The 144,179-nt window shown below is 36.9% G+C and overlaps 1 protein-coding gene across 2 annotated transcripts; it reads left to right on the top strand.

The window, feature by feature from the left end:
- Nucleotides 1-62,634: 62,634 nt before the first annotated feature.
- On the top strand, nt 62,635-135,845 carry E(z) (histone-lysine N-methyltransferase E(z)). Of its 2 annotated transcripts, XM_083113376.1 has the most exons (14): nt 62,635-62,698; nt 77,917-78,070; nt 85,428-85,636; nt 91,720-92,165; nt 94,369-94,532; nt 100,270-100,296; nt 109,278-109,378; nt 112,720-112,906; nt 116,397-116,650; nt 118,746-119,007; nt 123,414-123,584; nt 125,014-125,196; nt 126,149-126,314; nt 132,728-135,845. In XM_083113376.1, exons 2-14 carry the CDS (start codon nt 77,932-77,934, stop codon nt 132,786-132,788), a joined length of 2,370 nt encoding a protein of 789 aa, XP_082969502.1. In that variant the 5' UTR covers nt 62,635-62,698; nt 77,917-77,931; the 3' UTR covers nt 132,789-135,845. The 2 variants fall into 2 exon arrangements, with proteins under 2 accessions (XP_082969502.1, XP_082969503.1); XM_083113377.1 differs by lacking the exon at nt 100,270-100,296.
- Nucleotides 135,846-144,179: the final 8,334 nt, after the last annotated feature.

The raw sequence follows: 144,179 nt of genomic DNA, 5'->3' as shown, positions 1-144,179 counted from the left end.
ATAAAGTGGCCAGAACAATTCAAATTCAATTAATTTAAAATAAAAAATTTTATCCTGGAAATAAAAGTTTCTTCTTCTAATTCAATATATCGTAAACTAACTACCATTAAACTATATGTAATGTTCTCTAAAACAATTTTATTTAGTTTGCCTTTTGGGGTGTTGCAGCTGTATGCTTTTTATCTAATTAGACCAAAATGAGAATTCTCTTGTAAATGAGAATTGCTACACCACAATGTCGATAGTCATTTGTAAAGATTACCAATTCCTACACAGTGGAATAGTCTTCCTCCCAAGCTCTTCGTGACAGTGAATCGTGCATTTCATGTAGTTCTATCTCTCAGGACAATCGAGTCACACCGGACTCTCTTAGAAATCCTCTCCGCCCTAAATTGTATTATATGGCATTCCAGGCCCTTTGATGCCTGACCTCTATAGTATTGCTATGGCATGATTCTATCAAATTACAGAAAGGAATAGATAAATTTCACCGTTGGGTAGAATGAAATGCTACGTTGTAACAGTTTAAATACTAAAATACATTTTAGTTGAAGAAGAGGACAAAATATTCTATCTAGGAGAAATATTAGATTCTAATCTGCAATTTGATGATTCCCTATGATCTATTGTTTCTGGAGCAAGAAGGGAATGGGAGCTTTATTGCTCTCAGACCAATTTTTCTCCAAATACTCAGATCTATATAACTGCAGTCTGTTCCATACGGAATTCTGCCTTCAAAGCCTGGTCAGAGAAGATAGAAAACATGAAAAAGTCTCTTATCACAGTCTTTTGAATTCTAATTTCAACTCCAGAACGATATACTGGGTGTCCCAGGTAACATTAGCCCGGTTCAAATACATTTGTCTATGAGGCAAATGGCGGCTATGTTGCACAAGTAAAATGGAATAGTCCATTGTAACGTGAACCGTGGTAGGTACTCAAGGACATCAGTACACACACTTCATTTATTTTCGTGATGCCTGGCATGTAACTGTTGTACTTTTAACTGGGACACCCTGATGTTGCTTTACTGATATCTTAACATATTGTAGGAGGTTATTTGCAGACACTGCAGAGGAGGATGTTAAATTTCAGCAATAAACTAAAATGCAAAGCCACAGAGTGATCTGACACCAGAGAATGTTCTCAGACAATTCATTGTGCAATCTCGCAATCGTTCCCTCCGTGAACATGCTTCTACTTTTGGGCATGCCCGATCGACTTGTCAGGAGAATTTTACAGGCAGATGTGACGTTTCATCCGTACAAAGTCATGGTCGTTCAACGACTTTTGGACCTTGACTGCACGATCACCGGATCCCACCCTTTGTCATTTCCTCTCTGGGGCCATCTGTGAAGGTTAATGCTAACCATCATTTGGATTGAATGGAATGTCACATCTGCGTGTAAAAACGTTTGGGAGGTTGCAGAATGGACTGTCTGACGTGTCCGAATACTCCGTGTCCGTGGTCTTGCATGATGAACTGGTATTTGCCAAGCAATTGCGCCGCTCTCCGTCCCGGCATGGGCGATCTTTGTGAGTGTCGTTTCAATTCATCACCCATCCCCATATTCGCGATTAGCATAAAGTAGCAAAACGCGAAGTAACATAAACCAGACCAATCAATGAATCCTACTATTACCAAGACTGAAAACTGAAATGGGAACTGGAAACCCAACATGTGGAACATGATTGATTGATTTGCATTATTTTACTTCGCTTTTTGTGCCACTTTTGGCTAATTTGCGAAGAAGGGGATGAATCAGGATATGATGAAATTGATGAATGGACACTTACAAACATCCATGCCGGGATTCGAACCCGGGACCCCTGGCGTCGTAGCGCGATGTGCTAACCACTCCGTCACGGGGTTCGGCTGTGTGGAACATGAAAATGATTCTTTGAAGATTATTGCGTTCTGTGCCATCTGTAGTAAAAACGTGTACAGGCCAATACAGTAACAGAAAAATGTTTTCCAAAATTGTTTATTTATTATTATTTATTACGCTCTCAAGGCTCAATACAATTCTGCAACCCAAAGTGTGTCAAGTCCCTCGCAGGCAACCCCTGAAGAGAAAAGTGTTCGAACGGATCTTGTGAATGCAGAAGTCCAGAAACCCATCGGTTCTTGTTCAGTGTTCTTGCCATGAAATTTCCAGACAATTTACCGATTAGGCTACAGTGTAGAGTATAGTCTATGGAAATCCCTGATATCGATATCATAAATAGAAAATCAAAAGTCTGAGGACAGTGGAGGGTTAAAAGCGATAGTGCTAACTGCTTCAATTACCAAGCGACGGATTTGCATGCAGGGGAATCCAAATATTTGCTCCTCAGCACGAAGATTGTTTCGAAAAGAATCATGTGTTTGTAGAGAAGAGAAGCAAGTATTTGTATATGTGTAGAAGGAAAAATATTATTGATATTTTGTTGATTGATTGATTGATTGATTTGGTTTATTTTACTTCGCGTTTTGTGCCTCTTGGCTAATTTGCGAAGATGGGGATGAGTGATGAAATGATGAAATTGATGAATGGACATTCACAAACAACCAAGCCGGGATTCGAACCCGGGACCCTTGGCGTCGCAGCGCGATGATATTTTGATGACAAGCCAATCATTACATTTAGTAAGATTCTCCTCGTACGTAACTTGACAATAAGAAACTGAATCCACAGGAATATTTTCAGAATATTCTACATGCATTTTGCAGAAATCTAGTCAACGCATCGCCACCAGTGGCGGATTAAAGACGTTCTCTCGGAGGAGCGGGCAGCCATTACGGCACCCCCCCCCCCCCCCGAACTTTCGTCGCCCAGCACACTTCCCTCACAAACTACAGTCCTACCATATGTCATAAAATTCCTGTTGTAACTAAAATGTTGGTGACCCAGGAGTGTGTAATTTCTTTTAAAGACATAAAATGCATGATAAATGTATTTGGAATGTAATTCCTTTTCTACATGTAACATATACCGTGCGTCCAATTCCTTGCGGGTCCGAGAGAAGTGAGGAGGGCGGCGCTAGCGGAGATGCCGACATTTTCGACGACTCGGAACTTGGTAACAGTACGGAAAGGAGGGACTGCAAGCGAAGCAAGCAAGAAAATTTTACAAAATGTATTTTTCTTTGCATAAAATTTGACATCGAAAAGGACAATTGTCCCTCTGTGTCCCCCTGAAGGTGCCCTTGTCTGTCAATATTTACCCCTTCTAGATTGATATTTTCCATTGGCGGGCAATGCCTCCCTGCAACCCTGCGGTTGCGCCACAGATGTAACATCGAGCGACGTGAAATATAAAATACACACGCAACATGTGTAACCTAAATTACATAAATTTTCTCTCAAAAGTGCAGTCTCTCTTTCTGCCAAACAATTGTTCACGCATTTTAGACAAAATCAATAAAGAGAAGTCTTACTTCTCTCTCTGGTAAATTACAGTGCATTACAGAAAACAAACTACATTGCGAACGAAGCGAGGAAGAACATTTTTAGATCCATTTTCTTGCAAACTGAAAACAATATTGATTTAATAGGGCGCAAATAATTCCACGGGGCGCCATGGCATCCTCTCTTTTACAACTTTTTCCATTTAGATTGTTCGGGGGCCAGGGCCTACTTCCGCCGCCCTCTACCTACGGTTCTGAAGATGAGACTAAGAAAAATAGGGAATGGCGAGCGAAGCGAGCAAGAACATTTTACGAAATGTATTTTCAGTTGCTTAAAATTTGAAACCAGGGTTGGGGGGTAATTGCCCCCTGCAAGTGCCCTTGGCCGTCAATGTTTTCCTCTTGTGAGAGGCGCAGGAGAAGAATGATCGCCCTTGCAGCAAGCTAATAAGATTGATAGTTGTAGTTCGTCTAAATGTTTTCCTTGTCACCCTAGTAGCGCTGGGGTATAGCTGTTCTCTCTCCCTGGCTATGGCCTTTCCACAGTGACTGTGCATGAAAATATGAGTGACGAGGCAGAGGTAGCGGGAATATTTTCTAGATCCTCTGTGAATGGGGTGGTCACTTCACGACTCCTTTGATCCACCCTAGAACCTTCATCTTAAGTTCATTTCGTGGTTATCTTTCGTCGCCCTTCCCCCTTCCTTCGTCATTCTTACCTTTATTCGCCCCCTCTTCGCCTCCTATCTGTCGTCTCCCTCTAATCTTTTGTTGGCTTCCCTCTTTCATTACATCCATTCTTCTTAATTCTTATCTTCGTTCGCCCCCTGTCTCACGTTGCCCACTTATCATTCGTCACCCCTATCTTTCTTCATTCTTATCTTTGTTAGCCCCTGTCTCTCGTCGCCCCTATTTTAGCCACTCGTTATTCTCGCCGTTAAGCTTCTTGCTCGCCATAATGGTAGTTCTTCGTAAAATACCACAATAATTGCCATATTGAAGAAATAAAATGAGATCCTTAAGGGCCTGTCGCCCCTCCGTCCCTCTTTTTTCCACTCTTGTATGTTTCTTAATTGAGACTGCGTGTGATATATTTCATTCCAACTGTGTATATTAATTATCAATATGTGAAAAAAATAAAATAGGTCCTTAGTGGAAGTCGCCCGCGACGCCCCCTCAAGGACATCGGAGGGAGAGGTCGCCCCCTTCCGCCCCCTTTAATCAGCCCTTGATCTCCACCGGGCTCTGGTTTTCTGTGCAAGAGTCAAGCCCCTATCACACGGAACTGGATTGATTTCTAGTAGGAATGCCCTAGTTGGCGCTGAACTAACTTTCTAGGTAGCAATCATGGCCGCCTGGCTGACTGCTTGACTGGTTTGGAGGAATAGGACATGTTCTAATTGCTACTTGCTTTCCTCGACTGGATTCTGTGGAACAGCCAATCAGAGCAAAGTTTCGCCATGTGAAGATAATCTGTGAATGTGCAAATGAGCTCTTTTGTCTGTGGTTTCCGAGTGTTACTCCAGCAATGTATAACGTATACAGCATGAAAGGCGCGTTGAGTTACACCGTGTGCACGGTGTTTACATTTGAAACAACTAAAATATTCTTCCATACCTGTACAGTAAACGTTGTAATGTACGTATTTAAGCAGCGCCATTGTTTTGTACTTAATAACGTTTTATACGAAACGTTATTCCTCTCGGTTGAATAGTTATCGGCTTTTAAAAATGTGAAGTGATACATTGTTTACATCTCACGCAGCCGCCATTACAACTTCCCTCGTATGGGAACAAAAGTCTATCGACAAGTACGCTGATAAGTATCGTGTGAGTCGAAAACTAGCAAATTGGCAGCCAGTCCAGCGCCAACTAGGGCATACCATGGGCATACCTACTGGAATTCCAGTTCCGTGTGATGCGGGCTTAACTCTATCTTCCTGCCCACTCAAATAGCACACACGAGAAGGGGTGTAAGGGGCACCTTCCACCTAGGCGCACAAAAGTCAACCTCACTTCCACGTAGTACACCCTGGACTGCATTTTGCAGACGAACGAGACTGGCGACTGGCACTATGGCCAGTATAATTTTGTGTGTGTTGTTCTGTGTTTTGTCCTTGTGTGTGCTGAATGCCTCTTTACAGCCTCAGCTTTTAAACTAAGTCAGAATATTTTAAGATTTTAGTTATGCAACGTTAGAGTTGTTATTTGTAATGGTAAGGGGCTGGCCCCCGTATAATGTGACGGGTGCAAAATGGCCTAAGTGCTGACGCACCCAAAATTTTAAATTCAAATTCAAATTCAAAAAGCACACACGAGGAATTTGCAGACTCGTTTGATACTGAACGGGTGTATAAGAAGAGAAAGTAAAACACAGAAAAAATAAGAGACAGAAGTGAAAGAGAAAGTAGAAGGGATTGAGAGACAGAAAGAATGAAATTTTATGAACTTGGGCAGGGGTTCCCAAACTTCTTTCATTTCACAGCCATTAGTGTTTCAAGATGTTTCCGCGACGCCCAAGCCAGAATGTAGGCCTATTTAACACTTGCAACGCTCGGTTAGTGTAGTTAAGTTGCTTGCCTTAAGTTTAAAAAAGAAACACATATTTCAAATGGAGAAACATTTTTATGTAGAAAGTATCAAATAAACGTATATTTGGAACAATCACATCGCTTCATAACAAGTAAGTGTCATTTAAATGAAAGTATTGGAACATTTTGCGGCACCCCTGAGAGCCAGCTACGGTGCCCCAGGGCGCCGCGGTGCACACTTTGGGAACCACTGAACTAGGGAACAGACGAAGACAGAAAGAGATAGAGAAACAGGGTGAAATAAACAGAGAAAAGAAGTTGGAATGGGGCAGAAAGAAAGATGGAGAAGTAAAGAGATAGAGAGGGAGAGAGTGAGAGAGAGAGAGAGAGAGAGAGAATAGTAGGAAGAAAGAGAAAAAGAGAAACACAGGAAAACAAGGGAAGAAAGAGAACACGTGAGAGATGACAGGAAAAATGAGTATCTTGGTAGCTGTAACAACCGAAGAGCTTACCTGAAAATATTTCGTCACCCTGTGCCCACTCGAATGAAATTCTCTGGTGATGCCATGGGATCAGATTTTAAACCATTTAGAATATCTGCGTCATTAATTGTTTTATTTTATTATTTTGGACTACAACTTAATTGGGAGGTTTCAATCCATTACAATTTAGTTATCAATATTATTACATATCTTTACATTTTACCTGAGTTTCTATTCTTACATCAAAATTAAAACAATTTAATATACACAATTTCAACACATGTTTTGTTTCATCTATTTACATGTTTTCCTTTGTTCATATCTTTAGATCACATATTCTAGCAAAGCCACTATCCGCTTTACACTATTTGCAGCATAGGAAAGGAAACTAAGGAAGGTATAGACATTGGGAAGTGAACTTTGTTCGTTATCAATTTTTGGTACATAGTTCTTCGTTGAGCCTCTAATCGAGGACTGTCTTAGAATAGGTGCGATATTGTTTTATATTGTACTTGCAATTATAGTGGGCTAAGTTGGTTATAGGTACTTAACCATTCGAAGTTGGATTTACCTGTCCCGTTCGGATTCGCAATATGAACACTATTATTTCTCGTATGTCGTAGCAGTTTAATCTGATGAAACACTGGACGTTTTTTTATTTATCTGGACGTATAACTTGCAAGTTGTTGTTGTAGTATTAATTTTTGTGCACAGCAAGCATGCTATTGTTTTTTTATTTTGTTGGGAGACGACAACAGTGAAAATGTTTTAGATTTTTAAGAAGATCTGGCCTCTTCCACTATATGTGTGGAAGATTTTAGTGTATTCTTACCTTTTTAATGTGTAGTGTTTGTGTTGTGCAGGTCCCTTTTCAACCATGCACTTCTAACTTTTCCCCAAGGGCTTTTTATACCCCTTTATTAACTCTTAGGTAAGAATTTTACTTACCCCGTATTCAGGAAGGGTGCAAAATGGCCATATGCGCCGACGTACCACCCCAAAAATTTTAGCCGGTCTCCGTGGTGAAGTGGTTAGCACAGCGCTCTACGACGCCAGAGGTCCCGAGGTTGGAATCCCGGCATGGGCATGAGTGTTCTTTGCGATTGCTCCTTCATCATCAATTACATCATATCATTCCTCATCCTCATCTTTGCGATTAGCCAAAAGTGGCAGAAAAGCGAAGTAAAATAAACCAAATCAATCAATCAAACCAAACATTTCATCTCATTCATTTTGTATTTCACTAAGAAGAAATGCAATAGTTTCTTTTGGTTCGTGATTCCTTCACCCGAACCATAACATTTACATTGATGACTTACAACAATTTACCAATACAACAATGCTCAACTGATAACCGTTTCCGTAGAGCTTATATTACAAAACTGGCTGTTGAATATAGGCCTAACCTGTGACTGAAAAGCAAGTTTCTGAATGAATTGACTTTTCACTATTGGTTAGAAGCAAGAGCCAGTATTCATCACAAATAGAAAAGAAAGTAAGTATTGTTTATGTAATACATTTTAAATTGTATACTGTTTTCTCATCTAAACTTTAACAAATCGCGATTGCACTGGAAAAAGGTCGTCAGTGGTCAGTATAAATTTTTGGTGTAATTATAAATTTTTGTTTGTAATAAGAATGTGTATAATTAATCCGTCCATAAAACATAAAATATGAACAGAAAACACACATGTAGGGCTAAAATTCCCTTTTTCAAATTACGCACATTATAGGTTATCATAGGAAATGTGCGTGCGAGTTCGTGAACAATTAATGTATTAGTAATTATGCGATATCGCCCGAACACCTCTCACTCGTTTATTTCGTTAATTTTAGCATTGATACTTACCTATTCTGCATTGCGGAATATTCTTTAAGGTGAAGTTATGTCTTTTTCCATAAAATAGTGTCAACTTTTCATATTACGAGTCATTATTTGTCTTCCTTGTTCCGCTTGGGTAACAGACAATATGGCGTGCACTCGTCATGGATCATCGCGTGTCGTGCTTGTGTTTAATCGATTTGCAGTGGGTATGCAGTGTTTCAACCTTCTTAACCGAAAAATACCTACTTTCGTGTCCATTAGGCTATGTCATCACAAACCATTGACGGATAGCCCAAAAAAACCATTCGCGATAGCACCACAAACTATTCACGGATAGCCCCAAAAATTATTCACGATAGCCCCACGAACCATTGGCGGATAGCCCCAAAAACCATTCACGATAGCCCCACGAACCATTGACGGATAGCCCCAAAAACTATTCACGATATCCACACGGACCATTTCCGGCAAGGTTAGGTTAGGTAAGCATAGTTAAAAAAAAAAGAACAAAATTCTCGTAAAAAAAGGCACGTTTGGAAACACTGGCGAGACCGCGTGACTTTCGACGCTCGCGCCATCGGCAGGTACATAATGGAAACAACGGCATAATGTTGTCCCTTTACAGAAAATTCAAGTTCCTTACATAAAAAGTGATTATTTCTTGTTCTGCAGCATGCATGCTATGCTGAAGTTTTCAGTTTCCGCGAAAGAAAATACCTCGTAGAACTTCGACAGTGCTACAGAAACTGATTTCAGTAACTAGTTTCTCCTGTAAATTTGAAGAAATCCGTTCGGGCGATATCGCATATTTACCAATGTATTTGTTCAACTATAATCTGCTGTATTGTTGCAGTCCGAAGATAAGAATTCTTACATGTAGTGTTCAAGTCCAGCTTAAATATTGCTGCGAGCAACACGTCAATGTTATTTCTTCTGCAGGTGAACGCGATTGGGGTGGGTGTGATCAAATTGATATGATACTAATTTAAAGGCTCATCTTCATTTATCCCCCACACAGGATAAACTTCCTCATAATATACAGGACGAGGTAAAGGTCAGGTTACACGGGCGAATGACCATCACGGTCATCACCACTGGAATTTTGCTTGTGGAAGCACCCTTGGTGTACGATAAGAAAGTTAAGAGCATGAAACATCTCTAGTAAAGTGTCAAGGGTCCCATCTTCCACTCACCCCCACCACTCTAGCAGACGTTTCTCACAGCTCGGGACGTCAAATTGAACTACCGTATTTTTGCCCCATTCTGAAATTCCAGTGTTGGTAATCTGCTCTCAAGGCACCCTGGAAGAGAGGTGTGTGGAAGGATAGAGGTAAGACAAAGTAAGGCCAGAAAGCTGGAGGTATGACAAGGGGTCAGTACAAATAATAATAATAATAATGTATTGTAGGATATAAATCCAGTACCATGAAATTTGAGGGAAACCACGATTGTCTTACGTAAAGTTTCCTGGTGTATCGATTACAAACGAGGATGAAAGGTGATAAGATGACAAAGGTGAATGAATCATCACAGACGCGCATGGACAGGACAGAACACAAGACACACGGAAGACTTTACTGCCTGCGTGTCCAGACGTCAGAGCCTCGTTAGTCTGCAGGATGCACTCCAGGGTGATTTGATTTGATTGTTTTATTTATCGTACCTTTGCTGTCACTTTTGGCTAATCGCGACGATGAGGATGAGTGACGATATGATGAAATTGATCAAGGAACACTCACAAAGAACACCCATGCCCGGGCCGGTATGCGAACCCAGGACCTCGTAGCGCGCTGTGATAACCAATAACCTAACCTAACCTAACATAACCTAACCTAACATAACCTAACCTAACCTAACCAATGTAAGTTGTAAAGGGACCTGCATAGGACAAACACAACACATTAAAAAATATAGGGTTAGTCTACTACCTCAGAAACAGTGTAAAAGGTTTGCTATTCTCAAAACGCTAAAAGCATCGGTTCCTTACACCCGGCCAAAGCCGATATGGGAGCCACTTTAATAGTTTTTAATCTTAGATGCAGTGTGTTAAACGCCACCATTTCATTGTACACTACACTGCTTACTTTCAGCAAGTAAATAGACGTGAACAGCACTTTTAAAGTTATCAAGCGGTTATGATGGTCTGGCAACGATTTTTCGTTCGCGGCTCCTAGTCAACGAGTTTACAGGACGTTTCTTATCGCCTTTAGCAAATTCCTTGCGTCGCTGGATTGGCTAGTTGGCAGGCCGCCACTAACCATTACCTTCATTTATGGCCACTCCATAAGCAATTTGAGAAATTGCAAGCGCAAGGTCAAACTTGACTTTGTTGATTTATTGGTCGCTTCTTGCATGATTGATTTCTTTTTTTTCGCTAACACTCACGCGACATACCTCACGGTGAAATACGTGGGTGACACTAAAGGTTTTTAGATGCGGCAACACTGATTGCAGCTCTCTAGGATATGTTGAAGTTAGTAGTCTGTGAAGTGTCATAATGCTGCAGAATTTATAGTTGTTAATTGTTGTGTGCCAGAAATTAGTCAATTATTGTCGTGTGTGTACAGTAAAATGGATTTAACACGGGAGCACTTCAGAGCAATGATTTTTTACGATTTTCGAGCAGGTTTAACGCAGCAGCAATGTTATGAAAGGCTCCGAAATGCATTTCAGGAGGAAGCCCCATGCCGTGCGACTGTGTTTAATTGGTTTTTAGAATTTCGACGTGGACGTCAAAAACTCAGTGATGAATTACGTGATGGTCGTCCTGTGACAGCAACTTCTCAAGAAAACGTCGACAGAGTGCGTCGCATGATAGAGAAGGATAACCGGGTGACATATGCAGTTATTAGTGCAACACTGGGTATTGGTATGAGTCAGGTTCAAACGATCCTGCATGACCGCCTTGGTGTCAGGAAGCTCTGTGCCAGATGGATCCCACACAATCTTACTCAGGAGCAAAAGCAGGCACAGGTCACATGGTGCATGAAAATGCTGGACAAATTTAACCAAGGACAATCAAATGCAGTGTATGACATCGTAACAGGTGACGAAACTTGGGTGTACTGTTATGAACCCGAGAGCAAACGACAGTCGACGCAGTGGATCTTCCCGGATGAAGACCCACCAACAAAAGTCAGGAAGGGACGAAGTGTTGGCAAACAAATGGTTGCCACTTTCTTCAGTCGGACGGGCCATATTGCAACAGTGCCGCTACAGGGACGTCGGACCGTTAATGCTGAATGGTACACTACGGTTTGTTTACCGGAGATCGTACGGAAAGTTCGTGAAAAACGCCCACGAAGTCGCATTATTGTGCATCAAGAAAATGCGCGCAGCCATACAGCAGTACGAACAATTGAATTCTTCAAAGCCTCCAACATCGAAGAAATGACTCATCCTCCTTACAGCCCCGACCTCGCCCCTTGTGATTTCTTCCTGTTCCCTAAAATCAAGGATACATTACGAGGTTCTTCATTTCCTACTCCCGAGGAGGCAGTCACCGCCTTCGTTCAGTGCATTCAAGAGGTGCCTGCAGATGTGTGGTCCCAGTGCTTTCACACTTGGTTTGAGCGGATGAACAAGTGCATCAACTGTCATGGAGAATACTTTGAAAAATTATAGCATTCATACTTTTGGTCTCCAGTGTTTTACTTGCGCGTGTCTAAAAACTTTTAGTGTGACCTATCGTATATGTGAGGTAGGACAGACATATATTCTGTCAAAAAAGTACCGGGAATTGTTAAATAAAACGCACAATTTTCATTTATTCATCAATATTTATTTTGTCGCCTTCAAAGTAGGCCCCATTTGATGCAACACACATATGCCAGCGTTTTTTCCAGTCTTGGAAACACTTTTTATAGGCGCTTTCCGGTATGGCCTTCAGCTCCTTCCACGATTTTTGCTTTATGGCTTCAATCGAGTCAAAACGGGTACCCCGGAGCGGCAATTTTCGTTTCGGAAACATAGAGAAGTCACACGGGGCTAGATCTGGTGAATACGGTGGTTGATCGATGGTATTTATTGTGTTTTTGGCCTTAAATTTGTTCACAACTGTCGCTCTATGCGATGGCGCATTATCGTCATGTAAAATCCACGAATTGTTCTTCCACAAATCTGGCCGTTTCTTGCGGATTTTCTCACGAAAACGCTTCAATGCGGCCAAATAGTATTCTTTATTGACCGTCTGTCCCTCTGGAACGAATTCATGATGCACCAAACCACGAATATCGAAGAAAACAATGAACATCGCCTTGACTTTTGAGCGACTTTGACGTGTTTTTTTCGGTTTCGGCTCGTCTTTTGTCCTCCATTCTGAGGACTGTTGACTTGATTGCATGTCAAACTCGTAGACCCATGTCTCGCCACCAGTTATTATGCGTTCCATGAATGTGGGATCAGAATTGGCGCGATCCAGCATGTCTAAAGAGACCTGCTCACGGTACTGTTTTTGAAGAAAATTCAGCTCTTTTGGAACAAGCCGTGCGGCGATGCGTATCATGCCCAAAATATCCACCAAAATCAAACGAACAGACTCGTGAGAGATGCTAAGGTCAGTAGCTATCTCTCTTAAGCTGGAATGGCGATTATCGAGCACAACTTCCTTCACTTTTTCGATGTTTTCATCGGTTGAAGAGGTCGAAGGTTGTACAGAACGAGGCATGTCTTCGACGATCTCTCGGCCCTCCTTGAACGCTTTATACCACTCGTAAGCCCGTGTTTTTGATAAAACTGATTCACCATAAGTGCTTTCTATCATTTTTAGCGAGTCAGTACACGGAATTCCGTTCGCAACACAAAATTTAAGGCAAACTCTTTGTTCAATAATTTCGTTCATTGTAAAAATCGTGATGCACTACTGAAGTGGACTGATTCAACCAGCTGCTGTAAACAAACTGGTTGACAGATCGCGCTCATGTTTGGCATAGTAATTAAGTACAGTGCTACCAACTTACGGAAAAAAAATCATTAGCGCGGGAATTTTAAATTGCAAATTCCCGGTACTTTTTTGACAGTAGGTATAGCATAGCAAGGTTTCATGAAATAGGGGCAAGGCAAATTTTCGTCTAAGCAAAAAGTCAATTGGAGAAAAATCATCGACATAACGTCATTAATTATCATAGTTTTCATTAGTAATTTAGTGTTTGCTTTTCAAGCATTTTTGGCTAATTGCGACGATGAGTGATGAAGAGACACTCAAAAGACAACGCGCCAATAATAGTTATTATTTGCAAACATTACATCTGAACACAAGAATATATTAATAATATTATGTTTAATTTCAATAGTTGAAGAAAACAGTCAATTAATATTCAGAGATTATGTATTTGTATTTTTCATATAGCGTCACCTTTCTTCCACTTTTGGCTAATAGCAACAATGAGGAACATCCATGCCCAGGCCGGGATTTGAACCCTGAAACTTCAGTGGCGAGATGGAAATTCGACCACAACCACTGAACACGCTCGGCCACAGAACCGACCAGTGTGGAAGAGTAGATTATTTGGCACTGAGTGACTATTTACATTTAATTTTTGATATTTCCGTTGTTAAAACCAAAAGTTGTAAATAAACAGGAATGGATTTAGTAATGGGAACACTTGCTATTTGGAATGTGACATATTTTTAAGTTCAAATCATTTTCAGTGTGTATTCTTCAAGTGTAAAATATGACTTGGATATCTGTCATACAAATTACGCTGTGCAACAATCCCTTTTGCTTGCTGGATATCGTGAGGTGTTAGTGACACGTGGGAACTTATTATGAAAATATATGGCCCACAATAACTCAGGAATGACACAAAAGTTAGAGAAAATTTGATATGAAACGGCACATTCAGTTCCATACATTTGCAATGAAGGCAGGTACGGTGGGTGCGTAAGTAGAGTGGAAAATAGTGCTCCAACATTTTATACAAAAGAAACTACCATTTTGTGTCCATTGTGCGACAGCAGTACCTAAATTACCAGAAAGTTCGTACATTAACATTGCGTGCAACGTTTCAGCTAGAATGTTGCTGCGTAAACTTAGTATAGGTCTATGATGTGTTGGGAGTTGCCCAACGGCGATCAACACAGCTACATAGCATTCCTCTTGCGTCAAAAGAAACTTTTTCAAACATCGATGGTTTATCACTGGTGCTGTAGTGGTAGTAGAGCCGCTGGAATTCTGAGAAACCTTTCGGTACTATTTATTCAGACGGAATAGATCTTTGGTACTTTATTCTGATAATTTATCCGCACCTCTCTGTATCACTGACCTATCTATCCCTCTCTCCAGGCACGTTATTGATTAATTGATTGATTTATTTCTTTTTACTTCGCTTTTCTGCCACTTTTGGCTAATTTGCGAAGATAGCGATGTGTGATGGCATGATAAAATTGATGAATGGACACTCACAAACAACCATGCCATGGCCAGGATTCGAACGCGGGACCCCATCGTAGCGCGATGTGCTAACCACTCCGCCACTGAAGCGGCTCTCTCGGTGCATTAGCCGATCCTATTGTATCTTCCAAAGTTTAACTTTAGTGTAATGTATGGCGGATGGTTACATTTCAACTAGTGCTGAGCCGATAGCGACGCCGATATATCGATATGGGCCCATGCTAGTATCGGTATCTGAATGTATCAGTTCGATTTATTTATCGATACCGCCCAGTACTTTTCCTGCAATTTAACCGTTCGCGGGGTCCGCAAAAATGCATCACGACACTTTCCCGGATGGTGTACAAATTTTGAAATTCCCATTGACTTTGTGCTAATATTACGTGAAAAAAAACATCTGTATTTTGTTATTACTTAACATGTATTATATTATGATGTATTTTTTATTATTTTAAAGCAAAATTCTGGTAAATTTATACTTATAGTTGGAGCAAGATACTCACGCACTGATATTAATTTCTTGAACGACTTTAATGATTACAATTTTCAAACGCTTGTATCGTTGGTAATAGGTAAGAGAATCAGTATTGGTTCAAAATGGTATCACATTTTACTCCATTTCAAGTATCTCATCCCCCCCCCCATTTTGGCCTTTCCCAAGCCTTATTCTCGATTGTTGTATTCTCAGCATGAGACCGGCCATTTGCGAGTGTTCTAACTTGTCTCTATTCCAGAGACAAATCGCTACTTGGGTTACGTAACCCTATTAGTTACGTAACTTTATAGTTATTCATTTAGACATTCATTTCAGTACATTTTTTGCACTGTGTTGGCTATTGTGACGAGTGTTGACAACAATGTATATGCACCATGGAAAGAAAATATGTGAAAAATGGTCAATTATGTCAACTAAATGTTTAGGGAGAACTATTTAGAGCTCTTTCCTGTTGCATTCTCATCAAATGTCCAAGCCATTCTAATCTCCTGGTTTCAATTGTGGTGATAATATCAGGTGAGTTGTATTTACTGCGCAATTCCTGGTTCATTCTTATACAGCATTAACCATTATCTCCAATTGACCTATATAACTGTCTCATGTTCTCGGCATCTCCTCAATATTTCTGGTCATTGCCCATGCTTCTGCACCATATACTACTATAGGTATTGTAACCTCCTTATATGCCTGAATTTACGACGCTGAGCTCTCCCTTAAGATCTTCAACAGTGCCAAGTAGCAGCTTCGATTCTATCTCTAACTTCTACATTATTTGTACACGTCACCAATGATTCCAAGTATTTAAAACTGTCTACCTTACAAAATTTGTGTTAATTTATTTTAGAGTCTTCTTGTTTCTTAAGTTTCTTTCGCCATTTAAGCATGTATTTAGTTTTTGATTCATTTATCACCATACCAATTGACTCATGCATCTTCCATTTGCTGCATTACTTCTTTTACCCCTTTGTGTGATCGTCCCAGTACTACTACGTCATCTGCATAAGCTAGATACTACCTTGTTCGGTTATAAGTTCAACCTTGGACGAAGGAGGTCAAGTTGACGCAATATATACAGACTTCTGCAAAGCATTCGACTTGGTTAACCACGATATCCTATTAAGTAAATTAGCATGCTTCAATATTTCTGAATCACTGCGTCAATTGTTCGCTTCCTATTTGCAGAACCGTAAGCAGTACGTGACGTATAAAGGCCACACATCTGCAGAGATAAGAGTCACCTCTGGAGTACCTCAGGGGTCTAACCTTGGGCCACTTCTTTTCACATTACTTATTAACGATTTGCCTGATTCATTTGAAAATTCACACTTTTTCGCAGATGACCTGAAATTCTACAGGAAAATAAGCAAACAACTCAACTTCAAAATGATAATAAACAATAAACAATGATTTAACAACAAATATCAATAAATGCCATTTTGTAACATATACTCGAAAGAAAAACCCAGTTGAATTTCAGTATCAAATATACAACCATACTCTAGCAATAATTTTTTTAGTCAAGGATTTAGGGGTTATTTTTGATTCAAATCTTACTTTTAATAAACACGTAGAACAAATAATTAGTGAAACGTTCAAGAGCCTTGGGTTCATTCTTAGAATGGGGAGGGATTTCAAGAGTATAGACACACTAAAAGTTTTGTATTATTCGTATGCAAAACTCGAATATGCATCTGTTATATGGAATACAGACACAGCAAAGTACAGTGAAACAATTGAAAGAGTCCATTCACGATTTCTTAGATTTTTAAAATACAAATTTCAGAAAATTTACCCCACATTTGAACACTACGACAACCTAATATATGAAAGTCGGTTTACGAAGCTGTGTCATAGAAGAACGTTACAGGAAATAGTATTCTTGTGGAAGTTGTTAAATAACGAAGTAGATGCTGAACATTTACTCTGCCAGATAAATTTTCGAATCCCGTCCTCGAAAACTAGACTCAAGAACGAAGGTTTTCTTATAAAGAAGGCTAGATCGGAAATTAAAAAGAAATCTCTATTGTGGAGAATGTCCACCAGTTACAATAAATTGTTAATCAAGAATAAAACCATTGACATGTTTTTATATATATATATATATATATATATATATATATATATATATATATATATATATATATATATATAATATCTATCTCTATATTACAGAAATATATGTAATTATATTCACTATGTATCCTTCATATGGGCTCTGTAATTAGGTATGTACCTGTTGAGTTCGATAAATAAATAAATAAATAAAAACTGTTCCTCCAGGGTTGATTAACACCATCCTGATGATCATTCCATGTACAAGTTGAAGAGAGTTGTGGAGAGTGAATCACCTTGCTTTAATCTTATGCCTGTCTCAAAACTTCATGATAGCTTCCCAATAATCTTTAGTTTATTGTTTATTTTGTGAAGGGTCATTCTTACTAGCTTAACCAACTTCATCGCAATTACCAACTCTTTCAAGATTTCAATTAACTGTCCTCTATGTATACTCTCATGCAATCTATGCATGCTGGTGTACGTCAATCTTATACTCATGGGTCCCTCCAAGGATATATGTAAGAATGAATATCTGGTCTGTTGTTCCTCGGCCCTTCCTATAGCCACATTGGTAATCACTAGATCTCGGATAGTTATGCACTAAAAAAACTCAAACTATGCATGCAAATATGCACTAAAAGGTGTAAAATATGCACTTAAATATACACTTTAAGTAGGGTAAACGGTATGTTCTAGGCCACCCCCGAAATTTTAGTTTACTTTTATTGTGTATACCTATACAGTAATATATTCAAAATCGAACTTTGACTGTTACAAAAATGACATAATACAAGCGCAAAAAAAAAAGTCAAAGCTCAAATTCCAATTTTCATAGTGCAAAATTGCTAATTTTCGAAAATCCCTCTATAATTTTTGCTAAACTTTTATTTTTCAATAATTAAAGCGAAGTGCTAAGTTAAAAGTAAGTGCTAAGTTACTTCCGGTCCACTTCCGGTCTACTTCCGGTCTACTTCCGGTTTACTTCCGGTCCACTTCCGGTTTACTTCCGGTCCACTTCCGGTCTACTTCCGGTTTACTTCCGGTCTACTTATAAATTATTACAAATTTTAGCAAAATACCCCAGCATCCTGTATTTGTATATCTCTATATCACCATATGTATAGGCGTACGTGATAAATCACCAAACAGATTTTTCCTAAGTCTTACCGTTTCCAAGATAACCCCACTTCCGGTCGCCATTTTGGATTTCCGAGCATAGGTTCTATTCATACTTTTTCTCATGTATAGGCGTACGTGATGCATCCGCAAACAGATTTTACCTAAGTCTTACCGTTTCCAAGATAACCCCACTTCCGGTCGCCATTTTGGATTTCCGATCATAGGTTCTATTCATACTTTTTCTCACATATAGGTGTACATGATGAATCCGCAAACAGATTTTTCCTAAGTCGTACCGTTTCCAAGATAACCCCACTTCCGGTCGCTATTTTGGATTTCCGAACATAGGTTCTATTCATATTTTTTCTCACATATAGGCGTACATGATGAATCACCAAACAGATTTTTCCTAAGTCGTACCGTTTCCAAGATAACCCCACTTCCGGTCGCCATTTTGGATTTCCGAGCATAGGTTCTATTCATACTTTTTCTCACATATAGGCGTACATAATGAATCCGCAAACAGTGGTGCTTTGTTCGTGTGTAAAAAAGAAATGCAATGCTTTTTGCACTTGGTTATCATCACCTAACATGTTATTAATTGTTTTTTAAAATTAATTACAAATGAAAACTAATAATTAATATTATCTAAAGTTACTAATTAATATTATACAATTAATTGATATATTTTTTTTGTTCTTGTTGCTAGTGTTGGGTAATTATAGTTGTTGCAAAATATACCTCTCGCGTATGACAGTTACCGAGTTTCGTTGGGTATATATAGACGAATCGAAATTTTACTTGTTATGTTAAATTGTATGTTAGGGTACATGGTAAGAAAAATCATTGTATATTAGAGCGCTCTTTTAATGATTTGCCTATAACTGCATACAGGCAGCCGTAATTTAACATAAAATATCCTGATCCTGTTTCTTCTAGCATTTGCTACGTTTGTTGGGGTGGGATCATTGGGGGGAAATGTGATTCTCCCATGATGTCATCTGACTTACTAGCAAAAGCGATACGAAGAACAGGTGTGTATGTGGCTTACTAGGATTAGGCTCATGGTAATGAGGTCCTAGTAGCTGAAACGTTGTCGGGGTATTTTGCAAAAAATTTCCTTAAACAGTTAACAAATATAATATATATTTTTTTTAATTCAGACATTAGATAGATTTTACAAATATATTTAAAAAAATACGTTAGGTAATTGTAACTTCTACAACTCGTCGCAAAAATATACCTAAAATTTTATTGTTTTAAGAAGAATCCTAAAAAAATATTTTATATATATAAAACCCAAATTATAAAAATATAGATATAAACCAAAAGATTACTGATTAATAAATTGAGATTATAAATACAAATTTTTTTGCTATTTTCAATTATTATATGAGAATTAGAAATTGAGAGAAGAGATTTATTAAATAATTAATTTACCTAAAATTTTATTGTTTTGACAAGAATCCTAAAAAAAATATTTTGTATATATAAAACCCAAATTATAAAAATATAGATATAAAACCCAATTATAAAATATAGATATAAAACCCGATTATAACAAAATGAATAATCAAATTAAAAATCCAAACCAAGATATTTTATATCATGTTGTATATAATACAACACATGTAGATAATGAAGAATTAGATATTCCAAATTTTCTAGCTAAACTTAAACCTAAATTTAAAAATTTAATTTGTGATAAACTTAAACAATATTCTCTCAAATTATATTGTATTTTATCATCAAATTATATTAATCCTGGTAATAAAATAGAAAAATTTTATCATCAGACTCATGTGTTAAAATTATACTATAATGATACTAATAATTTAGATGATATTTATGATAGAATTTGTGAAGAACTTAAGTTACAACAACAACAGTTCGAAAAACAAGATTCAGGTTGGTCTCTTTGTTTTACAAACCATGAACTTGAATTGAAAATAGCAAAAAATGCCCCTTTTGGAGGATCTGGTTATATTAAATTACCTAAAGAGATTGGAAACAAATTAGCTGTATTAAATATTCAAAATAATGATAATAAATGTTTCCTCTGGTGCATCATAGCATATTTTCATCCAGTTAAAATTAATAAATATCGTGTCTCCCATTATGAAAAATTTGAAACAGAATTTAAAAAATTCATGTCAGGAATAAAATATCCAGTACAAATCTCAGATATTGAGAAATTTGAAAAGCAATATCAACAATACAATGAAAAAATAATAAATGTTCATGTTTATGGTTATGATATAAATAATAATATTTATCCACTCAGACACCATCCACCATCTGCTGGTGCACATATCATAAGATTATTATATGTTACAGAGAGAAATAAGAAACACTATTGTCTCATACAAAATCTAACAAAATTGGTGCATAATCAAATAACATTAAATCATCTTAAAATTGCTATATGTGATCGATGCTTGTCAAAATTTTATGGAAGAGGTGACAAATCATGTCAACAACAATTAGAGGAACATATTGAAAAATGTTATTATTATCCTCATGCAACTTACAAATTTCCATCCAAAAGTATAAAATTTTCTAAATATGAATCGCTGGTACAACATCCATTTGTAATCTATGCTGATTTTGAAACAATACAGATACCGATGCAAACATGTCTTCCCGATCCAAATGAATCATATACAACAAATATAGCTAACCATGAATCTTGTGGTTTTGTACTAAAATTAGTAAAAACTTATGAAGAAAATCATCCACAACAATTATTTATTTATAGAGGTAAAAATGCATCTCAAATATTTATTGAAAAACTTAGAGAGTGGGTAAAAGATTTTGTTCCAATTTTATATAATACAAAATTGATGAATAAACTTACACCAGAACAATATCAGAAACATTGTGATACCAAACAATGCAAATATTGTAAAAATAATTTTAATTTATTTAATCCAAAAGTTAAACACCATAACCATTTTAATGGAGAATATATTGAAACAATTTGCAATTCATGTAACTTGAAAATAAAGAAACCAAATTTTATTCCAGTATTTATTCATAATTTACAAAACTTTGATGCACATTTATTTATCAAAGAATTAGGATATGATACAGAAAATATTAATATTATACCACGCAGTAAAGATAAATATATTACCATAGAAAAAACTATCAGATTAGAAAATGGACAAATAATTAAACTTAGGTTTCTAGATTCATATCAGTTTCTATCTAGTAGTTTGGCAAATCTGGTGAAACAATTATCCGATGATGAATTTATTCACACAAGAAAATATTTTAATAATGTTAATAGGGAATTGCTAAAAAGAAAAGGAGTTTACCCCTATCAATACATGGATAGTTTTGATAAATTTAATGAGACACAGTTACCACCGAAAAATAAATTTTATAACCATCTTCAAGATGAAGAATGTAGTGAAATAGATTATCAATATGCACAGACAATTTGGAATATATTAAATTGTAAAACAATGGGAGATTATCATGATATCTATTTAAAACTGGATGGTCTTTTGTTAGCCGATGTGTTCGAGATTTTTCGAAATCGTTGTTTCAAGAAATACAATTTGGATCCTGTTTTTATGTATACAACACCTGGTTTATCCTGGCAAGCTATGCTTTTAAATACAGAGGTTGAAATTGGTCTCGTTACCGATATCGAACAGTTCATGTTTGTTGAATCTGGTAAGCGTGGTGGTATAGTCCAGTGTCCTTTAAGATATGCAAAAGCAAATAATAAATATTTATCTAGAAATTATAATGCTAATAAAAAATTTAAATATATTTTATATATTGACATGAACAATTTATATGGTTATGTCATGAATCAATCACTACCAATTGGCAATTATGAATGGATGACAGATACAGAACTTGAAGACAAAGATTTCTTAAAGTGGTCTGAAGATCATGCAAAAGGTTGTCTACTGGAAGTTGATTTGGAATATCCATCACATCTACATGACCAACACCATGGTTTTGCTATGGCACCAGTTTCTCAAAAAGTACCAGGTACAGAGGAAACAAAATTGATATTATCATTTGAAAATAAAAATAATTATGTACTTCATTATCGACTGTTACAGTATTATTTGAAACATGGTATCAAATTAACAAAAATCCATAAAGGGTTAAAATTTGATCAAGAAAGATGGTTAGCTCAATATATTGAGAAAAATACAAATAATCGAATACAAACAAATTCTAAAGTTGAAAAAAATCTTTATAAATTAATGAGTAATTCCATATATGGAAAATGTTTAGAGAACAAAAGAAATCGAGTGAGGTGTAATTTGGTGTCAGACCGAAAAAAACTTCTGAAACTTATTGCCGACCCCACATATAAAAGTTTTACAAAAATTACTAATAATCTAATTCTTATTGAAAGATCCAACACTAATATAATGTGTGATGCACCGATAGCTGTCGGTGTTACAATTTTAGAATTATCAAAATTGGAAATGTATAAATTTCATTATGATGTTATGAAACCTAAATACGAAAATAGAATTAAAGTAGCTTATATGGATACTGATAGTTTTGTATATAAGATAGAAACAAATAATTTATACAATGACTTGTTCTCTCTAAATAAATATTTTGATTTTAGCAATTATCCAGAAAATCATCCATTATACAATATTGAAAACCAGATGATCCCTGGGAAAATGAAAGATGAGGCAGCAGGGTCCATAATATCAGAATTTGCCGGACTCAGATCGAAAATGTATTGCATGAAAATGGATGGGGAAGAAAAAGAAATTAAAAAAGCTAAGGGTGTAAAACAGGCATGTACAAGAAAACTTGCAATAGATGATTTCAAACAATGTTTAAAAAATAAAAATAAAAAATATACATGCCTGCCTACCATCTTACTAGTAAATTAGATGGTGTTTATACTACAATAGAAAATAAAATAGCTCTTGATGGGAAAGATAATAAATTGCAAATATTAAATTGCAATATCCATACTAGAGAATATGGACACTATAATACATTAGAAATTTGTTCTAAATGTTATAAATTCAAAAATTAACATAAATATTACAATTTAAAATTATTTTATTCTATTATATTTTTATTAAAATTATTCTATACATTCAAAAAATTAATGCAATATTACATAATTTATTTTATATAATTAATATTTTTTTTTATTTTTTTTTTAATTTTTTAATTTTTTTTAAATTTTTTTAAAATTTTTAATTATTATTATTTTTTTTTAATAATACAGCAACCAAACACTGTTAAAATTGTTCTATCACTCTTTCATTTTTTACATCATATATGTATGATTTCTCCACAATTAAAATTGCACTACATATGGTATTTTCAGGTAATGGTTCATGAAATTCACATATTAACTTAATATTAGTTCGATCATTGATAACCACCAATTTTCTTTTTGATGCATTTATTAAAATCATAGGTCTGTGAACTATGAACTCGTCTGGGTTATAATACATATCGATATTTCCTTCAGTTACTCTTTTAAATGCAGAATATGCTTCATATAATTTTAAATAATCTTGTTCTGTAATATTTAAATTGTAATTTTCACGTGGGAATACCTCATTCCTACCATTCTTAAGATATATATTTTTAATTTTACAGTTATCAAATTTGCTGCTATCTTTTTCCTGATTGTCATCTCTCCCTGTCTGAAACAATACGCCTACAAATTCTGGCATGTCATATTGTAGAGATTGGAACTGATTAGTAATGTCGTACTCGAAAAATTTACCCTCTACAGGTTTCTGTATGCATTGATATGTATAAAATTGTATTGGAATTTGAGGATTTTTCAAAATGTTGGATTTGTACTTCAGAGCATAATTCGATTCATATTCAACTATAGGCATGCGTAACTCCATAGACTGGATCACACATTTTGCAACTTCGGTTAAACTAGCGTTGTTGGCTGTTCCATCTGCATTTAAAGTTTTATATCTCATTATAGCATTATAATCATTGGGTGATCTGCGAAATATGATGCTTAAACCACCTTTCCACATAATTTCTTTATAATCGGAGAAAAAACCAAATAGCAATCTCATGGGGAACAGTACTGTGTGACTTTTTGTCATAATTTTTGTTCCAGCTTCGAATCCACCTATTTTATAATATACACTTTCTGATTTTGATAATTTTAATGTTGCCACAGTAGTGGATGTAATTCCAGGACAATCAATTCTGTCAATAACTGTACCATGTTTCCTGACTTCAATTTGTGAGAACAAGAATGGAACAAAATTGTCTATAAGTTTTATATTAGCCCCAGGGAGGGGATATTCTTCACCATTACTTTTCTTGACGATGTCAAATTTTATATACAGATCGGATTTATGAGGATGAATAAAACCATCGCCGACAGAAATATCAAACTGTACTTCCTTATTCGGTTGATTAAGATTAGCAAATGTCCTCCTGTTTGGAGGGAATGACTGTAACTCATAACTTTCGATATTTTCCATTTTGGGTATTTATTTATATAATTTTAAATATTAATTTCTATTATTGCAGTGGTATTAGCACCGGCAAAATCGACTATCTCGTTTTTCTCATTTGTAATTCTTATCTCTATGTAATTAACTTTATCATAGTAAACAGGAAAATAGATTGGTGAGATTGGGGAATAGAAAATAGGTTCCATAAATTCAGAATTCGGTTTAAATGTAGCAATAATACCTGTTTCCTTGTGACTACCAATTGAATTTTTTTCGGCTTTGATAATCATTCCTTTAGCAATATTACAGTGAACATTCAACGTCTCGATAGCTAGGAATTTTGGTATAAATTTACCTATGTGTCTAGTACCAGGTTCTAATTTTGAATTGTTCTCAAATCCTAGAAGTTCACCCATGTTAGATAGATCTACTGTTTCATTGGTGGATATAATCTGCACTCTGTGTGTTACAGAATTTTGAGAGAGTAGTACAGTGTTTGGAAGTTCAGATTGTAAAGTAGATAAGTTATATTGTCCAGGAGGAATAATAATTTTCTCGTTACCTACTAATATAGTATTGTTGTAGTTAGTTACATTCGGAATCAGATACATGCTGTAGAATGCTCTCAGAGCTATAGATTTTGGATATATAATATCATCGTGGAGATGCAGTTCCAAGATCGAAGTTTCACTAGAAAGATGAAAAATTCCCATACTTTATGTATAATACTGCTTTCTGAAAATCTTGTAATTTTATGTGTGGTATTTTATTTAATATTCTTAGCATCGTAATACAAATATGACCACATATAATTTGATCAAAATCTTGTATGCGCTGGTCGTTGTAATAAATATTACAATATTTTAAATAATTAACTAATTCTCTAGGTGGTCTCCCTCCAAAAGAATCGAAAATAAAAACATTGTTGTTTTGTTTATAATAACAGATCCAGTGGGTACCAATATTTTCGGACTTATCCAAATTGACCACACCACATTCTCGAGAGTGACTATTTTTAGGGAGAGAATCGGACATGAAAACTCCTCTGAAATGTTGAATTTTAAATATTTTAACTAAAGATTCAATGTCTTGGTTCGTGAGCGGCTTTTCTTTTTTTTTAATTTTCTGAGTACTCTGGATTTCACACCACTACCCGCTCGTAGGGGGCTCTCCATAGCCAGATTATGGCGTTTTTGTTCCTCTAATTCGGCTTTATTTTTTTTTGAATCGAGTACAGTTTTGGCAATAGCAGCACTGCCACCAGCTAAACTTCCCACGGCACCCAAAGCAGCTAGGATAGCAGGAATGCTGAATATAAATCCACCACTATGTTCTTTTTTTCTTATATTTTGCAATCGTTTTAATTGTGGTGTACTAAGTAATAACTTCATCCCATTTCCTTTGGATATACATTGTTTTTTTTTCTCCTGTTGTTTTTTAGTTAAAATTGAATTTACAATTTTTAAATTTTTGAGATCCCGATATGGAATTTGATATACTACTCCTTTCGGTTTCATATTTTTTTTAAATTATTTTTTTAGGGTATTTATTTATATATTAACAAACTAAATTACTAACTAAAATTAACTAATTTTCTACAAACCCCACCCTAATTTTTGTTTTGTGTTCATAGCAATTGTTGTACCCAATGCTGCTATTTTCTCACCCAAAGAAGCATCTCTACTGGTTAATCTTCCAAATGCTGCATGCTCCAATTTTTGATCGGCTGCATGACGATTGTCGAGGTCTGTGTGTGTATTGTATGCAATATCATGATCTTTACAAGCGGCATCAAGTTGATTAATTCCCCTATCTCCTCTATTTAATCGTTTATCAAGTTTGGTGCCCGGACCACAGTACTGGTAACCAGGTACATGTAATTCGAATGGAAGTTTATTTATAATATCATTAACCAAACCTCGACCTTCTGATACATTCCAGAATTTAGGAGGTAGAGTATTGATAATTTTAATTAAGTATCCTATACCTTTAGGATCGTTTACAATAAAATTGGCTAATTTATCACTGATCATGTTTACAATACCTATTTTTTCATTATAGAAATTATTGTTCCCAGCATTTTCTTCTCCGGCTATAACCAGCAATCTATCTATGAGTTTTCTCACATCATCCACCCAGACAAACTCTTTAGGTAGAGTATTATATTGTTTGATACCACTACCGGTTTTAAGTTGGTTCCAGATCGGTTTAATTAGATTTTTGTATTTGTCGCCACTGCTCGATTTAACTCTATTCTGACTGGCATCATTATTTTGGTATAGAGCATCGGACAATATCAAAATTTCGGAGTAACTCTGGTAATCTTCATCTGTGTAATCTTTAGGGTGTTTCTTGGTAATCAGTTCCCACAACCCTATAGTTCCCGGGTATCTCGACCAACTATTTCTTTCACCCAAATTTATTTTCACATCATCGCCTTGAAATGTTACTCTAGATTTCCCAATTTTCCATACTACACCTTCATTTGGTTCCATGGTCGGATACAATCCAAACACTTCATCTTTTTCAAATTTTCCAGTACTTAGGTAATCTCTTGCCAGAGGACCCAAGTCAATTTTCTCAGGTTCACCTATAGTTTTAATGGGCGGCTGTTGGAGTGTTAGGGGAGTATGGATACTAGATAATGGTGTAGGAGGAAAATCTGTATAATTTTTAGCAGTAAGAGGTACCAATTCATTTATGAGGTTTTTATTTTGTTCTGTCACACCTTTAATTTCTTTACCAAGACCACTGATTGCATCTATAATTGGCTGATCTTGACGTTTGTGTTGTTCATAGAATCCTCGATTTTCTGATTTCCAACCTTTGAATCGTTTGGTGAGGTACTCACGTAATTTAGAATTGTCTTCTATTTTGTGTTTTGTCATTTTTTGATTAGAGGTTATTTTTATAACGTTTTAACGTTTTTTATATCGATTTAACGTTCATGAAATCGTTGATTTTGTTTCTATATTTTCCATTGTTAGGTTTTCTAGTCATGTCGATTGTAACAAATCCAAAATCATAATCGTTCCAACAGGATGAACAAAATTTGGAAAATTGGTCGTAATTTAAATCTCCCCCCACATAATCATCATGAACATGTTTAAGGTTAGTGTGATCTTGACGAAACAAACATATTAAATTTGAATTATCCCTCAGTAACTGTTTGGGAATCTTAGAATATGTTTGAGCCAAATAAAAACAATCTATTCCTCTGTGTCGACCTTGAGTGAAGAAATTTCGAATTAAATTTTGATTTTCCAGAATCACATCATCGAATACCACAACAGAATTTTCTAAACAGTGGTCGAGAGGTTTAATTTCTGATCCAAATGTGGCTATACCCAGTCCCTTATACAATTTCATGAGTTGCTGGTATTTTGGTTGTTCTAAACTTTTTGAGAATACATACAGGTGCCTATTTTTCCAGTCTAACCAATTAGGCGCAAGCAAGAAATTATCTACCAGCAGTGTAGTTTTACCACAACCGGATGGGCCTACAATAAGACACCTAATATTGTCTGGTAACAACTCACCATTTTTTTTACTAGTTTCTACTAACTCTGGCAAACGTTGCACAACGTTCCAAGTTGGTATCATAGAATCACCTGGTTTGCTTCTATCCAACTTTTTTCTGGCAATCCTAGCCATTTTACATACAATTTGTTATTCTTTTTCTTTAATATTTTTTCAATAAGATATGTATCAGGATATTTTGTTTTACTGAGTTCCTCTTCATAAAATCTTCCTTTCAGTATTTTATTATAATTATCTTTTAATATATAAGTATACCTGTTGCCTGGTAAAACTCGAGCCACTGTAAACAATTCGGTGCTCCAATTTTTTGTGTAACTTTTCTCAAATAAATGCTTAAATTTACTAACTCGCACCTTATCTCCTATTTTAAATCTGGGTTTCTCTGTTGTGTATTTATACTTATGACAGTAAACAGTAGAAATCAATCGTTGTTCATCAGATTTAGTTACCTCGGCAGGTTTCATATGTATGGTTCTATGCATGGAATTATTGTAATTATGTACTAGGTCAGGTAAAATTTCTACCCATTTATAGTTACCCTGTAGAGTAAATTGTTTCCACATGAGATTTTTTAATGTTCTGTTGAATCGTTCTACTATACTTGCTTTAAGATCACTGTATGTAGAATAATGTTTAATATTATGTTGATTCATTAATTTGGTAAATGTGGAATTGTAAAATTCTTTTCCTCTATCTGTGTGCAAATAATTCGGTATCCTACCTTGCTCGAAAATAAATTTGAAAGCTTCAGCGACACAAGTTGCTGTTTTAGATTTTATAGGAATTGCCCATGCATATTTGCTAAATGTATCTATCACGGTAAGTAAATATTTGTAACCATGATTTATCTTAAAACCCCCGTAGACATTTCTATCAGATCACCCTCCCACAAATCATCTATGCTTTTTGTTACCACAGATAATCGTTTGTAATTACGACGGGCTGGTCTGTGTAATTCATTAACTATACCTTGTCTAGACATCTAGTACGAACAGAAAATATTACATAAAATGGATTAACCTCAGGGTATAATTGTCTTATGTCAAAAATTAATTTATCACCAGTTTCAATATTAAAAAGCGATAATTGTTCATCCTCATGTATTTTATATTTGTTGGCAGATTCATCCCAGTATGCTATAGGTATTTGAACTGCTTTGTGTATACCATCTTTTCTTATTATAGTAAATTTGGGAACTTCGACATGTTTTATATTATTTAAAAATCTAAACTTCAAAAATCTAAGTTGGCCATCAACAAAAAATTCGTGTGCCTGTGCGTACGGGTATAATTTGTAAACATTACCTGCATTAACATATATCCAGTGCCCTCGAGTGTTTGGAATATTTTGTAACCTAACAATTTCCATAGAATAAAACTGACGAGAATCTGCATCGTCTAATCTGCTTAATACCGGTTCCAGATGTTCGCTGATAGTACGAACCAACTCATCGTAACCCGGTTTAATTTTCACATCCACATATACCTGTTTGAATTGTTCTTTCAAATCATGCAATTGATTGGCGAAATTCGATAAGTTCGATTCTTGTGCTGCTTCAATGGTGCTAATTTGCACCTTAATGTTCGAGATAATCTGCTGCAAACTTTCAACTAGTTTCAATTTCGAACTCTGGCTAGCGAGATCGTGTACTTGATTTCTGATGTCCATAAATAATAAGTTTAGTTCATTGATTATTTGGTTGGTGGGAAGATTAGCAACAGTTTCTTTGATTTGTGCAATTTCCCCCTGAATATTTTTAATATCTTCAGATTTGAGTATTCGATTTACCGCTCTCTTCATGGCTTTTATTTCCTGTGAAGTAGGCAACCCTGCTACAGTATTCTGAAGTGTGGTCAGAGTTAATTTTACAGCATCCAGTTCGGTTTCAGTTGCAACAGTTTTCAAAATTTCTTGCAGTTGGGTTATGTCATCTTGAGTAGGCGTAGATTGCTGCAGTGTTTCTAACTTATTCTGTATGTCATCTATGAGATGGTGGAAATGAGATAATTCAGATTCGGTATTGAGATTTTCTAATTTAGCAACTTGTTGTTGTACTAGGGCTAAAGTTTCGGTGATTCCTGGCAATTTTGATTCCAGAGTTTCCTGTACAGTAATTAATTCATTTTTCATAGTTTTAAGAGTATCTTCGATGTGAGCTATGGTTGCTTGTATCTTACCAAAATCCTCAAAAGTTTCCAGCTGCAATTTAATGTTTGTTACACTACGAGCAATGGCATTAAGTTCAGTAGATGAAGGCAAATTATGAATAAAATCTTCCAATGTTTGAAGTTTGGTTTGAACTTAGGTTATGGCTGAATGCAGTTCATCTGTCTGCATTTCTATTTTAATATTTTCCAGTGTAGGAATCTCGAAAGATTGAACCTGTTCTCGTAATTTGGTAATACTCGCATTTACTTGTTCAAATTCCTCTTGAGTTTTGATACCCTGAACAATGGTTTGCAGTTCGGTGCGAATACTATTCGCTTGCTCGTTTAATTGCTGTTTCAATTGTGCGGTATTGGTTATCTGCATTTGTCGAAATTTATCGAGTTCATTTTTTAATTTGGCTACACTTTCCTCCAAGTTTTGAAGATTGTCTATTGAGGCTAAATTGGTATATTTTTCCAGTAGAGATTTGAGTTCTCCATCAATTTTTACTATGGGGTCAATCAGTTGAGTTTGAAGATTTGTGATTTCTGCTTGTATATTCACATTTAATGAATTTTGTAAAATTAATAAATCTGATTTAAGTTTTTTTAGACGTTCATCTAATCTAGCAATATCATTGGAATTATCTGGTATTTCCTGTCTTCTCCTGTTCCAAAATATGTCCATAATATATTTGTTATTTTATTTATTTATTATTATTTTGTTTTCGGTATTTTATATATTTCATAAATTCATAGATTCATAGATTATTCTTATTTCGATGAAGAGAGGAATTAATTTATTATACTCCCCAATTGTTTCAGCATACAGGAATTCACCTGCTTGCACTTCGTATGTTGTGTCGGGACTAATTGCATTATGCTTAATTCTATACAAATTCCGACCTATGTGTACAAGTGCTGCATTGGATGGAGAGATACTTATTTGCATTTTCCCACTGACAGGAATTTTATATGATGGTTTGTTATTATTGAATACATATAATTGTTTCCCTGTCTCTTCATCAATTTGGTACCAGATACTATTTAGATGAATGATGACCAAACTTCTCAATTTACTAAGAATATTTTTTATAATATCCATGTTGTCTGGAATTTTCTCTATTTGTTGAATATGTTGTTTCTTAAACCCAAACACATTCATTGGCATAATTAGAAAATATTTATATGGTTATTTTATTAATATATTTGCATGAAATATGTTGAGGTTTAGGATTCTTCTCAAAACTATAAAATTTTAGATAATTAATTATTTTAACAAACCTAACAGTATAAGAAATAAAAATTAATACACATATGGTGATATAGAGATATACAAATACAGAATCTTCGGTTCATATCTCAACCGAATAGATGCTGGGGTATTTTGCTAAAATTTGTAATAATTTATAAGTGGACCGGAAGTGGACCGGAAGTAAACCGGAAGTAGACCGGAAGTGGACCGGAAGTAGACCGGAAGTGGACCGGAAGTGGACCGGAAGTGGACCGGAAGTAACTTAGCACTTACTTTTAACTTAGCACTTCGCTTTAATTATTGAAAAATAAAATTTTAGCAAAAGTTATAGAGGAATTTTCGAAAATTAGCAATTTTGCACTATGAAAATTGGAATTTGAGCTTTGACTTTTTTTTGCGCTTGTATTGTGTCATTTTTGTAACAGTCAAAGTTCGATTTTGAGTATATTACTGTATAGGTGTACACAATAAAAGTAAACCAAAATTTTGGGGGTGATCTAAAACGAACCGTTTACCCTACTACTTTAAAAAACGTTTAATTTATAAATGCTGTATATTACAAACTATGAAAGATTACATGACAGGCAACGAATATGCATTATTCTGAATGCCCATTCGCTACACAAATTTTTTCAGCGTTAAATGAAACACAATACATTACAGATCAAGATCATGATTGCATTTTATAACAACATGATGTCTCAAATTTTTGAACTTGAAACTCTTTCTGTTTTCAGCTATAATAGTCTTATATTCAGAAAACACACGTTCCACTTCACAAGATACAAGTGGACTGTATTTTAGGGCAACAAAGTCAGACACATCAAGTTCCAGATCATCCACACGTTGTCCATTTGTATGCAGAATTTTACCAACTTTCACCATTGTTGCATACCCACTATTCTTTTTCAATGCTGCATCCAATTTCTCTACACAGGATCTTCATATAATCCAGGAAAAGGAAAGAAGAAAGACAGAGAAAAGATAATGAAAAGAGAAGAGAAGCAAGGAGAAGAAAAATAAATACAGTATATGCTCGGTGTTGGTTGTGGGTACAAAAATATGCACAACATCAACTTATTTTCATACAAATATGCACCTGCATATGAAATATGCATTTGTAGTTAAAAATCCTTAAATTTGTATTTGCAATATGCAAAATGCATAATTATCCGAGCCCTGGTAATCACCAATTATACTTTCAGGATAAGGTTCCATATGCTTTGCCAACACGTTGGTGAATAAATATCGTATATGTTTCACTCAGTAGTACGTACCATTGCTCTATATTATTAAACAACAGTTTGTCTTCTTTTATTTTGAATAGGGCATATTATACATGTATGCCAATTCTGGCATTTCCTCCGTTTCCAAAACAGTGTTAATTACCCCATAAATTTTCATCCAAAAATATCTGTCTCCCTGATTGCATCCTCTCCTGGTGCTCTATTATTCTTTACTGGAATGTAGGTTTGTCAATTACTGGTTCAGGTCCTTCACATATCTTCTCTTGTACCTCTCCTTCTGTGATGCATTCAATCTTTTGGAGCTTTCTTATTCCATGTCTATTCTTGTCTCACCCACAATGTTTCCATTGTGGTCTTTACAAATAGTTGTTCGGGACTTATATTCTCATTTTACTTTACATATCTTTCGAAAAATTTAGTTGCTTTATTTCTTCCAAATACGTATATCCTGATTCTCTTCCAGTTCTATGTCTTTCTCTTGCTCTTACTTTGTAATTGTCATTATTTACATCAGGTGCCCTGCAGGATGTGACATTTAAGATGTTTGTCGCATGTCTCGACGAGTCTATTATTATGTGATCGATTTAATTCAGTGCTATTATTCAGATTTCTTGTCTGTCGTAAACGAGGCAGTGGTGTCATTTAATCCAAGTTGAAAAGAAGACTCACTGGGGCATCGTTTAATACATTTGACACTTACATTCTTCAACACACATGTTTTTCTACCTTTCATTCTCATGTCCAGTAATTGCTATTAAAATTTCATGTTTCTGGTACTTGACGAACGTTGACTTACCTATTCCCTTCCGGCCCTTTAAGTAATGTATAAAGTTTAGAAAATGAGAAATGCATTTACTACTAAATTGTTGAGATGGGAGCATCGACTTAAAAAAAATATCAGGCTATTTTACGTCGCTTTTCTGTCACTCTTGTCAAATCGCGGCGATAAGGATGAATTATTATAAGATGAAATTGATATATGAACACTTGTAAAGAACACCCATGCGTAAACCGGTATTAAAAACCTTGAGCTGTCGCAGATTGTGTATCAAATCCTTCTGTGAAAGGAAAAATTCTTAAACCATAAGTTCTACTGTTAATAAATATGTCTTAAATAGTACATGATATTGCTAGCGTTATTGTAATGACACAATTTGAACGGACTTTCATTAAGTTTGTCACAACATTTTGAAAACATTGAATATGAAAACCTCACCCTGTGCAATTCGTTCAATTTTACTATTGATTAACAGTACATTAGCATTAGAGTTAGTACGTCAGCAATCAAGTCCTGGAAATAACGTGACAGAAACTTGCCAAAAAATCAATACCGAAAATACATGCTCCGCATTTATTACTGCCTGCATCTGACAATTTCGAACTCTTTATCAAAGTGCCTGAACGCTAACGCTAATGATTGTCACTAACGTAGCAGCAAACAGAGAACAACAACCAGTACAAAAGTCTAGTTTTAGGGGTGATTCTAAGACTGAGTGATCTCTTTAGTATTTGGTATTGCAATCGGGCACGTAGCCAGGGGAAGGGCTAAGGGGGCTGAAGCCCTACCCGAAATCCTACAAATATCTAATTCAAGTAGTGTATAGTGGTAATTAATTTTACTACTCAGCAAGATTAAACATATTGTATAATAAGTTGTAATATACTGAAAAAGTCATTTTTTGTGCTTATAACCCTCACTTTTCCACCTTTAGATGGCTGCTGCTCATAAGGGATAAGCCCCTCCAGAAATAAAAGTATGTTTTTTAGCGCAAATGTGGCTTTTATGTGCCTTGAGTGGCAAATATGCTTTGAGGCAGACAATTAGCGACCATTGTTGCTACGACAATGTCTTGATGCTACTCAAATATTAACTCTATTATTGTTAGATGTCAACAATATAGGTGCCCTAACAGTTTCCATAGAGCTTACAAAACTCATGTACGGGGAAACAAATTATTTTCTTGCGACTCCAAAAAAAAAAGAAAAAAAAACTCGGAGCTAATTGTGGGGCAAAGCAAATATTAAACCAACAACAAATAAGGTATCGTATGAACTTACATAGTATAAATTATTATGCTTGTTCGATCATCAAAACTTCAACCATTCGAAAATGCACTGGCATCAGGTTATTAGAGATGGGTAGAGTAACATTTTGCTTACAATAAGGAGGTGCATGTAAATCCGTCTACAATAACACAAAATGTCGGCCAAAATTTAAGTAGAACTATGCCGCGAAACATTAGTTTGTTGGGAAAATTGCGATTCATGTAGTAACAGAACTTCACTTATACTTCTGTAGGTCCCCACGCAGACAGACATAAAATCACTGTAGTATCTGTCATTTGCATTTTTCTATATTGTTTTAATCTTCAAGTCCGGCTTGAATATTTCAAGACTCAAAGATTTGCACAAGAATATTCGCTACAATTTGTTGTCTTCATTAATGCAATTGTATAGAACAACCATCTGAAAAATATCTTTACCTTTCCTGTAAAATCTTTACGACTTTCCCTTTATTCTCAATTTTGTAATTCTTAGTCAAATGAATTTAAAATTATATTTTTTGTTTACACATCTGTTATGTGTAAATATTTCAAGTACATAATAATACCAGAGAATATACTAGAGTAAATATTACTAGAAAAAAAGACGTTCAGATGCTATTACGTATCTCTGTGTGAAATTTATTTATAAACTTTGCTTGATGCAAAATTGTTATTTGTGTCGAGTTTGCACAGTTCACACGCGGCAGTTGCTTGACGCTTGACTGAAACAATCAGCGATGAACGCAACTTCTGTGGATTTTCATCTTTTTAAACATTAACACAGTTTTAGTATCTCAATCGAATTGAAAGAAATTTGTATGATTTCTATTAAAATATCACGTATTAGTATATTATATTGTTCTGACTATTCGAGCTTTGACATGTGCGTGTGTAGAATTTAGTTTAAACTAATGTTTCTGTTCAAATTCACTAGTTTTACCAATGATGCCAATTTAATGTATAGGCTACTTTCCGTATGCAAACAAATAAAGCACAATAAACTTGGAGAGTAAATGCATATTAAATTATCGTAACACAGGAGGTCTCTCAGATAGCGTAGTAAAAATTGTCCCAGATTAAATTCCTGCTAAGTGCACAGTCCCGCTTTGCAGTCCCAAAAAAGGGGCTATCTTACCACAAAGAACAAACGTTTGTTTAGCTTTTCACTGGTAATATTAATGATTAGCAATGGAAATTCATGACAAAGATGAATGATTAATTTATGTTAGAAACAAACCAAAGAAATAGACTTTGTGGCTTTATATCACTATACACTAACAACGATAACACAGTATTTTTATTTTACGATATATAGGTGCATGGAAGGAAACACATAAATCTAGATTGGTGAAAAAATATAGTCGTCATATATATATATAAATATAGAATGTAAACAAATAGTTCTTACGGTAATTAAAATCGTAGCTCATTTTCAAAAAATGTTAATTTTTGATTTGACGGTCCTGGCTAATGATCAAATGATCAGAAATAGTTGAAGTTTTCCTAATAAATGCCTTTTCCTGAGCACATTTCCCATTTCAATAATTGAAGGACTCGGAGGTAAAACATGGTGACATTTTGGTAATTTTTTAGTTACAAACTAAAATGTGCCATCTTTAAATTTTCGAGTAAAATTGCCATGTCATACAATTTGCATTGGACTCAGTGAAGCCTTCTGAAATTGGTGAACACAACACGAAAACAATTTACAGTATAGCTTCTAATATCCATTTTTGTTAATGAACTCAGAAGTGACCAAAATGTCACTTGCTATGGTTTACACACGGGCCCTTCAATTAACGAGGTCATTGTTTCTAAACCAGAAAAGAATCTGTAGAATATTTATCTGCGTGGAGAACGTCCTCCTTCAAGCATTTTACACAGAATGCGTGTTGGCCATAATTCCTTAATCGCAAAAATGCTAAGTGGATTAAATTATTATTCACGTGCGAGGAAATTGTTAAGAAATATAACTTCAGAACTACATTTTTAGACAAGGGAACCATTCAACTACAAGGTAGAATCAAAAAGTAAGGTAACAAGTTTTTTCCACAGAAATCTTTATGTCGTGGTTGCCTAAACTGTGACAGGGTATACATGACACTGCACACTAACATTCCACATAGTCACCATATTTGTCTAAGCACGTGTTCCAGCGGGTGACCAATGCATCAATGCCACGAGTGAAGAAATCAGTGTCAAGGCTGTCCAACCAGGTTTTCACTGCATCCTGTGCCTCTTGCACTGTGTTGAAGCGTCGTCCTCGAAGATGCTTCTTCATTGGTCCGAACAGGTGGAAATCGCTGGGTGCAAGATCAGGGCTGTTCCAAAACCTCCCAGTGGAAACGTGTGACATGGTTACGGGTGAGCTGCGCTGTGTGAGGTCGAGCGTTGTCGTGTAACAACAATATACCCTGAGTGCTCCAGGTCGTTTCCGACGTATGGCCTCTCTCAATCTGTCCAATGTCTGGCAGTAGGTCACAGCATTGACAGTGGTACCACGTGGAAGGAATTCCAGGTGAATCACACCAAGGTGGTCCCAAAAGATCGTGGCCATTGTTTTCCTTGCACATGTTACCGTTTTAAACTTTTTGGATGGGGGCGATGATGGATGTTTCCACATCATGGAGGAACGTTTGGATTCCGGTGTCCACAATGGCACAGGTGTCTCATCACCCGTAATGATGCGATAAAGAAATGACGACCCTTCTTGTTGATAACGGATCAGGCGGTTCAGACTCATGCCCATTCGTCTGCCTTTGTCATAATCAGTGAGATTTCTTGGTACCCAATGTGCACACACTTTGCGGTAGCCAAGCGTGTTGTGCACAATACTGTGCACAGAACCATACGAAATGTTCAGTGCATCTGCAATGTGTGACAGTGTGATTCACCATTTTCAAACTCTTTACACCAACACCACAATTGTTTCCTGGATAACACGTTGTTTCCATACACCTCCACAAGTTCCCGATGGATCTCGGCTGGTTTCTTCCCCTTCGCATGCAAAAATCTGTTCACACTTCGCACTTCCACTTTTGACCATGTTTCCAGTAAGCCTGCCATCTTCGAACTGCGATTCTCTGCAACTGTGTCACCGTGCTGCTCTCTAGCGGTCACCAGGGATACTATCCATCAATACCTACAACACACACAAAAAAAAACAGTTAATAGCATATCGTTGTACAATTTCAGGGCACTTGTTACCTTACTTTTTGATTCTACCTTGTATATTTTCTATATTTTATTCACTGTTATAACAGACAAGCGGTACGAATTAGTAAAGAAAACTAAATTCTTATTTCTCAGGCTTTGCCACATACTTCTTAACCGGCTGTGATGTCAAGGAAGCCAACAACATAGAGCAAAGCATCCAAGCGACACCACCTGCCAAGAGGAGTGTCCGTTAGAAGCAGGTGCGTGAGTACATTTATTTTTATTATTTTTTATATATATGTAGGTAAAGTACCCCATGCATATAGTTCACCGTGCCATGAAGGCACATGGATTCTCGATCTCGGCCATTTTGTAGGTGATGTGATAAGCACAACGCTCTGGCAGCCTTTACCTCTGAGGGTTGCCCCCAAGTAACCAATCGATTTGAGGCTGGGTGAGCCCCAGAGCAGCTTTATGAGGATACAATCGAAACTGGGATATAATTTAACTTATTATCCATTGTGCAATTCAAAACTTTGAAGCTTGACATGTCCATGAAAAATCTCCATACACTACATTATTTTACATGTGCAAAGCCAATGCTCAGAAATATAGCAAATTACACACGTTCGAAAAATTCAAAACTACATTTTAGATACGGAAACCATCCAATTTGTATATTTTTTCAATATTATAACAGGAAAGCTGTACGAATTAGTAAACAAAATTTCGTTTTTATTCCTCAGGCTTTGCCACACACCTAACCGGGCCATGATTGCTAAGTTCGACTTCGAATTCCTAACCAGGCTGTGACGTCACAAAAGGCAACAACTTGGAAGCAGCAACAGCACCTGCCACGAGGAGTGCCTGTTAGTAGCGGGTGTGTACGTTACGTTTTTTTTATTGTTTTATATGTATAAAATTTAACTTACTACTCGTTGTACAAGTCAAAACTTTCAAGCTTGGCATGTCAGTGATTTTCTTTTATAAGCCTAAATAATCTATGCACTTTTGGGTGCGAATGCATCCCCGATGGCGTAGTGCTAAAGCGTCACCTTGTAATCAAGAGATTCCGGATACTATACCCGGTGGAGGTATAAAGCACATTGGTTCGGATCCCACTTTAAACTGTACGACCAGTCCCGATTAGTCTCTATGTGTGTAAAGTGGACTTAAAGCAAGCATTCAAGCAAGTCAAATGTTTGTAAAATCAAGATTCTAGTTCGCTCGAGACTTAAGTAGATGAAGTTCATGAGAATTTATACTATACTCTCCGGTGATCTCTGGAGCAAGCTCGCGCATGATGGTAGAGAAGGGGAGGAAGCCAGTGAGCCGGCGGAGTAAAGCAGTAAACGTTCCTGCCAATGGTTGATATCTGCAGTCGCCTACCCCCTCCCGTTCCCTATCAGGCGTTGAATGGTTGAATGTCCAGTTTCCATGGATCGGTCGCCGAGGTCTTGTTGAGTGGCCAGCACGGTCTCCAGACCAATGGATCTTGTCCGTTGAGGTAATTTAAATGCGCTGGTCTACTCAGATAAGGTTCAGAACATCCAGCATCTGAAGGAACGCATTGCGTAATGTGCAGACATGATTTTGCCGGACTTTCTGCAAGAGGTTCTGGTGAACTGCAAACTTCGCGTGCACAAATGCATTGATGTTCAAGGTGCACACATTGAAGATATACTATAAATCCCTGTAACCTGACTTTTGACGCCCTGTAGATTCAATTGTGAATAAATAAGATTATAGCACTTGGTTTATTTACGTCTCACTTTGTATCTTACAGAGGCAACACAGTGACACAGGGACGACAACAACAGTCTGAATGCAAATGCTGCATTTGCGAGCAGAAAAAATCATAAGGTGTTGGTAAGTACCATTCATTCCTTATTTTCTTTCCCCTTTTCAAACAGCATGCATACTAACTATTATACTTTCCACAGACACAGGCCCGTACCCAGGACTTTTGAGGAGGGTACCAGATCCGAAAATGTGGAAAAATGAGAAGATCCGAAGTGCTGTGGGGTTCATTGAATGAGGCTATTTTACGTTGCTTTTCTGCCAAGTTTGTCTAATCGCCACGATGAGGATAAGGAATTATGATGAAATTGATGAAGAAACACACATAGAACACCCGTGCTAAGACCGGGATTCGAACCCGGAGCAGGTACATTCCCCGTAGTCGACCCAAAAATCGGAAAAATAGTCGGTTAGAGAAAATGGCTGTCACACGGGATAGAGCTTAGTGCTTCTTGTTTACATTCAGTTCTCAGAAGCAGGCCCGTACCCAGAATTTTTTTTGAGGAAGGGGACCTGGGGGCAGTTGCCCCCACCAGACTTTTTTGCCACTTTTGCCCCCGTACTATGCTTAATGCTTGTCTACCAAGAGAAAATAACTGTCGTTGCCCACCTCCCCTTCGCGAGTTTTGGCACTCAGTCGCCGATACTAGTCAGAAGTATTCGGATAGTTCTGAGTTTCGCAAATTAAAAATGTTTTCAAATTTCCTTTCTTTTCTTATACCAGAGCCATTGAACAACCACGATAATTCTGTGTTTAGAAAATATTATATTTATAAATTAAATTATACGCATAAGCAATTATTATTACAATAATTCTAAATGTGAGGTAACCCATAGCCCGCTACGATCCTTTGAATGGCTATGGTTAACTAACCATTTTCATCTGGTAGCCAAAACTGGAGGACATGGACAATTTACTTTCCCTTAGAAGACAAGTTTGAGTTTTTGTTTTAGGTCCACTTTTATGCGCAGATAGACTAATTGGGACTGGACCTACAGTTTAAAGAGGATCCGAACCACTGTGTGCCTCCACCGGATCTGGGTAGACAAGGTTTAGTGAAGGGGCAAAAGTGGAAATAGTGGTAGGGGGCGCACTGCCCCCGATACCCCTCCAAAAGCCACCACTGCTGGCAGCCTTGTATAATTGGTTATAAAACTAAAACTACCCAATATCGCAGACTGCAGACTTCTGGAGACTACCTCTCTACACAACAAACACATTTATGTATGTAATGCAAAGACAAAATCGAAATTTTTACAAGTTTGAAAAATCGTCGATGTTATTTTCGTAGTTTTTTATAGGTTCATATTTAAAATAATCATGGCTCGATGAAGGGCCCATGGCCCCTTCCCTGGGTACGGGCCTGGTCAGAAGTATTCGAATAGTACTGCGTTCCGCAAAGTAACAATGTTTTCAAACAGCTATGAAAATTCTATGTTTAGAAAATAATGTACAGAGTGTCCCAAAATAGTGTTTACACTCTTTGAACGTTAATGGGAACACTAATAACAGCAAGTATGAACTTTTTTTTTTGTGTCACATACCTAAAAGTTATAGATGTTCATTGGCAGCAATGCTTGGTCTGCAATGCTATAGAACAGATCAACAAATCAACGAACAGCAGATATGGTTTCCACAGGAAGGGAAGCACAGGTAGTGCCAATAGCATGTTTCATGTCATCCAGTGGCAATGGGTTTGTGGGGTACACATCGTTCTTCAGTTTCCCAGAGGTAGAAATCTAACGGTGTTAAATTGCGAGATCTGGGTGGCTATTTCACACTTCTAACATTGCTCAAAAGAAAAATTGCTCACCTCTGCCACTTTGGGTTCACAAACGCATACCGCCTGGTGGGCTGTGATGGAACTAAAAACAACAGAATGCCTACATATGCTTACACACACATTCAATGTAGATACTGCAGCTTCAAATACAAAAAGTCCATTCAACTTATCTTTAATAGTTCCTTTGTTATTAACATTCAAAAAGTGTAAGCATTCTTTTGGGACACACTGTATTTATACATTAAATGATACTTATTAGCAATTTAGTTACAATAAAGAACATGTCTAAATGTGAGTTAACCAAAAAACGATACATTTTCACATCACAACGGTTGCAAAGACAGGAATTAAAGGAAATTAAATCGGAACATCGTTAGTCTTCTACCAATGGTTATAAAACTAAAAGTACCCAATATTGCAGACTTCTGAAGCGTGGCTCTCCTCAACAAACCCCATCATTTCTGCAAGGGCAAAATTGAAATTTTTACAAATTTGAAAAATCGTCAATGCTGTTTTAGTAGCTCTTTATAGGTTCACATTTAAATATTTCATAGTTCGAGGGGGCCATGGTCCCGTTCAGTAGCATGCGTAGCATATACAGAGGTTGTTCGCTTTATATCCGACCATTTTTGACGGGTACTCACCTTAAGAGATACCGCGCCGCCACCACCGATCATGTTCTATTGGACCCCCAGCATTGTGGACTATCGCCCGGCATCGCAGTTTCCATTGCAGCGAGCTCCGGCGCAGGACAGGCATGGGAATTCTGTCCCACTCCTCCCTGCAAGCTTTCCATAGACCATCCAGGGTGCGCGGGCGGCGATGTTGAAGACGTCGTTTCAACAGTCCAAGTGAGCAAAAATCCATTGGACTGGCATCTGGGCTTTTCACAGGAATGTCTTCAAACGGAATGACACGAATTCCTAATTCCTCTGCCATTTCCTGATAAAAACGTAGTGATGTTCTGGCGGTATGACTCCAAGCCTTGTCCATATGGATCATCACCTGGTTCGCATCCATTCCATACAATTGTGGGTGTGTCTCCGATAGATAGGTGTCAGAATGGAGTCTTGGAAGTATCTGGCATTCACCTTCACGTTTTTGTCCACCTTGCGTATCATCAACTTACCCTCATATCCGAATCCCGTCACAACCATAAAGCCACGAGGGAAACTTTCCCTGCACTGACGAACAAAGTTGCTGCGCCCCTTAGCACTACGGGTGACACTTTGCTTGCAGCCCTTCTCCTGGTGGTTTTCGTGGGTGAATGTTTCGCAAGGAGAGCCTGTTGTGTGTAGCGGGCCACAATAGCTTTCGCAGTAGTCACCCCGAGTGTTTCACAATGCGTACGTATGAAAACTTAGCATGGAAAAGGGCCGTTACGTAACCCTCCCAATACCGGTTGATTTTCGGCGCCATTTCATATCATTCACTACCAATACTCACGCACCTACAAGGTCAGACACAACACTGCTCCCGCCAGCAGACCCATAGTTCCAGCATGATACACCAGGTGGCAGCACAGAATCGAAAATGGTCGGATATAAAGCGAACAACCTTACTGTATATGTATTTCTCAACAGGAAGACAGACGACGCGCTGTATATTCTACAGGCAGGCAGGCAAACCGTGTGTCATGCCTTTGTATAACAATATGGACAAACAGGACTAAAATAAATGCTATTTGTTTCAGGTTCCATTAAAAAAAAAAAAAAAAAAGTTCGTTGCCTAAGAAAACCCTCCCTCGACAAGAGACCAGTTTCGGGGCCAGATGAAACACTGGGGTCCATTTCTTAAGGATTGACTCACGGGTAGGGGTAGGGGGTAGGGTTTCAGAGGGGGGAGGAACAGCGCTGCGGAGGGGTGAATGGTCCGTGGGGGATGTAACCCAGGCCAGGAGGGACGTAGGCACCAGCGGGTTGCTGAAAAAGCAGTCGTTGGTGAAAACTCCATACTTCCACCCTTTGACGAGCCCCGTTTCAATGGGCTCCTTGGGGCTCTTGGTCACGGTATCGGGGTGGTGTGATGGCGTACAGGAGGCGTGGGTGAAAGCTTCTCCTCTGTCGGTGTTTGTGAGAGGCGGGGGAGGCCGTCCCTTTTCCCTCCTTATTTGTGTAGGGGAAGGGTTGCAGGGGATGTAGTGGTTGCATGGAAACTCGCACGACCCGTTCCTCTACACTCGACATCTCTCGGTCTTCTGTCGCCTGGAAGCAGTTCGATCTCCTACCATTTCATTTTCGTATTTCTCCAGTATTCTGATTCACAACTATTAGTATGAATTGATGAAACAGATGGAACGTCCGTTCCTTGCTCAGAATTTGGGTCAAGGATCTCCATGTTCTCCTTTTTAAATTCATTTTCATTTCTCTACTTTAATCACGCAGATGGCGATGGATGATGAGTTGAACTAGAAACTACACCGTAACTGTCTTCGTAGCTCTAACCACTCCGCAACGGAGGCAGGAGATTATTTCCTGCTGAGACTGGTGAACAGTCTTTAACTTACCACGTATAATTATTTCTCTCTCTCTCTCTCTCTCTCTCTCTCTCTCTCTCTCTCTCTCTCTCTCTCTCTCTCTCTCTATCAGTAGCGTACGCAGAATTTCATCAAGTGGGGTTATTTCTAAAAGTGTTTTCTAAATTCACATTACCAGTGTTATATTATAGTTTAATTACTACTACTACTACTACTAATGCTGCTGCTATTACTACTAATACCACTACTACCACTCAGTAGTAGAGTAATCTACATAAATATATTTATGAAAGCAATAGAACGAAATTACTTTCTAGTCATTCGATTTTTTTAAAAATTCTAGGAGAATGTCAACTTTTACGAAATAATTCTCTATTCAGTGGTTATTTGTAATGATATGTAAGACATTTTAAGTGTGAAGAAAATTCACGAGAACCAGCAAATATATTAAAATAAATTGAAATAATCAAAGTATGGAACCCAACCAGGATGATGAAGAGGCACGATGTAGAATTCACACTCACTCTATACAAGTTGCTCTGTTTCACTGAGTCTATTTTTGCGTTCAAAAGCTTTTAGTTTGAATTGATGTTTTAAGTCCACTTTACGCTCCGATAGGCTAATCGGAACTGGACCTACAGTTTGAAGTGGGATCCGAAACACTGAGCAATTTGCCTCGTGACCTCTTGATTATAAGGCGACGAAATTACCACTACGTCATCGGGGAGGTCCTCGCTCATGAGTAAGTTTAAAGAGCAACACATTTATCATTTCTAGGTGATTCACAAAGCACTTCTTCAACATTATTTAATGATTTCAGCATCACTTCAGAGTTCACAAAGGGATGCAAAATCAGTACCTGGATGAACGTTCACAATAACGTCGCCACACTACGAAGCAGCACTTTGCAATGGCGTGGAATTGTCACAATTCTCGCGGGAATTACCGCGCGAAGTTTTGCCCAAAAAAAAAAGCAAAATTGAACTTTGTGCTCGCTTAAATTGTTTAGACATATCGACACTGTAAAGATTTATGTTCAAATGAGAAACAAGCCAATACCTCTCTCAAAATCTACTATGCACATGAACAATATTTCACATCTGGTTTGTCTCGCTGTTCTTACCAACAAAACATTTCACAATAGTTAAGCATAATGTCGTTTCAATTAAGAAACTTGCCTCGGTAAACAATGGGAAGACGGATCGCTGAATGTATTTCTTGTCGGACTAACCTTTGTCTGCATTAGCCGCTTACAACAAACCAATAACTTTCTTTAGTTACTGTTCATTCTTCAGAGGAAAAAAAAATCCGTTGAATATTTTTGCAGCTGAGATACAAAATAACATTTCATCTGTTTAAAATCATAGGTGCTCCCATATTTTATTTTCAAGAATTCGTGTTTACTTTCAAGGCATTCAATCTTAAGGACGAGTGAGTTTGGAATGCTGTGCTTTTCTCCGTTCTACATGGGGATAATAATTCAAATATTTATTAACATTATTATTGTCGCAGATCTTTGACTGTGATAAATTGGCAACTTTAAAACAAATTACACAGCATTTTCTATAATATTTAAAAAGTTCAAAGAGGGGGGGGGGAGTTAAAGCCGGTAACCCCACCCTTGCGTACGCCACTGCGTCTCTATACCTCTCTCGTACTCTATCTCTGTTTATTTCTCTCTCTTTCTTTGCTCTTCTCTCTCTCTCTCTCTCTCTAGCTGACGCCATCCAGTCAAGGTCACGCGATCTAGCTACACTGTTGCCAATAAGAAACAATTTCAATTTTAAAAAATAATTCCGAAAAAAATGCCAGAAAATAGTGCTTAACGTAAAGAACATTACAAGGTAATTTTAAAATTGAAATACTTTCTAGATCATTTCAGAAAAAAATAAAATATGTTTCCATGAAATTCACAAAGAAATAAAATTCCTCAAACTGTAAAAAAATTATAGAAGCAGTGACAAAAGGGTGTTGAAAAAATAGTGAAACATTCTTAATGTTCATAGATGCTTACAGTATATATTTTAAGCACAAAATGTATTAGTATTGGAAGTAAGAAAGTAAAATGTTCCGACAATAGCAAATATTTTGCGGTCATGTAATGTAAAATACCGTAGCTGGTTAAAACTTTCAATGAGAAAGTTTGTAATAAAATATTGAAACAAATTTTGCAACGTTTTTAGTGTAACGTTGTTGAAAATAAATAAAACATGAAAACATACATGCATGCTTTAGCCACTTCATCAAATACCAATCAACTTTCAGTAGGCTTCTATGAAAATATACCAATGAAAGTTAAGATTACTGTAGTAACTGACTAAATTGTTTGTTTATTTGGGTTACTTAACACAGCTTTTCTACCACATTTGACCAATCACGACGATGAGGATTGACAATGATTAGATTACATTGATGAACGGACACTCACAAAGAACACAAGGCCAGGACTTTAACCAGTGAATTTCAGTGGCAAGATTGAAAATCGACCACTTATTGAACTGTTCCACCGAGGCACAAGCTTTTGTAAGTTTTTATCGCAGCCAACAAGCACATGCTTTGAAATTTGAAACAAACAAGGCGTGTTCAAGGCCGGTCAAAGGCATACTATATTGTGTTAACACTCCAAGTTACAACCGTAATGAGCTAAGTGGTGTTTTTAACAACAATGCTTAAAAAGGAAAATATACTCACACTAAGCTATAGGTAATTATTGAAAGCGACAAACTGACAGGCTGAATAAACAAAAGAGGAAACGATTCTTAACAACAATGCTGACGAAAAAAGAAACAGCAGCCGCTGATGTTTGTAGAGACCGCCGTTACTACATTAAAGTAGGTTCTCTGCCTTCTTCGTTAGGCAAGATTCTTGAAAATCTTGTAAACGTTTGCAATAATTATGTCACTTTGCTTTCTAATGTCCGTTTGACAGTCACGTACTTAACATACACCGGCTAATGTTTCACACGTAGGACGTTGCTACTCAATATCACTAATACATAGAAAACAAAATATTAACCGCATAGTGCAAGGCGCGAAGTGTTGACTGAGCAGCTTAGAACAAGTGTGGCAACCCTGGAGGGCCAGGCGTGTGGAGGAGGCAAGGGAAAACTCGGAAAACGGGTGACCTTGACTGGACTAATTTGGTGGCGTGAGCATACAGCTTAATCACGACGAATAGGATGGATCATGATTTGATGAAACGCCTAACCACTTTGCAACGGAGATAAGCTTTACCTTAAGTTTTAAAGCATTAGAATAGGAGATCGGACTGCTTCTATGTTTTTCCTTGTTTCTTGTTGCCATGTTCACATCATTCACTCTCTGCATCATCCAAGTCTTGGGACTTCTTCAAATACACGTTTTCACTTTTTCCTGAAACCATGTTTAACTGCGGCAATACCTTTTCCATTATAAATTTCAACTAATCTCATGCACATTGCTGGTTTTTCTTAATACTACGAAATGCGGAGACAGAAGGAAGTGTTATGTTATATATCTATTATATAGCTATTGTTAGGTTTAGAATTTAGTTTTCTAGATGTGTAAACAACTTCCAAATATTTCAAATAAGTAATCTTCGGTTACCTCGTCGAAAATGCTACTTCAAATATATTTTTTCAATATTTTCTCGAGTCATCTATTCAATATCTCTTCCATAATCAATTTCTACTCCTCCTACCAATGAAATCCTTCCAATTTGACTCTTTATCATCAATTGACAAGCGTCTTCGGTTACCTCTTTCAATTAACAATTACATTTCTTGTGAATGGTATGAGTAGATAGCGAGTAGCAATAAGATATACATATTAAAAGTAGAAGATGGCTATACCCCGATAAATAATAATAATAAAATCGTCTTTATTAGAGCGGGCGTATTTCCACCCCGAGGGCCGCTCTTACAACAGACCCTTGTCTGGGTGATTATTGCAATGAAAAAATGTAATATAAGAATATACGTTGATTACATGTAAGCTTAATGGATTGATATGGATTGAATATAAGAATATAAATTGAATATAAAAGAAAAAAGACAGAAGATTACTGGTATAAGCTCATGGACATAGATACTAATGTTCGTCGCCTTCAACTTTAGAACACGTATGACAGAGTCAGCTGGAACAATGAATGAAAAAATAATAGCAATAGTAATTATAAATTAAAAATATAAATTAAAATAATTAAGTTTAGAATGTTAATAGTTATAAGAACACAGTTGATATATATATATATATATATATATATATATAACTGAAATAGTTGCTAGTGAGTAAGTACTTCCTTTTAAACTGCCTACGGCACTGGATGGATCTTAGAGAAGTTGGAAGGGAATTCCACTTTTTGGAGAAAATTATGGTGTACGATTATCCCTAGGCGGTTGGATTATGGTTGAACTACAAGTTCTAAGTGGAAAAAAGAGAAATAGGATAGAGGAAAAGATAATCAGATAATGCAAGATAGGACACTAAGATCTATTAAGGTTTAGTTGAGTAACAGTTAGGGCAAGATACATACTTAGCTACGAAGGAACAAATATCACAGAAAGATCGACATAGTTTTTGAATTCATGAAGAGTTTTCAACTCTTAGTAGAAATATGTATTAATGAAAATTGCTAATAGGAAGAAGGATAGTATTATGTCATATAGTTCTTATAATTCAACAGCAACTTATGTTAAAAAGCAGAACATATATCTATGATTCTACTATGAAGCAATAGTGTTCCTTGAAGAACGTTACAAAAATATTTCTGAATTTTTCATGAATTCGCCGTTGTTTGAAATTTATGAAATTCTTTTGAAAGGGTACACAAGGGACGTTTATTAGCAGTTAGAAAATTGATTGGAATACAGAATAGTATTAATATTCATTGGCTACTAGAAAACTAGATTACTAAAACGTTGAAATGAAATAAAAAGTAAAAACAGATAATTATGATAGAGATTCTTATTGGATATGATTTAAAATGCTATTTTGATAGGCAAAATAATAGTTTGATATTGAACACACCAAGATTGGAATGAAATACAACAAACGCTGCACCAGTAGCGCACAGAAAATGAAAAGAAACAATAGTTTAGAAACTATTATAAGCTTCTCATGATTCTTGATTTTAATCTTCAACATGTCCTGCTTATTGGTCTATGTAATAATACAATATATATACATACATTACTCACTGGATAGGATGTGAAGCCTAAGCTAGGTTTGGAAATAACTGTGTGCAGGTCACACTTCGAAATTAGTAAATACATTAAGATACAGAATAATATGTGAAGAATAAATTCACTAACAAAGAAATTGAAGTTAGAAAAAGGATGACTCATTGAGGTTTAGAATAACAGCAAAGTGTAGGAAAGTGTAGTGTGCAGGTCACACTACAAAATGTCTTGGTGTGATAAGGTTAGATGGGTAGAAAAGGCAATGAAGAATAGATATAGAGAGAGAGTAAGTTCTGTTTAACACGAAATATAAGAAATTTAGATATGCAGGTCAGATATGTCTAGGTGTGCTCAGGTTAGAAGGGTAGAATAAAATGAAATGAGGAGGCAAAAGGAAGTGTCATGTTATATAGCTATTGTTAGGATCAGAATTTAGTTTTCTTGGTGTGTAAAAAGCTTCCAAATATTTCAAAGAGCTATAGACGGAAAAGGATAATACGAGTATTATCTGATAGGTAGAAATAATTAGTAAGGATAGTTCGATACAGTTTATCTAAATTATAAGTTAGTATAGGTGGTTTCAGTTAAAAATAAGGATAGTTTATAGTATTTTTAATATCACTCAGGTAGTTTTCAAAATCATTCTGTCATTACATTATCATTACCGCAGTTGCAACTGACAACAAGAGGCGGGGAAACGGCGACGAGGCTGGGCATAAACATGTTACAGATAAACTATCTCCACATACAACAGGGTTTCCGTGTTACCGCTATTTCCGAGGTAGTATATGGGATTTTAAGAGTGGTCTCCGGCCGTTCGAGCGGCTAGAGACCACAATAGACAGTAAGGGTGATCTCCGGCTGCTGTATGGCGGCTGGAGTCACAATAGTGTGTAAGAGTGGTCTCCGGCCGTTCGAGCGGCTAGAGACCACAATAGACAGTAAGAGTGATCTCCGGCTGCTGTATGGCGGCTGGAGTCACAATAGTGTGTAAGAGTGGTCTCCGGCCGTTTGAGCGGCTAGAGACCACAATAGCCAGTAAGAGTGATCTCCGGCTGCTGTATGGCAGCTGGAGTCACCATAAAGTAGTTCACCCTCCAATTCCCTTTTAGTACACAGTTATTAAGTTACAGCTTTTTTTTGTGCGTGTGTCTCTGTGTGTGAATATGTGTGTATGCACGTGTGTGTGAATGTGTGTGTGCATGGGCCTCTCTCGTCCCTTTCGGCACTCACTACGGAGGGTTGATCCTTAGATCTTCTTCTGCTGCACCATCACTGCCGAGTCTGGGAACGCTGGGGGGCTCATTCCCACGGGGAGGGGGGATTTGGTGGGAAGGAGGGCGGAAGGCATGGAGGTACCCCACGTCCCCCTCTGACCTGGGCTCCCCCATTGGCCAGGATCTCTTCTGCAGTGTTTGTTTTCCCCCTAGGGGAAAATTGGGGCTCAAAGGGGTCTCGGGGGTCCTCAAAGGGGCTCAGGGGAGCCCTGAAAGGGCCTAAGAAGGACTTAAAGAGCCAGGTTGGACCTGAAAGGGCTGAAGAAGCCCTCAGGGTCCAGATGGAGCCAAGGGTGGGAGGTAGGGTTAGTCAGCTCTTAGACAGTGGTACTCCAGTTCGTGGATTCATTGTGTAGAAAAAAGACAGAAAGAAAAAAAGAGAAAAAAAGTTGTATTGAGAAGTTAGGCAACGATCTGCATCAAATTAGAAGCCAGCCAGGATCAAGGAATGCAGCATGCACAAGTAAGTCTTCTTGCTTTATAGCTACTTTTATGAAACAAGCACAAATTCAATAGAAATTAAATAATTGAAACGTAGAAATAGAAGTAGTGTCTATGATATTAATGTTAGTTAAGATTTTAAAACACACTACTCATTATTTGTATTGCATACATTGGTGATCTCTTTAGCATCCTATTTTATACGATGATAGTTGAATCATCAAAATAGCATTTGAGTTGGTAGTGCTCAACTCCAAATCTTGGCACATTACACACGTATAGGGCTGCATAGAATACACGCAATCATTGACGGATTTAGTGTGAAGGGAACAGGGACACGTAGCCCTCGCAAAGGTGTTCAATAAGCATTATAAAAGTATTGATAGTATTATATTTCAAAGATCACAAAATGTTCCGGCCATCCTTTTGCAGCTAGTAAATAAATAAAATAAAATATTTCGAGACTAGATTTACTAGACACTTCAATAAGTCGACACCGGAAATCGAATCCGGGCCCTCTTGGCTACATGGCAACAACGTTAACTGATGGAAACAAAGCGAGAACATTCTAGGTCAAATGTTTCCCATGTTTTCAATATTTTCGGCTCAGGAAAGGAATTTCCAAGCTTATTCCTTTCTGTAATCATTGTTAATACAAACAACAAAAATCTGCTCATGCTACATTATAACCAAAGAGTCGTTGATTTCGTTTCCTGCTAGAAGTAGAATTTAAAATGCTCCTACAACAAACGTTTGTAATTGCCTTCATGTGAATATAACATCTGTCTATGTATGTATGTATATATACCTTAAACTCCGACAAAAATTGTATGATAGACTACATATAGTTCAAATTTATACAAGGTTCCAACTAAAATTTACAAAACAACCTCAATGTTGCAACACTGATCAAGTGAACCTCAAAACGCCATCTTTGCAATTTTAAAGATGGCGTCTCCTTCAGACCGTTGCAGCAGTGAAGAGCAGTGGTTTTTTGCCCTCTTAAAGCCTAGAGCTAATAGAAATTCTACGGCAATATCTCTATGCATGCTTACCACACCATCAAATTTAGGGATGGTAGAAGAAATTCTAAAATGGCCTCAGTTCTCAAGGCAGATGGGTGGAAAGACCTTCGCAGTGGCTCATGTGTGACTGCACCTGCATCTCAAAGTTATTCTTTATGAGGTATACGGACACTAACTCAGACTTCAAATTCTATGAAGATCAGCAATTCGTCTGTATTAAAATGCAGCAAACTTGTGCAACCATACATGATGAAATATACGTACTAGATAAAAAATAAGGAAAAATTCAGGTTTGCATATGCCTCTCCCTTGTATACGAGGTGTGTGTCCTTGTCTGTTCATTTGTGCACATATACGTAGACATATTTTAGACTTTCCAGTGTTACATCTTATCATATGTTTATAACATATTATGTGCTCTTCCCAGAAAAAAATCTAGATCAGTTTATGAGCGAAAACAAACACACACACACATATATGCATAAATAAATATACACACACACATGCATACACACATGTGTGTGTGTGTGGGTGTGTGTGGGTGTGTGTGTGTGTGTGTAAAAGTTGCAGACAAGCCAAGTAGCACATGGCCACTAGAATTGTACCCAGCGGCAAAGGAAATATACACAGTGTATGAGTTTCTGTCTATTGAAAGGCACGATTGAAGATACCTCTAGACGTTGTGTGCATAATTTATCTTGTAGTTAGAAGATACTTGTTTATGGTAAATTTCTCATTACAGCACGCGCTGAAAATAACTTAATTTGCATTGAATTGCTATTATTTCAGTTTCAAGAGAGAGAATGCCAAGATACAAGAAACGTCCCTGAGCGCAAAAGAAACTGGACGTTCGACTCATCAGGTGCTGAACATGTACGAAGACAAAATAAATGTTTTCAAAATATTCAAGTGTTCATTCTTTACCCATTCACTTATTAACTGGACAGCTCACTGTTGATAGGTTTTTAAAAAAGAATCAACTTTTGCGACTATGTTCTTCTTGTCCACGGGAAGATATCCAAACATCACAAATATGATTAAATCGATAATTTAGTCATATTTCTGCATTCATAGTTGTAAATAGACGTCTTATTAAGCATTTTTTAGCTGCAGCAGCAGCTGTCATACATTATTTCAACTTATTTATCTGCTCTGAAAAGTGCTTAGCATTACATGGTCATGTTAATCTTCGGGATGTACCGACCGGCGAAATAATGGTCGAAATGTTCATCAATATCCATTCCTTATTTAAGTTGGGTTTTGTTTTTGTTGTAAGTCCACCTTATGCACAGATCGGCTAATCGGAACTGTACCAACAGTTTAAAGTGGGATCCAAACCACTATGTGCCTCCACCGGGTATCGAACTTGGGACTCCTTGATTACATTTATTACTTGGAATTTACTTGTGTAATGTGGACCAATGTCAGATATGTACGTATATCCTTTCAAGGTATAAATTTGGAGATGCAAATTTATGTAGATATTTAAGTTGCATGCCATCCAAGGGAATACAAAATTATATTTTTGTCTGTGATATTTAAGTTTAGATTTAGACAAACAATTCTGTGATCTTTTTGTATTATTTATTTTTCTGCATAAACAATATGTATTTTAGCTATTAATTTGTTAAAAAAAACTACAAATTATTAACTTTTGTTGTTATTTCTCATTCCTGAGTGAGGGTAATTTATGTAGTAGAATAAATATTAAAAACCAGTGGATTGGGTGAAAATTAAAAAGTATAGTGGATGTTCCATGTAGTAGTAGTGTATTCTGAAAATTTAATCTGGTTGACCACAAGTAATCTTATTTATTGTACATTTTTATAATATATTAATTAGATATAGTAGAAATAAAACACTAATGCAGGCATGCAAGTAATACCAAAACTGAAGTCTGGAAACTTCAAATTTTGCAGCAATTTATATACCAGCAGTAAACCAGATAACATGGAAGAATAGGCCACTACAGTCTTCTCTTGTACAACCTATGTTGCTTCTTGTTTAAGGTAAATAGTTTAAGTTCTAAGAAGATATTAACCACTTGCCCTTCAGCACTACACAAGTTTACTCTTTCGATGATTTTAAGTACTAATGAAAACAAGCATGCTTTTTCTCTCTCACCACAAATAATTTGATTGGTTCCCTATCTGCATAAAGCAACTGTTAAAACTGGAAAAAAAATCCTAATGTATGGAATCAATTGGATTTTGAAAGAAAAACTTTTTCCCCTGTCTTGCTTCACATGCAGGGCAAGACGTAATTGTAATATTATGAAATCATGAAATCACGTTAATGAAATGAAACATATATTGTAAGTATGGAATTGTGTAAACTCACTCACAATTAATTTTTGCACAAACCACAAGAATGAAACATCCATCAGTCTTGCATCAACATGACAGTTGCCTTCTTCAGGAAATCCTGACCATAAAGCCAGTCATCATCTGTCAGAACTTTGACTGTCATTAGATTCTTCATCCTTTGCAGAGGAAGATTGTCTCCCACCATACAGTAGCGGCTTATGCCTATTCGCACCTATGCACCCAAATAAATTTGTAATGCAAATAATTTTTATAATAGTTATTCATGGAACACCATCTCCTTTAAAACGTAAAATATTCCTATCAGGCCCTTAACCAGGCAGGGGCCAGGGTGGGCTGACAGGGTCGCCAGCCCCCCCTGGCATTGCTGCAGCACCCTTGACATTAGGTAAAGCTATTTTATATTCTAATTTGTTTGAGGTGAAGAGTGAAGACAGAATATATTATTTTGTTCGTTCATCTTGTTTATGAGCAGAAGTCTAAGCAGCGGCAAGTGTTTCGAAGATTCTCTAGACTTTAGAAATTTCTTTAATATGGAGCCTTCTTCATCTGCACCTTCCCTACCCCTGTTGCAGCCTCTCGTTTGACAGAAATCTGTGACTTTGATGTAATTATCCACATTCCTTCCGCATCTGCATAAAATGTGAACAGATTCAAAGTTTTATTGCTTTTGCCGGGGATGGAATGTACAGTAGGAACTATGATTGAAGTGAATATTGTACATTTTAACATGTATAAATATCTGTATCATCAAAAATAGTATGGAGTGTGTATTAAGGGATGGTGTCAGTAGCAGTCATTAGCACTTCAAGAGATGTTTTAGAAGATATCGAAAAATAACTGTAGTATTTGTGTGATATTTCCAAATTTTATAATTTAAATTAACTTAATGACCCCCGACACATAATTTACCTTCATTTAATACTATTAAACTATTGAAAAATGGATTTGGTTTACAAAGCCCCCCCCCTGATATCCTGTGAGCCCCCCTGGAGATCAGTTCTAGCTACGGGCCTGATTCCCATGCCACTCCACCTGCTTCAGTTCAGCAGCATCTGCCTTAGCCTCTCACGTACACTGCAGATGTGAACACATTTTAACTTGTGTTATCTCTGGCACTGTCTACAGCAAAAGAGTAGAGAAAACCAGTTCCCTCTTTGACTTTTGTCACAGGGACTTCATTGGACAATTCCACACCAAACATTTCTGCTCAAGTTAAAAATACAAACTTTTGCGTGCAGGGATGGAAATGTAAGGGGAATAAGTGATCTATCCCTCCCTAGTTTAAGTTGTCCCTCACGGACACTTGTGCACAGGGTAATCTTTCAGTATAGGCTGTTAATGACCCCGAGTTTGCCATTACTTCGTGGTTTTATATTATTATTATTATATTTTATATTATTATTATTAGTATTATACAGTTAATAATTCATATATATATTCATAAATATGGCCGCCTTTATAATCAATACACATATTTACAAGTATGAATAGCGGCAAAATTAAGCAATTTACATAGTTTCAACATTAATCGTTTCATTTGCTTTTAAATATTCTAAAGATTGTTGTAAGTTTCATTTTAATCAAGTTAGTGAAGCCTAAGTTAATAATTTCTGAGTTAAATTCCTTATATCTATTTGTTGTTTCATGTTTCTGGCAAACGCCGTTCGTTTATCTTATATTTTGAAAGCCATTGTATTTATTTAAACTCTTGTGGTGTGAGAAGATCACGCGCTTTTCATTGCATTGTTGCCACCACATACCTAAATTCACTGTGCCAGATTACTGTACATTTCTAATATATTACTGTTGGCTTTTATCAAACTTCCTAGTATTAAAAGGTTATTGTGTCTGGTAACACTGTAACTGAGGAGGTGTTTTCGCCTTCCAGAAAAACGGTTAGTAGTCGCGCGGAGAGATTTGAAGTAGCAAGAGGTGCTTCGCGTTACGGGAAAGATAGGCTTACGCATCTCGTGCTGTACCGTTCAAAAGTATTTGAATTGTAATTTTTTTCTTACATGATATACGTGCGTGTGTCTATAATAAACGTAAAGTTGAACATATGCGGTTTTTCTTTATTTCGAAAGTGCATTTCGTACTTGTGGATACCTGCATCAGGAGGACAACCTCGTGGGTTGTCATTGGACTTCACCTGTGGATCCAAGGGGAAGGAACGCAGTAACTTAGCCCGCACCCTAGGATTATCCAGCATGCTCTGCTGAGCTTATAAGATAAGTGTACTTGTGAAGTGCACCGCTACGCGGGACATAGCAAGGCGAAAGATTACCCCATTCTACAGGGTAGAACGCTACGAATAAAAGCAAGTTGCTGCGGTATCGGCCAATACCAACAGTCACATGAAAGACTTGCACAGAAGGAAAGAGTACAAGAAGAAATTGTTGAATCCACAACCCTCCCTCCCCGCTTGAATGGAGATAAAACAAAACAAATTCCACAGCGACCTTCGCCCGTCTTTCCCAACTCCGCAACTGGCTCAGAAACAGCCCAGCATGATAGTAATGCTGGTTTTAAAAATGTCCATCTTTCTTACACCACGAGTTTGCCAGCAGCAATTGGAAATGAATGATTTATTTTATTCCACACAACCTTTACCAGGTAGTCACATATCTTCCAGAAGTTTTGTAGTAGCTTCTACTTTGCCCATGCCTTTGATCTTGTCAATCATCTGCTTTCCAGGAGGGTGGGGGTTGGTCCAGCGGTTCTAGGAAAACTGCATAGGGAACTTCTTGTGCTCTGGCCTTTCAAAAGGACAAACAAGTGTCTCAAAGACAATGGTATCGGTGGAAATATTTCAACCTTAATATACATTTACTGAAGTATGGTTTCCTCAATTTGTTTGAGTGGGCACACTTGTCAGGTGTGCAGAGAAATTTTGGGGTAGGCGGTTGCCCACCTGCACCAACACTTGGTCCCGTTTCTGCCCTGCGGCCGCTTTAAATACATTTTGACTTTTCTATCAGGGACGTCGTTAAGGGGGGGGCCGCGGGGGCACCGCCCTCCCAAAACGTTCATGTGGCCCCGGCAAACTGTTCTACATTTGCTGAAAATTTTACTTTGATGACAAATATTGCAAAATAGGATTTTAATAAATTTTGCTTTCAGTTTGAAACACTATTCTTCAATTTGAGTTTCACGAACCCCCAAGCAATACCTTTCTTTCCCATTTGACTGCTACAGTGGTTCCGGCCAAAGAATGGACTTGGAAATTATATTTTTATCTTTTCCGTCGAAAGCCAAGGAGGGTCACACGAACGGCTGAGCCAATTGGCTTTGTCCAGTTGCCGTGGTGACGGGAAATTCTCGTGGTACTCTGCGTTGCCAAATTTTTAGTTTCGAGTCGTTTCCGAAATATGTGGCATCCTCAACAAGGCCAAGCGCGGCGAAGCCTAAGGGTAAAAATACAGTGAAGCACAGAACAAGTTTCACATTGCCAGAAACTCGCGAGGAGAAGTTTCAGGCATTTCAAACCCATGGAGTTCAATGGAGAACAGCTTAGTGGAGCCCCGCTCCTGGCAAGAGGTTCCCAAGAGCAAACAAGGTTTAATCTTGGGTCCCTTTTTCCAAGTGGCAGCTCTGTGATTGGCCCACTCAAGGTTACTCCCCCTCCCTCGAAGTAACCCTTTCCTGCCCTTTTCACGTGCTACTGTGACATAAATAGGGACGGAAAATATTTTAATATGAATGAAACAAAAGCTCAATTCGTCACGGTAAAGAGAGATAAACCTGCGATATGCAATAAATTGCATGGAATTTTGATTGAATGATTGATTCGCTTTATATTACTTTGCTTTTTGTGCTACTTTTGGCTAATTTGCGAAGATAGGGATGAGTGATGATAGCATGAAATTGATGAATGGACACTCTCGAACATCCATGCCCAGGCCGGGATTCGAATCCGGGACCCCTGACGTCGTATCGCGATATGTTAACCACTCCGCCACGGGGGCCGGCACATTGCATTAAATACCATCTTGCAAATGTTGGAAGCACGTTGCTCCATAGATCGGCAAAGAAAATGTTTAAGTGCCCTTTTTTACGGATATATAGAAAGATTCATAGAGACCGATATATCCCAACAATATTCCTAATTAATCATATCTCTACTTTTAGTTATTCGACGTCCCTTTCCTGCCACTTTGGCTAATGGCGACAAAGAGGTTGAGTGATGATTAGATGTAATTGATGAAGGGGCACTCACAAAGAATACTTGGACTCGTGGCATCGTAGCACATGCTAACCACTCCGCCACGGAAATATACATTACTCTCGTAATCTCGTAAGGGGAGGGGACTGCCGATTCGCTGGGTGAAAGCTGCTAGCCTCAGAACCAACCTGTTGTGCTTTTAGTCTTCTTGTGCAAAGTCCGTGTTCACGTGCTGCATTGTTGAATGTTAATTTACTTCAAGTGCATGCGCGCGTGTGTTTGTGTCACATAGTGTATGTATGTGATAAAAATGGCTGGTACTGAGAGAACATTGACGTCATTGTTTGGGGAATTAAAGGAGAAACCATTTTCAAGTTGGACTTATGAAACCAAATGTGCTTACAAAGATAGGCGATGGACACCACATTTAGATATTAAAGTAGCAGATGGAGGAAGATAAAATAGAAAGTTTCAGTTTTCATGGTATAAGAAATATCCTTGGCTAACAGGGTGCTCTAATACAAGTAAGTTATATTGTTATACCTGTATTCTGTATGGGGGTGAAAAAGAATGTTCATCATCTTCTTAGGGGGTCTGTGTAACAAAAAAAATTGATAGAAAGGCTGAGAAACATCAAAGTTCAAGAAAGAATTTTCAGAATGAAGAGAGTTTTCTATTGTTAGGTCGTGGAAGAATTGAACATGCATTTTCTGAAGGAGCCAAACTTCAAGCCATCAAACACATGAAATCGTGAAACAAAATAGATTTGTAATCGAGAGACTTATCGATGTTGTTTGCTTCTTGGGTAAGCAAGAGCTTGCTTTTAGAGGGCACTTTGAAGATGAAAGTTCGGACAACAAAGGAAATTATCTTGAATTATTAGAACTTCTTTCCAAACAAGAACAGTCTCTACGTGATCATTTGCACTACTCTTCAGGCTTTAAAGGCACGTCAAGCAAAATTCAAAATCAGCTGATTGACTCAGTAACTGACGTAATTAATGAACATATTAAAGAAGAGCTACATTCCTGCGAGTTTGTTGGTGTGCAAGCAGACGAAACTCTCGATGTATCTTGTAAAACTCAAATGAGCATTATTCTAAGGTTCTGTACACAAGATGGTCCTAAAGAGAGATTTATTGGATTTTATGACGTTTCTGGTGATAAAACTGCTTTAGGGCTATCAGAAGTTATTATTAAACAACTTAATGCTTGGAAAGTTTTTCAGCCTACCCAGTATTTACGGCTTAGCTTCGCCACTGACGTTTTCCCCTTTTCATTGCTTAATTTGTACCAAACAAGTATTTATTTTATCTGTCTGGTTTTTGACCAGAGATGTATTCTCATTCAGTTTTTTATTAGCTAACTCAAGTGATTTACTTAATTCGCGTTCACAATGTATATTTGTGTTCTTCAAATTTTCCATTTCCTGCTTTACTACTAAAACAAGTTTATACAGATCGACAATAGTTGGCACTTCCGTTTCACATACACTTTCGTTCTGTAAACTACTACGCATACTTTTTGCACATTCCTTGCATCTCCATACTTGTCCCGCATTCCGCATATATTCAACATCTTCCTCCTCCATGAGTGCACATTTTAAATGACAAAGTTTCATACAGTTTGAGCATTGTATTTTGGAGGAAATATCCTTCCGAGAAACTTGCTCATTACATTTAACACAACTGGTCATTTTCTGCTTCGATATATCGAATAGTTCGATAATGACGACCTTTAACTGAACTCCGTGTATCTTTCGATCTATGAGACGGCAGCACTGTTTGTTTACATACGTGGAGTAGAACTAATGGTGACTGTATTTAACGTTTTAGTTACTAGATATCGAATTATTCGTTACACAACGTAATCTACAGTACTTAGTTCACATTCCCCAAATATACTTATCACCGCCTCTCATCAGAAATACATAAAATAACACACTCATCCTCATCTTCGTGATTAGATAAAAGCAGGGTCCAGAAATTTTAAAAATTCAATTCCGGTCCGAGAGAGAAAATCAGCAAGCGTAAATGGATTCTGGACCGTAAAGAACCTTTTCATCTGTGAAGTATATATTTCAATTCGGTTCAGGAACCTTCTTTCGGATGAATTTAAATACGTCCAGGAACTCTTTCTCCGGACCAATTTAAATGCGGTCCTGGAAACTTTTTCTCTGATCAATTTAAATATGGTCCAAGAACATTTTTCCTCATCAATTTAATTACGGTACAGGGACCATTTTTCCGGTTCAATTTAAATACGGTCTACGAACTTTTTTTTTTAGATCAGTTTAAGTAAGGTCCAAGTTTCGTATTGAAATGAAACAATACGCAACTTGGACCCAATTTAAATTGTGGGAGAGAAAAGGTGCTGGTCCTGTTACGGAACCCATTAGAATGCATTAGTTTCTGGATCTTTGACAATCCAAGGCCGGCCCCCGTGGAGGAGTGGTTAGCACATCGCGCTACGACGCCAGGGTATTGGGTTCGAATCCCGGCCTGGGAATGGATGTTTGTGAGTGTCTATTCATCAATTTCATCATATCATCAGTGATCCACATCTTCCAAATTAGCCAAAAGTGGCACAAAAAGCGAAGTAAAACAAACCATCAATCAATCTTATGTTGACAAGAAATACGTCTCCCGTAGTTTTCTGTTTATGTACATTTATTTACACTTCTAACCTTCGCCGTATATACATCTTTCCATAACAAATCCATTATCAACTAACTGCTCCCGGTTGCCTTTTGCCCCATAACACAGAGAATTGCACTTATCAAGACTTTCACTCTACGAGCGCACTATTTAGCATAGTGCTAATCCGTCCCCGCAGTTTATCACGCAGAGGTCCCTATGCATACTACGGCACTTACGCTGTGTGTATCGCTGCATCCAAAAAAAAACTGTCTTAATCCATTGGGGGACGGCCACTTTCTGCGATCTGTGAGCCTGAAAATCTGAGAGCATAAGAGAGACCGTAACAAGTCGGAACCGGTATTTATACCTCCGACAAACGACCCGCCCCCAACCGCCGGGGCAAGGTCCTATTGTTACCTTTCAAAGGGGGAAGCCGTTGAGGGAACACAAACCCTATGGTATCGCGTGAGGCGAAAACTAGCAAATTGGTAACCAGTCCAGCGCCAACTAGACTAGGACATACCTACTGGAAATCCAGTTCCGTGTGATGCGGGCTTTACATCAAATTTCCATCACCAAAAATCGTCCCCCCCAAAAAAAAAAATAAGTAGCTTGGACATACATAAAGAGAGTCCACAAACCCACCTGTGGGCATCGCTACTTCAAAATACTTCATTTTCTTCATCTAATGGATTACATATGCGTACTACTTTACTATACCGGAGACACCTATCAATGATTTATTTCGCAATTTTTTACATTGCTAACGTACTATTCTGCATTGCGGAACATTTCTTTAGGTGAAATAATGAATTTCTAACGAAATTAATGTATATTTCTTACATTAACGAGTACTTATTTCCCACAAACCATCCACGGGTAGCCCCAAAAACCATTGACATTAGTGTGTTACCTACATATGGTGTACCTAAGGTGTTTACATTTATTTTGTAAAAATATATAAATGTTGAATTTTATATTACAATAAGGAAAAAATTCCCACCAAAAAATCCGATGACACAGTCTGCGCCACCCCCCTATGGGCACCCCTGTGTCCAAATCTTATTTGTACTTCCAGCGGATATGTTTCAATCAAAGGAGAGTATGAAAACTCAGATACAGGGTTGAAAAGTTACATGTAAAGTGTTTTTAAATCTTTATATAAACTGCCTTTGTCAGCAAATTAGTGTTTTTAATATAAAAACAAGGCTTAATTATATTCCTATTCTTGGTATCCCTTCAGTACCGTCACATGAGCAATATATCAGTATAACGCTCATGTTTAATTTGTCATGCATGCCAAAAATTTTGAATTGGCAATTATAAACTTCAAAGATGTCTTAATTTTCAGTCTTTTCGGTCGAGCGGGCGGGAACGTTTGGTAACGTAAAGTGCTTCGCGGTGCGATGCTCTTCTGTTTGTTATAAAGAGGCAGATGGACGTGTTTTTTTATGTTTCCAGAATTAGTGTTGGAGGTAAAGAGAAGGTAATTTTATACGTTAGCGTTATTACTGAATTAAAAATAATACAGAGCCTTGTAGCAATGGAAGTTTTTATACTATTGTAATTCATAAAGACAAATTTATTTTTTAAGATTCACTTGTTTGCAAGTTAGATGAAAGATAACGTTAGCCAGCTGAGTCGGCGCCTTGTTAACAAATCACAATAAATGACGTTTCCTAATTAATAAATTATTTAACCGTTTGTATTCTTGTTGGTAAAGGTGAGTTAATAACAGCTAGCACGCAAGGTATGATGATAAGAGTTCTACAATATAAATGTTATTTGATAAGTCTTCAGCAATTACTAAACCGCTTTGCAATCCGTCAACGCCTTCTATAAAGGTGCTGAAATTGAATTAATCCATTGTGCTTCTTAGTTGTTAACAATATATACCGATATGAATGGAATGTCTTATGTTTATATGAAGTATTGATGCATTCCATGTATAATTATTGGTATGAATTGCTGTAACTTAACGTAATTTTACATAAGAATGTGAATGTTTAGTAGCCAGGACAAAGGATTTTGAACAGAAACAGCTGAGACAAAATGTCTTTCTTCCCTGATGTTGTTTGTCAGATATCTTAACTTGTAATTATCGTAATGTATATATGAGACCAAACTGTAATATCGCAATTTATGTAACACTATACAGTTAGGTTTCCAAAAGTAGAATTTGCTTCCTTTCCTTGCTTAATATTGTCTGTGTTTTTCACCAGTTTTCTCTCAAGAGTAGTAATGCGGTTCAATCGAATTAAAAGTAGTTGAATACCTAATGTACCAAAATATTACATAAATGAACACAAATATTGGGATAACTTGGTTGACACTTGAATTACCCAGGCGTTTAGTTCAATATAATGACAACTTATTTCTTGTGTAACTGTATGTACAGGAAAAAAGTTATAAAATAGCTCCACATAAAAGAAAGTACATGATCCAGTTCAAGTAATTAAATAAAATTATCTGAAAGAGGAATAAATAGCTATATGCCATATGCTGGCTTACACTAGCAGTGGTTTCTTCTACTGTATGTAACCATAATACTTGCATACAAATTGATTCTCTAATTCCTCCCTTCCTTGATTAAAATAGTAGTAAGGAAAGAAATAACAGAAAAGGATAATCAGGTGAGAGAAAAAAATAATTATACCCAATTTTTTAACTTAGCTGTAACCAATGTGATCCCCTTACCTACTGCCACTGCACCTTTGTCCTAGATTCAATACCCTGACAGTGAAACATGTACAACAGAAACCAATACCTCCATGCAGCAAAGAGCTTGTATCTTTGGTAACAGGTAGTGTTAATTTCCAACCACAACCCATATCTTCACTTTCTGATTTTGAAACAGCATGTGCACATTCCATCAAGAACTACTCTCCATAATAACAATGTTCGTGAGAAATTGAAGATTGGCCAAAAAAACCTAAAACTGCTGATTCCTGCGACTCTGTCGAAAAGTGGCAAGCCACTGAAATCCCCCCCCCCCCCCGACAGCTTTAAAAGATTAACTTTCAAAAATACTAGCATCTGTAACAGTTCGTTATATCGGAGACACATTAAAATTGGATATTTTGTGTTTTGCATGGTTCGTACTTACCAATTGTGTATTGCGGTACATAGTTCAAGGTGTCATTATGCTTTTTACACGAAAATAAACTCAATTTTTCACATAGAGAATAGTTTTTGTTATATTCCTTTTTTCGCTTCCATAACACACAATATGGCGTGCAGAGGTTGACTAGTGTTGTAGGTACAGTGTTTCCAACCTTCTTCACCGAAAAATACCTACAATCGTGTTCATCACATGTGCAAATTGTACATTATGCATGGGGAGCTGATGGATAGCCCCACGAACCATTTCCGATAAGGCTAGGTTTAGTTAGGTTAGGCAAGTATAGTTAAAAAAAAAAAAGAGTTGGAAACATTGACAGGGGGTTTTGTCATCAAACATATGCAGCATCCATTCACGTAGCGAAAGCAATGGCACTTGTGCGTCGGTGAGATATTTCTCTTGAAAAATACATGATTTCCCGGTCAAATAGATTCCACGATGAAAGAAAATACCTCGACGAACATTGGAAACTCATTTCCGTAAGTAGTTTCTTCTGTAAAAATAAAGAAATGTATCTCCGATATAACGAACTGTTACCCTAGCATCTTCACCTTGTTTATGGGCATGTAGGTCACCATATGGAATCTAGACTGCCAACTGAAATGACACAAATATCCTATACGTGTTAGCAATATGTGTAGGTAGAATCATTACAGCATTAAATAGATGTTATGTGGATCCACATTACCATTACCAGACTCATTAAACTTTTTGTAGCGATAAAATTGTAAACTATGCATTTCCTAAGAACTACACAACAATTACATTGGTATCATTTGTAGAAATACATGTTGTTTCATTTGATAACATATCCTAAAAGTATTGTTTAGTTAACTACACAGCAGTTTGTACATGTATATCATTGTTCTTGCATGTTTTTGGGACATTCCAGTGTTACGTTTGTGGCATTCACACATAAAAAGTAAGGTTTTATAGATGTGATTGGGTTAAAATATTCATAATGAAGTGAGTTTTTTTAATTTTGCTTTAATTCCACTGATGATCCTTCATGGCACGGTGCTATATTCATGGGGAACTTTACCTCTTGGTCATTCCATGTCAAGTGAACCAAATTTTGGTCAATTTTGAATGTGACCATCTCTGATTTTATTCATACTTAGTTGTTATGAAGTACCACCTAAGGTAGGAAAAATTGCAGATTTGTATCTGTTGTAGTTCTCCAGTTAGAACCATCTGAAATATGGAAAAAAAGCACAATTTTCGGCACACATGCAATCACAAAAAAAACTCATAAATCAAGCTAGAATTGACGTAGAAGGTTGGGATAAGAACCAAATTGTTGCTTTTACTGAGAGTTTTAATTAGATATATCACATGACTAGTTTTACATTTTTTTCATTTCAACTTTTCATTCAAACTTTTTTTGAAAATCGAATTTTTCAAAATCCTATATTTTGAATTTTTTTAAAAAATGCACATAAAAACATACATATTTCAACATCAAGTCTTAGAAGTTTTGTTATGGGATCATAGTTCTTGACATGTATAAACAAATACTATGCACTAGGTAAGACTATATGACATGGGAATATTGCAATGTAAATTCTATTCAAACTGTCTGCCATTAACTTCCACGCAGAGATGACAGCGCCAAATTAAGGATTGTCTAGTGCGAGCAAACAACCCCGCGGTGTCTGCTATTGTCGCTGCGGGGACATTAATGTGTGCAACGAGATCCTCGACTGACACAACAGTCGTTTAGTATGCGAGGCGTTTCATCTCTCCCCATAGAAATAAGTCCAATACACCGATTGTGGAACAAGCCATTGAGGAAGTGACGCACATTTTTGTCAAAATGTGGTGGTGCAACATCGTGTTGGAATCATAGTCCTTGCCTCAGTGCCAAGGGCACGTCCTCCAGCACTTCAGGCAAAACATCACGTAGAAATGCATGATATATACCACCACACAGGCGAACAGGGAAAATGTACGGCCCAATGAAATGGTCATGCACTATCTCACACCACACATTAACCGCAAACCTGTACTGATGGTGTGCCACGAGAATTGCATGTGGATATGCAAAATCCCAAATGTAACTGTTTTTACTATTGATCATCCCCGTTATGGTGAACATTTCTTCATCGGTCCACAGAACCCTGTTCACAAAATTCGGGATAGTTTCCATGTGATGCAAAAACCATTGGCAAAACACCACACGTGGGTCAAAGTCCTGAGGTAAAAGGTCTTGTACCTTTTGGAGTTTGAAAGGGTACATCCCCTCTTCGGATAGGACGCCCCACACATTAACAAGGGAGGTGTTGTGGACCCTGGTTATAGCGTGCATACTGGTGTCAGGACGATCCCTGACAGCATTTAACACCGCAACTTCACATATCTACCATGTGGTTTTTGTAATAGAGCATGCCGCATTTCTTTGTGGAATGCCCTTCGCCAGCAAGATCGCCGGACATCACTCCCCTGGACTTCTTTCTATGGGGAGAGATGAAACGCCTCGTATACGAAACACCTGTCATGTCAGCTGAGGATCTCGTTGCACGCATTAATGTTGTCGCAGCGACGATAGTAGACACCACGGGGTTGTTTGCTCGCATTAGACAATCCTTGATTCGGCGTTGTCATCTCTGCGTGGAATTTAATGGCAGACAGTTTGAACATAGTCTGTGATGTGGTTCCCTCGGCACCTCCCCTCTGCACACAGTGAACATGTCGACACATATGCAACCTAGCACAGCACCACCACCATCTTTGTTTTTCTACGTAAACTATGGATATTAGCTTTCTTCTTAGTTGTCAGTCTCCACATATCACTTTCCGTGGATAACACACCTCGCTAAACCCTTCCCTACCCCCATGACTTCAACAGACCCATTCGCTTCCTTTGGGGAATCCCTTGCGCATCAACTTCACACATCTGCCATGTGCTTTTTTGAATAGAGCATGCCGCATTTCTTTGTGGAACGCCCTTCGCCGCGGTCATATGGTTGGCCGTTGTGCCACTATTTCCTTGTAAACATAATTTTCCCACTTCAATAACTCCGAATGGGTGCCGTTATCGGCATTTCGTCACGTGAACTTTTGTGTTTATTTTCACTTGTAGAATCACCTCCTAAGCATTGGAAATGAACTTTAGTAACACCCTGTATATAATGTATATCTTGGTCCATCTAAAAATGTACAAATTTGTATATTTGGATATGATTCCATTTGAAACTACTATTGTAGCTATAACAAATTTAAAAGTTTATAAATTAACAGGTTTTTATAAAGCATTGTTATAAGTCTCAAAATTTTGGGGGAAGGCAAGTGCCCCTTGTCCCCGCAAGTTATGCCTCTGATTTAGGATGACTATGGGTGAAATATTATAACTAGAGCCTGGATTTCCATGCACAAACAAACAGCAAAATATCAAAAATATACACTAAGATATGCATGAACAATTATTTTTTTTCAAAACATCTTACCGTAATGACCTCTGTTGCAATGAACTATGAACGTCTTCCTTAGGTTTTCTTCTGTAAACCCTGTGCGTTTATCAGTGAGAAACGTTTTGTAGATCGAGAAGTTCCTTTCTACATCAGCAGAAGTCACTGGTGCATGTGAGAAACACCAAACTTCCTCCTGTGTTAGGTCCTCTTCCAAGTGCACATTTTCACCATTCAGTACATTTCCAATGTCACAGATTGTTCTGTACCCGGAATTTTTGTCTAATACTTGGCGAAGTTTATCTGACGCTATTTTGGCGACACCGTGAGTTTCACTGGACAAAGTTTGCGATACTTCGCCCAACAAGGAGAGTGAATGCTGCAAAGAATTATTACGGGACTCTAACTGTGTAATAATTGCAGGTATACTCGAGAAGTGGTTGTTGATGTACTTAATTTCGTTCTCAATGCCACTTCTAGAGATATATTTCTGTGACACACAAATAGCGGCTGCGTCTTCTGGTTTTAGTGAGTCTATGACCACCTTCACTTCATTGAAATAAGAAAGATTACTGCAATTAGGAAGAATTTTATGGAAAATGGAATTCGTGCTGTGTATAATACGACACAGCTTCTAGCCACGAGCATGAACGTTTTTCGCCAGTTCGCGAAGGAGCTTTCACAAATACTTTCTTTACATTTGATACAAGTGCGTCTACTTCCGAGTATTGGTATCTGATTATTTCTGCTACGCGATGAAGACCGTGTGAAAGACAAGTCAGATGGACTAATTTAGGATACAACACTTTCAAACCAGATGCTGCTTTGACAATGTACGGGGCTGCGTCAGTAACAAACAGTAGCACATTGTCATACTGGTTGTGATCTGGCCACAACAAAGTTAACGAATCGTTAAAGAATTTGGCAATTGTGGAATGATTCACTTTCTCAAACTCCTCGATATTCAGTAAGTAGGGTTTACCACTCGCCTTCATTGCACCAACAACAGCATTGCAAACACAATGTCTCACCGCATCAATAGTGTCATCGATAAGACACTCATATTTTCTCGTGCTTCAACGCTTCCCGAATTTCTCCCATGACCTCATTAAAATAAACAGGCACATAGTTTTTACGTAGCGTTGATTCATCTGGCACTTTCTTTCCCATGTACTTTTCAAGGAAACCTCGTAGATGGGCATTGCTCAGTTTCCACAAAGGAATATTAGCACTCACAAACGCAGAACACAGATCTACATAGAATGTATCACTTACTGTGCATTCAGATGTTGAATTAGTGGATGCCGTAGTAAGAAGTTGTTGTTTACTGCGCGATCTTCTTTGAAGGGCTTCCCTGTGTCATGCTGTATTGACATGTTGAGTAACTTGAAATTTCTTCTCTGTTGAAACTCTTTTTTCGCACACCACACAGAACAAAACTGACCCATCTTCTGTAAATACACTACTTCCAAATTCTTGTACGTATTTACGCAACAATACCGCCTTACTTGATTTTTCAGGTGGCATGTTTAACACAACACAAAATAACACTTACACGTTCGTGAACTCCTTTGATACTGACAGCAGAAACCCTTTCCACATAGTTGCCAAGTCGCGAGAAAAGCTTCGCGCTAGTTGACAGTTGTAAAAGCATCAGAAGGTGCTAGATCGCTGTTGTTTAAAAAGCGCTACATAAAATGCTAAACAAAAACTTTAAAAATTATAGTGTATATTAAATTGGTATGTTCGCCATTCGGTTATCGCCGTGCAGTCGAAAGTGAATTTACCAACTATTGTGGGCAACAAACTCAACGCTATTATCTCTTGATAGACTATGAAATATGCTAGTATGTAGCAATAAAATTCAAAATATGCTTTATCCTGCAAAGTTGAAGAAATATGCATGCAAAACAAAATATGCACTTATATGCGCTATCATACGCGTCTCAAAAGACTCTTTACAAGTTAGTCGGAAAGAAAAAATATTTTCCATAAGTTTTTGCATGCTACATGAAACATGCATTTTGCATAGAAATCCGGGCTCTAATTATAACTAACCGCAGTCTGAAAGCATGCCACAATGAGAGTTAGCCAGGGAATGCAAGTCTGAACATGTTCAAACAAGTACATGCTTGCTGTTTCCATCAGCCAGCATTCAGTTGTGCCTTGACTCTCCTGCAATGAAGTTGCTCTTTGCACAGGTTACATAAAGACTATGTATTTCTGCAAGTTAAGTAGTGGGTTCAGTAAAAGGGTTATTATTACTGATATTAGACATTGTGTGATTGTTGTTATTCTCCAGTATGGCTGAAGAAGCAAGTGAAACAGCAAAGATTTTTAGCTGCAACCCTTTTAAGAAAGACAGACACCAGAGTGTTAAAAGAAGTCTCCGGCCTGTTACTGAATGGATGTGCAACTTGTCAGACATCATTGTGGCAGGTATGGAAATTTGTGACAGTTGTAGGAAACAAATGAAGTTCCAACAGGTTACAAATTGGGAGGCAGATGACTGTTCAGTACCCAGTAGCAGTAGTCCAGGGCCTAGTAATGTTGACAAAACATTTGTGTCCGTAGATGTCAGTTTAAAGTATTTGAATAACTCTCTAATCTCTCTAGAAGAATCACATGTTGCTAAGAGAAAATTGCAAATGAAAGCATACAGTGATAAAAAATATAGGAAAATAAAATGATGATTGAGAGAAATGATACAGTACACACAGATTTTCAAAGAAAATGCTTTGATATCTGAAAGGAAATACACTCTTTTGAATTTCTTTCTTTAGAATTCAATAACTAATATCATTAGGAATATAAAACCTTACCCAAATTCTGTATAACCAATGACAATAATAATATGAAAGAAAAAGTATATTCAGAGCAAATTGACTGACAGTTCTAATACTTTGATGCGTATCCTTTGGCTTTAATTACTGCTTGTCACCTGTTCTTCATAGAATTAACCAGTTTCCAACATGTTTCAGAGCTTATTTTATTCCACTTGGCTTGCACAACAGTTTCCAACTCTTGTTTGGACTTGACGCCTGCTTTATGGACTCGCCTCTTCAAAATTGCCCATAAATACTCAATGGGATTTAAGTCTGGACTTTGAGCTGGTGTTTGTAGTAGTTTGGGCACATTCCATATTAGCCAATTCATGTTAACTCGCACCATATGCTTACTGTCATTGTCTTGTTGGAATCTGTAGATAGGCGGCATGTCCATTTCTTGGGCACTCTGCTTTACATTGTTCTTCAATATGTCCAAATAGACATATGCATCCACGATACCATCAATAAACTGGATGGTACCAACACCTTTGGACGACATACAGCCCAAAATCATTAATGACCCACCACCGTGTTTAACTGTTGGAACTGTGTTAATGTGATCATTGTCTTTATTTGATTTTCTCCAGACCCTATTTATCCCATCTGACCCGTATATATTAATCTTGTACTTGTCTGACCATATCACACTATCCCAAAATTCCTGGTCCTTGTGGATGTGCTCTTTCGCAAATGAAAGTCTATTCCTGCAATTCACCTTATTTACATACGGCCTCTTTCGTGGTATTCTGCCATGATATCCATGCTTCCACAAGGCACATCGGACAGTTTGATCGGACATCATCTTGCCAGCAACATTTTCTACTAACGGTCGTAACTGAGGAACACTTAGTCAGGGGTTTTATCGCACTCTTTTTAAAATAAAGCGTTCATCAAGTTTATTCAACCGTCTCTCTTTTGGTTTTCTCGGCACATTCTGTGTTGAACCTTCCTCTCTAAATGTGTTTACTATGTATTGAAGTGTGAAGTGCAATTTATTGACTGTTTGTCCAATTTTTCTTAACGAATAACCTCTAAGAGCCAAATTTATAACAACATCCTTCAGATCGGAACTAAGTTCCTTCAACTTGCCCATTTCGAACACACTGATAGATAGACGATAGGCCTACAACAATACCTACGCCAGCATTCAGTTTGACGGGGAGTGTGCCTTCATGTTCAAATTTGTTATAAAGTTGCAAACTGCACGAAATCGCCTGAATAGCGGTGGCTCTGTATGCGAGGAAGATTGAAACTCTTTCCTGTGTGAATAACAATGTTGCATGAAACAGCATGTTTTTCTCTTTTCACACAAATTATATGCTCTGTTTATACACTTTGAACATACATTTTTATTGACATTTGTTGGTGAAACCTTCATTAACATTAATTTCCAGGTACATATGAAAATGATTATATTTACTAGTAGATATGACATTTTTTCCTCGGAAATTCTATGTGTACGTATAACAATGTTACATACTGTACTAAGAGGAGCAAGTACATATGCAGAGGAAACTGTGGAAAAGAATGCAGAATTTGAAATGATCAGTCAGCTAAAACAAAAGTTTCAAGAAGATAATGTAAGTGTGAGTAAAAAATTGCAAATTTTAACAGTACTACCTAAAAGCTGGTCATGCAATAAAATACAAAGAGAATTTCAGGTTAGCAACAGAATGGCAAGAAAAGCGAAAGCATTGGTTAAAGAAAAGGGTATTTTGGCAACACCTAATCCAAAACCTGGAAAAGTTTTAAATGAAGCTGTCATTGAAAAGGTAATCAGTTTCTACAACAGTGATGCTGTCAGCCATCTTATGCCTGGGAAAAAAGACTTTGTTTCAATAAAAACAGGTGACTGTATAATTCATGTTCAAAAGAGGCTAGTGTTGTGCAACTTGAAGAAACTGTATGAGCTGTTCAAAACCGAAAATCGTACTTATAAGATTGGGTTTAAAAAATTTGCTGATTTAGGACCTAAACGTTGTCTCTTGGCAGGTGGAAGTGGTACCCACACAGTCTGCGTTTGCACAACACATCAAAATATAAAACTAATGATACAAGTGCTGAAATGCAAGAAAATTACACTGAATGATGGCACAGCTGTAAGTGACTATAGATAGAGTTTAGCGCAGATAATGTGTATAGCACCAGGTACAGCATGCCACCTTAATGAACGTCCTTCGTGTCCAGGTGTAGATAATTTTAAAGATGAGTTACAGTTGCAGCTAGATAATGAACTGGTAGACTATGTTACATACAAGCAATGGGTATCTGTTGACATGTAATTTACTAATGTTCACTAAAACTGCAGATGAGTTTGTAGAATCTTTATGTGAACAGTTGTTAGTTTTGAAGACACATTCTTTTATTGCAAGGAAACAGACAGATTATTACAATTACTTGAAGCAGAACATTAAAGAAAATGAGGCTGTGGTATGTGTGGACTTTGCGGAAAATTACACTGGTCGACATTTTTTCAAAAGTTGAACGATGTTTTGAAATGAATAGGTGACTCTGAAAGGATTTTTCATGCTGGATTCAAATTTGAAAACCGTTTTGCTCCATCACGTCACAATTTTTCACAAATCGAGTTCAAACACTTCCTGGACGACGACGACATTGTCTCTCGACACAACACAGCACGAACTATCGACAATGACGAAAACTTTATCAAATATTTTGCATTCCCTACTGCTATTTACATATATAATATCTACAATACACTTAACTAAGGTTTTCGGATCACGTAACCTTATACACGGTAAATAAATTAAAAACTGTACTATTTGCATTAGTTGGTATCGAATAACAAAACTTAGAAACAAATTTATTGAATCATTCAATGTTACTAGGCATCTTCAGCAATTTTGTTAATCATATAATGTAATAAGAGGTGCACTGCCATCTATCGGGAATATTATTAACTTCTAATTTCTGGGCAGGAATTATGATTTATACAACAATGAAGATTTCTAAATAACTGAGGGTGATACAACAAAAACAAGGTCACTTCTGAAATCAGCATCAAATGTAGTTTCAGAAACCACAATTAGTTTCCAAACATCAGAACCCATGTCGACCAGTGTTATTCATTTGTAGTACAAGATGAGGCCTAGTCTTTTCATTGGAACAATGAGCAAGCAACTATTTTTCCAATAGCAGTCTACTACAAGGATCACAATGATCTAAAATGTAAAAGTATTGTATGTATCTCTGAATGTCTGCACCATGACACTGTTGCCGTTCATTTATTTCCAAAAAAAGTTATCTCTCATCTTAGATTGGTACTGATTAGAGATTTGAAACAAATTTATTACTTCTCAGATGGTTAAGCTGCAAAGTTCAAAAACAGAAAAACTTCTCAAACAATTTCCGCCACGTTAACCCTCTGTAACCTGTGTGGTTAAAATTTTGAATCATTTTCCTTACTAGCGCAATAATGGTCGGGAAAGCACCAGGTAACTTAACTTCACTATTTCCCTGAAAACATATAGGCGTTGGCACCTTTTTTCTGTGGTTTTTACAGTTGATTACACATCCCTCACGTGACCGTTCCCCCTTTGGCGGCACTCCGTACCGCACGCGGGAAGTTTCCTAACTTAAATCACAGCAGGCCAGCCATGAATTTTCGCAGAAAGAAGAAGAATTAAACCACTGTACGCTGTTCGGAATGCAAATTATGTGTATGCAGAAACCGTTGCAGTACCCATAAAAAATGTCTGAGTTATGAAAATAACGATATGGAAAAAGTGACAACATTCGGTTCCTTATATTTGAGTCAGTATGTCTTTTCTTAAGTATACCTCGTAAGAGTACAAGAAACAAATTGAGATTTGAACATTTTAAAATTATTTTGAAACTTTCTTCGATTTGATTGTTTTTTCTGCGAGTCAGAGATTTTAACAGGGAATTTTGGAACAAATAGTTCCTTTCTAAGCCCATATAAGATGTATGCTTTCATTTCGTTTTGAAAAATACGTAGAAAAATTTGAAAAAATACGTTGAATTTTTTTTAAAAATACTTTGAAAATTTTTGAAAAGTACTTTGATATTTTTGTGAATGGTGAGTTCACTTTTTAGTGCCTTCATTATAGGGAAAAGTTTTAATTACATTTAGATTAGTACTACTTTGATGCATTTGCTTCAAGAGTCTAAGCTTGTAATTGTATGAGATAAAATGTCCGAAATGGACATGTTTGCGTTCATGTATATTTCCCCTGTTTTCCAGTAAGTGCTAGTGTAATTCAACCTCGATGTGCATCAATAGTTCACGTAAATAATGTTGGTTTTGATGAGGCGGCACTGAGTGCTGCACGTGCGACATTTGTGCTGCTATGAGGATGCGGATGACGGAGGGTTAATGATTTTGGAGCAGCAGCGGAGTGGCATTTTTATGCTATAGCTCATGGGAAAGGAGTGTGTGATGGTCTGGGCAGTACTGTGAAAATACTTGCAGGAAGGGCAAGCCTGCAACGGCCCTATGATGATCAAATAATTACACCATCAGCTGTTTACATGGTGTGAGGAAAACATCTATTCCATACAGTTCTTCTTCTTCAATGAAAAACTACAACTACACAATGAAGAACAAGCAATACTGCAGATAGATTTCTGTATCCAAAACCGATACCATTACACATAAATTCCACAGTTTCATCCCGGTGCCTGATGCAGTGTTGGTGACAAAGGTATTTTCAACAAGTGAACAGTCATGCACTTTTACTATGTTATGAGCAGGTGTGAAACAGAGGCTGCAACTGACAGAAGTGAAAGGATATGTAACATGTGTGAACAACAATCATTGGTGGCTTGCTGTAGTCTTGGACAAGAATGAGGCTGCAAATACGGTGGAAGTTAAGTTTCTGCACCCTGCTGGTCCTTCACCATAATTTAATATCAAAAGCGACTATGCATATAAACTGCAAGTGCCTGTCTCTCAGATACTCACCCTTGTGAAACCCAGATGTCCCACTGGCCATAGTTAATACCTTTCAAAGGAAGAAATGGATGCAGCAACCACGGCTCTTGAAAATTACCCGTACAGTAAATTATAGTTGTTTCAATGAAAGAAGGGAAGGTACGATAATTATGTTTTCCTTGCAGAGTGTAATGAACTTTTAGATTTAACTGTAATTTTCCCGTGTCATATGGTCTTACCTAGTGTATAGTATTAGTTTATACATGTCAAAAACTATGATCCCATTGCGATCCCATAACAAAACTTCTAAGACTTGATGTTGAAATGTGTATGTTTCTGTGTGCATTTTTTAAAAATTTTCAAAATATAGGTTTTTGAAAAATTCGATTTTCAAAAGAAGTTTGAATAACCTTGAAATAAAAAAAAAAAATGAAAAGTAGTCACGTGATATATGTAATTAAAGCTCATAGCAAGAGCAACAATTTGGTTCTTATCCCAACCTTCTACGTCAATTCTAGCTTGATTTATGAATTTTTATGGGATTGCATGTGTGCGGCAAATTGTGCTATTTTTCATACTTTAGAGGGCTCTAACTAGAAAAATACAACAGGTAAAAATCTGAAATTTTGCAGTTTTTCCTACATTAGATGGTACTTCATGACAATTAAGTACGGATAAAATTAGAGATGGTTAGGTGTTTTTCATTGGTTCACTTGTCATGGAATGACCCCTCTACCTTTATGTAAATACACGTTTATGCACAGTTAGGCTAATTTGGACTTGACCAACAGTTTAATGTGGAATCTAAACCACTATATACCTCTATTTGGTATAGACCCCAGGAGCCCTTAAGTACAAGGCAATGACGTTACCACTATGCCATCGGGAGGCACATAATGAACTGATCATAGATTTATGAAGTACTTTGTGGTGTGACGACATAGCCTGAATGCATGAAAAGCATTAGCAAAAATGTGTTATGTGGGTGATATATGTAACAGAGTTTGACTTCATTTGTCAGAATTTTTGTTGGTGAAATGTGCAGATTACATGCATTCACAAACTTTTAAACCTTGATGCAATGAAAAATAATTACGTGATTGATTCATTTTGTTATTTGTATGGAGTAGGGAATGTCCCTTTTTGAAATTTTGTTGTTGGTTGGTCAACGGTATATGTAGCTGCTCATTGTCAACAAATTAGAAAAAGTAATTGCAAATATTGAGAAAAATATGCTCGAAGTTCTTGAGTGGTATCAATCTAACATGTTGAAAGTGAACAAGTCTAAGATGCAAATATTAATACTATCCAGTGAAAACAATAACAATACGATAATTGACATTAAGATAGGTAATTCCAATGTAAAACCATGTGAATCTCTCAAGAATCTCGGTATGCACCTAGATAAGAATTTATCCTTTTCACAACATGTGAAAAAAATGTGTGCGTGTGCAGCACCTAGAATCAAGCAGTTTCAATTTGTCTGCAAATATATACACCTTGCCCACAAATTAGCGTTCTACAAAGCATTTATTAGGCTGTTACTTGAATACTGTTCCTCTGTACTTTATGGGATTAATAGAAATAACACCACGAAACTAGAGAAAATGCAAAATTGGGCTATTCGTAGCATAAGAAATACGGCACACACCACCTCACGTGCAAGCAGAGAAGAACTCTTAACACACACCAACACTTATTAAGGGACAAAGTAATGATATCTAGTAATATACATTATCCCAATCTGCGATCCAATAACACCAACAGTATCCGAGTACCAACATGTAACAAGGCAAGGTACGGATCAAAATCCCTGTCATCTCTGGCAAGTAAAGCGTGGAACCAACTGCCTGTAAATTGCAGAACAGAGAAATTTGACCAAATTTAAATTACAGATTAGGACATTAATCTATGAATACTGACACCGTGCCTCATCTACCTTATTGCCTACTTCGCCGGACCCTGTGGCTGAGTGGTTAGCACATCACGCTGTGACGCCAGGGGTCCCGGGTTGGAATCCTGCTCGGGCATGGTTGTTTGTGAATGTCCATTCATCAATTTCATCCTTTCATCACTCATCCCCATCCACAAATTAGCCAAGAGGCACAAAACACGAAGTAAAATAAAATAAATAAATTATTGCCTCCTTCATATAACATAGTTGCAAAAATGTTTATTTTATTGTATTTCTTGCATTCTTCAATTATATAAATTTATAATATTCCATTTTATGTATACTTATAAACAAATAGCATGACTGTATATTAATTCATGTAGGGCAAAAGCTGTTTTTATAGGTACAGATTCTGTGTAAAGAAAATTTGTAAGGTTAATTGCAACCCTACTTTAATAATAATAATAATAATTGTTATTATATAGGAAGTGCATTTTTATTTTTGGCATGCTGACTTGCCATACACTGTATTCTTGTAGGTATACTGAGGAGAAATGGCTAGCAAAGTTAAAGTATCTTCAGAATGGAAGAAACGAGTGAAGTCTGAATACATGCGCATTCGACAGCTAAAAAGATACAAGAGGGCAGATGACGTCAAATTTGCATGGACACAAAACAGGAAGAAAATGACAGGTAAGTCGGTAAAGCCTTGACTGTTGAAACATAATACTTAGGAGAAACAGATGTTTCCTACATACCGTGTCTCACCAAATTTTATTCTCACCCTATCTGCAATTTTAGCTTCTGTAGTAGTGTTTCAGTTCACTTGAACTTGTTTTATGTCTTTCGGCACTGCATACCCCACGTTACACTTAACGTTAAAGTATGACCTTTTCAAGTGTGTATAAATAATTAATACTTAATAATTTCCTTTGTGTCCTTAAACTATGTTGTTATACATGTAAGCGGTCTAAGGTGCAAACTTTGGATTTGAACTACGGGACACGTGCAGGTGGAAATCTCCTGGGGAAAATGTTTCCTAAGATTTCGGCCTGTTTATGGGACCCGTGGCCATCCACGGTCATGAGGAATTTAGGAGCTATGAATGAGTAGTGTAACCTGGTCATAGAAAACTTACATTATCGACTGGGGGGTTCATTGTGCTGACCACACGTCACCTGCAACTGGTTGAATGATGGTGGGAGTGAGGCTGGCAGTTGGTAATTAGGCACTGGCCCTCATGGACTGTTATGCCGTAGGTTATTTATTATTATTAAACTTTCATCACATTACAATGTATACTTCAATTATAAAATATCTGCTTAAAATATATAGATATTCTAAAGATCCTGTAAGATACAGTTCTCATTTCAGGGTTATACTTCTATTAATCATTATATGGGGTTTGTGTGCTCAAATATTCGAAAGTTTACCTGACTTCTAATGTGAATTTATAAACCCATGTGCCAAAAAACAATTGTAAATCAAGAAAAGTAAACAGAACAAAATATGTAATAAGATTTGTATGGATGCTAGTGATGAATAGTTACATGAAAATTGAGATTACTATTTTATTGACTTTTATTCAAATCAATTAAGTTTGAAGTTACTGTGCTGCTTGCAACAGTCTGTACCAGCCTTACTTGTAATTATTGTAAAATAATTAATTCAAACTATTGTGAATTATTGTAAACTGAAATTAAATTATACCTGTGAAATTTATAATTTTAGACAGACATTCATTATTTAGGGGAGCACCCCCTCCCTCCCTGGATACTTTAGTAAGGTGAACATGCCTTTCTAACTGCTTTCCGCTCCAATAGAAAAATGCAACATACAGACTGAGGTGACATGATGTAGGGACCTGAAAAAGAGACTCATATCCAAGTGGCATGTCACTCAGATGCAAGGTTATATTTCTGAGTTTGTGTTTTTGTTTTTTTTTAAGTCCACTTTATGCACATGTAGGCTAATCGGGTCTGGACCTGCAGTTTAAACTGGGATCCAAACTACTATGTGGCTCCATTGGGTATCAGACCCAGAACCCCTTGATTACAAGGTGACTACGTTACCACTATACCATCAGGGAGGTCCGGAAAGTAATATATAGAGAGCAGATTTTTAGCTGCTAAAAAACTGGAGAAAAAAGTGTTCTAAAAATGTGTGGCTAAAAGTATAAAATATTTTCATTCATACACTGTCAAACAAATAAATTGATTCTCACAAATGCCAGCAGGACGTAAAATGCTTGTTGCATTCTATTAATTAATAATAAATCACATTTCCAAATTGTCCATTGAAAATGCATGCCGATTATCTTGGAACATTGTGAAAACAACCTTTCCACATTACTTGTAGTTAGACGTGAAGTGGGGGATGTGTTGCACACTTATACCATCAATTTCACCTACATGTTCACTCTCCAGAACCTGAGCAACTTTACTCAGTTTATGTCTACATATACACACATGCAGATTTTGCATATGTGTCCCTGATAGAGAGAGGCACATATTTTTGGTAAATAAAACAGCAACATTTTGGTACAAAAATCGAGTCAATTTTGGTTTCAAAGGCGGTAAATAAAATAAAATTTGGCTGTTATTGCTGTGAGAAAGCGGTATATAAACTTAAATTTTGGTTTTAAAAATGTGAATGTAATCCCAAATTTGATTTAAAACTTGCACTTACTACACAAAATAAACGTAAGCCTTCTAATAGCACATTTATGCTCTTACCAGAACATTAAATTTATTCCTGTACAAAGGAGTCCATCTTTGCTTCTCAAATATTTACAGCAGAATTAACCAATTTTCCGTGAATTTGATAGCTATCAGGATAATTCTGACTTCAGAAAGTGCCGTGTCGGTAAATAAACTCTAAATTTTGTGTTTAGGAGTCTATTTTGCATTATTTCGTAACAAAAACAGGGTGGGAAAATGCACCTCACACCTTTCATAAATATCAAAGATTAACATTACAATGTGTTACTTCACATTTCGTGTTTTCGTCAAAAACGAAATATGCATGCCTCTACTGATAGAGAAATCAATTTCCTTTCAGCTGCACTACACTGTTTCGCAAAACAGTATTGTGGAAGTTTTCAGTTTTTCTATCACGCCACACAAAAACTTAGATTGCCAGACAGGAACCCCAATCGTTTTGTAAACATCGGTCTTTGCAATGGATGGCACGTTAGTTTTGTCAAACTCCTTCACAACATAGGCAAAAGCTTGAAAATTATTTGTTATGGAGCAAGGTGGATTGATTTTAATAAATAATTTACAGAAGTCCTCCTCCGTAGTCGAGCGGGTTAAGGCATTCACTCGTCTTGAGATCGTTCGCTGCGGGACGGCGTAGGTTCGAATCCGGCTCTGGTCGGAATTTATTCGGCCTGCGTATAGGGCCGGTGGCAACCCACCATCGTGAGGAAATTGGGGAGCTCTGAGTGAGTGAGCGTAATCCGGTCGAGAAGACCTACTATAACGGCTGGGGATACGTCGGGCTGACCCCCCGACTATTCCAATACTGGTTGAAGATCTCCACGCTTAGAGGTGACGAAGGAAAGCGTGGGAGGGAGATCGGCAGTCGGTAGGTATGCCTAGGCCCTTCATGGGCTGTTGCGCAACGGATTATTATTATTATTATAATTTACAGAATAATGTACATAAGGATTTTGTAGATATCAAAATCACTTTTGGTAAAAGTACATTGATCATTTAATGGTGTTTATTAGGCCCTATGAAAAGAAAAGAAAGGAAACAGAATATATGCACTGATGAGGTGAACCTCATATGAAAGGAAATTATGTAAACATACTTAAATTTATCTTGATGTAAAATTCAATAATTTTTACAAGTAAAAATAGCACACATTTCGTGGAGAATAATATAAAAAATACTAATCATGTTAAACCTTGAATACTGTAATTATTAGGGCTTGGAAGTTGAAGACCTATAAATTGCCAAAAAGAGACCTATAAATATAAAAAAAAATTACCTAAAAACGGAAAAAAGGATGCATAAATCTGATCCAAATTAATTAATAACTTCAGTTTTAATTACATATTTAATGAATATGTGCGGCACCTCCTTATCTGACTAGAGATCTTTGCAGGCGCGTGCTGTCTGGTCCTAAAAACCATGCAGAAAGCTTCAAAACAAGAGAAAGTTGCCACTTACAGTGCGACCTTCTAGACAAGTTGCAGTTAAAGGACCTTGTACCGTACCTGCTTCAGTCGTCCAAAAATGTTTTTCTATTGTTTCAAGGATGGTTCAAATTTATTAATTTTTTATTTATTTACTACAGAAAGGATGTTTAAGAGGTGATGAACTGATGATGATTCGAATTGTGAATGACCAGTAAAAACGTAGTCTAAAGAAGGTGAAGTTGCAAAAAAAAAAAAAAGCCGTTAAGACCTAAAAAAAGGCTAAAAAAAAGGACCAATAAGCCAAAAAATGCCGAAAAAGGCAAAAAAGGGCAAATAAACCCCACCTTTTTCTGGCCTACAATGACCCAAAATGAACATATATTATGTTGGGCCTCGTCTTCAGACACTAGGGGAAAAAAAAGGGGGTTTTCCTCAACTTCCGAGCCCTAGTCATTTTCATTAAACTTTGAATAAACATTGCAGCTGATACCATTTCGAAAGATTGCCAAATTTCAGCTACAAAGACTACAAAATATATTTTAAGTTACAATTATAGAGTACATCCAGAATGTTTTATTTTACTGGAATAAAAGTTACTGAAATTTTTATAGTTTTATTAACACACTCAACAAACATTTCCATAGTAGGTTCATATGTACATTATCAGAAACAAATGCAAATTTACAAATATTTTTTTTATTTTCCTTAATCAAACTATTCAAATATTCGAACAAGCGTTCTCGGGTCACCAGCCAAGTTAAATTGGAGTTGGCTTCCAACATTTCGAGGGCATACATTGCTCTCATCTTCAGGGAATGTAGAAATGGAGACCAGTGTAGGTTAATATACATGACTATAATGTGGCGAGTTTGGATTCTGTCTTCCTATTGGCTCTCTCGATCCTGGTGTTCTCATTGGCTGGTGTCTTGTTTTTACGGAGGAGTGGGTTCCAGGCATGACTGAGCTGGAGTCCCATGTCCCTGTTGAGATTGCTGCTTTCCCATGATATGGCAATGGCTTCCTTTCCTGTCGGTCCCAGTAACCGGCACATTTGGTATTATTTTGGTGTCTGCAAATAAAATTCTGTGCCCCTCGGTAATGCTGTGTTCCGCAAGCCCTTACTTTTCTGGTTGTAATAATCTGATATTACGTTGATGTTCATTCCGCCGCTGCTCAATGGTGCATCCCGTTTGGCCTATGTATGGTGTACCATATTCACAGGGTATTCGGTAAACTCCTGGGATACCAAGTTCCGGGTCATCTTTGACAGACCGAAGTAGGGCCTTGGTTTTCAGTGGTGGTTTGGACAGAATCCAAACTCCGCCACATTATAGTCATGTATATTAACCTACACTGGTCTCCATTTCTACATTCCCTGAAGATGTATGCCCTCAAAACGTTGGAAGCCAACTCCAATTTAACCTGGCTCGTAACCCGAGAACACTTGTTCGAATCAGGAAAGCTACAATTCCTATTATTCAAATATTTTACAGGACCGTTTACCAGGGAAAGCCTTTCTATAAAAAATATATATATCTATATGCAGGGCTCGAAAAATCCCGGTCGCCAGGTCACCATGGCGACTAAAAGTTTCAGCCTGGCGACTGTGATCTTATGCTGTAATATGTACGAAATGTTGATGATTCTAAGTTCAAATTGCAGTACAGTGTAAGTTAGCAAATGATTTTTTTTTTTAAATCAATGTTGTGAACATTCCAGAGTGTCAGTAATAATTTCTTACTCTTTGTCCCCCAACACCCCATTTCCTGTTTTCTCGAATGATTTAGCGATGTTTTGAATACCGTGATGCTCAGCTTCTTATACAGTGTGTTTCAAAAGTTGCACAACCCAAGCTTTGAAAATGTATATCATGAAAACCGTAAGAGATATTACACCAGGTTTTCTGCATTATAAAGTCTCATCCATTGAGATATTTTTCAATGCTTAAAATTATCAGTTTTCTCCATACAGAAAATTTATATAAATTAATAACTGGCGGAAGGCAAGTGTTAAAATTTTTCCAGAAATGCACTTTTGAATGAGAAAAATACGTAAGAAATTTTCAAAGGGTCATAATTAGATGTCTGATGACTGATGCCATGTCAATCTGTCATTTGCGACCAATATTGGTCATGTGCAACATTTGATGGTTTTTTCTTGGCAATTTATGGGTTGGGGCATATATGGCAATACTAGCAGATCGAAATATTGTCAACAGACGCACGCCACATGTGCCTAAGTATTGGCTATACATTTACATGAAAAATCATAAACCAAGATTTTGTGCTGAAATTGGACTCTTGAGAGATTCCTAGTGTGCCTGTGGTTACACTGAATTCTCTTCGCTCACTTTCGACGCTACTATGCCTGTTCTTTTAATTCATTCAGCATGGCGTATTCTTTGGAGCAGCGCGTGTGCATTGCTGAAGATTATTTACTACTCATTCTTACACTCATGTGCAAGAGTTTTTCCAAGTAAAATCCACTGCTTCTGCTGTACCTCACAAAGCAACTGTTTTACGACTAGTCAAACACCAATAAATGATCGCACAAATTGTAAGAGTTGGTATTATTATTGAAGATTAGGCACACACAGGAGATGTAATACGTAGAAATTTTCAGCGAAAAATACAGGTTTGACCAGGACTCAAACACGGATCTCTGATATATCGTGCCATTGCTCTAACCACTGAGCTACTGAGCCGGCCTGGCTTCGCCAGATTTTTCGCTATCGCTGTTTTACCTGTGTGGAATCTTCTCTGCCAGTGCTACCGCAACGGGATCTGTTGACTTGGAAACACAGTAGACTTCTACATTGCCTGGTTCCTCCCAGCGTAGAGATGTTAATGTTTTTTTCGCTGAAAATTTCTACGTAGTACATTTCCTGTGTGTGCCTGATCTTCAATAATTAACATCTCTAGGCTGGGAGGAACCAGGCAACAGATCCCGTTGCGGTAGCACTGGCAGAGAAGATTCCACGCAGGTGAAACAGCGACAGCGAAAAATCAGGCGAGGCCAGGCCGGCTCAGTGTCTAGATCAATGGCACAGTATATCAGAGACCAGTGTTCGAGTCCTGGTCGAACTTGCATTTTTCGCTGAAAATTTCTACGTTGGTATATATTGTTAAAAATCAATTCTCAGATGTTTTCAGCAAATTAACAATATTTTTTTAAAATAATGTGATTGCTTTTATTTGGATACATATTAACATAAATGTATTAACCCAGTGATAGTGTACATGATGTAGTTTAGTGCAGAAAACCTAGTGTAAATACCTCTTGCAGTTTTCATGATATACATTTTCAAAGTTTGGGTTGTGCGACTTTTGAAACACACTGTAGTATGCACAATTGCTAGTAGGTAGTTTCCTGGCACCTGATTTTCAGAGCTGGCGCCTAGCTTTGAAGAAAATTTTTCGAGCACTGTCTATATGTATGGTGCCAAAAACCATACAAGCAATTTTAAGCGTTTTTTTTTAAATAAAAAAATCATCAAGAGTAATCTTGAATTTTATCCACCCTGTTGTGTAGTCCCGAATAGAGTAGTAATTAATTTACTAATTTATCATATGTTTTGTCTTATTTTATGCATGAACTCGAAAGTAAGTGTTTACACAAAAAATTTGTAATCTTTATTTTGTCCGGAATGTCTAAAATATGTACGTTTTATGTTATTTCCCTAGAAATATGTGTTTTATGTGCTAAAGGTAAAATTATGCATTTTTATGTGAAATAAAACTTCGCAGAGTACATTTCAACTATACTGAGTTTGGCCAACTACCGAAGCAACAGAAAAAATATGTTTTTACCTAAAAATCCGCTCTCCAGTAATATATATTGCATGTTGGTTTAGTATGAAATCTTCCTCTATGCAATTTTCATTGGATTTCCTCCGTATTCCAGATTTTCTAGTGGAAGATCAGAAGCTCTGGCAGGATGGGAAGGCAGTGTGGATTTATATGCAGGAAGCTCCTCAGCACCACTCGTGCATGAAGAAAGCGGAAGTGTTTACTTCAGATGGGGAGATGCAGGCTATGCCCGTCAAGGTTATTAATGCTGTCACACCGATACCCACCATGTATACATGGGCACCAATACAACAGAACTTCATGGTGAGTTTTGTATTAGCAATCACTATTAACAGTGGTTATAACAAGGGCCTGGATAGTTGTGCAGTTTCCATACTGCGTATGGAAATCATATTTTTTAAACATTTAATGCAAATGCATATATGAAGCTTCTTGTATATTTTAGAACCAATAACTACGGATGGACAATATCAGAAATTTGATATCGTGATATATCGTCAAGAAAGTATCGTCACGGATGATATAATACAATATTTTTTCCATATTGTGATGTCGTGGAGATGATATATATCGCCAAATATTCATGACGATATATCGCTGACAAGATATATATAGCATTGCCAAAATATCATGATGATATATTGCAAACATGATATATATATCACCAAAATATCATCATGATATATCACCGACATGATATATATCGCCAAATATCGTGATGATATATCATCTAGTTGGTTATCGCCTGGACCATATTTTTTCAATATTGTAATATATCCTCTAGACGATATATTGCCCAACATTAGCAATACCTACTACTAAAATTGTAAAAGTTGAACAATTATATCTTGTAAAGTAGAGCAAGATTATTTTCTGAGTATAAAAATATTCTTGCCGAAAACAGGAGTTTCAAGGTTGAAAGTTTGAGATATCATGTTGTAATCAAGTGCAATCATTATCTGTAAGGAGTGTAATTTTTCTTTAATCTATACAACTGCAGTGTAAAGTAAACAAGAGGGTGTGGAAGAATTCAGAACTGCAACTTTTACATTTATTACATGCTAAATAGTATGAGCTGAAAGAGAACAAATGTCTGTATACATGTAGGTTTTTGCTTTAAAAAAGGTAAGATTTTTTTCCATAGTGCATATTTATTTGCATATTTGGATGCATATTTTAGGTATTTTAAGTGCATAACTATCCTGGCCCTAGTTGTAAGTGATGATAAAAAAATGGTGCATTACACTGTGCAACTCGTTCTCATGTGTAAACATGACCTGTAGCTGTATTAATTTTATCCAGTTTAATGTTGTGCTGGTGAAATATATGCTTTAAAATAATAAGTGTGTATCTACAGTTTTGATATTTGAAAACATATTATGGTCTTAACAGTATCATTTTGAATGTCTTGATTCTGAATGTGTAATTATGATACCATCATGAAACTCAAATTTCTACATGATTCAAATTCTATTCTTATTTTTTGGCATATACGGAGAGGAATTTCCAAATACTTACTGCATTTTCTGTGCAAAATAATTTGTTCCATTCCACATCCATGTGCTTACCTGAGTATTAGGAATGTTAGCTTTGATTGTCTTATTATTTGCATATTTTCTTTCATCTCCTCGTGTGTTTCCACTTGAGAAGAATGGAATGTATTCACCAGGATACCTACTTTTCACTGCATAGTTCCTCACAACTTTATACTTTCTGTGTCTTTAAAGTGCACACATTAGTTTCTATGGACTTGAATCTTTCTTCCATAACAATTTTCAGTATTCTAAATGCATTCCTCAACCTTTTGCATGACTTGCAAAAATCATTACACAATTAGAACTGCAACCTTTTGAATAGGGCTAAAAGTCTCAGCTGCAATTTTCTCACTTAGTCACAGTAGTAGTCTTGCAGTGTCTAAATTTCGTGCAAATTATGCAAAATGTAGAATTTGCGTAATTTTTGCAACAATGCTGTAGGGAGAGATGAATTTTATGATTAAGTGGTCATCTCATGTGCAATTATGAATTTTTTAAAGCAAAACTGGCAGGTTGGTGAGATGTAGCTTGAATGGAAAACTTGTTAAAATCATGAACTACTTTCAAGTGTTAACAATTTTCAGTTATGTATTAGTATTGGTGGGAACCAATAAGGGTATCAGTATTACTTATCTACTTTCGGATTTTTGCAGGCAGTAAACTTCGAGGATATTATAAAAATGGTCAGTTTGGTGAAATCGTTGATATAGTTTTGAAAGTCATTACATTAAATAGCATGTAAGAGGATGTGTTGTACAAGGTAACCAAGAAAGTTCTGTCGGTTTCTGACTATGTCAAACGTCACACGCTCTGCACACTGCATGTTCCAAGGTTTAACCAATAAGACAATAGTCAGTTGTTGGTACGAGTATACATGTTCAACCAGCAGGTTATGGTTTGTGCAGTTCAACATGAATGTCAGTGAGGACAGGTGAAACATGGGTACTCCAAACAGCATGATAGGGTCTGTATGCTGTATGAGTTTAAACTTAAAACATTCGGCAGTGATGTTTAAGATATTCAAGGACAGCAATAAATTCCTTGAAGATGACCACATGCTTGCTGTAAGACCAACAGCCGTAGACACTCTGCAAGTGTCTATTGAGTCGAACAATGGTTCACTTCATCTGTTTGGAAAATGGTATAAAGTAAGTCAATGGGTCATACGTGCCTTGACTGCAGCTCAGAAGGCAACACGAGCAGATGCCTGTGTATCCTTACTGTCACACTGGAGAAAAATCCCTTTCCGGATCAGTGTTTAATTCAGCCACTTTCCTCCAGGGGGACATCAAACTTCATAGGGGGATGTCATGTGCATCAAATTTTAGTACCAATAAAACAATACTAATATTTTTAAATTGTCTTTACATCTGATATATAATTAAATTAAGTGTAATTAGTTTAATTAACTGTCATTTTAAGAATGAGATTATGAGAATCAATAAAATAACATTATAGTTAGAGGCATGCATATCTTGTTTTTCACAAAATGTGAAATAACACATTTCTGAAAGGTGTGGGGTGCATTTTGCCACCTTATTTTCTCACGAAATAATGCGAAATGAACTGCAAAATGCGAAATAGACTCTTAAACACGGAATTTAGAGTTTATTTACCGAAATGACACTTTCTGAAGCCAGAATTATCGTGTGAGTTATGCAATTCATGGAAAATTGATTAATTCTGCTGTAAGTATTTGAGAAGCAAAAATGGACCCCTTTGTATAGGAATAAACTTAATATTCTGATAACGACATAAATGTGCTATTAGAAGAGAGATGTTTCTTTTGTGTATTAAGTGCAGTTTTTAAATAAAATTTGGGATTTTATTCACATCTTAAAACTAAAATGTCATTTTATATAACCCTTTTTCACCGCTATAACAGCGAAATTTTATTTTATTTACCGCTTTTGAAACTGAAATTGACTTTTTTTTTTTACAGAAATGTTTCTTTTTTATTTACCAAAAATATGTGCCTCTAATTATAGCATGCAATAATTTACATTTACAGCATATCTGCGGCTGACATCGTGGATGCAACTTTTTGTGGGTTCCTTGTCAACCCTCAGCAGTTAACACTTTCACACAAGCTTGAAGCATATCCTGATCCATAATATTTAGCACTTAACAAAACGGACAATAATTTAAATTTGTTCATTATTTTAATTATAAAGAAGACTGAGTCTGTGCATATTACAATGAAAAAAAAAACAACAGAAAAAGTACGTTCTACATTAAATTAAAGTGAATGAATGAAAGCCAAACTGAAAGTGGTTGCAAAATTTCTTAGCTATTGTCCAAATTCTGAAATTTTCAGGAGGGGCTTTTTAATTTCTGGAGGGGAATTTTTCTCCTGGACCACGCCCTGAATTCATCACTGTTCCAGATAGTGCTGACTTATGATAAGTGGTGTCACAGTGCTGTCATCATTGATTATCATCACAAGAACCCATTCCAAAACATCCTAAACCACCACTGCATCAAAAGAAGGTTATGCTCTGTGTTTTGTGGACTTCACAGGGTATCATGCATCACAAACTGCTGCCACCTGGCCAGACTATCAATGCAAATGCTTACTCCGGCAGCTGGAACGTGTTCACGAGAAACTTTGCACCAGCACCTGTGAATTGCTAATGTGTCCTTAGCAGATAATGTGAAGTCACCTGTGACACCATTCTCCACTTTGGTGGTTAAAACTTTTCCATCTGCCTCATTCCTCAGACATTACCCTTCCACGTAGTACACTCAATTGTCAACCTCACTTCCACGTAGTACACCCTGGACTGTATTTTGCAGACTAACGAGGCTCTGGCGTCTGGACTTATGGCCAGTATAGTAATTCCTTGTAGGACTGTGTGTGTGTTGTCCTTACGTGTGCTGAGTGCCCCTTTACAGCCTCAGATTTTAACCCAAGTCAGAATATTTTAGTCCAACATTACAGTTAATACATTAGTTATATTTTACTTATGGTAAGGGGCTGGACCCCCGTATAATGTGATGGGTGCAAAACAGCCCAACTGTTGACACACCCAAAATTACAAATTCAATCAATCAGACATTGTCCTGTCCGAATATTATTATTTATTATTTGAAGTAGGGTTACACTTAAGCTTAAAGTTTATTTTCCACAGATTATTTTACTATAAAAACAGCTTTTTTGCCCTACATGAATTCATTTGTTAAGCCATAGAATTCTGCCAAATGTGTATAAATGTACAAAATTACAAGTGTACGTATATAATTTAAACACACAAGAAATAAAAATTAAGTAAGTATATGTGAAGAAGGCAATGAGGTAAATGAGACACGATGTCAGTCAGTATTCATAGATTAACTTCATAATTTGTTGTTTAAATTTGGCCAAATTTCTCTCCTTTCTTCAGGCTACAGGCAGTTGATTCCATGCCTTACTTGCCAGCGATGATAGGGATTTTGATCCATATTTGCCTTATTATATGTTGGTACTCAGATGCTATTGCTGTTATTAGATCTTAGATTGGGATAATGCATATTACTACATATAATTACTTTGCCCCTTAGTAAGTGGTTGTGTGTGTGTGAGTTGCCTGATTAATTTTGAGTAGAAACGCATATTTTCGCCTGGATTCAAGCGTGGGTAGTTGCGGTTCTCTGCTCGTTCGTGAAGTTGTGTGTGCTGTATTTCGTATACTATGAGTAGCCCAATTTTGCATTTTTTCAAATTTATTACTGTTATTTATGTATTTATGTTAATCCCATAGAGTACAGAGGAACAATATTCAAGTAACGGCGTAATAAATTCTTTGTAGAACTCTAATTTGTGAGCAAGGTGTACATAGTTGCACGTGTATCATCTGTTCTCTTCACTGGACAGCCACCTACAGTTTATAAACATAGACCAGGTGCAAACTGCACTTAATTTCTTTGGTTCACATTCTGCAGAGTTCTACTATAGTGGGATCCATGGTCTTCCATAACATTGGAGACATTTATTTTGCTGCTAATGGGTAGAATAACATATTTTTCATAAATGAAGCAAAATTTCAGTACAAAATCAAAAGAGTCAATTTCGGGTTCAAAAGTGGTAAATAAAATGAAATTTCACTGTTATAGTGGTGAAAAAGCAGTATATAAAATGACATTTTGGTTTTAAAAATGTGAATATAATCCTAAATTTGATTTAAAAACTGCAGTATTACACAAAATATACATATCCCTTGTAATAGCACATTAAATCATTACCAGAATATTAAGTTTATTCCTGTATAAAGGAGTCCATTTTTGCTTCTCAAATGTTTGTAGCAAAATTAATCAATTTTCCATGAATTGTATAACTCTCAGGATGATTCAGACTTCAGAAAGTGTCGCATTGGTATATAAACGGTAAAAGTGTTGCGTTGGTATATAAACGGTAAATTTAGTGTTTAAGGGCCTATTTCGCATTTTGCAGTTCATTTCACATCAATTCATGACAAAACAGGGTAGGAAAATGCACCTCACACCTTTCAGAAACATGAAAAATTAACAGTGCAATGTGTTATTTCACATTTCGTGTTTTCGTCAAAAACGAAATATGCATGCCTCTACTAATGGGAAACTATGTTGACCTGCCAAATGCATTTCACCTGACTTTTTGCCATTTGAAGGTGTGGGGTGAGAATCGACAGAACTTTCTTAATTACATTTGTAGTTGCTTGTACTGTTGGGGCCCACGCCTCCTTCTGCCGAATAGTTAATTTTGCGTACTCTCTCCATCTCTTGTTTAAAAATTACATTGACAGTATTTTGTTTTACGAACTGAATAATGTTTTGAAACTCTCTCTCATCTGTTTTGAGTGCTTAATACAATACATCTATCTCTTTGATTTGTAGGTGGAAGATGAGACAGTGTTACACAACATTCCGTACATGGGAGATGAAATCCTTGATCAAGATGGCACTTTCATTGAAGAACTTATAAAGAATTACGATGGGAAGGTTCACGGAGACAGAGAAGCTGGCTTTCTTGACGACGAGATATTTGTAGAACTAGTCAATGTTCTTATGCAAAGCCAAACCAAGGAAGAGGAAACAAACGACCGGCTAAACTATGAAAGGCATTCTAAAAGTGACAAGGAGAAGAACGTTAAGAGTGAGAAAACAGAGAAAAATGAGCGTAAAGATAGGGAGTGTAAGACTAAATCAGAGAAGCACGACAAAAAGGATGGAGAAAAGTCTGAAAGGAACGAGAAGGACAGTAAATTCCCCATCATGACAATATTCCAGGCAATATCTTCTATGTTCCCAGATAAGGGAAAACCGGAGGAGTTACGGGAGAAGTAAGTACAATTTTGAATCTTATAACCAGTATAGCTTTGGAGAATTCACGTGCATTCTATAAGCAGAGATGCATGTACTAGCACAGGTATACAGCTGAGGTATACAGCTGACCAAGACTACTGAACTTATATGTGGGGAAAACGCAAAATGCAGGAAAATCTTACAAAATTGTGCTTTATTGAGACAAGGGGTAAACAAATATGTGGTGTCCCGTTGCTATGATGCCTGAAAATTGTCACCTGGCACCTGAATTTTCAAATCCAGTTCTTAAAAAAGAATTGAGTTCACTTATGGAAATTTCCATTAACTTTTTAACTTTTGTGTGTTTTTAAATCAGAGAAATAAACGTGCCATTATAAATGTTCATATTGTTGCTAGCCGAATTTTAAAAGCTGCAGTGATATAGCAAAGCTGCCATATATTAGAATGTATTGCACAGTTATTCATGCTGTTACCAGTTGAGCCTTCTTTAGGAAAGGTACTCCAGCACAAGAATTAATTAGTTTTAATCCAGTTAATAAATTATATGTTTTAACTCCTTCCCTGTGAAATTTTCTGACCAAATGGTTTCCCGTTCTGTGTATTTCTTTTTCTGAGTTTGCGTAGTAATATTTTTAAGTAGCTACTGCTTCAGCACAATTCATCCGAGTATCATGGTTCATACGTTTTTCTCTTCAGAATAGAACAGGCTTTCAAATAGTACCACTCACATGTGTACATCAAGTATGAGGAAAGGGAAATCGGGGATAATTCGGGAAATTTCCCTCTGAAAAAGCCCTTGTGGTAACTTTAGGGCCCTCTGGACCGGCCCTGGATATAGGTACCCGATTATAATCTACCTTGAAAAATACTATGGTCTATACGTAATGCGTCCGCCATAGGGAAGAACACAGGGAAGAGGTCAAGGGCAAACTTCAAAACATGTCGCTTTATCTCAGTTGAGGTGATTGAGGTGTTCAGACTAAAGGATCATCGGATCGAGTTACAGTATAAATGAGAATTTTCATTAAGTAATACATATGCTATTATTGTTAACAAGAATGTGTCATTTTGTGTTTGAAATTGAGTATGGCCATACATGACTTAGATTCTATTTAGTTAAAATGTTTTTGGGTTTTCCTTGTCCAATATTCAGGTCAGGTTTATCTAAGGAAGCCTTACACCTTTCATAGAATCACGCTACGCCACTGATATAAATACACAATGCAGTCTAATTTTGCGATCCCACATTTTACATTTTATCCCATTCTGCCTTGTAATGTAAGGGTTCCAGTCCAATCCTCAGGGAAGCCACATTGCATAGTGATTGGATGCTATCCCAGTTAACCTATCTGAGTATAAAGTGGACTTAAAGAAAAAAAAAAAAACTTTGACAAATGTATGGCATATTCCCGCCTACTATATGACGTACAGTTTTAGAAGTGATATTGGGCAGAGCTTGTCCGTGATGACCAGCCTATGTCAAGAGTGCAACGTTGTACAGTTAGGAAACTGCAGCGTACAGTTTTTCTTGCACAAAGAAATTTTCATAAAACTCGCCACTTTAAGGTTCATCTTAAGATGAGGCTAGACATTTCGAACCTGACTGTCCAAATCCCATAAATTTCCGTCGCCTACAGCCGGAGTTATCATTTCTTGAAGAAATCCTGGGAAACAACACGTCTCAATACACAGAGATAATTACCCTTTCATTTTCCTTCTTGGCCACTGTGTTAACAGCTAAGTTGTTGTCTTGGGAAAACAATGGATGTTAAATTCTTCTCAGTATGCACAATGACCCTTCATTGTAATGGACATTGTCGAACATAGTTTGAGTTCTTATATGCTGCAGTGATATGATATGATATAATCCTGTGCAGAAATATTCACTGTATTATTTCACTGTACTCATATGTACTGTGCATGCATTGTAAAAAAGAAATAATTGAATATTGGACACAGCAAATTCTCTCTGCCTTTCTTTTCCACTAGCAGTTAGTTTGGCAACATCACAAAGCACTGGCTGCATATTGGCTGAACTCACTGACTGACTGAAATAATGACAACCAGAAGTCGGACATGCAAACTTTATTCTTTATTTTTATATTTATGTATAACCACTGGTGCCTTCGTCTATTTAATCCCTTAACAACTTCATTTCGATTATCATGTTTACCCCTAGGTGCGTGGGATCTTTTATGATCTTGCCCTTTTTCCTTACAGGTTTATTGAACTTACAGAAAGAATGGATCCCAATGCTTTGCCTCCAGAGTGCACTCCAAATATTGATGGACCAAATGCGGAATCTGTTCCAAGAGAGCAAACAATGCATTCATTCCACACACTGTTCTGCAGGCGATGCTTCAAATATGACTGCTTCCTTCATCGTAAGTATCTAGTGTCTGTATTGGCACCAATGAAAAACTTGAAGACAGCAATTTTATTAATGTGTACTTTTAGTAAGTGTACCTTAGGTTAACCTAATTGCAAGTGATATGAGCAAACATTTTCCATATATTGCCTTTACTTGCTTTCGTTGGACTGTTGTGTAGTAAAGTTATCACAATTAAAAATATTTTTTCTCATTTAATTTGTAGTAGTAATGAATTGTATTGAGGTTGACAAGCAGTGCACACCATCAGAGAAAATAATTATTCAGGTCTACCTTGTTTCACAGCATTTACTGAATACATGTTCTGATGCTTCAATTACTCTTTTGGCAGTTTTTAGCAATGAACAAGTTTTTTCATTCATTATCTTTACTTCTGCAAGGTTTTTCCTTTTTGTTTGCCTGCTGTATTACTCACTACATAATAATATGATTAGGGCCCTCTGACCTGATCCACCCTGCATTTTTTCAGGATTCCAATATTTCACCTTTCATGCACCAAGATTGAATATAATTGCATTTGCAAGTTTAAAAATACATAATTTGCTTCATGGTAGTTCCTGTTTTAACAAGGTAAATCTGCACAGTAAATAGGAATTGCATAGACCGTATTGTATGAAAGAAAATTCTTTCATATGTAATTGGCACCTCTGCTTGTTTTTATTATAATTTGTGGTGTAATGTTTAAGTATCAAGTATATCGGAAATCATGACTTCTTTAAAAGTTGTGTGAAAATTGCATATGTATGTGCATGTGGGGCTCAACCAATGGTCAAACTGGAGACTTCGGCATTCTTTGTGAGTGCTCTATCAAACCAGCCTCTAGCCTTTCCACAGTTTAAGTCTGTTTGCCATAAATTAATTCATATACCATATTTACTCATGTATAATGCACACTTTTTCCAAAATTTTTGTCCCCTAACACGGAATAATTCGGACAGTCAACATTAAAAACATACATGTTTTCACTATGTCACTGTGTATAACACGTGCATAGGTGCAAATACAAATTACTAGGTTGGATTTATTTAGTAATAATTTTTTTAAAAAACTATAAAAGTGAAATGCCCATTCCCATGGAATTTTACATTGTAACGGAATGTTTCATGATACCAAGAGAAGCGGTACTTTTCTGGCATAATTCGAGCATGCAGCTCCTGTCATATGGGATGTGTATTTGTCGGGCAAGAAATAATAGAAAATAATTTCCTGAGCACTGCAAATCCATAACATAATTTTGATCTTGCTTTCTTCTTCTGCTACTAAATAAACATGGTGGTTAGAGAAGTGAGGGAGAGGGGAAAGGTGGTGTGGGTTGGTGACTCATTGTATACAGGAAACTATGTTCTCCTCTTGATCCACATAGCAACAGGTGACTCATTGAATAGGTATGATCTCATTCACTCTTTATCAGCATAGCAGCAGCTTTAAGACCTACAACTAAGAAAGCCATTTCTCGAACCTGAATTGTACTGTGCATTATACGAGGGTCACTATTTATATTTTGAGCTTTGGCAACACTGATTGAAGTTAGGCGCGATTTGACGTTTGCACGGAATCGTCTGGCATTATTGACCATAAGGTACTTCAAATGTTTTGTCAATAGCTTCATTTGTGTTGTTTATGTTGCCTTGGAGATTGTGCGACAACATTAAAATGGAATTAACTCCTGAACATTTTCGTGCGATGATTTTTTACGATTGTCGACATGGATTATCAAGACAAGAGTGCATCGATCAACTTACTTCCACATTTGGCGATGAAGCCCAATCCTTTGCCACTGTGAAACGCTGGTATAACGAATTCAATTGTGGTCGCCATTCGCTCACCGACGAGATTCGCGAAGGTCGTCCAAAATCAGTTGTTGTTCAAGAAAACATTGATGCTGTTCAAAACCTAATACTGCAAGATCGTCATGTGACATACTGTGAGATTGAGGCAACCATAGGCATTAGTTCCACCAGCATATATAAAATATTACACGATCATTTAGCTGTGAGAAAGGTATGTTCTCGTTGGATCCCACACAATTTGACAAAAACTCAAAAAGACGCTCGCGTCAATTGGTGCAAACAAATGCTGAATAAATACAATCGTGGTGCTTCAAAAGACGTATATAAGATTGTAACAGGTGACGAATCATGGATATATGCATATGAGCCGGAACGTAAACAGCAGTCGACCGTATGGGTGTTTCAAAATGAACCCAATCCAACAAAAGTTGTTTGCGCTCGAAGCACATCGAAACAAATGGTCGCCTGTTTTTTCGGGAAAACTGGTCATGTGGCAACTGTGCCTTTAGAGGAACGTAGAATGGTCAACTCTGAATGGTACACAACAATTTGTTTGCCAGAGGTCTTCGGTCAAATACGGAAAACAAACAAACGCCGTCGGATCATTCTTCATCAAGACGATGCCAGCTGTCACACATCTCGTCTAACAACCGACTTTATGAACAGTCAAAAAATCGAATGGATGGGTCATCCACCGTACAGTCCTGATTTGGCACCCAATGACTTCTTCTTGTTCCCGAATGTCAAGAATAAATTGCGTGGACAACGATTTTCGTCGGCGGAAGATGCCGTTGATGCGTTCAAAAACCATATTATGGAGGTGTCTCAAGAAGATTGGAAAAACTGCTTTGACAAATGGTTCGAACGAATGCAAAAGTGTATTGACCATACAGGAGAATACCTCGAAAAACAATAAAGCAGTTTTCAATGCCAAATTCCTGTTTTTCATTGTTAGGCTCAAAATATAAATAGTGACCCTCGTATCGTATAAAACCCCACCTGGGTTTTTGGGGATCGAATCTAGACTGTGGCAGCCTAGAGCAACTCGCCTCTACGAGAGGTACCTTTTATCTGTAAGGGGACTCGCCCCCTGTGAAATAAGAACAGTAATAACATTCAATATTTAACGCTTCGATTGACTGGTCTGGCAGGGTCACGATTTAAAAGAAAAGGATATTCTTTACCTCTGGTTCTAGTTGTGAAAATCGTCTCCGCTGGTTCTGGTGTGCAGGCACGGTCTCTGAAATTAAACTTTGATGGCGCACCACTCCTCGCTGTAACTCTTCTGCGTAGCACTGATATTCAATCTATAAATTGGAGACAACTGTTTACTCTATAACTTTTGAAATACAACTGGGGGTGAGATCTGTTATTGCGATCTATTTATAGGGGATTCAAATTTCCGATCGTTAAACCCGTTAAGCCAGTTTCATCCTGTTGTTAACCGTAGTTTTTTGCATAAAGCTGACTTTAATTTATTTCAAATAATTTGCTGGCTCAGCTGAGTTTAAAGATTCACTGAAGGTTGCTTGTAACAAGTTACTTTCAGTGCTTCAGCTGAACCCCTTGGAGAAGTAATTAGTCTATCGAGCTATGATGCCAGGACTCCCGGGTTACGATATATGAGATATAATTGCTTGTTGCTTTTTCCCCTTCAAAAACCAGGGTGCGCATTATACACGTGTAAATACGGTAGTTTAATCACATTACTCTTAAGCCTGTTAAACTTTGTGTGTACATTGTGCGTCATACATTGACACATTCAGAAAGCTGAGCAAGTTTAAAGCATTAAACAGGTTGGTCCTGGCTTTCCATGTTATGCATGAAGTTTGTTCTTGCACAAAACAAACAGATTGAAAGGTAGGTTTGTTCGGTGAAGGTTGTTAGTTGCAAACATGTGAGTGTGTGGCTGATTCAAACTGCTCTGGTGTAGAAAATAAAATAGAATTTTAACACAATGCAATGAAATGCAATGTGCATAGGACCAGTTTCTCTATCTGATCTTAAAATGGGATTAAAATGAACAATTACATCTGCAATGTAGGGTTTATATCTGCCAGAAGAACTGGTCTCCCATTCAATGTCATTTGGAAACTTTCCACAAATATTTTTTTTCAAGATAGATTTTTTGTGGGAATGAAAAACATGTGACAAAATTTACAAAAGCTGTAGAAGAAATGCTGGATGATGTGATGTGCCTAAAATGGAAAGCATATGTGCTGGAACATATTTCTTGTGCAATTTAAAGATATGTGGGGTGAATATATGAAGACTGGACATACTGAAACTTTCAGTTGTAAGTAAAGAAAAGTGAAGGTAGAATTCACATGTATCAAAAGCTAGTTGATAGATTAATTCCTGTAGTTGAATTGAAAAGTTAGAGGAAACAATTTTTTTTAATTATTGAGAAGAAATGTGTGGTGCAACTGAATTTTACTTTGCCCCTTTGCATGAAAACATATTGATTATTTTGTATATTTGGTCATGGGACCTATACTCAGTCTTCACAAACTTCTATGTACACTTGTTAACATATGGAACCGTCAGGGTCCCGAGGGAAAATGTTAATATACTCTAGTGATGAATATTTCATGTTCTGTGGCTGTAGCATTTCTTCTTCATATTTTCTGACCCAATTAATAGTAGTCATGTCTCACTTCAATCTACTGATGAACGAGTTTGATCTTTGGATAGAATGTTGTCAGTCAAACCAAGTAGTGTTTGAATATAATAGTGCCCACATTCAGTACAAATTGTACTAACACATGACTTTCTCTTTGTTACTTTCCACGTTTGTACAAGATTGTCTTTGTTTTCTGACCAGCAATACTTCCATAGTACATTTCTGAATCATGGAGTACATTTATCTTTTTTATGTGTAAAATTTGGCCCCATAGCATAAGAAGTCATAATATATTTTAAATGTTTCATTTCTTCATTTCTAGCTGCTTGTCCTAATATATATATTTTTTTGGTATACTAATATGCATGAGAAATGGACATTAGAAAAAGAAACAAGGGAAATGTGAGTAATTGATTTTATCAATATGTGTAGCTTACTGTTGTAAATGTAATGTCACAAATGTATAGTATTACTTTAAGCAGTGTTTCTTGTGAAATTGATCACTGGTACAATTTCAATAGAATTGGATGCCATGCCAAAAATGGAATATGCTGTTATTGTGTTACGTCATAGTTGAAAACTTTTGTGAGCCAATTTCACAGAAGCTCTGTGGAAGTGTTTCCGGAGGTGTAAGTTGTGTACTTTATTCAAAACAATATTAAACAGTTGAAAATCAGAAGCCAGACAGAATTGAGATCAACTGTACTACACTACTACAGGTACTGATGATGTATTTTTTTTAAGAAAAGAGCAAGAGACTGTAGCAAAGAAATTGTTGATGAAATTCTCTAAAATCGGTGTTAGGTTTCTGGTGTCCAGTTTAAACACGAGGTGAATTCGGAAAGTTCCTAGCAGTGGAAAGGTACGATATGGCAACCCTTCTTCAGTGAGCTTGTGCTCCTGACGATGTGATTGTATTGTCCAAATCTGGAGACAAACGTTGCTGAATGAAGATGTGACAAGTGTGTGATGTGCAGTTGATTCACAGTGATCCTTCTGATTTTCAATGTGATTACGGATTGTGAATGGCGGAAAGTGTTACAGAGAAGATTTGCAGGCACTCCAACCATCAGCCTCCTGCATTACAGTAAAAACAAAAATCAATTAGCGAATCAAATTTTTAATTGAACGAAATTGGCCATTGATTTTCATTAAATCGTAAGAAAAAGAACTAAATTTGAGCGGAGCAGGTAACAAGTTGTTGAAGTGCCATGGGAAGACGACACGAAGGATGCTGGTAGCTATTATCTCTTGAGGTCGTTCGGCGACACTTGAGATGCAATGTACTTCATTTGCATCTTTTTTTTTCTCGCCTGCAGCTGTGAAGTCTGGGAGTTCCGGGGCAGGTAAGCTAAATCCAGTTATGATTTTATGCTGCAGGGTTTTCAGTTTGTTTCTATACTTCTCTTCTCCTGGCTTTCACAGCTTGTTGTGCTTCTCTCAGGGCGAGCAGAGCTGTAGATGAGCATTTTGATTGTAAGCTGTGTGTGGAGCAAGCTGTGCTATTGTTCCTTTGAACTGCATTTTTCTTTTCTCGTAGTTTGTGTGTTTGTATCACAAATATATGTGGTATCGTGTAAGTAACCGTGATCATTTCTGTAATTATGTAAGGCATATTCCAAAAGTTATACGAAATCATGGGGTTCAAAGGATGTTATATGGTAACTTGTGTTTGATAGTGGTAATTGGAAAAATTATCACAACCATTCTGGGGGGAGTCACTGTTCAAAGCATCCAGAAAGTATTACCCATTTGGTAATAAATAAAGCCACGCTGGACACCCAAGTTTGATTCCCAGGCTGGGTGACCTAAGGTCAGAATTTTCCCCGCATAAAGTGACTGTGAGGCTCACCTAGCCTCAACTAAATTGGTACGTAGGGGGTAAATGCAGTTGGAGCATGGTGCTGATCACATCACCTCCAACATGGCCGAGATTGATAGAATGAGTGAGGCCGTACCCCACATCCCCCTGTATATGCTTCATGGCATGGTGCAAAGTGCATGGGGAACTTTACCTTGCCAAATAAAGGAAGAATGAAAAAAGATGTTAGTTGAACATACCTTGAGCTATTTTCTACATAGGCACTTATTGTACTGGAGACAAGTTTTTTATATACCCTCATCAATTTTGCCACCAGTCAATAGGCGGAAGGATACATAGGTGGCATCCAAGGTCACCTGGTATGAGTCAGTTGTACTTGACCTCTCATGCAAGTAGTATTGCAGTACTGGTTGTGTACATGTTTCTGTGGGCAGTCAAGATGAACCTGCTACTTCAGAAGTTTCGGTTCAAGGTTTGGGACCCAACCTACTTCCCTGATCTTGCCTTTATCATATTTCTACAAAATTAAAGAAGTATTTGTGAGGAGATTGGTTTGATGGCAACAAAGAGATCCAGCAAATGGTAACTGCATTTCTCAATGGACTGGCAGCAAAAGTTCATGATGAGGGTATACAAGAACCTTTTTCCCAGTGCGATAAGTGCCTCAATGACATGGGTGCCTATGTACAAAAGTAGCTCAAGGTATGTGCTTTCAAAGTAAAAAGGATTTGTTCAACTAACTTCTTTTGTTCATTTTTGGTTACCAAGCAGGTACTACTTTCTGCACATGCCTTGTACAACAGAATCAGTATTTGACATGGCTTCATTCTTCACACTGAACATCATCAACAGCAAAAAGAGAGAACAAAGTTTCCAGTTATCTTCTATTGAAATAGGGTTTCCATATTTCGTGAACTTCTGAAGACTTTTTGATCCTACTTCATATCTGAAGTTATAAGTGACTAATGCTGCCAGAAATAGAGTTCATACCAAGGTGTCATTGATGTTAATGTAAAGTATTAGCATTTTCAGAGTAGAAGTTTCAAGGGTTATGGGTACTGCAAAATTTACATAGAAGTATAAATACTGCCCAGTATGTGGAGTCAAATGAAAGTAAGATAAGATAGGTATGCCTGTATTATTATTAGTAGTAGTAATAGTATAAGAACTCAGCACCAATATTTTTCCCACCAATAATGACTCGATAATTCCAAATTTGTTTGCCCTTCAGTTGCCTCTTCAACCTACTGAAAATGTGAAAAAGTTCCAAGCTGAATGGTCCAGGCTGTAGGTAGGATGTGTACGTTTCCCCGGTCTTCAGTTGTGTCTGTAGCTTTTACAGCCTATTCGAAACAACAGCTATTTTCCTTCACTGTTGTCAGTGCCATGCAATTCTTTTCATAAGTTGCAGACTTATGTCGATATCAAGTTGACCAAGATAAGAATGGCCTGCATTGCCAAATTGTGCAACAATGTCAAAAACTCGTTTATTCTCTCAATTAAATTTTGTGGGAAAGTTAAACTCTAGTTTTACATTAAAATTTACATTGGCAACATTTTGTAGGTAGACAGTCTTCCATCTTGAAACACAGCCGATTTAGTTTGAAAAAACTGAATTTTTTATAGTTATTGTCACAACTTGAGTGACTTCCTTGCACCTTGCCCCCTCATATTGTTAAATATGCCCTGTTTCAATATGTTTATCATCACATTGTAGGACAACTGAAACTTTATAATTGCTGAGAGTTTTGTTTATTTAAAAACATTATCCAGCCAGGGATATGAAATTACCAGCTGAATGTGGAGCTGTCATAAAATAGGAAAAATCGATTTTTTGTCCGCCATCTAAAACCTTCAAAGCAATACAATTTAAGTTATCAGACAAGTCTTGTTGGTGCATGAGTTTCAACTTAAAACCTCTAAAGTGAATTCAGTGTCGTGTACACACTATTAGTGATTTGGGCCAACAGTCTCTCCTAAATACTAATATGGGCAGAATTTGAAGTTCCTTCACAATGCAACAAATTTGATTGTTGCATGTGAACTTGAAACACCTTGACGGATTTCACTCAAATGCAACAAAACAGTTCAAAGTTTCAACTTTAAATATTTATCATCGTGTATGTATTTCTTTTTGAAAAAATTACTACAGAATTATGTCAAACTCAAACCATAATCTAAAAAAGTTTTGATGATAATTGGGGAACATGGTCTAGCATGCGTAATATTGCAAAAAATTGGTTATTTGATACAAACCTCTTTTTTTTTTTTCCATTGTACTGTTAAAATATTAACGATTAAGTTACTTATCTTTGACTAGTGAAAAGTTGCAAAATAATCTGACACAGTTTTCAGTGGTTTTTATTTTATTTTATCTGCGACGTTTCATCCTGGCTTCCCAAAACTTTTTCATGCTACACCAAGATATACATACAACAACACAACCTCGCATGGCTAGTCACTCACTCAACACGTCTGTGAGGTGGTGGTGTATCATGGTGTAGCTTGAAAAAGTTCTGGGAAACCAGGACGAAACATCGCAGATAAATAAAATAAAAACCACTAAAAATAGCAATGTTAGATTATTTTGCATCTACAAAAAGTGGTTATGCAAACATTTAAGAATAACATAGTGAAAAGGTACAGAAATTAAGCTACAAGATTCTGCTTCGGTGTAAGAATAATTAACTGCTTGGTGAATGAGGTTTGTTTCCTTACCTTTACCGTGCTTATGTATGAATATGTTATATTTTAAATGAAAAATTATGTATTGGGATTGTCAAAGGGTCTGCTGCTGCATTAGCTACCAGGTCCTAGTATTTAGACTGTGTCCAAAAGGTACAAAGTATGGTCTTCATGGAAGTTATGTCACCTAGTGTGGTTCGAAAGCACCAAGTACATAAGCAATTGAGACCATAGTTCGGAGTACGGATCGTTGCAGACTTGGTCAAGTGATTTCCACACTCGTTGATCATTTGTTTGATATCAAGGAGGTAGAAAGCCAGCAACACAGGTTTAGGTCAGCAAGTTGTTAGTTGAAGTTCTTCTAATGTGTGGAAATGTATGTATAAGAACATTTGAAAATGCTATGTGATTTCTATGGTGTAAAATGTTTAAAATGTTGGGAAAACAACAAGTCCTGATGTATTTGGCGCTGCAGTCGAAATTCAATTCGAAAAACTTTCACTTCCAGTCCACGACTTCAAGACCGCACTGCAAGGCCATACTCGGAGGATGCTTGCTTCAAGTACGGTCTTGCACCTTTCGGACACGGCCTAAATGTTGGGGGGGGACCTGTGATACGAATTGAACCTACAATCTGGATAACTCGACCAACACACTCTGTGTCCCAATTTCACTATGTCACATAAAGAAATACAATAACTGGGTTCTTACTGCCTTGAATTTAATGACCGATCATTAAAATTAGTACCACGTGTATGGCAGAGCATGTTGAGTAGTCTACTCAAGATCTCATCACCGTAAGTTCAGAGTTTCATTGTATGTATTTTCTTTGTGTGTGTGCTTCATCAGTTTCATCTAACTACTATTCATCCTCATCATTACAATTAACTTAATAAGACAGAAAAGCAACATATGAAAGGGGGAAAAAACTTCTAATTTCTGACAATTATACTGATCTCAATTTCCTGTAAAATAACATCCGTAACATGCTATTCTGTCATTTTATTATTCTTATTAAAATAAATATAGAGGCTTAATTTTGTATACTCTCCCTGATGACATAGTGATAAAGACATCGCCTTGCAATCCTGGGTTCGATACCCTGTGGATGCACGTAGTGGCTCGGATTCCACTTTAAACTGTAGGCCCAGTCCTGATTAGCCTATCCGTGCATAAAGTGGACTTAAAACAAAACTCAAACCAACAAACAATTTTGTGTAGCCTGTTTTTGTAAAATTAATTCCAAAAGTGGTTTCTTTTTCATAGGAAACTTGCATCAAATCATGTTCATGTACAATTGGGATGAATGTGTCGTTCAATTCCTTCATGAAACATTTGCTATTTTTACGTCATTATTGTATCATTATCAGTTTGTGAGAAATTGTAGCTGAAACTCTGTTTTGAATGTGGAATCTTGATATTTTGTGCCAATTAATATGAACGCACGTCTTAGATTTTCTGTATAACTACAGTTTCACAGGCACAGTAATCACTTCTGCATTGTAAAATGTTACCGTTTTATAATGATGGGTTTACAAGCACAACGAACACACTTTTATTGAATTTGCTCTTATATAATCATTTTTCAAACACGAGAAACACTTTTAATGATGATTTTACAAACACAGAAACCACTCTTTTGTCACACTATAAATATCTGCTCTTTTATAAACATTTTACAATCACAAAATCCACTCTTTTGTTGCATTGCTGTTTAACATGCAAGAAACACTTTTGCATTACATCGTAAAAAATTGGTTGTTTTGTAATGAATTTACAATCACAATGAATACACTTTTGTTGCATTACAAAAAGTTGCTGTTTGTGTTGTACTGTTTTATTACTATACTTTCATGAGCACAAAAAGGTAGGTTTTATGTATTAAAAAAGTGTTTTTGTGTTTGTGTGTAGTTATAAACAGGAAATTGATATATTGCAAACAACATATATGCAGGAAGGATCACCTTTTAGAGTCCTAGGTTTGTCTTAAGTGTTCCACTGCAGTTAAGAGAATGGTGCACATCAGTACCTAGGATTTATATTTTTAATTGTAACTCAGGAGAATATTACATTAATTTGTGTGTTTATAAGGTGGACTTTTATTCAGCATTGCACTCCCTCCAACCTCATGTTGAGTGTTCAATTTATAATTTCCAGGTAAAGTGATATGTATACATATGTGTATATTGGTACCTCCATGTGACGCCCAATAAAAATACTTAACGTCCGCCCAGCCAAAGAATGGACTTGAGGAAACCCAGACTTTCCGCCTCTCGTTTAAAGGGTCAAAAGGAGTGTTGCTACTGGTTGCTACACGCCTGATTTTTGTCCAGTCGAACACGACACCTCTTGCTGTCAACAAGCCCCCTACGCTCGCATTTCAGGGAGAGGCAGGGAATCGGAGACCCATCCATTCACTTGCTGCGCTGCGGCAACCGTTAGCTTCACCATGCTTGACCTTGTGGAGGTGCCACCTGTTTGGAAAAGACTCAAAACGAAAAATTTGGCAACACAGAATACCACGAGAATTTCCCCTCTCCTTGGCAACTGGAGAAAACCGATTGGTTCAGCGGTTCAGGTAACCCTCCCTTGCTTTCGACAGAATAGACATAAATGGAATTTCCAAGTCCATTCTTTGGATGGAACCACTCTAAGTGTTAATTTTTAATTGTTATATAGCCGCAGGCTGAAAGTAATTTCCTAACGAACAAGGACTTGTCTGTTTTGTGATATTAAGTTTATGTATATATATATATATATATATATATATGATATAACGGTACTCACCATTTAGGGCAATATCTGTAAATCATTAGTACATAAGTGTGTGTGAAACATGATAAATTGTATTGTTAATATAATTATACATGGACTGTACTGGAACTATGCAAATGTTGTCATACAGGCGGTTCAAATTGTATTGAACGACCTATGTCACTTTATAAAAAAATGTTATGCCCACTTTTGCATTACTTTTGGTAAAACTCATGTATTTTTGAACATTCTAATATTATTGTTTCTTTTTGGTTTACATCTTTCTAGTAGTTATGCAATATTGCATGCATTTACTCAGTATATTGTTATGGAGCTATGGTTGATGCATGTATTTTATTTTTATTTTTTTGGAGTCAGTTGGGTGGCATTTTCTATGCACTGAAATATAATTTCCAATTAATGAAATAAAAAATTATTATGAATCCACTTGTACAAATTGGCAATTTATTAGTAATAATCCCATGATTTGTTATTGGCTAATTAGTGGCACGAATTGAAAACTTTGAAGAACATCAGGTTAATGAAATTTATATTCTTAATTTTATGTGACTTAAAATTTCAATAACAAAAATATTGAAATTAAGAATATAAATTTCATTAACCTGATGATGTTATTCGAAGTTTTCAATTCGTGCCACTAATTAGCCAATATATTTCCTTTTTATTCCTAGATGGAGCACAGGACCTCCAGGCAACTTCCCCATATAATATATACAAATACAATAAGTACTGATGAAAAGGAAAATTCAATAAGTTTCTTGGAACTATCTTGAGCATTCCTAGATTTCTCTCAAACCCCCTGTAGAATATCTGTCAATTTCTGTAATGGCTGTTGTGGTGATAGTCATGGGCATCTGGAAAATGAAAGTCAATCAAAAATTATATATTTTTCACATATAATTTCATTTCAGGTGCAATAATATGTGTTAATTATTGCATGAATTGATAAATTCAAATTTAAGCAATGTTTTTTTTTGAGGGAACAACACTATTATTGGGGAAAATGTGCCTTGTTTGCCCCCCTCCCCTGGGGAAAAAAATACCTTCATTGCTCCTCCCTGTAAACAATCCTGCGGAAGACCATGGTGATAGTAAGCCTACTCGTAAAGATGGTGTTTGACCTGTACATGTACATTATAGGAATTAACTCCGGCATGCTACAAGGAGTTTGGGAGGAACCTGATTATAAATTTGTTAATTAAATATCAATTTCAGTTCTAAGGGAGATTTTACCCCAAAGCAACAAGCACATGTGTCACTTACGCCTCCCTGATGGTGCAGTGGTAGCATCGTCGCCTTGTTATCAAGGGGTCCCAGGTTCGATACCTGGTAGAGACACATAGTGGTTCGGATCCCACCTTAAACTGTAGGTCCAGTTCCGATTAGCCTTACTGTGCATAAAGTGGACTTAAAACACCAAATCAACCAACCAACGTGTGTCAATTGAATATTTCACCAATCGAATGCAAGCTTGTGTGGCCTGTCATGCCTTGATTACTTTGTTCCCAAGAGACGTGTCTCATGTGATATAGATCGATCACAAGGAAAAGAACCTTTGGTCAAAAGCGTTTGCGCATCTTCCCTTCTGTTATAGGGGCTTGATGCAGTGTTGCCAGGTCAGACTTGAAAAAATCGAGAGATTGCTCCTTGGGAAACAGAAGATCTGCTAAGAAATCTGATGATCTAATAGTAGTGGGTAAACGACGTGCTCTATTGAAGGGTGCCGGGTAGGCATGCACTCTGGAGGGCAATCAAGCCTTAATTTTGGTCGTCTGCAGATTTTCTCCAGGGAAAGGCAAGCTAGGTATTTTTTCCAGGGGGGATGGGATAAACGACACATTACCCCGTAATAGTGTTGATCCCTAAAAAAAAACATATTGGTGAATTATATTGCATGTCTCCTCCCATTCTGCTTGAAAAAATATACATGTAATAATATATTGCCCACGCTATGAAGTGAGAGGTTCTACCTAGTAAGTGTCTTTCTGTTTGTGTCATCTGATCCTTTTCATCATTTCCTCATTTATCCTTATTGTTGCACTTACCTGTAGAGGCAAAAAAACAACAAAACAAATAAATTTTGCAGTGGGATTAAATACAACCATATAAAATAGTAATAAAATATAATAATAAATATTAATGATGTCCTAGCACAATTGAGTAGCATCTGGCATAATTCCACAGTTCTAACCGCACTTTTCATGGCTAATTGGAGTTCCGTTCTACCTCTCCCCTCCATGCCTTAGTAAGATGAACAGGAAACACATTTTTGAGCAGGCTGTTGGTGGTTGCATAGCAACAGTTTATAAGGAAATCTGATAAATTAATAGGCCTGGCAACACTGGCTCGGATCACGCTGCTCTGCCCTCCCCAACACCCACGATCACAATGCTATTCTGTGCAAGATCTTTTCCATGTGGTTCCACTATACTTGCAAGTTCAGTGCAAAATCTCTCTTATGTTATACCTGTAGCATCCTTGATATTTTTGTTTCATATGCTAAAATCTGCATTATTTTTTCGTTAAATTTTTCAAAATGAATTTACTGGTAAATTTAACCAATATTTTTCATAGAACCCATGACACTGTAGCCCGACCCTGTGGCCGAGTGGTTAGCACATCGCGCTGCGATGCCAAGGGTCCCGAGTTTGAATCCCGGTCGGGCTTGGTTGTTTGTGAATGTCCATTCATCAATTTCATCATTTCATCACTCATCCCCATCTTCGCAAATTAGCCAAGAGGCACAAAACGCGAAGTAAAATAAACTAAATCAATCAATCAATCAACCATGACACTGTACCAGTAATGTTAATTACAATGTAAAACAATTAAACAATGATGTAGCAAAAACTAAGTTTATTTTGTGGGTTGATGTCACAGTACCAATCGTTTCAATGGTTGTACAGCATGGGACACTGCTGGGTTGTAACAATTTTATTGAAAGTCAATGTATTCATTACAACCCAGAAGTGTCCGTGACTGTACCTTACTATGTGATGTTTTCTCCCTATGTTCTTGTACTAGTTGTTCTTTTTTTTTTTCTAGGTTTGCAAGTGTACCACCCTGGACCCAATTTACAGAAAAGAAAAGGACCTGATCTGAAATCATTCAGTGAGCCCTGTGGCTCTGATTGCTATATGCATTTGGTAGTACACTTTTTATTTTTTTCAATTTCAGTAATTCTCTTTTACAAAATAAGTTTCAAGTTTTTACATAATTTGTAGGCCTGAGCTGTTACTGCATAGAAATGAATGAAAAACAAATGGTCCACTACCAAAAGTATCGGTTTGAATTTAATCAGCAATGCTAGAGTACCTGTATCTTGTGGTATATTCAGATATGCTGTGGGTAGGGTTTCAAATGTATGGTGAATAAAAAATCAAGATATCAGTACAAAAGGTAGGCAAATTTCACAATAGAGTGGTGTATATAAAGTGACATTTCACTGTTAAAATGGAGAATATAACCCTAAATGTGAATTTAAAACTACACTTATTACACAAAATAAACATTTTCCTTGTAATAGCACATTTGTGTAGTTATCAGAGTATTAAGTATATTCCTGTTTAAAGAAGCACATTTTTGCTTCTCAAATATTTACAGCAAAATGAATCTTTTCCATAATTTGCATAATGCCCGACCCTGTGGCCGAGTGGTTAGCACATCGCGCTGCGACGCCAAGGGTCCCGGGTTCGAATCCCGGTCGGGTATGGTTGTTTGTGAATGTCCATTCATCAATTTCATCATTTCATCACTCATCCCCATCTTCGCAAATTAGCCAAGAGGCACAAAACGCGAAGTAAAATAAACTAAATCAATCAATCAATAATTTGCATAACTCACAGGATAATTCAGACTTCAGAAAAGGTTGCATCAGTAAATGAACTCCAAATTTTGTATTGAAGCATTTTACATCATTTCGTGACAAAGCATGGTTGGAAAATGCACCTCACATCTTTCAAAAACATGAAAAAAAAAAATGAACATTATAACATGTTTTCTCATATTCCATGTTTTTATCTTAACCCCTTAAGTGGGTGTTTCGATTTTATAAATTGAGTTACAAGCGGGTTGCCCTAGCTAGGTTCGGGCATTAAAGTTTATTCCAACTTCAGATTGGGTAACGTGAATTGTTCTCAGATATTGTTGTGTACACTATGCGGAATCCGATGTGCAGTTGTTTTTGAGATAGAGAGAGAGAGTGTGTGTGTGCAACTTAAACCTAAATTTGAATTGAAACTACTGCACACATAATTTAAAGTAAATCGTATGTTGAATCTTAGACCCTAGTTCAGCGAGCCCCCAGTTCGCCCCTGTCCCAGAGGGCACATGGCTCTGGACAACATAACATTATAACATTACATGTCTTGTAAATGAGAGAAAGGTGAATGAACACAAACATTCAAGGAAACTGTATAAAACTGGACAAAACGAAATGTATATATGTATGTACTACTGTATATCCATTTAAAGAAAATAATTCCCCGCTACGGGAACATTGACTGGGTCTGAAATGCACAAAAAGCCGCCAAATTCAAATGCCCGAGCACATTATTTTTTGTGAAAATAAATCCTGTAATTAGCAAGATTTCCACAATTTTCATTCACTATGTATCACATGAAGTCATGACAAATTGTGTCAGTGTAACTAACAAATGAAGATTTTGAAGGCTAAACGTTATTATGCACAGGTTTGTGTGCAATGCTGTAACTATGTGTAGTGAAAATGAAGTTCATAATAAATTGCCAACTATTTTAATATTCCAGTTATCTCATATGTACAGAGGCTGATGTGTCTCCATCTGAACAAAATTAAAGTGTTGCTTACCTAAGAGATTCCAGCCTGCCACTATTGATCATGCTCGATGTGATAGCCACCTGTGTGTACTATTCCACGACATCACAGTTTCCACTGCAGCAGACTTCGTTGCAGCTTTACCAGGGGTAAATTATTCCACTCCTGCTTGCAGGCTTTCCATGCACGGTGCGACACTGAAAGGTGCTGAAAGGTACCATTTAAGAAGTCCAAAAGCACAAAAATCCATCAGACTAGCATCTGGACTCTTCACTGGTATGTCCTCGAACGGAATAGCATGGATACCAATTTCAGCTGCTATGCGTGTAGAAGGCCAGCAATGTTTTGGCCATGTGACTTTTCGACCCGACGAATCGTCAGCTTCCCTCTGTAGCAAAATCCAGTCACAATCATGAAACCTTTGGAGAAACTTTCTTTGCATTGACGCACAAAGTGACACTGGTCTTTTGCATCAACACCGCTGCAGGTTAGGGCCTGAACTTTGCCACAGTCACTTAGATAAATCCATGCTTCTTCCATTGTCACAACACATTTCCAGCGGTCACCAGCTCTTGCGCTCCGCGATATGCTGTGGTCTTAAAGCATGTATGCTGGCCTTACGAACAGTTTTCAGCCTCAATTGCTGATGGAGTGCACAATTAACAGTTGCTTGGCCTACTTTGACCCATTTGGCCATAACACGCTGTGGTGATGGATTCTCACAGGCCTTCATATCCCGGATCTTCTTAAAACCTGTCTTGTTAGTTTCGCAAGCACCCTCTTTGGATGCAATTTCGTTGGTGATGTGGGCTGTGGAGGCAGCTGCTGTGCATTTCGTTTAATTATGTCACTAACAGTGGCCCGTCCTATCACCAGTCCATTGTTATAACACTGTTCTACTGTGCGGGAAATGCTAAATTTGGCATTGAAAAGCACCATAATGTACTACCTTTCCCAATAGCAATTTGTTTTCATCAGCATTCTGCCCACTACAACACCTTCACTCTGCTAGACAACAGCTTACACACTGCTTATTGTCTGCGTGCAGTGTGGGTGCCCTGTGCAAACCAGTTTGCCAGGTGGCGCTGTCTGCATGTTGTTCGGATGGAGACTGATCAGCCTCTGTAATTATTAAATTATTTTAAAGCTAACCCTTTGTAGATTCATTTAGTATAATTGCAATCGAATAGAACATTAATAATATTAGTAATGGGACAGATTATTTGGCATTTTATTGACATCAGCTAATGTGTACACATTGGTGTATTTGTAAAGTTAGTCATAATTTTACTGATTTGTGTATAATTAGTGTAAAATCCGTGGCAGAGTGGATAGGACACTGTGCTACAATGCCAGAGTTTCCGGGTTCAAATCCTGTCTTGGGCATGGTTGTTCTTTGCAAGTGTCCCTTCATCAGTTTCGTCATATCATCACTCATTCACGTCTTCATTAATCAAAAAGCAGAAAATCAAATTATAACACCATTAAGCCTTGTTTCCATCATATGAAAAACTCAAATATGCTGACCAAGGCAGTAATTTATTTTATTATAAAACATAAACTAAACGTTACGAGACTTTTTTCAGAAAATGAAAGTAAAATAAACCAAATGAATCAATCTTTGCTGGAAAGGTTAACTTGCATACCACAAGTAGCAAATTAATTTAATAGTTTTTTTTCTTCCTTTGGTAGGAAGGGATGAAGGAGAAACTGGCCGCCATCGTGGCTGAGAAATCCAAGGAAAAGGAGGAGCAGGAGCAAGCGCAAGAACAACGTCCAAGGAAGGTCCGGAAGCACGCATCTGTTGATTCTGGTAATGAGGCAAGTTCAGAAGACAGTAACGACAGTGTGAAGTTGAATGGGAAGAAGTATGATAAAGGTATGTAGGTGTCATGTATATCTTGGAAAATTATTTGTTTTTTCAAGGTGATATTTGAGTGGTATTTATTGTTCTCCAAAAACTCAATATACTGACCAAGGCAGAATTTATTTTATTTTAAAACATGAACTAAACGTTACGTCAAAGAAGGTAAAAGGAAACGCTCACCGGACAGTAGAAAAATTCAAAATTTTCGCTAACTTTGTAGCATCATCGGTGTGAGGAGAAAGAGACGGAACCGGAAGTTGGGGCCCTGAAGAGTTGCCAGGTCCCCATCGAAGAAGAAGCGGTGCGTAGAACAAAAGAAAACACTGTTTCATCACCAGGCTCGTCGGAAACTGTGCGTGGGCGGGAGGGACGGAGGGATGAGGTGGGTTAAGGTAGGGACATTACTGGTTGGCCTTGTTCAGGCCAGGTGGAGTGGTTGCACTCATGGCCGATATATAGGCCCTATCCCATCTTTTGCGAACAGAGGTGTTGGCTGGTTGGGGTAGGAGATGGATGATTGCTACCCAGAAGCAGTCATTGACAGGGATGTTGTGGTGTTTGGTGTGGACGGCGATAGTGAAGTCCAGGTTGTGGGTGGAGGAGCGGTGGTTATTGATGCTGAGGTTGAGGGCAGTAGATGTTTCGCCAGGTAAAAATCATCACAGATGTTGCAGGTGAGGATGTAGATTAGGTTTGAGGCGTGGCAGGTTCCCTTGGGATGGAGGGTAAATTTGCCAGTGGCCGTGTGCACCTGTTTTGTACCTTATTTAATTTGTATTTGGTACAGAGTCGGATGAAGATTTTGCTAGAAGATTGAAACGTAACGTTTAGTTCATGTTTTAAATTAAAATAAATTCTGCCTTTGTCAGCATATTGAGTTTTTGTTTATCATGGAAACAAGGTTTAATGATTTTATTGTTCTGTGTAATTATTGTATCTGTGGTGTAAAGAATGACCTCCTTTTAAGGCACTCAATGTCAGTAATATCAGAATTTTTAATAAAAAAAAATAGGACAAGCTAGACATTTGGCAAAAATGTACTAGCCTTCTTAATGAATGCATTAAAATCAATGCTGTACAATGGCCGACGTATTGTAAATCATTGCAGATTAGGGGGGGAGGGGTTCAAACAAAATAATATTCTATGTGATGATGATTGATTGCTCTTGTTGCCAGCCTCTGTGCCAGAGTGGTTAGCACATCCTGCTATGATACCAAGGGTCCCAGGTTCGAATGCCGGCCTGGTGCATGGGCGTTCTTTGTGAGTGTCTCTTCATGATATCATCACTCATCTTTGCGATTAGCCAAAAGTGGCAGAAAAGCGAATTAAAATAAATGAAATCCAAGATTGTTCTTTTATTTATTTATTTCATATTCTTCACTGAGGTATGCTGCATTACATGTTTTGCACTCAACCCTCAAATTGATAGCAAGGCCAAAAATATACACTACACTATTTCTTCCATGCAGTACACTGTGGAAACTGCATTCATACTAGCACCAGGATCTACAGCTAAAATTACCTTCTGTAGGGTTGTGCTGTGTGTGTTAAGTACATAGTTTTTTCATTGGTATGGAGGATTAAGTCCTCCACTACTTTTATGTCCTTTTGTCGTGATAAGAATTTCATGTCTGTGAGTGTAGTTTTAATCTAGAGCATTTTTTTTTAACCAGTGGAAAACAGGCCACATTGTATAACTATAAAACTATGTGCTCACCTTAAAAGTAATTCCCGTATGCATTGAGCCATTTGTCCCACCATCCTGGCAGCCCTGTAGAAGGTGGGAGGTTGCTGCAACAACCAATCACTCACTGCATCCTTCACCTCAGCATCTGAGTTGAACTGGCGACCATGCAGTATCCATTTCAGCTCACCAAAGATGCCATAATGGCACAGGTACATGTCTGGGCTATAAGGTGGCTGCTGGAGTGTTTTCCACCAAAACCGTGTAACAGGTCCCGGACAACATTGGCGGTATGTGGACCACCCCGGATGACAGCAAACCTGATCTCTTGGAGGTTGAAGAGCAATGTGAGGAGCACGTGACCACAAGAACTCTGCATAGCTTTAGATTTCTTCGGTAATGGCGAGTGAGGGTGCTTCTACTGCTGACTTTGCAGCTTGGTTTCAAGTTCATATAGATGGCACACAAATTCATCCCCTGTGACAATTTGATAGAGGGAATCACTGCCTTCCTGGTTGTATCTGAGGAGCTTCTCTAGTGCCATTACCCGCAAAACACCTTTTGTTCCACCATTAGATTGTGTGGAACCCACTGTGCACAAATCTTCTGGTACTGGAGGTGGTGTTTCAGTTGTTAAACACCGTCCTGCGACTTGCCCCTGTGGTCTGTGCAAAGTGCTCCACTGTACACTGTCGATGCTGTTGAATGAAGTCATTCACATGTTGGATGAGGTCATCATTTGCAACAGTGACAGATGGTCCAGATTGTGGACCATCCTGCAGTGGCGTTCTTCCTTCGTGAAACATCCGACTCTACTTCTTCACCTGTGACAGAGATAAACAATGTTCCCCATACACTGCTGCCACCAGGAAACGCACGACTGCTGGCTGCTCTTCCTTACTGGCCGCCGTGATATTCTGGACGGCAAGTCCCTGCACGTCTCCACTTCACACGGCTCACACTCGCACTGCTTCACAAGCCTGCAATGCGACTGCCATCTACCGAGCGACAACGGCAACCCCTTCCAATGACAGGAGTTTCGTGGAGCCACAGCATCTACACGTTGAGATATGCAAGGTGGCTGACTTGTTTTCCACTGACTGGCCCTTATAAATACGGAAGTTTTGCTAAGATGTTTCCTCTACAATTCCTCTAAAATAATAAAACGTACTAAATAATGAGTACAGATAATTCAAACATACCAATTGTAAGTTTAAGTTAGATAAGGCATGCATATTTTGTTTCGACGGAAACACGAAATGTGAAATAACACACTGTAATGCTATTTTTTTTTCTTCATGTTTTTGGAAGGTGTGAGGTGCATTTCCTTAACACATTTTGTCACAAAATGATGTGCAATGAACTGCAAAATGTGAAATAAACTCTTAAACATGAAAATTAGAGTTAATTTATCAACACGACACTTTCTAAAGTGCAAATTAATTCTGCTGTAATTATTTGAGAAGCAAAAATGGACTCCTTTACACAGGAATAAACATAATACTCTGATCACTACATAAATATGCTATTAGAAAAAAAAATGTTTATTTTGTGTAATAAGTGTAGTTTTTAAATCAAATGTAGGGTTTTATTCATCATTTTAACACTGAAATACCATTTTATATACCGCTTTTGATCCCTAAATGTGCCTAGTTTTTGTATTGAAGTCTTGATCTTTTATTCACCAAAAATATGGGACCTTACAGGTAAATGAAATATTGAACTTTGAAGTTCTGCAATAAACCACTGTAAAAGAAAAAAATACTTATTTTTCTCATGGACATCATAATCATAATAAATATATAACTTATTTTCAGAATTTAAGAGAAGCACCAGTAAAGATTCCAAAAGTGCAGAAGTGGAGAAGAATGGGGTTCCTGATTGTAAAGAGTACAAAAACCCTGATCCTCTGTCTACAGCCACAGCCTTTTCCCTCCTGGGGTCAATCAGCGTGGACGACAATGAGGAGTGGACCGGCGCAGACCAATCTCTGTTCCGTGCCCTGCACAAAGTGTTCCTCACCAACTATTGTGGTATCTCTCAAATAATGCTGACGAAAACCTGCCTTCAGGTAAGTTTTATTTCATGATGTGAAGAATCACACGGAAAGCCTTGTTGAGTTCTAGTAGCATTAAGTAGGCAGGTGACATCTGGCCAGTCATCCTTCCAGGGTGCTTTCAGATTGAAGGGACACACGATGTCACTTGGAAATTAACATTCTGAAATAAATGAACCTTTTGTGCCAGAGCAACACAACAGCTGTTGTTTGTCACCCACACCCCTTATACGCCTTGATGGCGTGGTGCTAAGCACAGGGGAGCACTTTACTTTTTTACCTTTATGTCACCTGGACTGGGCTGTTTTCTCAACAATGTGCATTGTGTGATCTTGTCTGTTGGTCACCCATGCAAATGCTTTTCTACAAACTGGAGGAGATAGTACCTATTCCAGTTTGTGGTCATGTTGCTTGTCATTTCACTTGAGACCCCCCGCATGCAACTTATCGCTTTAGTATGAAAGCAACGGGAATGAAATGGAACAGATTAATTGGTAGGGGCATGCATATTTCATTTTTGACTAAAACACGAATATGAAATAACACATTCTAATGTTAATTTTTCATGTTTCTGAAAGGTGTGAGGTGCATTTTTCTACCCTGTTTTGTCACGAAATGATGCGAAATGAACTGCAAAATGCGAAATAGACTCTTAAACACGAAATTTACCGTTTATATACAGACGCGACACTTTCTGAAGTCTGAAGTATCCTGTGAGTTATGCAATTCACGGAAAATTGATTAATTCTGCTGTAAATATTTGAGAAGCTAAAATGGACTCCTTTATACAGGAATAAACTTAATGATTTAATGTGCTATTAGAAGGGATATGTTTATTTTGTGTAATGGTGCAGTTTTTAAATCAAATTTGGGAATATATTCACATTTTTTAAAACCGTAATGTCATTTTATGTGGTGCTTTTTCACTGCTATAACAGTGAAATTTCATTTTATTTACCGCTTTAGAACCCGAAATTGACTCTGGTTTTGTACCGAAATTTTGCTTTTTAATTTACCAAAAATATGTGCCTCTTATTAATTGTCATTGGCCAATATATGCCATGCAGTGTAGCACACATTTGACTAGGGCTGAGCTGATACCACTTTCAACCAATACTGATACCGATTTTCTCACCGATTTCCACCAATACCAATGCTTGAAAACTAAAAATTAGGGATAGGCCGATATTAAATTTTGGCCAATACCGATAACCGATATTCTACCGATCCGATATAAAATTAGAAATGGTCCTTGAAGAAACTGAAAGGTTCATTGACCTTGATAAATGTGTGTTTCGAGGTGACTGCACTGCAAAAGAAATTGCATATTTAGACATTTACTTTTTTAGAAAGTAGGGTATGAAGGTTATCCATAAAAATTACAACAAAATGGCAGAATTTTGCACTAAATTATCAGATATTTATCGATATATCCTATTGGTAAAATAATCTGTAATTTTACCGATATCGCTATATCGGCCGATACCGATAGAGTAACGATTAATCGGTCCCATCCCTACTAAAAATTAAGTTGTTCGAAATATATTTTAATCTTCATGTGTATGTATTTCATTCTAATTATAATTATATGCATCAATTTCCCAAGATTTTGTGCTTTAAAATATTTGAGAATTACATAATAATATTAAATTACATGATATTTTATTACAAAATTCGTTTTTATTTTTTTTCACAAAATTGGTGCAAAATTAAAAGAAAACTGGAATTTTACATGATTACCAGGATAATTACACTCCGCGAAATTGTCGCATGGTATTTCTGAGGACTCCGTGGAAGATAAAAATGCTGGAAAAGTATCTGCAAATTAATTCCAACCCATACCGATACACTGGTATCAGCTAATACCGATAGATCGGCATTGGTATCGACTTAGCCCTACTTTTGACATTTTGTTACTATTTTTTATGACTATTAGTGTATAATCCTTGTACCCAGGTTTTGTGAAGTAAATATGAAAATACACAGGTCCTTTTCTAAGTCAAAATGTCGTTGTTTAAACATAAAGGAGAAGAATAAATTATTGAGGTCCATTCCCAGTTTATATAATATGGCAGCTTTTTAATACGTGACCTAATTTTTGTCATTTTAGATCTATCAATTTGCTCAAAAGGAAGCAGCAGACATTCCTACTGAGGAGTCCATGAAGGACTACACTCCACCTAGAAAGAAGAAGAAGAAGCACAGGCTCTGGTCAATGCACTGCCGTAAAATTCAACTTAAGAAAGACACATCATCAAATCATGTATATAATTTCACACCGTGTGATCATCAGAACCAGCCATGTGATCAGATGTGCCCATGTATCAGCGCACAGAATTTCTGCGAGAAGTTTTGCCAATGTAGCTCAGACTGTAAGTGTTTTCTTAACTATAGTTTATTCAGGTAATCACGTTTTCCGAGAAGCTGTTTTAAGTTATTTTCTATTAATTTTGGTAGCCACTGCCACCATCCTCGTTGGAATTTGCTGTGTCATTGCTTGGTGTGTTTCTGCTGTTTCTTCCTAAATCGCTGCTAGGTGTGCTGTTGTCGCCTGTATGCCTGTGTATGTGTTGTCTGCTGTTCACCGGTGTTAAGACGTGGTGTGCCTGACCACTGTCCAGAGGCGCTGACTTGTCAAAATTTTGGGTGGGAGGCTCTGATCACTGAAATAAATGAATGAATGACTCACTCCCTCCCTTTTTTAAAAATAAAAATTACGTCTTCGTATAGCAGTTTTTAAGCAGCTATTATATTTCTCATGCAAATGAAATGTAACATGAAAAACGTTTAGAAAATGTTTCATGTCTTTTTATGTCTTTTGTGTCTGCTCATTTGTTTTTTTAGATAAAAATTAACATTTTTATTGAAATGTAAGCTATGTATTTACATTAAGAGACCAACCTAACAGTTTTATGCCAGCCTCGCTAGCCGAGCATGTTGGGTGGTCGACTCAACTTGCTTTGATCCGGAGGTCTCTGGTTCGAGTCCCAGCGAGGGCATGGGTGTGTTTTAACCCTCCGTCATCCGTGCCCTCGTAGTAGCATATATGTCCCGCGTGCAGACATTTTTATTAGCTACAACTAAAACTATATAAACTAAAAACATTAGAGGAAATGACACAGAAGTACATGCTTAGACTCCTGAAGCAAATGCACCAAAATATTATTCCCAAAATATGTATGCGTAATTAAAATTTTGTCATATAATAAAGGAACTAAAAAATGAACTCTCATTCACAAAATTATCAATGTAGTTTTCAAAAACGTTCCAACATATTTTTCAAAACTAATTGAAATCATACAACTTATATGGGCTTAGAAAGGAACAATTTGTTCCAAAATTTTCAGTCAAAATCCTGCTGACTCACTGAAAAAGCAATCAAATGAAAAACTAAATATGCTGACCAAGGCAGTAATTTATTTTATTAAAAAACATAAACTAACGTAACGTTTCAACCTTCTAGCAAGGTCTTCTTCAGACTCTGTATCAAGTACAAAAGTAACCAGATACAACAAGAAGGGTAATATATATACACAAACATTACTCCCTCCAGACTATTTAGAAAGTTGTTTAGAACTTTCTAGCAGATGACTTTCACTTTCCAACTATACTTTCACCTAAAAGGCTAAACACAAATACTTCCATATAGAATGTGGTTGGACTTTTTAATCTCACGCTCTTTTCCCTTCATTTTTCTTCCTTCTCCTCTCCTCTTTTTCTCTTGTCCTTTCCACTCTTTCCAACATCTTCTTCCATTCTTTGTTTAACTTCAGTCCCCCATTCCAGTTCATTGTGTCTTCTTCGCCTCTGGACAGTGGTCAGGCACACCACGTCTTAACACCGGTGAACAGCAGACAACACATACACAGGCATACAGGCGACAACAGCACACCTAGCAGCGATTTAGGAAGAAACAGCAGAAACACACAATGAACTGGAATGGGGGACTGAAGTTAAACAAAGAATGGAAGAAGATGTTGGAAAGAGTGGAAAGGACAAGAGAAAAAGAGGAGAGGAGAAGGAAGAAAAATGAAGGGAAAAGAGCGTGAGATTAAAAAGTCCAACCACATTCTATATGGAAGTATTTGTGTTTAGCCTTTTAGGTGAAAGTATAGTTGGAAAGTGAAAGTCATCTGCTAGAAAGTTCTAAACAACTTTCTAAATAGTCTGGAGGGAGTAATGTTTGTGTATATATATTACCCTTCTTGTTGTATCTGGTTACTTTTGTACTTGATACAGAGTCTGAAGAAGACCTTGCTAGAAGGTTGAAACGTTACGTTAGTTTATGTTTTTTAATAAAATAAATTACTGCCTTGGTCAGCATATTTAGTTTTTCATAATCATGGAAACAAGGCTTAATGGAGTTACAATCAAATGAGTAAAATACAACTCGAAGATACTTACAAAATATTAGAATTTTCAAATCTCAATATGTTTCTTCTTGTTTTACAAGATATACATGAAAAGAGATATACAAACTCAAATAAAACGGAACCAATATTGTCACTTTTCAATACATTTTTACAACTCCGACATTTTGTATGGGTACTGCAATGGTTTCTGCATACAATTAATTTGCATTCCGAACAACGTACCGTTGTTTCATTTTTCTTATATCCACCAAATTCATGGTTGGAGTGCTATGATTTAAGATAGGAAACGTTCCCTCGCACGGTACTGAGTGTTGCTTTTGAGGCATCCAAACAGCTGAAAAACGCCAGAAAAAAGGGTCGAACACCTCTATGTTTTCGTGGGAATAGTGTAGATAAGTTTCCTATTGCTTTCCAGACCATTCTTGCACTGATAAGGAGAATAATTCAAAATTTTAGAAAAGGCGCACCGTGCAGGTTACGGAGGGTTAATGTCCGCAACAGACTTGTAGAGAAAGGACATGTGACAGGTGCAAATAACCTTAGTGTTGACGTATCCATAAAAATAACAAATATTTACAATATTTAACAGTTTTAGTTAATTATTTACATAAATGCTAACACAAATTGCAGGAAAACAGTTTTACTTTTTTGTTCTTGCTACAATATTTTACTTCTTAAATTTAATTTTGCAATAATAAAAAAAAAACACAGCACGCCGTGCTTTAGCAATAATGCATTTGATCATAGCTGTTCCTGCTTTCGCAATACAGACCTTTCATAAGCTTTCCTTGCGTACTTTACTGCAAGCCAGTGTTAAATAAACTCAAAGACTTTAGAATTATTTTCCCCTTATTCTTTGGACTAGAGGAAGAGATTTCGAGGGTAACTAAATATCGTACATATCAATATTGCCTGAAAGTTGCATTTACGACCTCAAATTGTTCAGAATTCACTAAACAACATACTGGTATAATTGTCATATCACCTCGTTATTTTGAAACTCTTTTTAGTAAAAATGTTAACAATACTCATAATTATATACTTAGTATATAGTAATGAGTCATGTGTTTTGCTGCCTCCGGTCATAGCCCCCCCCCAAAGTTGATGGTTTAGCGGTCTCAGCCCCCCAAAGTTGATGGTCTAGAACATTTCAAATGTATATTTAAAGTTAAGTTCATGTGGCACAATACAGAGTAAACTTTACAAGAGAAGCAAAATAATACATTGGATCCTCTTAAGCAAAATTATTTGAGGGGCTCTGCCCCAACATTATTAACATTGGGGAGGATCGAGTCCCTCAAGCCCCATTGAGTCTGTGCCTATGCCACTATCTATGTTGAGTTCATAGTTGTAGTATCAACATAGATAGTGGTCAGGCGCACCACGTCTGGCTTTATTTACTGCAGCAATTAACACCGGTGAACAGCAGACAACACATATGCAGACATACAGGCGACAACAGCACACCTAGTTGTGATTTAGGAAGAAACAGCAGAAACGTGCCAAGCAACGACACAGTGAATTCCAACGAGGATGATGGCATTGGCTACCGAAATTAACAGAAAATAACTTAAAACAGATTCGCGGTAAATGAATACTGGAAAAACTCTAGGATTTACTTATTTAATTTTGTTTGGCAGAATCAGAAACTGAAAAAAAATTCACATTCCCTCAGAATTGATTTCTTCTTGGCAGTATTTCATGTACAAAGATTCTTCTATTTGTTGTCATTTATGTATGTTTCAGGAAAAGAAAGGATGCAGTAGTAAATTTCAGTTTTATGCTGTGTACGGAGAACTTCATTTCAGTGTAATCATTTGCAAAGATGAATAAACTTGAACTGTTTGCTTTCATACTTGAAGACACAGTGTTTCTTTATTGCTACAATGTGTCCCAAAAGTCTAGAATCATGGTTATACTGAAAAGATTTCTGATGTTCAGCATCTGCCATACAAAATTAGACACACTTGTCAGCAAATTGATCCCACCATCATGAACTGACTGTTAATGGAATAGCAGCATCAACTAGATGTCTGTGTTATGAATAAACAGCTTCTGTAAACTCCTTGTGATGTCAGACTTTAGGAACACTCTGTATGCTACATCATTACAGAGTGGACCTGACAGTAATTTGGGAAAGTCGGGGAATTTGGTTTTGAAAAATCACTGATGCTGTACCCTTCAGATCGTAGGCCAAACTCTAGCTTCCTCCTTCAGTAGGATGGCTTATGGAGTTTTGGGCTAGGCCTGTGAAGATTGCTTCTTTGATTTTTCTCATTTCATAGATTTGCTCTTTATTCATGTACAGTACCTTACTGTTTGCAATAGATTAAAGTGCTTTGATATTGTGAAAGTGTAAAATCTTTGTGAATCACCCTGTAATTTTTTATCATCATCTCTTCTAGGCCAGAATCGTTTCCCTGGATGCCGATGCAAGGCACAGTGCAACACAAAACAGTGCCCTTGCTACTTGGCTGTGAGAGAATGTGATCCGGATCTGTGCCAAACGTGTGGAGCTGACCAGTTTGATGTTACGAAGATATCATGCAAGAATGTCAGTGTCCAGAGGGGCTTACGTAAGTAATTTTGTTCCCTTTCTTTCCTTTTTCTTTTAATTCACTTGACTGCTCAACCATCTAACCATGCAGACAGAAGAAGTGGGACATTTACTTGTCTTTTTTGTTTCCAATTCTAGTCTGAATCTGCCCGACCCTGTGGCCGAGTGGTTAGCACATCGCGCTGTGACGCCAAGGGTCCCAGGTTCGAATCCCGGTCGGGCTTGGTTGTTTGTGAATGTCCATTCATCAATTTCATCACTCATCCCCATCTTTGCAAATTAGCCAAGAGGCACAAAACGCGAAGTAAAATAAACTAAATCAATCAATCAATCTAGTCTGAATCTATGATATTTTTATTTGATGCAGGAAAATTCTACAAATTCAATTTTTATATCACATAAACAAATGCCAAATCCATGTTACTTGCGAGAAAATATAATTTTGTTCACATATTGATTTTAGTAACTTGTTGCCACCATTCCTAAAAGACCTTTTCCTTAACTACTACATTGGTCAACAATCTGTCAATTACAGATTAAGTACAAATTATATATGTTACATTGAAACTATATGCAGGTAGGTGTGCTAGATGTTACATTTGAAATTAAGTGCTCCAACTGTATATATACGTGGGTTGGAAATTTAATAGTGGCAACACTGCTGTATATTCACCATGAAACGGAACTGGGGCTTCTCACTTATACCACATGTTTGTTTGATACCTAAGCTACCTCCCAGTAAATGGACTCTTCTTTCCAACACTAGGTGCATACGCAGTGACGAGAGGAATAGAGTATCGTTGGAGTTGGCAGTCTAAAAAGTTGTGTAGTCAGAACGCCACTAATGTGAAAGTTCTGGTGATTCTCACTGTACCTCCAGGACAGACCATCAATGTGCAATATTCTGTTCGTTTTTGGAACATAACCTGTGACCTGCATTTCAAACGAAGGGGCACTTTCTGCTGAATCCTCCCATCACTTTGCAGGACAATGCTCAGGCACATGTAGCGCAACCTGTGGCTGATTTATTAGCTCGATAGGTCTGGCAGATGCTCTACCAACCCCTGTGACTTTGATTTGATCCCTAAGATGAAGCTTCCGAACTGTTCCAGAGGTTCTTCAGGCAATAGACCGCTCCAGTAAACCATCAACTGAACAGGTACTGCTACAGAAATACGATGACTTCCACATTTCTGGCAACGGCTTGTACACAATGCTGGTGACTACATCGAAGGGCTGTAAAAGTTTATTTGAGAATATATAGTTGCCACTATTAAATTTCCAACCCACGTATTTCTATATTTGAAGTGAATTCAAACTTTGTTTGGACTATGAGCTTAAATCAGTTTTGCATAATTGTTGACAATGACTAACATCCTGAATGTGTCAAGTAATTTGAATATTGTAAATGATAATAGCTATTTACAATCTACATTGTGTATTTACAGATAAGCACTTGCTGATGGCACCATCTGATGTTGCTGGTTGGGGTATCTTCCTCAAGGACAGTGCTCAGAAGAATGAGTTCATCTCAGAATACTGTGGTGAAATAATCTCCCAAGATGAAGCTGATCGACGAGGAAAGGTGTATGACAAGTACATGTGCAGCTTTCTTTTCAACCTCAATAATGGTAAGGGCATTTTTTTTCTATAGAAAGCTATCATAATTGCACCCATGGTGATCTAGTCAATGGAGTGTCTAACTGCTACGTGGGTTTGATTCTCAGGTTGTGTGATGTTTCCTTCACTGATCTCCTTTCACAAGTGGCTCATCAGTGTGGGGTAAAATGTGAAGAATTATGTTGCCGAAAATGGCATGTCCACTATAAGCAAGATCTAAGAATGTGTGGAAACACCTCCACATACCCTATGTGCCTCCATAGCTGGATGCAGTGAATGAGGGTGAACTTTATATTTTTCTATAAGCTATAAAGCATTAGGAAAGTCGCAGAGCTATTGTATCTAAAAATTGCTTTTAGTTGAGTGCCTGTAATTGATACTGTAAACTGTTAACTTTTGTATTTTTAATTTGATTCATTCAGCTTCTATCATTATTTCATTGTTCGTACTCATTAAATGTTTTAAAGCTGCTAATAATTGAGAATAAATATTATTAATTTCCAGTGTTACTTATTACAGTGGAACCTCAATTTTACGTTTTTCAGGGTACTAAGCTCTAAAAACTTAAAATGCAGGGAAATGTAAAGCAGAAAAATTTTATAACGTTTTGCCATGTTGAGACCATCTAGTTTAAATGTAAAATCGGGGTTCCACTGTATTATTATTATTTTGCACTTGTGTGTTTCTCTTCAAACCATCTTCTGCAGGTGAAATGTTGAGTGTGATGTTGGGATGGTTAAACCTTATTTTGATTCTTCTTTTTTTGTATATATATTTCCTTATTTAATTTGTACTAGTAGTGCTAATGATGTTATGTAGTCATGTGTAAGCAATATCATATTTTTATAAGTTTGATATTATATTTGATATATGAATGATTGATTTTCTAGGTTTATGCTAATACACTAATCCCAACTCTGAAATTTTTCCAATAATACCATCTTGATGTTTTCTTTTCTTCAGATTTTGTGGTTGATGCAACAAGAAAGGGCAACAAAATTAGGTTTGCAAATCATTCAATTAATCCGAACTGCTACGCCAAAGTAATGATGGTGAATGGAGATCATCGTATCGGCATATTTGCCAAAAGAGCAATTCAGCCAGGAGAGGAACTGTTCTTCGACTATAGGTAAGCAACAAGGCTACCAGCGCCTATAATACTGTCCGACAGTAGAAGACAAGACTACTTTAGAGGATAAATCTGCATGCAGTAGGGTTTCAGATCAATATTTCGTTAGTATGCATTCAATTGTTTTCTTTGTTATCACTCCTTTTATTGTGTATGTGATGACGTTTACAACTCTTTAACTCCTCTCTTAATGTATTTTGATGGCAGTGTTACCCTGTGCGAAATTTCAATGTTGTTTCAGCAGACTATTTTCATGGAACCTGTTAACCTTATCCGCTCAGGCCTCTCTGATGGTGTTCGTGTTAACATTGTTGTCTTGCAATCAAGAGGTCCCGGGTTCAATACCTGGTGGAGGCACACAGTGGTTTGGATCCTACTTTAAACTGTAAGTCCCGTCCCAATTAGCCTATCTGTATATGAAGTGGACTTATAACAACAATTCAATCAAACCTTGTCCACTCTACCCCTATTTGGTCACTTAACTCATCGAGTCAGTACATGCACACTTGTGTTGATAGTCACACTTTACCTAAGCCAGGCTAACTTCCGGCACCCATTCATAGCGCAGAATGGGTATGTTGACAAAATCCTGTTTTCCTGCTGGCCACTTCAAGTAGGAGGGATTCCAAAGGTTGCATCTTGTTGCACATACAGGCAGGCAGCAGCTGTTTGACTACAGGTATCTTCGTAGGTAAATGCAGCAACAGTACCTTACTATGAGAAAAGTGGGCCCCGTACGATTAGAAATCTTGGCTTAACTCTTAAGACCAATGAACTGCACTTTAATTGCTGCATCTTAACTGTAGTGCTTGTTCTATGTTTTGATAAACCAGTTGGGAACAGAGTAATTGATGTAGAGAAATGTTGACACTTGGATGCAAGGCTGAACACAATGAAGTGTATGCACACGTATACAGGGTGTCTCCAGAAATTATTGAAGATTGATTTATTGACATCAGGACTTGGAGATAATTCTGCATGAATTCTCTTCAAGAGCATAGTCTGGAAATGTATTTGAAAATGTCTGGACCACATGGAAACTTTTGTGTCTGTCTGTCTACTGATTTTATAAAAGATTACATGTCGATAAGCAATTGGTTTGAATGCATATATTATCGGAGAAAATAACACTGTGTATTTACGAGGTTTATTTTTTAATTAGGGGCCGTTTTGAAATAAAACTAAAACATGCAAAGAAAGAAATTTAAATACCTCTGTGGCTGTTCATATGTACATTCAGCTACTTCTCAACGTAGTTCCCATAGTTGTTGAGACACTTGTCATAGCGGTAGATGAGCTTTTGTAGACCCTCATCAAAGAAATCTGCCGCCAGGTCAGACAGCCAATCCGTCACGGTCTGTTTGGCTTCATCGGCACTGTTGAATCACTTCCCAGCAAGGAAAGTCTTCAAGTGGAGGAATAGGTGATAATCGCTAGGGGCAAGATCCAGACTGTATGGAGGGTGGTCCACCCTCTCCCAGCCAAATGAGTCAATGAGCGACTGTGTGGCAATGTACTTGCCATTCACTTACTCTTGTGTTCCTCTGTGAGCATTTTGGACACCCACCGAGGACACAGCTTTCTGAACTTCAAATTCTCCACTAAAATTGTGTACAGTACAGAATGTGAAGCTTGCGGAAACAAATCGTACAGCGTTGATGCTGTCAAACGGCAGTTGGCTCGCATCGAGCTCTCAACATCATGCACCAATGAGTCTGTTATGATTGAGGGGCATCCTGATCGTGGTTCGTCATGAACATTTGTGCGACCGGCCTTATACCCACTTACACCCCTTGCCTTCAACAATTACATTCTCAACATACACCTCATGTAACTGGCGATAAATGTCTGCCGCTTTCACATTTTTCGTGGTCAAACACCTGATCACTGATCGTATCTCACACTCGGTGGGATTTTCAATCACCTGCACCACTTCCATTGTCCACCACAACCACACCAAGCGTTTCACAACATGCAAATGGCATCTGTTTACATGCAATGCATGTCGGAAACTAATACACATGTACAAAATGCCAAGCACTCAGTGTTACCAACGTGAGCGCAAACCGGCCCCTAATTTAAAAATAAATCTCATAGATATTTACATATCTAAGTACATATGTTATACCTACATATTAATTAAAGGACTAGGCAGAATATTTTTCACTAAAAGTAAGTATAAGTAAAGTGCTACCCTGTGCTTTGCACCATGCCATGAAGGCGTATAGGGGGTCTGGAGTTAGGGCCCAACACTTTCTTGATCGCGACGGAAGGTGGAACTGATGTGATCAGCACCACGCCCCATTTATGAAGTTACTTTCGTATGAATAGTGCACATTCTATGATGCAAAATCAGTGATCAAGAATAGAAAAGTTGATTGACAAAGTTTCAAGCATTTCACAAAGGAAGCTAAAAATTATTATGCCAATCAAAATAACTAACTAACTAACTAACTAACTAACTCCCTAGCCTTCTTAAACCCAAAGGTTCATGGCTGCAGCAACACAGGCCTTCCATCTTTCCCTATCTTGAGCAAGTTCTATATACTCTTTTCCATCCCTACCGATTTCCCTTAGGTCCATCTCAACGTTGTCCCTCCATCTTCTTCTTGGCCTTCCTACAGGTCTCTTACCATCAGGTTTCCCAACAAGAATCCTGTAAACTCGTCTTTCCTCTCCCATTCGTGCCACATGTACTGCCCACCTAAGTCTTCTTGATTTAATTATTCTAATAATATCTGGACATGAATACAAATTATGTAGTTCTAAATTATGTAACCTTCTCCACTCACCTGTCTCCTCATCCCTTTTAGGTCCAAAGATTTTCCTAAGGATCTTATTTTCAAATACTCTCATTTTATGTTCCTGTTTCAATGTAAGGGACCAAGTTTCACATCCATATAATACTACAGGCAAAATTACTGTTTTGTATATTTTAACTTTTAGTTTCTTAGATATTAAATGAGAAGACAAAAGTTTATGAAGAGAGAAGTAACATGCATTTCCTGAATTAAGCCTACTTTTTATTTCCTCTTTAATATAATTTTCATTTGTTAATATTACTCCTAAGTATTTGAATTTGGAAACTGGTTCAAACGAGTTGTTATCAATAATTAGATTTTGATTATTACCTAACACTTGGTTTCGGCCTGTAAGCATATATTTAGTTTTCTGTTTGTTAACTTCCAAACCTATCTCTTTAGCAGTTTTGAAAAATATTTTAGCATTATTCTTAATTGTATTTATATCATCCCCTAATAAGTCTACATCATCTGCATAGCCTATGCTAACAACTGAGTCACACCATTTAATTTTAGTCCTTCTTTAGTTTCTTTTACCTTCCTAACAGCATATTCTAAGGCAAAATTAAAGAGCAATGGAGATAATGCATCTCCTTGTTTTAACCCATCATGAATTGTAAATTTGTCAGACATATTAATACCCACATGAATTTTACTTTCTGTTTCACTGGTGCATATTTTTATCATACTAACAAGCTTCCTAGGTATTCCAAACTCCACTAATATATTATATAATTTATCTCTTTTGACCGAATCATATGCTTTTTTGAAATCAATGAATAGCTGATGGACATTTTGATTATATTCCCACTTTTTTTCAAGTGTCTGTCCGATGTGAAAAATTTGATCTGTAGTTGATCTGTTACTTTTAAATCCACATTGATAATCACCTATAATTTCATTAGCATATGGGGTTAGTCTTGTTAAAAGAATGTTAGATAATATTTTATATGTTGTTGAGAGTAGAGAAATTCCACGGTAATTATTGCAGTTCATTTTATCACCTTTTTTAAACACAGGAACAATTACAGATTCTTTCCACTGTTGAGGGATTTCTTCTTTATTCCATATTAAACAAATTAATTTATGAATTTGACATATTAATGAATTTCCACCATATTTAATTAACTCAGCTGGTATTAAATCAATGCCAGGTGCTTTGTTATTCTTTAACCTTTTAATAGCATCTTTAACTTCAGTCAAGTTAGGTTCTGGAACTAAAGGTTCTGCTGTGTGTACTTCATTTACTTCTGATTTATCTCCTACATGGACATTTAAAAGGTCATTAAAGTAGTTCTTCCATCTATTTAGAATATCGTGTGGGTCAGCTAGAAAATCACCGTCTTTATCTTTTATCAAGTTTACTTTAGGTTGCCACCCCTTTCTAAACTCATTTACACCTTTATATAAATCTCTGATATTTTTATTTTTGCTGTTTGTTTCAATTTCGTTAATTTTGTTTTTCAAGTAATCTCTTTTTTTACTTCTAAACATGCGGTTAACTTCTCGCTTTATTCTATTATAATTGTTTAGATTTGTATCATCTGAGTTATTTAAGCACCTAAGTCTAGCCTGATTTCTTATTTCTATTAGATTTTGACATTCATTATCAAACCATGGCTTACTTTTTCTCGGTTTATGGTATCCTATACTTTCTTTAGCTGCTGATTCTATTGCATTACGTATGTGCTCCCAATTCTTATTTACGTCTGTTTCATTTATGTTTTCATCATCATTTAAATCCTGCAAAACATCAAATCTATTTGACAGTTTAATTTGGTAATCTTTCTTAATTCTTTCATCAGTAAACTTTCCTGTATCAAATTTTAGAACTTTTAGATTTTGTTGCTTATGATTTATCACTGAGAGTCTTTCTCTTAATTTAGCAATTACTAAATAATGGTCACTGGCACAGTCAGCACCTCTATGTGTACGAACGTCAATTATACTAGTATGCCTTCTCTTATCAATGAGAATATGATCTATCTGATTATGAGTTTTACCATCTGGAGAAGACCAGGTATATTTATGGATATTTTTATGTTTAAAAGTGGTACTTTTCACAATTAAATTCTTTGAGGTTGCAAAAGTAATCAATCTTATACCATTATCATTACTTAATTCATGAAGACTTTCTTTACCGATCGTGGGTTTAAATGTCTCTTCTTTGCCAATCTGTGCATTACAGTCACCTAACAGAATTTCCATATCATACTGAGAAAATTTATCAAAGACCTGTTCTAACTCTGTATAAAAATCATCTTTAGTATTATCATCTTTATCTTCCGTTGGTGCATGTATGTTTATTAAAATAATTTTACACCACCTACCCTGTAAAACTGCATATGATATCCTATCATTAATAAATTCTATTTTTTTAAGAGCCGAGATAATTCTATTATTTACGAAAAAGCCTGTTCCAAAATTATGATTTTCAGTACCACCATAGAAAAAAGTATAATTTTTAGTTTTACAATTCCCTTCTCCTGGCCACCTAACTTCCTGGACAGCTACTACATCTAATTTATACTTAACTATCTCATTAACTGTACCCTGAAATGCCCCAGGCCGGTAAAGGCTCAGAACATTCCAGGTGCCTAATTTAATTACCTTATTCCTAACGTAGATCTTATCCTTGGTCCAGGGACCTCCCAAAGTAGTCCCCACCCGGAGATCCGAACGGGGGACTATTTTACCTCCGGAATATTTTACCTTGGGAACATCCATGGCCTTATATTGCTGTTTCTTGACTTTTTTTTTTACAGTGCAAAGTTGTCAACTCTACGCCTAACCCCCAATATGAATGGAGGAACTACTACACAAGGCAAACACAAACACATTAGACAGCACAACTACTACACAAGACACACACAAACATATCACAACTATAACCCAATATAAACACAAACACACCACAACTACTACACAAGACAAACACAAACAGATTAGACAGCACAACTACTACGCAAGACAAAACAAACATACTAGACAACACAACTACTACACAAACATACTAGACAGCACAATTACAACACAAGACACATACATACACACCACTGATACTACACAAAACAAACAGAAACACATTAGACAGCATAACTACTACACAGAATAGTGATAATAATTGTGAAAGTAAATTTGATGCCTTGCTGAAAGAAATTAGCACTGACTGTAAATCCAAAGGACAAGTCTCGAAAACACTTTGTACCATATGGAAAGATCGCTAAAAGAACGGTCGTCATAGGGCAGACCGTTAAAAGAAAGGTCACCGTAGGAAGACTGTTTAAAAAAAAAAAAAAGTGTCAGCAAAAGACAAGTCTCAAAAAGTCTGTGTAGCATAAGGGCAGGTCGCTAATCAAAAAATATGGGAGTCACAACAACAGATCGCTAAAAGAATGGATCACCAAAGAACAACAAACCACATCAAAAATTAATTTTAGTTTCTTCTGTGCAACAAACCTATTACTTTAAAAGTTATAGGTTTTTAGAATCATGCAGGACTTTTAAAACACACTGTATAATTACTTAGATAACACTGTCCAACAAAATATAAAGATCTTTTTTCTTAAGATATATATAACATGTAACACTCTTTTTATTTCTGAATTCTAGATATGGACCAACTGAACAGCTGAAGTTTGTTGGAATTGAGAGAGAGATGGAGTTTTTGTAAATCACTATTACTATCTGCGTTACAGAAACAGAAAGCAAATGTTCAATCCAGGAGTGAAACAAAGCAAAGTGTGCTGCTAATATTTCTAACAGTTTGGCCTTCATCGTTCTGCTAACTCTATCACTATACATGCTCTAGAACAGCAAGTTTCAATATGGTAATGTTGCTTGCGAGACTTCTATTGTAGGCTTTTCCTGTACTGCCTTACTTCCAGGTACTTAATTTATGTGTTTAAGTGTGATAAGTGCATTTATAAGCTCATCAATGACTGTGTCACATTATATTTACCTCTCGTCATGACCCACCAACAAGCATTTTTTTTTATGGCTAGAGGAGTGAAGCGACTGTAGTGATAACTACGTAACATGTTTGCCATTTCCATGTTTTCAAAGCTATTACAGTAGCATATAAGTAGGAGTATGTTATATATGTGTGACTAAGGGAGTGTTGAGACCAAAGTGAGAAACGACACTTGGAAATGAAATAAATGCAACCTTTTGTACGGAAGTGACAGGACAAACTACACATGTCGCTAGCATGTCACTCCCATTTTCAGTACTGTGGATCTTGTCACCTCGGTCTGTTGGTCACGGGCAATGTTTCTAGTTACTTTGGTCTGAAAGCTCCGTAACAGAATCCGAAGTCTGTTGTGTTCCTGAGTGCTATTAAGAATTACTTTGCCTTTTCTCCTGCAGAATATTTCATGCTTTTAGATTTGGGTAAAGCCTTTTTATTCAAGATAATTTTCAATTCATTATGTGTGTCAACAATTAATTTACGTCACCATATGGGAAGAGTGATGCGATTTCCAATACAATGTAATTTTATGTCTCCCGTTGGCTCCTCTGAACCTCACTGTGAAAAAGGTTTGCTTGAACATCACAGTTTCCATCTTTCTTACAACATAACCAAAGTCAGGTACTTTTCTAACACTGTGTCATACAGTGTGGAAAGAAATTCATCTCAATATTGCATATAATCGTATGTGTTTGTTATGATAAGGTTTTGCTGTGGTGCTATTTTGAGAAGGAAATGTCATAATGCTGTGTTCTTACATTTTGCACAGATAAAGAGGTAATCAGTGACTTAAATTGTGTGCTTTGCTTAGCACTATTTTTACCTGATTTGACTTTTTCCTCTTTATCCGTAAGGCATAGGGTGGAATGCAAGGAACTGACAGGATATTTTGTTACCATTGAAAACGTTGTTAATTAAATAAAAATTCCATGCGTGGGAACACCACATCTCCAATGCATTTTAACTTTGTGTAAACTGTTGAACCAATCTAATCGATGTGTATGATTGCAACCTTTAAATAAAATAAAATATTTTGAAGGCTTAACTTAATGCAGTGGAACACAGCTTTTATGGTCTCTGATTTTTCATTTTCCAGCATTATATGTTCAGTCTACAGAATTGCAATAAAGTAATAACAGTAAAACCTCCTTAATCCAGACCCCAAAAAGCCAGACTTCGCTTAATCCGGAAGGCAAAGGCCAAGAAAAAAGCAGAATGTAAGGTTTTAAATGTGGCTAGAAGTCAACAAGAGAACTTCCCAAAGAAAAGGCAGTCAACCACTGATGAAATTCTGTTTCCAGCAGACTTTGTTTGTACTGTACTGTATAGTGTATTTAGGCATATGCCTTTTAAATACACCATAATAAACGTGTTTTGTTGCTATAAACGGAGTTTTAATGCACTTTCAACTGTTCTTTCAGGTTATTTCAGTTATTCTGGACTCGTTAAACCCATCAACTTATCCCCCCATTAGTCTGGATTAACGAGGTTGTACTGTATGTTAATTTTTTTATTTTTAATTTTACATTTCCCTCCATTGTCAAGTTTTCTTCATCTTAATCCCCTGAGAAACATAGATTTCAGGTACCAATAGACTTCCACCTATTCTATTAATATATTTGCATTAGTCTTTATTTATAAGTTTGTCCTGTTTCAACATTATAATAATTTTAAAGTAATGGATTAGTACACATCACTATTTATATATTATAGAAAATATTTTAATATAAGGAAAATAATTCAGCACACAGGGTTAGCAATGGCAAGGCAGTACTAATATGCTAGTAATGTAGCTCATAAAATATTGTGTTCAGAGATTAATTTTGCATATGTTACTGTAATGTGTTCAGATATATGAAGCAAGCATACTTTGTGTTACTGTACATAGATGTCCATTGTCCAGAATAGAAAATGGAATTTCCTTAATTTTTCACTGCCATATTGAGCATAAATGCTGAATGAAAGATGTTATAAACCTGTTCCTGGAGGTCGTAAATTATTGTGCAACAGTTTGCTTAAGAATATTAATATTTATGTAATTGTAGTGAAACTATATCTTAGGAAGAAAAACAAGTAAATATTATGTAATACCTTTGTTGTATCCACATATAGATGTCATTATGCTGTTTCAATTATATTCCTGATGTGTTTCCTCAAACTGATGTCTATTTTACACATGGAATGTGCTATTTTGAAGATATAAGACAATCTCTGGTTCAAATTGTGTACAGTGTGTTACAGAATAACATGGATGTCAGTTCGCATGGGCATATACACACCCAGTATAATGAAATAGTAATTTTCATCATTTTGTTTTTACACCAACACAAATTTGACATTCACACATAGGACAATTTCAGAGAATTATCTTAGATTTTGCTTATGTAATGAAGATTGAAGTATCAGTCGTAATATGTACACATAGACTAGTGTAAAAATATGATTTATATTAAAGTGACACTAAAATACAAAAAAAGGTACAATTAAGTAATTAACCCAATTATGTAAAGTGAATGGTTATTGGCATTAATCTAGCAAAAGTTTTATGTGTGCACATTAGAAAAACACTTATGTTTCGTTTCTAAATACGAAGTTGTATTAGTAGCATAACAAAAATAATGTAAATTATATGTGAATTACTGATTGTAGTTAGCAACTTGGGCTGTTTGCAGCACTTTTGATTAAGCTGTTTCTTGGATTTTTGTTTTAAATTGGTTGCATTGGTTTTCTCTGTAAAGGCAGAAGTGAATTAAAACAAATTAGTAGTTAAGTGTTCGAATTGTTCGTTACCAATATTCCTCATTACTTGGTTAAAATTATTTTTCATTATTATTAATCACATTATACATTTATAAACAAGTGATTTTTTTCCATGTTTCACAAACTTCTCATTTTGCATCAGACCTAATGGAGTAGGAAGTAAAACTCATATGTTATACAGAAGGTTGTTTCACGTTGATGGTAACGATTTCAATCACCAAGGAGCAGCACGTAGGCATAGCACAGAGCAACCAGAGCCAGTAGGACGAAAGTACTGTGTGTTGACTTGCAAAAACGATGGTTGGTGTGTGAGTGAGTGTTTATATGACACCAAAAATTCCAGTCTTTTGGGAGGGGTACATCTGTGCCCTTTCCGACGTTGGTTATAGTTATAGCCAGATAATTACATGTAGCTTGTGATTTCAATCAACGGATCCCAGTGTCGCACATTACTGTATCCCAATTGCTGACCAGGTTCGAAGAGAGCGGTGCAGTCCTGGACAGGTCACGATCTGGTAGGCCCAGAACTGCCACTGACTAAGGAACAGCTATGGCAGTGCTAGCATCGTTTGCCAAGTCTCTGCAGTGCAGCACACATCGAATGTCTGTGCAATATGGTGTCAGCCAGAGTTCCATTTGCAGGGTGTTAAAGATGGTTAGCCCTTATCCGGGCAAGCTATTTTTGTAACGTGTCCGTGCAAGCAGTGTCTGTCGGACACTGTATTGTTTTAAATGGATCTTGCCCTTCTAATGCAAGATTTTTATGTTTCATTGATGTGGAAACAACCGAGTAACATGATATTTAACCTAATCATCATTGTTATGTCCATATTCATCATCATCATCATCATCATCGTAATTGCATGTTGTTGTAATTTTTGCAGCATAGTATATGAAACATGTTACAGGGTGACAATTAATGAACTATATGAAATAAAACCGTCTTAATTTCTGAACGGTTTGCGTGATGACGTCCAAACTGCGTGGCTGGCCACAGGGCATGATGGGAATTCGTATGCGCACGCAACGTGTTGATGTCGGCCATTTGCAAGTGAAAATGTCCTGGAGGAGTAATTTGGGGACCGCATTCTGGCTCTGGGGTACACAGAGGCCACTGGAAGGGGGCTATGTTAAGGCCAAGGTGTACAGAAATAACCCCAAAACCATTGCTGAGCTGAAAACTGCCATTCAGGAGGTCATCGATGTTTCGACACTTCAGCGGGTCATGCAGAATTTTGCTGTTCGTCTACCCCACATCATCGCCAAAGATGGCAGACATATCGAACATGTCATAACCTAATTCGGAATGTCTGTAGTGCCGTTTACATGTGCAATACAGTTAGTGTACTACGTGGTTTGTCACTAATTTCCGTTTTATTTCATATAGTTCATTAATTGTCACCCTGTAGGTCGGAAGGTAGTGTGAGGAAATTGTTTTATTTGCTCATATATTTTTCATTTTTTCTATTTTATCGATAATAATATTTTTATGTGATGTCTTATTAAAGATTTTATTTTTGATTAAACATTTGTTAATACATATTCAAGTAATATTACAACTTTTGTTTCTACACTGTGTCCGACAGACACTGCTTGCTCGTTTACGTAAGTGAAATGGAAAATAATTTTTTAAGCCTGACCTACTTTATCAAAGTCAAATATTGTGAAATGAGAAAAAAAGAGAGAAACAAAGAAAGTCAAAAAATATCATGTTTGCTGGAAGCATCGTTTGAAGTATGTGACAAAAAATACAGTCAACTCTCGATTCTACGACCCCGGGTATAACGACCCCCTCGAAGTAACGACCCTTTTCCCGGGAACCATGAAAAATTTAGAAAAAAGTTGAAAATTTTGGAAAAAAAGTTGAAAAATTGAAGGAAATCGGCCGAAAAATGCGTTTTTTTTTTCCCAATCATTCCCTTCACGAGCACTCTACCGCTCACAATTGGGTCTGAGCTAAAAAATAGACACCACCACACCATGCTTGAGTGATATCCAATAGCACTTGACCTCTGCCCCCCCCCCTCCCTCAAGCGCACCAATGTTACCCCGCACCCGACGGCCGCTACCCAACGTGCCAGGCTTGTTTTGCAATGCTTTCTCTTGGATACGCGAGAAGAGAAGATCGAATGTGCTTGGATGTTATTTTAAATCGACCTTGACTTGTTTCCTTGTCCTAAGAGCTGCTGAAAACTCGCAGGTGAGGAGGGGGGAGCAGCCCGAAATGACTGCTGGACTTGCAGTCTTTGCCAATGTGTATGGCAGGTCAAGCTCTTTCATCGATAAATACACCACCTTGAGAGATAAGATCGCAGGAATGTTCGAAAATACAGATGCGTGGCACCTGGAAGTCTGGCCCATCTGTCCAGCTCTGACCTAGAGTTCAGCAGGTTCCCGTGAGTGAGCAACTTTCGGCCTTGTAGCCGACAACTTCCGGTAACTGCTTTCATTCAAAACGTGTTCCTTGTTCCCTGCAACACTTCATAAAAAAGCGAAACTGTTAGAGATAATCAAAGCCACATAGGTGAACTAAAGATCGTCAACCAGCTTAATGCGTTGTCATCCAGGTTTCCACAAAAGTTTACTTCGATCTGACGTGCATCATAACTCCCGTTTCCCCACTTCATACGTTTTCCTAATTGTGTCGTAATATCTGCTATCTGCCAAAAAAGTGTTCCGTTGGCTGACTGACTTCTCCCCTTTTTCCTGTCAGCAAAGGGGGGAGGGGCGATTTTCTTGCTCGTGTGCGCACACGGGCTGATTACAGGCGAGGGTGGAAGTGGACCCACCCCTCGTCCTTTAACGTCTAAAATTGGGCAACCAGTTCTGGATATATTCTTGAAAACGAACAAAAACAGAATAAAAAAATTAACCCTCCCCCCCTTTTCCCAGCTTATTCTCCGCCACTGGTGTGCACGGTAATGTTGATAATTGCAGAATTCAGGTCTTTTTTTATGCTGTTGTCTGCATAGGAAATATTACCCGTATTATTGTCTGTTGCATGGTAAAACGTAAAGCAAGGGACATTTCTTTCTTCTTTACACTACACTACTGGGTCATTCCACGTCAATTCATCCAGGCCATGTCACCCATCATCACCGATTTTGATGAAATTCGGTATGCTTATAGAACTTTTGATGCTGATTACAAAAATGACAACTTTTTTAAAATTGGTCAAAGGGTTCAGAAGTTACGAGCTTTTTAAGAACTCAGTGTACACCACATGCAGCTCCACTTTGAATGACACGCATTAGGTTATAAACGATCGTATCTTCCCTCGGGTTTGCCCTAGAAACTTCAAGTTTATTTTATTTTGTTCACAATAGTATAAGCTTTCATTGAAATAACGTTTCAGATGAATGCATCAATAAACATGTATTTTTATATATAGTTTTATGTATTTTTTTAGAAAAATAAATGACTAACTTCAAGAGCGAATTTCATGCAATGCCCCCCCTTCAATTTCCCCACAATTTGATATGTAGCTAGCTCAGAGTATGTACTAATGCCTGATGGAAAAATTGGGATGGGCGGTTCAGAGACAGGGTGATAAAAAAATCATTTGCTTAAAATGACATTAAAAGTAAATCTTATTAAAAATGCTTATGTATTTAGTACAAAGCCTGAAGTACATTATATTTCAAGCTACAATATTCAAAATTTATGTTCACTATGTGTGAATGTAAGCATAGGCGTAACCTGGTGGGGGCAAAGGGAAGCTCTTGCCCTCTCCCAAATTTATATACTAATTTAAAATTTGCAAGTAATAATTACAGTGGAACCCCGATTTAAGTTTCTTCGATTTTACATTTTCCTTCATTTTGCATTAAATCGTGGTGGTCCCAACATAGCAAATTATTTAGAAATTTTCCAAGATTTTAATTTTCCCATGTATTAAGTTTTGTCAGCTTGGTCTCCTGGATAACTTAAAATCGACTTTCCACTGTAAGTTAGTTTCAACAGTCTTCATTTTTTAAAACAAATTATATATTATATAATTATTAGAGCCCGGAAGTTTGGCAAAATGCCTCTTTTTATCTACTGCATATATTAATAAAATTTTTCTGGATATACGTTTCTTATGTTGTTTCGAATGTTTTGGAAGCCTTTTGATTTTGCCTATTTTGCCTATTTGGGACCCCACTGCCTTTTTTGCCTTTTTCAATGAAATATGACAATTTTTTTTAAAAAAATGTGTATATAAATTATTTTTCTCCCAAAAAACGTTGTAGGCATTTATTTTTCTTCCGTTTATTATGTGAATAATTTTCGCCTTATTTAAGTAATATTGAACTCACGGGTGTTTCAACATTGCTGAAGGAGAAAAGTGTGAGAAAAAAGTATTCATGCTGAGTTAGGATATTGCCTTTCGGTTAACATTTCTTGTGCATGATTGACTGCTGAAGTGGACAGGTTGATTTCGAACACAAAGAAGATATTTCTGAAATCTCCCTCTCAAACCCGAAAATTTCAGGAAGTTGCGATTGATCTTAGTTTACCTCCACAACCAGTCTTGACGAGGTGGGCAAGCTATATATCAATGAGGTGATCGATGCTCTTCCAGAAAATGAAGCGGCTTCAATTCGTGAAAGATAATTTTCTATTATGAAAAACATTCTCTCTGACAGACGACTAGCAATGAATGTTGAGAACTTAAAAAGCACCTTGTAGTTATGTGCAATCAAGACGGAAAAAATTGAAATGCTCTTCCCAATTTAGATTTTAACATTTTGCCAGAAATTATGGATAAAAGTAAGCGACTTCCAAATGTGCCATCTTTCGGTTTATTTTGCCTTTTTTTCATTTTCGTGCCTATTTTCCACATTATAAATGCCTTTTTGCCTGCCTATTTTAACGAAAATAAATGCCTGAACTTCCGGGCTCTAATAATTATATATATAATCATCATTATTAACATTCGCAAGTTTAGCAAATTTATCTTCGAGAACATTCTTTTTGTGCATTTTATCTCAATATGGAAGTTTTTTTTGGCTCCTCTTCATGGGGATACGTAATATGAAGTAAGAATTAATACTACACATTTGAGCTGATAGAAGTTTTTTGAAATGAAGCTTTTTCGCCACATACCGCAGAAAATATCCTTGTGACGAGATGGTTGGAACAGTAAAACTACTTGTATAGACTTCTATAGTATAAAGCAACAAGTATGGCAATTATGTACCAATTCCATAGAAATAGTATTCAAGGCATAAATTTCTTAGTAATCATCTAGGGTGAAATGACAACAACCCACAGTACAATGTGTCAGCGATTGCAAAGTACTACAACAGTACCAGGAAGTATGCACTAATTTGAATTTATAGGTTCTGTAAGTTACTTTTTACAAGTAACTGAGTTACAGTCAATCATTAAAAAGTTACTCAGTTATTGTTACTGGTACTTTGAAAGTAACTGAGTTTCTTTTACAGTTACTGTAACAGTAACGTACTGTTAATGATCATTGATTTGTGTAAAAGTTACACAATATCAATGATCATGTTTTACTTATGTTTCTAGTACATAATATGCATTCATATATTTACATTATTACTGCTAATAAATGATGGAAAACACAGTCGGGTTTGCTTGAACGATTATAATTAAAAAATCATTTGTATGCTGACCACGTTATTTTGAATATGGTGTCATTGATTCCACTTGCACCTATTTCTTTCTCCTTCATTCCAAGTTCAACAAGATCCAAAGATCCACCCCTCGACAATGACTTTTTCCTAGCTGGACAACAACATTCCAAACGAACGCAGCAGTCTACCAAAACAATGGAGTTTTCACATACAACTAGAAATAAATTACAGTAAAGCGTGGATGTTCTAAATTTAGCATGCAACAAAGCATAGCTTCCTTGACAGCAATTCCAAGAAAATCCTTTTACGTAGCATCCGGAGAAGGTACATATTTTATTTTTATAGTCCGGAACAGAATTGTCCAATTTAGCTATTTCCCTACTGCAAAAAGTAACTCTGTTAACGTTGTTAACGTTACAGGTACTTACTTTTAAAAGTAGCTAGTTACAGTTAGAATTTCTAAATAAAAAGTAACTGTACTTGTAACTTTGTAACTATTTACTTCGAAACACTAGTTGTTTAACAGTCAGAGAAAAAATAGTACTATCTTAATGGGTGTCACTTGGAAACAATCTTCGGGTTGGGGTAAACACAAAGTTTTCCATCGCATAAAAACAGTGTTCAGGATTATTTGATAAATACATTTGAAAAATTACAATTATTACTCTTTATTTGTTCGTTCCTCAAGTGCCAGGAGGATCACAAAATATATTTAACTTGTAAATTTTAATTAATATATAAATTTGGGATAGGGCAACTGCTTCCCTTTGCCCCCGCCAGGTTACGCCTATGCTTACATTCACACATAGTGAACATAAATTTTGAATATTGTAGCTTGAAACATAATGTACTTCAGGCTTTCTACTAAATGCATAAGCATTTTTAATAAGATTTACTTTTAATGTCATTTTAAGCAAATGATTTTTTTATCACCCTGTCTCTGAACCGCCCATCCCAATTTTTCCATCAGGCATTAGTACATACTCTGAGCTAGCTACATATCAAATTGTGGGGAAATTGAAGGGGGGGCATTGCATGAAATTTGCTCTTGAAGTTAGTCATTTATTTTTCTAAAAAAATACATAAAACTATATATAAAAATACATGTTTATTGATGCATTCATCTGAAACGTTATTTCAATGAAAGCTTATACTATTGTGAACAAAATAAAACAAACTTGAAGTTTCTAGGGCAAACCCGAGGGAAGATACGATCGTTTATAACCTAATGCGTGTCATTCAAAGTGGAGCTGCATGTGGCGTACAGGGAGTTCTTAAAAAGCTCGTAACTTCTGAACCCCTTGACCAATTTTAAAAAAGTTGTCATTTTTGTAATCAGCATCAAAAGTTCTATAAGCATACCGAATTTCATCAAAATCGGGGATGGTGGGTGACATTTTCACAAAATTCTGGATGATTTGACATGGAATGACCCTACTGTTAAAAGTTCCGTCTTCGACAGTTGCGTTATCTTTAAAATGCTGGGACTTTTCTCTTCCGCCACCTGTTGCTCGAACTTCCAGCCGGTCTGCTTGTTTTTACGATGGAGGTGGTGCCAGTGTTTTGTCTAGCGTCCGCAAAGCTTTTGCTTGCCGATAACAGCAATGACTCATCCAGCTCTTGCTTGCCGATAACAGCAATTCCAGCTCGAAGAAAAATGTTATTGTTTTGAATCTCGCAAAGCTGTTTTCATTTGACGATAAGGAAATTCGATCTCCAGAAAGGAAAACAAGAGTTAAAACAACTTCATGTTCTGCGCCTTCTGATAAGCAAAACTGTAAATTTAATTCACATCCGCTTTTCTTCAGAACCATTCATGTATGTGAAGAAAAAAAAAGTGCTCAATGTAGGAATGGTCGCTGAGATCGATTAGAAAGACATTATTCAAGGGGAAAACTTTTGGAGGAGTGGGTGTTTGACATCGGGAATACTCCTAAATCCAACATTAAATCATCGATTAACGTGAGAGTAAATAACGATCTACCATTTTGACATGTAAAAGTGCGCAGTTTCATAAAGCTTGTTTTCAGTTCATTTTATACTGATGGGTTAATCGGAACTAAATATACAGTTTAAAGTGAAATTCAATTCCAAATCTAACTGACTTTCGACTGGGACGCTGTTTAATGACGTGTCCTAGAATACGCATTGGGTGAAGACAAATCGCAAGTTGCGCGTTTCCTTTTTCATACTGGATTACAATGCAAGTCAGAGAAGGAGTTTGGACTGTTCACTTGAATGGGGAAGGGGGGAGGGTGAATGGAGTTGGTTGAAGCAAAGAAAACGTGTTTTTTTTTTGCGATGTATTTTACACAGCCGAACCAGAACGAAAATTACAGCCCCGCCTTTTTTTGTGTGTGGTGCCTAGAAAGGTTGTGTTGTTTCTCCCGAGAGATCTAATCTTACGAGTTAATCTTGTAACAGACAATGCTCCACTAGACACGTATAAAATCCAACATTCATTCTGCCCGATTATCTCCCGACTTTTGCTGGCGCCAGTGTAACTGGTGTCAAGATTCTTCGAGTTTCGCTTGCAATAAGCGAGAGATTGTTTTCCTTTCCATAGGTGTCGGTGCAAACGGCTTTCTCATGAACTATAATTGTAAGAATTTCCTGGAAAAGCAACGACTGTGCACAATTGAAAGAAAGTAACATTATTTTTTGTGAAAACTTTTTCATGTTCTATTTTCCTTCTCACAACACGTGTCCTGTGCATAACAGGTTGTATAACTACCAGGATAAATGGTGT

The sequence above is a fragment of the Lepisma saccharinum genome, chromosome 27 (genome assembly GCF_977018435.1).
Source record: "Lepisma saccharinum chromosome 27, izLepSacc3.1, whole genome shotgun sequence".
NCBI classification, from domain to species: Eukaryota; Metazoa; Arthropoda; class Insecta; order Zygentoma; family Lepismatidae; genus Lepisma; species Lepisma saccharinum.
Note: the sequence above shows the minus strand (reverse complement) of the source record. Positions and strands in the feature narration are given on the sequence as shown.